Consider the following 144,179-nt stretch of genomic DNA (forward strand, 5'->3'; position numbering starts at 1 on the left):
TTAGAATGGACTGCTTGGATCTCCTTGCAGTCCAAAGGACTCTCGAGAGTCTTCTCCAACACCACAGTTCAAAAGCATCAATTCTTGGGCACTCAGCCTTCTTCACAGTCTTACTCTCACATCCAAACATGACCACTGGAAAACCTATAGCCTTGACTAGACGGACCTTTGTTGGCAAAGTAATATCTCTGCTTTTGAATATGCAATCTAGGTTGGTCATAACTTTCCTTCCAAGGAGTAAGCATCATTTAATTTTATTGCTGCAATCACCATCTGCAGTGATTTTGGAGCCCCCAAAAATAAAGTCTGACACTGTTTCCACTATGGTGGGGTTATGTCCTAATAAATCCATCATAAGTTAAAAATATCATTTAGTTGAAAACACATTTAATGCAATTTGCCAACTCAACATCAAAGACTAGCCTCACCCACCTTAAATGTGGCTGGGAACAGATAACCCAATCAAAAAAATTGGTGAAAGATATAAATAGACAAATTTTCCAAAGAAGATATACACAGATGGCCAACAGGCATGTGAAAAGAGGTTCAACATTACTAATTATTAGAGAAATGCCAATCAAAACTATAATCGGGTATCATCTCACACCACTCAGAATGGCCATCATGAAAAAATCTACAAGAAATAAATTCTAGAGAGGGTGTAGAGAAAATGGAGCCCTCCTACAATGTTGATGGAAATGTAAATTAATATAACCTGTATGGAGAACAATATGGAAGCTCCAAGTTTCATGATATCCAAGAATCATTATTTTAGAATGTATTAATATACCATGTCCTTTAAAAATATTTTTCAATATTAGCTTTTTTTTTCTTTTTTAAAGTATAGTTGATTTGCAATGTTTTAATTTCAGGTCTACAGCAAAATGATTCATTTATGCATACATACAGATCTATATTTTTTTCAGATTCTTTTCCCTTATAGGTTATTACAAAATATTGTAATATTGTGCTGTACAGTATGTCTTTGCTGGTTATCTATTTTACATTTAGTAGTGTGTATAGGTTAATTCCAAAATTCTAAATTACCAACCACTGTTTCCCCTTTGGTAACCGTAAATTAGTTTTCCATGTCTGTGGGTCTATTTTGTTTTGTAAATTTCTGTTCTTTTGTGTTAGATTTTAATTCCAAATATAAGCAATATTGTATGATATCCATGTTTTTCTATTTGGCTTACTTCACTTACTATGATAATCTCTAGGTCAATCCATGTTGCCACAAATGTTATTATTTTACTCCTTTTTATGGTAAGTAATATTCTGTGGTATAAATATACCACATCTTCTTTATCCATTCATCTGACAATGGACACTTAGGCTGCTTCCATATCTTGGCTATTGCAAGTAGCATTATTTCTTTTTGAATTATGGTTTTCTCTGAAAAAGGAACCCTTTGTCATTAACATTTGAACCTGATGCAGTTTGCCTATAAGCACTGGTGTTTATTAAGCAAAATGGTACAGTAAAAAGAACTCATTCTTGGAGTCAAAAGTACAGAAGGTAAAAAACTCAACCCCTGATATTTGTTAGTCATTCTCTGTTTTGTCATCTTTAAAATTAAGAAATAGTGGTACTTATCTAATGAGGCCTTTAGGAGGATTAAATGAGAAAGATGAATGCTAGATGACCAGCAACTGTCCAGGGAAAAAATAGGTATATTATAAATGTGATTTTCCAAACTGGGCAACATAATATATTTCTATACACACTTACCACAATTTGTTTTGATGACCTAAGAATCTTTTTTTTTTTTAAACTAATATTTTGAAGTAATCTTAAGCCTACAGAGTGGTTGGGGATTTAGTACAAATAATTGTATCTGTCTCCTGCACCTGTTAATGTTAATGTCTCACATAACCATAGAACAGTTATCAAAAGCAAGAAACTGACATTAGGACAGTAGTATAAAGAATTTTTTTAAGTTTCTAATAGTTATTCAAATAAGTTTTTTTTCTATTCTGGATTGTATCCTAGAGCCCACATTGCATTTAGTTGTTATTTCTCTTGTCCCTTGTAACCTGTAATGATTTTTAAAGTTTTTTTTTTTTTTCTTTCCCCATGACTTTTTACTTTTGCATAGTATTGATTTGAATATGTCCATACCTTTTTGGCAAGAATGCTATATCATCAGTTCATGATATCAAAGGGTTAATGATTTCCTATATATTATTACTAGTGAAGTTTGCAACAATCGGTTGTTTAAATTGGTGTATGTCAGGTTTGCCTATTATAAAATCATCTCTTCTTCCGTAGTTAATAGGATTTTCTTGGTGGCTCAGACAGTAAAGAATCTGCTTGCAATGAAGGAGACCTGGGTTTGGTCCTTGGGTTGGGGGAGATCCCCGAAGAAGGGAATGCCAACTCACTCCAGTATTCTGACCTGGAGAATCCCATGGAGAGAGAAGCCTGGTGGGCTACAGTCCATGGGATTGCACAGTCAGACACAATTGAGTGGCTAACACACTTTGTAGTTAATAAGTATCTTGAGGGAGTATATAAAGACTTTACAAATCCTGTGTTTTCACAAACTTCTCTCAAATTTGATAGCTATGGATCTGCTGTCTTTGCTTTTTTTTTACTTTGCTTTTTACCTAATGTTGATTCTCCATTTTCTATCTTCTTTCTACATTTATTAGTTGGATTCTACTGTAAGTGAAAGTTATCCTTTTTCTTTCATGTATTTATTTATTTTATGATTATTTTTATATCAGTATAAGCTCATAGGTATTTATTTTTATAACAAGTGAAATATAGTATATTGATTTAAAAGTCTTTATTGCTATTTTGATTAAAACTTTCCTCCCTAAACTGATGAAATAGAGCTTGTTGCTAGAAGTCAAATAATTCTTCTATCCCAGTTGTTTTTAAAATGGTGTCTAAATATTATTAACAAAATTAAAAGTAATACAACTACTTAAAGCAAAACTAGGCTAGAAACATCAGATTTATATAGTGCTGGATATGTTTCTAATTGTACAACTAGCAGTTACAATGAAAAATTGTTTACTATCTCTTATCCTCATTTCTCAGAGAAGGCGATGGCACCCCACTCCAGTACTCTTGCCTGGAAAATCCCATGGACAGAGGAGCCTGGTAGGCTGCAGTCCAAGGGGTCACAAAGAATCAGACACGACTGAGCGACTTCACTTTCACTTTTCACTTTCATGCATTGGAGAAGGAAATGGCAACCCACTCCAGTATTCTTGCCTGGATAATCCCAGGGACGGGGGAGCCTGATGGGCTGCCGTCTATGGGGTCACACAGAGTCAGACACGACTGAAGCAACTTAGCAGCAGCAGCATCCACATTTCTTCATTTTCTGAAGTATACAAGTGAAATATACTTAAAGTATAAATGCATCTTTTCAAAATTATTATTATAAAAAAGCATATGTTAGTATTTTATGTGGTATATAGTGGGTGAAAAATAAATTGAATCTAATATACTGTGTGAGATGATGGATCTTTATTTCCTGAATTTCTTTACAAAGAACAAAGCATTTCACTTTTCCCATGTCATTTTTTCTAGCACTAAAATTGAAAGTAATATTTGCCTTCCCTAACTTCCAGGGGAGAATTTCTAGAGGTTCAATGGTATACAGCATGCCATAAAATTCTCTCCAAAGAAATTTTTTTTTTTTTAAAAGATGAATCTTACCTTTAAAATGCCTGATGTTCATTTTGGACTTTAGAGGCAGTATGTATGATATTTATGTATTTCACAGTATATCTTTCAAAGGAAGACTCAAGAAGCTGATATTTTTGAATGTGGCTCAGAGCAAGGAAAGGTTATCCAACCTGATCAAGAATCAGATGGACATGATCTTTGATGACCATAACAAGCCTGATAGAAGACTTAAAGAAGAGTCCATATGGTTTTGAAGCAAAGCAAAGAATCCATCTGTCCAAGTAGGAGATGCAGGTTTGATTCTTGGATTGGAAAGATCCTTTGGAGAAGAAAATGACAACCCACTACAGTATTCTGCCTGGGAAATCCTATGGACAAAGAAACCTGGTGGGCTACAGTCCTTGGGGTTGCGAAGAGTTGTACATAACTTAGCAACTAAACAACAGCAACAAAATTCTTCCTAGGTACAACTGTTCTGTGATAAACAAAAAGACTGATATTTACAACTTTAGTGTCAGACTTTATTTTTGGGGGCTCCAAAATCACTGCAGATGGTGACTGCAGCCATGAAATTAAAAGACGCTTACTCCTTGGAAGGAAAGTTATGACCAGCCTAGATAGCATATTCAAAAGCAGAGACATTACTTTGCCAACAAAGGTCCATCTAGTCAAGGCTATGGTTTTTCCTGTGGTCATGTATGGATGTGAGAGTTGGACTGTGAAGAAGGCTGAGTGCAGAAGAACTGATGCTTTTGAACTGTGGTGTTGGAGAAGACTCTTGAGAGTGCCTTGGACTGCAAGGAGATCCAACCAGTCCATTCTGAGGGAGATCAGCCCTGGGATTTCTTTGGAAGGAATGATGCTACAGCTGAAACTCCAGTACTTTGGCCACCTCATGCGAAGAGTTGACTCACTGGAAAAGACTCTGATGCTGGGAGGGATTGTGGGCAGGAGGAGAAGGGGACGACAGAGGATGAAATGGCTGGATGGCATCACTGACTCGATGGACGTGAGTTTGAGTGAACTCCAGGAGTTTGTGATGGACAGGCAGGCCTGGCGTGCTGCGATTCATGGGGTCGCAAAAAGTCGGACACGACTGAGCGACTGAACTGAACTGAACTGATTCTGTCTTACAGTGGAGCTGGTGGTGTGCTATTTGGGACACAAGTTGACTTTCTCACAAGAAGCACCTATTGCAAATTAGGTGCTATCTGATTAGGATAACAATATATCTCAGTTTGGCTAGTATAGACATTGTTTCAACTCATTGCCTCAACGTAGATAAAAATCATTCCCCTTTTACTTTCAAAATTGTTTCCCACTAGATAATAAATCATTTATGAAACCATAAAGTTGAATATAATTCATGGTACTACTATGAAATTGAAGAAGTACATAAAGAATTTGGACTTTACACATCCTGTAGGTCCCAACAGCATTTTGAACAACTTTTTTTCTGCACATTTTATGTCTATCAGCACTACTTTTGTGTGGTATCTTATACAACATTATTTTTAAAATTAATTGTATTTAAGTATAGTTGATTTCAGTGTTGTGTTAATCTCCGCTATACAGCAAAATGCTTCAGTTACATATCTATCTCTCTATCTATCTCTCTATATATTGCAAATATTCTTTAGTCATTCATCTGTTAATAGACATTTAGCTTGCTTCCAAGTCTTGGCTATTCTAAATAGTGCTACTATGAATATGGGGTGCATGTACCTTTGTGAATTAATTTACTCTAGATATATGCCCAGGACTAGGATTGCTGGATCATATGGCAACTCTAATTTTGTTTTTTTGAGAAACCTCCGTAAGGTGCTCCATAGTGGCTGCACCAATTTATATTCCCACCAACATTGTAAGAGAGTTGCTTTTTCTCCACCCTCTCCAGCATACAAATTGTTTTGAACAAAGGATTTCACATCACATTTAAGGAGAGTAAAGAAGCAATGCCCTTGGAAGTTATTAGTATTATTAAAGAATAGAGGGAGATAAAAATGTAGTGGGTAAGAGTCTGATTTCTAAAGATAGATTTCTTGGGTTTATCTTCTCAGCCTTTAAAGCTCTTAACTTTTAACTCAATGTGCCACTGAATATGTTGCACTCAATATGCCAGCAAATTAGAAAACTTAGCAGTGGCCACAGGAAAGAAAAAGGTCAGGCTTCATTCCAATCCCAAAGAAAGGCAATGCCAGAGAATGTGCAAACTACCACTCAATTTCACTCATCTCACACCCTAGCAAAGAAATGCTCAAAATTCTCCAAGCTAGGCTTCAACAGTACATGAACCAAGAACTTCCAGATGTTCAAGCTGGATTTAGAAAAGTCAGAGGAACCAGAGAACAAATTGCCAAGATCCATTGGATCTTAGAAAAAGCAAGAGAATTTCAGAAAAGCTTCTACTTCTGCTTCATTGACTATGCTAAACCATTTGTGTGGATCACAACAAACTATGGGAAATTCTAAAAGTGATGGGAATAACAGACCACCTGACCTGCCTCCTGAGAAATCTGTATGCCGGTCAAGAAGCAACAGTTAGAATCGGACATGGAATAGCGAACTGCTTCCAAATTGGGAAAGGAGTACATAAAGGTTATATATTGTCACCTTACTTATTTAACTTATATGCAGAGTACATCATGTGAAATGCCTGGCTGGATGAAGGACAAGCTGGAATCAAGATTGCTGGGAGAAATATTAATAACCTCAGATATGCAGATAACACCACCCTTATAGCAGAACGCCAAGAGAAACTGAAGAGCCTCTTGATGAAAATGAAAGAGGAGAGAGAAAAAGCTGGTTTAAAACTCAACATTCAGAAAACTAAGATCATGACATCTGATCCCATCACTTCATGGCAAATAGATGGGGGAATAATGGAAACAGTGACAGATTTTATTTTCTTAGGCTCCAAAATCACTGCAGATGACTGTAGCCATGAAATTAAAAGATGCTTGCTCCTTGGAAGAAAAGCTATGACCAACCTAGACAGCATATTAAGAAGCAGAGACATTACTTTATTGACAAAAGTCCCTCTAGTCAAAGCTATGGTTTTTCCAGTAGTTATATATGGATGTGAGAGTTGGACTATAAAGAAGGCCGAGTGATTAAAAATTGATACCTTTGAACTGTGGTGTTGTAGAAGACTCTTTTTTTTTTTTTTTTTAACTTGTGTGAGATTTTATTTTATTTTTTTTTTTAATTTTATTTTATTTTTAAACTTGACATAACTGTATTAGTTTTGCCAAATATCAAAATGAATCCGCCACAGGTATACATGTGTTCCCCATCCTGAACCCTCCTCCCTCCTCCCTCCCCATGACCCTATATACAGTATCATTTGTTGTTGTTCAGTCACTAAGTCATGTCTGACTCTCTGCGATCCCATAGACTGCAGAACATCTTCCGTGTCCATCACAATCTCCCAGGGTTTGTTCAAATTCATGTCCATTGAGTCACTGTTGCCATCCAAACATTCCATCCTCTGTTGCCCCCTTCTCCTCTTATCCTCTATCCTGATTCTTTCCCAGCATCAGGGTCTTTTATGAAGAGTTAGTTCTTCACATCAGGTGACCACAGCATTGGAGCTTCAGATTCAGCATCAGTCCTTCCAGTGAATATTCTGAACTGATCTTATTCTGAACTGATCTTCTTTAGGATTTATGGCAATAAATATCCAGAATATTCACTGGAAGGACTGATGCTGAATCTGAAGCTCCAATGCTGTGGTCACCTGATGTGAAGAACTAACTCTTCATAAAAGACCCTGATGCTGGGAAAGAATCAGGATAGAGGATAAGAGGAGAAGGGGGCAACAGAGGATGGAATGTTTGGATGGCAACAGTGACTCAATGGACATGAATTTGAACAAACCCTGGGAGATTGTGATGGACACGGAAGATGTTCTGCAGTCTATGGGATCGCAAAGAGTCAGACATGACTTAGTGACTGAACAACAACAAATGATACTGTATATAGGGTCATCGCGAGGATTAACTAATCAATCTGTGACATTCTTAGAACTGTGCTTTGTGTACAGTTAGCACTTGATTTTTTTTATCATCATCTGTTAGTCTTCTGGAAAATTGAATTTTTTTTTTTTTTTGAAGACCTAGCTGTACGGCCGACTGAACAACATATGAACAGTTCCCAGTATTCTGGAAAATTCTGTCTTCTAAACTGCAATAGCTCTGGTTTAGCAAGCTATTTATAGTCAAAGAGATATGTCCATGAAGAAAGAAATGGAATTGAGGGCCAGAGGGAAAATATCTCTCTACTACATCTATTGACCTATTCTCAAAATGATTTTTCCAGTCCCTATGCATCTATCCTCTGTTTAGGTAGATGTTTTATTAACCCAGGGGAAAAATGCTTCCTCAACTAGATAGTAAATTATACCATTCAACCCAGAAGCTGAACCTGTCACAGGGCTACTTTGGGCTTCTTATGACATTTAGAAAAGCAAGTAAAAAAGGGGTCTATGGAGAACAAAGGTTTATAACACATTGAGGAAGTATAATTCCTTTGAAATCCTTTGTCCAGTGTTAAAAATAACAAGCACTACTGCAGTGTTCATAGACAGAACACTGACCTCTTAAAATTACATTTATTGAATCTGAACAGCCAAATATGGACCAGCTGAAGCAATATCTGAGGGCAAAAATACATAGCAGCACTGCATACCTAGAAACAAATTTATAAAGGTTTATCTGCTTTTCAAAACTAATTCAACTCTATACATAAGATATGTGAATTTCATAGTGTAAAGATGACATCTTTGTGTAATATATGTAAAGACAGCTTTATTTATTATATATACACAAAACATAATATGTATGCATATATGTATACATATTATACATGTATAGCAAAATTGAAAAAGCAAAATGTAGAACCAGAAAAGTCTACAATCAATCATCATTGTTGAACACTAGAACAGACCTCTCAATATAACATCAACTTTAACCAATATTAGCCAATGAAATCCATTCATGTTTAAAATGGATATAACTTCATGTAAAGTGGGGTTATTTCAGATGTACAAGGTAGTTTGCCACTCAAAAATTCAAAACACCAATACAGTATACTAACGCATATATATGGAATTTAGAAAGATGGTAAAAATAACCCTGTATACAAGACAGCAAAAGAGACACTGATGTATAGAACAGTCTTTTGGACTTTGTGGGAGAGGGAGAGGGTGGGATGATTTGGGAGAATGGCATTGAAATATGTATAATATCATATATGAAATGAGTCGCCAGTCCAGGTTCGATGCACGATACTGGATGCTTGGGGCTGGTGCACTGGGACGACCCAGAGGGATGGTATGGGGAAGGAGGAGGGAGGAGGGTTCAGGATAGGGAACATACGTATACCTGTGGCAGATTCATTTTGATATATGGTAAAACCAATACAATATTGTAAAGTTAAATAAAATAAAATTTAAAAAAAAAAAATAAAATTAAAAAAAAAGAAAAAGAAAATCTCCAACAAGGAAAAGAAATAAAATCAATTAAATTTAACATTTATTAATCATTTCAGTTAACATTAATGAGTATTCCTAGCCAGGGCCCAGTCATTACATAGAAAATTCAGATAATCTAAAGACAAAATGAAATAAACTAGCATTTTCTAAGGTGAAATTTGTATAATACACCATTTTAAAGTTACAGTCCAATGGCATTTAGTGAATTAACAATGTTGAAAATTCCAAAGGGGCTTGTCTAGTGGCTCAGAAGTAAAGATTCAATCCTTGGGTGAAGAAGATCCCCCAAAGAAGGACGTGGCAACCCACTCCAGTATTTTTGCCTGAAAAATCCCAAGGACAGAGGAGCCTGGTGGGCTAGAGTCCATGGGGTTGCAAAGAGTCTGAGATGACTGAAGTGACTAAGCACAGCACACAGCAAAATTCAAAAACATTTTCATCACTCCAAAGAGAAACCCCTTACCTCTTAAATAGTGACCACTCATTTCTCCTTCCCCCAGTCCTTTTTAATTACTAATCTGCTTTCTGTCTATGTAGATTTACTATTCTGGATATTTCAGGCAACTGAGATAGTAGTAATGATAGCTTATGGCTAAGGGTGTTGGATGGTGATCTCCGAAGAAAATTTAGCTTTGGGACCAGGGACCAGGCTTGATCACTCAAGAGCCTTTGTGTAGCAGAGTTTTATTTTTTTTTTTTTTAATTTTATTTTATTTTTAGACTTTACATAACTGTATTAGTTTTGCCAAAGGACATGTTTCTCCTTATTAAGAATCTTCTGACTAATCCTGTCATCTTAAAATATATATTATGGGAGTGGATCTGGTAAGATCTTTCTATTGTTAGTTCTAATCTTGTTAATTTAGGATGTATGTTGTGGGAGTAGGTCTGGTAAAAGTATATAAGACTTTAATAAGACTAGTGAGGGGGGCACACTCCTTACCCCTTCTGATGTCTATGTCAGAAGCTAGGGCCAAAGAAAGCTTCTGACATAGACATCAGAAGGGGTAAGGAGTGTGCCCCCCTCACTAGTCTTATTAAAGTCTTATATACTTTTACCAGACCTACTCCCACAACATACATCCTAAATTAACAAGATTAGAACTAACAATAGAAAGATCTTACCAGACCCACTCCCATAATATATATTTTAAGATGACAGGATTAGTCAGAAGATTCTTAATAAGGAGAAACATGTCCTTGAGCAACATACATTGTTATATAAACTAAGACAAAGCAATGTCTTTTTCTCCTCCTTAAGAAGCCCAGACCCCTTTCTCTTCCTCAGGGACCCCGGACTTCTTATCAACCTACCTAGGAATTGACTGTTTCAGTATTAAATATGTGATTTTTGGTGTTGGATTTTACTTAGCATAGTGTTTTTGTGGTTCATGTAAATTTTGATATTTATAAGTATCTCATTCCTTTTTATAGTTGGATGGCATCACCAACTCTATGGACATGAGTTTGAGTAAGTTCCAGAAGTTGGTGATGGACAAGGAAGCCTGGTGTGCTGCAGGCCATGCGGTCGCAAAGAGTTGGACATGAGTGAGCGACTGAACTGAACTGATTATTCTCTTGTATGGATATACTGCATTCAGTCTTTCCATTCATCAGTTACCAACTTTTGGCTATTAAAAATAGTGCTACTGTGAACTATGCCCAAGTATATATTTGAATACTTATTTTCAGTTCTTTTTGGTATATACAAATCTTCCTTCATTTATGACATGCTATGTCCTGATGTACCCACTTAAAATGAATATGTAAAAAGTAAAAAATGTGTTTAGTACACCTAGCCTATGGAATATCACAGCTTAGCCTAGCCTAGCTTAAATGTGCTCAGAACACTCATATTAGCTTACAATAGGGCAAACTCATCTAACACAAAGCCTATTTTAAAATATTGTGTTGAATATCTTATGTAATTTATTGAATACTCTACTGAAAGCCTAAAACAGAATGATTATATTGGTACAAGATGGTTTTATGTGTATCCAAAATGGTTATAAGTGTATCAGTTGTTTACCTTTGTGATCATGCAGCTTCCATTTTCTAGCATCATGACAGAATATCATACCATATATTGCTAACCCAGAAAAGATTTTAAAAAATCATAATTTGAAGTACATTTTCTACTGAATGTATATCACTTTCATACAAGTAACAAGCCAAAAAATTGTAAGTTGAACCACTTTTAAGTAGGAGATAATATCTGTATACCTACTAGTGAAATTGCTAGATTGTATGAAAAATTTGTTTTATTTTTTAGAAAACTGCCAAAACATTTTCTAAAGTGGTTCATGTTTCTCCTAGCAAAGAATGATGGTTCAAATTTCTCCAGAAATTTTTGTTTTCTACCTTTTATTTATTATAGACACTGTAGTACTGTAAAGTATTATCTTACTGTGATTTTAATTTGCATTTCCCTATTAGCTAATTATGTTCAGCATATATTCTTTGAGGAAATATCTGTTTAAGTACTTTGGCCATTTTAAAAATGGTTTGTTTGTCCTTTCAGCATTGAATTGGTTTCACAAAGTTAGGAAGTGTTTCATCATTTCGTATTTTTTGAAAGAGTTTGGGGATATTTGATGCTAATTCTTTACTAAGTGTTTGATAGAATTAACCAGAGAATACATCTAGTCCTAGATTTTCTTGGGACAGATTTATTCAATGAAATATTACTCAGCTACTAAAATGAATGAAATAATGCCATTTGCAGCAGTATGGATGGACCTAGAGATTGTCTTACTGGTGAAGTAAGTCAGACAGAAAAGGAGAAGTATTGTATGACATTTCTGATATGTGGAGTCAGAAAAGAAATGATACAAATGAACTTATAAAGCAGAAAGATACTCACACTTAGAGAATGAACTTATGGTTGTCGAGGAGGGGGAAAGCAATAGTTAGGGAGTTGGGATTAAAATGTACAAACTGCTATATTTAAATGTATAACCAACAAGGACCTACTGTACAGCAAATGGAACTCTACTCAATGTTTTATGGCAGCCTGGATGGGAGGGGAGTTTGGGGGAGAATGCTTACATGTATTTGTATGGCTGAGTCTCTTCGCTGTTTATCTGAAACTATCACAACATTGTTAATCAGCTATACCTCAATACAAAATGCAGTTTTAAAAAAAGAAATTTAATTCATTCTTTTTACACACAAATTACTATGTTTGACACTATAATAGTAGATGTATCATTACACAATTGTCAAACCCATAGAATTTATAACACCAAGAGTGAACTCCAATGTAAACTATGGGCTTTGTTTGATAAACATAATTAATGTATCAATCTTTGCAGAAATTTTATAGTGAAGGAGGCTGTGTGTGAGGCAGCTCAGGGGTTATATAGGACCTCTAATACTTCCTTTGGTAATATTTTTTCTTTTTGCTATGAACTTTAAACTGCTTTAAAAAATAAAGCCTATTTAAAAGCAACATAGTAACAAAAAAAGCTATTCAATCTTCTTTGTTATTTTGTTTATTCTTTTGCTAATTGTAATCAAATGATATTGACTTGACCTCTGTCTGAACAGATTTTATGTGAAAATTATATAAAATGTAATGCACTTTAAAATTTATAAATGTGAAAAACATGTAGTTTTATTATATTGATATTTATTTACTGTTCATTAATATAGTTTTTCTTGCATTTGTATGCAAAAATATTTTCATGTTTCTAAAATGTTATATACTAAAAATTTCAAAACATATATTTATGCATATTGTCTAATATACTGTCTTCCCTGAGCCACCAGGGAAGTCCAATATACTGTCTTAATAGAAACTAAATATAAACACACATTGTTTTCATTGTCATTGTTGTTGTTCAGTCAGTAAGCTGTGTCTGACTCTGTGACTCCATGAACTGCAGCATGCCAGGCTTCCCTGCCCTTCAGTATCTCCTAGAGTTCACTCAAATTCATGTTCACTGAGTTGGTGATGCCATCCAACCATCTTATCCTCTGTCATGCCCTTCTCCTCCTGCCTTCGATCTTTCCCAGCATCAGCGTCTTTTAAAGTGAGTTGACTCTGCATCAGGTGGCCAAAGTATTGGAGCTTCAGCTCCAGCATCAGTCCTTCCAGTGAATATTCAGGCTTGATTTCCTTTAGAATTGACTGGTTTGATCTTTTTGGCATTCAAGAGACTCTCAAGAGTCTTCTCCAGTACCATTATTCAAAAGCATCAATTCTTTGGAGTTCAGATTTTATGGTCCAACGGTCACATCTATACATGACTACTAGAAAAACCATAGCTTTCATCATATGGACTTTTGTTGGCAAAGCGATGTCTCTGCTGTCTAGGTTTGTCATAGCTTTTCTTCCAAGGAGCAAGTGTCTTTTAAATTCATGGATGTAGTCACCATCCTCAGAGATTTTGAAGCCCAAGAAAAGAAAATCTGCCACTGTTTCCACTTTTTCCCCATATATTTGCCATGAATTGATCGGACTGGATGCCATGATCTTAGTTTTTTAAATGCTGGGTTTTAAGCCAACTTTTCCACTCTCCTCTTTCACCTTCATCAAGAGGCTCTTTAGTTCCTCTCTCTCTCTCTTTTTTTTTTTTTTTTGGCCACTAGAGTGATATCATCTGAATATCTGAGGTTGTTGATATTTCTTCTGGCAATATTGATTCCAACTTGTGAGCTAACTAGCCTGGAATTTTACATGATGTACTCTGCACAGAAGTTAAATAAGTAGGATGAAAATGCACATCCTTGATGTACTCCTTGCCCAGTTTTGAACCAGTCTGTTGTTCCATATTTGATTCTAACTGTTGCTTTTTGTCCTGTGTACAGGTGTCTCAGGAGACAGGTAAGGTGGATGTTAGGTTCATGAATCAAGGAAAATTGTACATGGTTAGGCAGGAGATGGCAAGAGTGAACATCAACATTTTAAGAATAGGTGAACTAAAATGAACTGGAGTGGACAAATTTAATTCAGATGACCATTATATCTACTACTGTGGGCAAGAATCACTTAGAAGAAATGAAGTATCCCTTAGAGTCAACAAAAGAGTCTGAAATGCAGTACTTGAGTGTAATCTCAAAAATGACAGAGTGATTTCGGTTCGTTTTCAAGTCAAATCATTCAACATCACAAATTTAGGCCCCAACCACTAATGCTGAAAAAGCTAAAATTGAATGGTTCTAAGAAGACCTACAAGACCTTCTAGAACAAACATCAAAAAAGATGTCCTTTACATCATTGGGGGCTGGAATACAAAAGTAGCTTTTATTGAATTATAATTAACACAAAGTTTTTTCTTTAGAATAAAATCTATGTAAATTTTCTAATTATACATTTAGAATAGACAATACATTTGTATTAGTTTATAATATAAAGTAAGTCAGAGTGAAAGTGTTAGTCACTCAGTCACGTTGGACTCTTTTCAACCCCATGGGATTTAGCCCACCAGGCTTCTCTGTCCAAGGAATTCTTCAGGCAAGAATATTGAAGTGGATATCCAAAAAAAAATGTTTCAAGCAGAGATGGCATTTAAACTGACTCTTGAATTCATAGGAATCTCACTGAGGAAGGAGTTTACTAAAGACTTTTCAGGCAGACCAATTATTATTGCAAAATATAGGGCTGGCTAAAGGGTTGTTTGTGTTTTTCCATAATATTTACAGAAAAACCTGAACAAACATTTGGCCAACCCAATAACACATGGATATACAGGAGCATGCTTTGGGGAAAGTGAATAATTAAGTGTACCTGGAATTCTGCACTGCTAAGAGCAGTGTAAACTGAATGAGGAAAGACATGCAGAGAAACAACCATCCTGTTTGTGGATGACTCATATTAATGTTTGTGGACAACGTCAATATGGAATCAATGTTTTCACTTTTAGGATTACCATGACATGATTCTATATGACTTTTAGGTTCAGCACTTTGGTAATAATAATGATGTCATAGTCTTTTAGGAAGTAGAAGACAAGGGACTGAATTAAGGCATTTGACATGAAAACAGATCGAAGATATTGGATTTAGAAATTTCTAAGGCAATAAATTTGTTCAAAATTTTGGCCAACTCTTGTTTGGTAAGGGAAGAAGTCAAAACTGATTTCTAGATCTTAGCTGGGTAGATGTTGATGATATCACTTGAATAATGAAAATTAGAAGGGACAATTTAATCATAAGAATTTATGATTACATAGATGTGTCTGTGAAACACATCTCAGGAATCACCAGTAGATAGGACTGGCTACATTACTGATGAAGGCCAGGAGAAAACAAAAACCTGGGGCCCTTATTTAAAAATCACCAAAATTTCCCAGACAGTGACAACAGAGAATTAAACAAATATAGGGCCCTTCTGTACAACAGCAGCAGCAGTACATGGGGATCCTGTGTGACTATACAGATTACATTCCCATGAGCTGGCTTTCTCATCATGCAGTAGATAATATAGCAGTGAACCTTAAGAAAGGATACTGACTCGAAAGCTTGAAAGTGAAAGTGAAAGTGAAGTCGTTCAGTTGTGTCCAGCTCTTTGTGACCCCATGAAGTGTAGCCTACCAGGATCCTCCCTCCATGGGATTTTCCAGGCAAGAGTACTGGAGTGGGTTGCCATTTCCTTCTCCAGGGGATCTTCCCAACCCAGGGATCAAACCTGGGTCTCCCACATTGTAGGCAGATGCTTTACTGTCTGAGCCACCAGGGAAGTCTATATCTGACTTGAAGATATAGATTAAAAAATCAAAAGTGTTATGTGTGATCACTGAAGTAATGAGAAAGCATGGAGCACATACAGGAGAGGAAACCTAGGATGGGTCCTAGAAAGTTTGCACATTCAGGAAAATTAAAAAGAGTAAAGGAGATTAAAAGCAATGGTCAGGACTTCTCTGGTGGTCCATTCAAGACTACATTTTCAGTTCCGGCAGTGTGGATTTGATCCCTTGTCTGTGAACTAAGATCCACATGCCTAGTGATGGTCAGAACATGAAAGACGAATTGGAAAACACACACACACACGATTGGAATGTCAAAATCAGAAAAAAAGAAAGCAGCCTGCATTTTGAAATATGAGGGAAATGGACTAAAATGGAAATTCAGAAGTAAACTTAAGTAAATAGAAGCTATCAGTGGTCTTAGATCAAAATTAACCAACAGTAGAAATACCACATGGGTCACAGAGCAATATAATTTGAGAAAGATGAGTAAAGTTTTTGTAATTATGATTCTGCAAAATCTCAATGTATTTCTTGTTGTTGTTAATGGAGAAACAAAGGCGGCTCAGTTTACTCGTTCTGAACTTTTCAAAACATCATTTTATTTGATTCAGGAAATATACTTATTTGGAAATTTTCTAAATACCGAACTTTTGTTGGGAGTGACTACCAAGGCATAAAAAGTTTACCTTCCTGAGTGGAATCAAGTGCTGTCTAGTGGTAGGATGAGCAAGGCTCCTCTTTTCCCCAGTAAAATCCAGTTGCCAGAATAAGCCAAGAAGGAAAGCATTACTTCTCTGTGCTCCCCTGCACTGTGAAAGAAACACTTTTATGTAACCCAAAGCCAACTTCATTTCCATTGGGGTGGCTCAGGAAAAGGCCTTCTAATACCTCCAGTATTCCATTTGACTTCATATTGCAATATTTTATTTTTCTTTTTGGTACATACATTATACATTTTTATTATTTTTTTCAATATTGAAAGATTTATGAAAAGCATAAGACTGAAAATGAAATTATTGCTATTATTTATTTATTACTAGACATTTGATATTGAGAGCAATACAAGGTTGCCACTAGCCACATCTTAAATGAAAATAAAAATATAAAATTCTGGATGCCAATAAGGTTGGCATGCTTCTCTTTAAAACATAGCAGATATATTTGTTTAGTTGGAAAGAGAATAGTTGCTTCATGAAAGAAGTAATGATGGGATACTAAGTCATTGAAAATATTTTACCCACAATCTACTTTTCAGTGGGAGGAGAAAGTGTGAAGAACTAAATTACTGCATAGGATTGAAAAACTAAAGTTGAAACTTTATTTTTCATGTTATTTGCAGTTGTATATTTTGCTTAAAACAAACAAATAAAACACACATTGTCACATAAAATCTTAGAAGAGATTTACTGTCTGTCACCAGGAAGACTGAGCATGTTTTATAACCCTAATTTTATATAAGAGGAGGTTAAAACACAGAGTCAGAATGCTAAAGGGCATATGTATAAAGGCCAAGCATTGAAGTCACTACCTCTTGGTTAAATGTTCCATCATCTATAAAATGTGCCCTTAGGCACTCATTCTCTCTAACCATCTTTTCTTTTTCAGAATAATCTTTGGTTTCCAGCCAATTTACAGCTTGGAGAAAATTACATAGTTGTAAGGCAAAAAATAAAGACAAATGGGACTTGATAATATTCTAATTTAATAGCTGAAGTTCTAAGTTTCAAGAAGTAAATAAATTAAGGATTATCATTCTTCATTTTAATTCTAATACTTAATTCTAATAGTCACACACATTCTATTTTACTTTCATTACTGGGACTGTGTGAAAGCAAAACATTAATGTAATTTTTGCCTCTTTATTTGATATATAACAGAAACAACATGTCTTTCCCAGCATCAGGGTCTTTTCCAATGAGTCACTTCTTTGCATCAGGTGGCCAATGTAGAATTTCAGCTTCAACATCAGTCCTTCCAATGAATATTCAGATTGATCTCCTTTAGGATGGACTGGTTTGATCTCCTTGCAATCCATGGGACTCTTAAGAGTCTTCTCCAGCATCACAGTTCAAAAGCATTAGTTCTTCAGTGCTCAGCTTTCTTTATAGCCCAACTCTCACATCCATACATGACTTGGAAAAACCTTAGCCTTGACTAGATGGACTTTGTTGGCAAAGTAATGTCTCTGCCTTTTAATATGCCGTCTAGGCTGGTCATAATTTTCCTCCCAAGGAGTAAGTGCCTTTTAATTTCATGGATACTTTCACCATCTGCAGTGATTTTGGAGCCCCCCAAAATAAAGTCTGTCACTGTTTCTACTCTTTCCTCATCTATTTGCCATGAGGTGATGGGACCAGATGCCATGATCTTAGTTTTTTGAATGTTGAGCTTTAAGCCAACTTTTCCACACTCCTTTTTCACTTTCATCAAGAGACTCTTTAGTTCTTCGCTTTCTGCCATAAAGGTGGTGTCATCTGCATATCTAAGGTTATTGATATTTCTTCCGGCAATCTTGATTCTTGTGCTTGATGCTTGTGCTTCTTCCAGCCCAGCATTTCTCATGATGTACTCTGCATATAAGTTAAATTAGCAGGGTGACAATATACAGCCTTGACGTACTCCTTTCCCTATTTGGAACCAGTCTGTTGTTCCATGTCCAGTTCTAACTGTTGCTTCCTGACCTGCATACAGGTTTCTCAAGAGTCAGGTCAGGTGGTCAGGTATTTCCATCTTTTGAAGAATTTTCACAGTTTGTGGTGATGCACAGAGTCAAAGGCTTTGGCATAGTCAATAAAGCAGAAATAGATGTTTTTCTGGAACTCTCTTGCTTTTTTGATGATACAGCAGATGCTGGCAATATGATCTCTGATTTCTCTGCCTTTTCTAAAACCAGCTTAAACATCTGGAAGTTCACGCTTCACGTATTGTTGAAGCCTGGCTTGGAAAATTTTGAGCGTTTCTTTTCTTGTGTGTATAATTAATTTATAATAAAGGAGTCATGAATGTACAGTGGGAAAGGGTAGTCCCTAACAAATATGTTAGGAAAACTGGACAGAGACATGCAAAAGAGTGAAATTCGACTACTATCTTATACACAAAAATCAGCTCAAAGTGGATTAAAAACTTGAACATAGTACCTGAAACTGTAAAACTCTTAGAAGAAAACAGAGGATAAGCACCTTTACATTGGTCACAGCAATCTTTTATTTTTTAATTTGATATAAAAAACAAAGGCAAAAAAAGTAAAAATAAACAAGTGCTTTTCATTAAATTGCAAAGTTCTTGTATAGGATAGGAAACCACCAAAAAAATGAAAAAGCATCCTATAGAATGAGAGAGAAAGTTTTCACATCATTTATTTGACAAGGGGTTAATCTCTAAAATATATGAAGAACTTTAACAAAGCAATAGAAAAAATCTGAGATATTATGCCACACCAATTAGAATGATTATTATCATAAGACAATATATAGCAAACCCTATTCTGAGTATTTATTCTAAAGAAACAAATTTTTCTCTTGAAAATATCTGCACTTCTATTTTTGTTGTTTATTCACTAAGTAATGCCTGACTCTTTGTGACCCCATGGGCTGTAGCATTCCAGGTATCCCTGTCCCTCACTATCTCCCAAGTTCGTGTTCATTGAGTCAGTGATGTTATCCAACCATCTCATCCTATGCCACCCTCTTCTCTTTTTGCCTTCAGTCTTTCCCAGCATCAGGGTAAGGGTCTTTTCTAATGAGTTGTCTGTTCCAACTTCCATTTATACTGCAACATTATTTACAATGGCCAAGACATGGAAACAATCTAAATGCCCATCTTAGGAAAAATGGATAAAGGAGGTAAGGTATAGATATATGACAGAATGTTGTTTAGCCATAAGAAAAAAAAAAAGGAAATCTTGCCATTTGCAATATCATAACTAGACCTTGAGGGCATTATGCTAAGTGAAATAAGTCATACAGAGAAGGACAAATGCTGTATTTCTCTGTAAATCTCACTGATATGTGGAATAAACAAACAAGCTCATAGATATCAAGAGCAGATTGGTGATTGTCAGAAACAGGATTGAGAAGGTGGTGGAAGTGGATGAAAGTGATCAAAAAGCAAAAACTGGCAGTTATAAGATAAATGAGTCCTGGAGATGTAATTACAGCATGGTGACTATAGTTAGCAATACTGAAAGTTTCTAAGAGGGTGTTAAGTTGCTAAGTTCGTGTATGCTAAGTTGCCTCAGTTGTGTCCAACTTTTTGCAACTCTATGGACTGTAGTCTGTCAGGCTCCTCTTTCCATGGGATTCTCCAGGCAAGAATACTGAAGCGGGTTGCCATTTCCTATACCAGGGGATCTTCCTGACCCAGGGATCGAACCTATTTCTCTTTCATATCCTGCTTTGGAAGGCAGATTCTTACCACTAACCCTACCTGGACAGCCTTGTTTAGAGGGTAAGTGTTAGAAATCCCTATCATGAGAAAAAAAAATGTAAATATACGTGGTGATGGAAGTTAACTATAAATATAAAATGGTAATAATTGTATAATACATACATATATGAAATTAAAACTAATACAATGTATATGTCAATTTTATCTCAAATATGAAAAAATAAATTTAAAACAGAATCAGTTTCTAAAGACAAAAAAAAGTCTAGTCTCTATTAGGCTTCCCTGGAGACCCAGATGGTAAAGAATCCTTCTGCAGTGCAGGAAATTTGGGTTCGATCCCTGGGTTGGGAAGATCCCCTGGAGTAGGACAAGGCAACCCACTCCAGTATTCTTGCCTGGAGAATCCCTATGGACAGAGGAACCTAGAGGACTATAGTTCACGGGGTCACAAAGAGTTGGACAAGACTGAGAGACTAAGCACAGCACAGCACATAGTCTCTATTGAGTGTTCACCAGACACTGTGCTAAATCCCATTCATGTCTTATTTTTAAAATCCTTGGTTTATTTTAAATAAAATAAATTTTCATCTGAACTTGAGAATTTCTTCTACTTCACATCCACAACACTAGAGATTCTTTGCTCTATTTCTTCCAAGAATAGGTTTATCTGGAACCCATCAAGACTTAGCTGAGCTATCTGATTGGTTTCATCAGTCAGTTCTCACCTCAGAGCACCTCATTCTGAAAGATAGTGACTACTAAGATTTTATTTTCAGCCTCTTTTCTCTCGTTTAAAGTAGATATACTACAGCTCTCTTATCTTCTTGACCATCCTTTCTCTTCTGATAACCTAATTTATCTTTCCTCTTTCCTTTACTTCTAACAGGATTTATATCCCACTTTACATTAACAGAGAATTTTATTTTCAGTATTAAATATACACCCTTCGTATGAAATCTCCTATGAGAAGTTTGCCCTTTAAGTCATTTATATCTTCATCAAATCCTACATGAATCTACAATTTCACATTATTTTCCATATTTTTCATTTAAAATTTGCCAAATTCTTCTTGAAAACTTCAATCCTCATTTGTAAAATTTTTTTTACACTACAATTGTTAGGAAACAACTCCTCAAATGTATGCAAACAATAACATTTCTAAGTTCTGGCCATACAAAATGCACTTAATTTATTCTCCCATATGCATCCTGTGTTGCACTGCTATAGAATTCTAGCTTCATAGGATTTTCCTGAAGAAATTCATAGAAAATGCTGTATTATTCTTGATACAAATTATCTCAATATGTTTTGACATTCACTTATGTATGTATCTTCTAAACATCTAATTTTATTTAGTATGTTTTGTACTTGGTGGGCATTTTCAGTTTAAACAATTTTATTTTCTTTAAATACTGAACAATATTATTCTAATGGTTCTTAGCTTTTTTTTTTTTTTTTCCTTCTACTTTGTGGTGAACTCTATCTGCCCAGATTCGTTTTTCAGCCTTCCTTCCATGAAGTGTGGCTATGCTGTAAGTTCTTCCCAGTGAAACATGACCAGCAAAGATGTGAATCCATTCTGTAAATGAAAAGATGCCAGTCATATGTAGCACCTTCATATCATATGTATCACCTTGCAATATCATAACTAGACCTTGAGGGCATTATGCTAAGTTAAGGAAGTCAGACAGAGAAGGACAAATGCTGTATAATCTCACTGATATGTGGAATCTGAATAAACAAACAAGCTCATAGATACTAAGAGCAGATTGGTGATTGTCAGAAACAGGATTGAGAAGGTGGCAGAAATGGATGAAAGTGATCAAAAAGCAAAAACTGGCAGTTATAAGATAAATGAGTTCTGGAGATGTGACTTATAGCATGCTCTGTCCTTCTCTGGGCTGCTGCTGGTGACTAGAGAACTTGCATATGGCTGAGTCACTGCCAGTCTGTACTTTGAAATGAACGTAAGACAAACTCTCATTGCCAACCAAAGTACTATATGCCTTAGAATATTTGAGGAAGAATAAGCTCTTTCTTTATTGAACCACTGAAATACTGGGACATGTATGTTCTATCTTCCTGAGGCCACTCAGTCATGTCTGACTCTTTGTGAAGTCACGGATTGTAGCACCCCATGGACTGCATGCAGTTCCTCTGTCCATAGAAGGCAAGGGTACTGGAGTGAGTTGCCATTTCCTCCTCCAGTCTCCTATCCTAGACCTCCCTAAAAATATTATTTTCTTATGTCCTATGAGATGAATAAATGATAGATTCTCCTTTGTATCTCTTTGAATAGGTTTCATATTTTTCTTCTGTTATTTTTGTATAACTCTTGAGAAAAGTCCTTTAGTCTGTCTCTATTATTATGACTTTTCAGCTGTGCCCATTCTTCTCTTTTTCATTAGTAACAATAATTTTCATTTTCAAGAGTTTTGATTGATTTTTCAAAACAATCCACTTTGATTTCTGGGGTGTAATATCTTGTATCTCTGGAGATACTATTTATACACTGTGAAGTTTTCTGTTTCTTAGTAACAAGCAATTTCTCATTCATTTGTTCTTTGCTTTGGTGACCTGGTTCATCTTTTTCCTGGCTTTTTTCTTCACTGCTCTTTTGTTAATTTTTGATGATTTTTGTTAGTATGTTCATCTTTTTATTAGAGATTCTCTGTTACTCTGTTCATGCATTTCTTGGGTATCAATGTTTACCTCTGTGGATTCTGTGGGAGAAAAATTCATGTACTGCAATAGGTCTGTAGGTCTGCATCATTACTGGATCTTCTAGGTTTGGGCATTTTTATTCTGCTAATTGTTTTCTCTCATTTTTGGTAACACTGACCTATCACTCTGTCCCAAATTCCTACACTCACTATTCTAGCCTAATATTAGGTTGGCATCTCTAATGTTCATTAAAAGAAAAATAGAGGACAAAATATCATGTAGAAAACATCCTAGCATGTAAAAAGTAGTGTCTATTAACACCAAATGCCAAAGCGATTGCCCCAGAGCTCCTTCTACCAGGGCATCTTTAATCTCTGAGCCTAAAGCACTTGTTGACCAAATCACACCCTTTTTAACTGTTTTCTCCATATTTTTAGTTAATTTCTGATATTACTATCTTTTTCATCTGTAGATAGGATGCACTTTATTTTCCATAAATTTTATGACATTCTGTTTTCACATCATATTTTTCTACTATTTCTGGAAATTTTGACTCCTGCTCAGGTTTTCCTTTTTATCCAGTTCCCATCAGGAAAATTTTCAATATTAAAATCAGGTAGTAACCATTCTAAATTATCTCTGCTTTTATGTGTTCAGATAGTAACAGAATTGACTATTTCTTAGAAATTGAAAGACCAAACATAAATTCACCAATGGTTGTGTGGAAGGGACTAGTATTTTTCTTTTCTTTCTTTCTTTCTTTTTGGCTGTGCTGGGTCTTCATTGCTGCATTGGCTCTTCTCCAGTTACTGAGAGCAGAGATACTCTTCGTTGTGGGGTTTGGGCTTCTCATCGTGGTGGCTTCTTTTCTCATGTGGTGCAGAGCATGGGCTCTAGGGCACGTGGACTTCAGTAGATGGGGCACATGGGCTCAGTAGTTGGGGTCCCAGGCTCTAGAGCACAGGCCTAATAGTTGTAGCACATGGGCTTAGTTGCTCCACAGCATGTGGGATCTACCTAGATCAGGGATTGAACCTGTGTCTTCTGCGCTGGCAGGTGGATTCTTTACTACTGAACCAGCAGGGAAGCCCTGGGACTAAACTTTAGTGGCACTGTGTATTTCATAGATTAGGGCATTAAAAATCATTCAAAAGTAGTTGCCAGGTTTAAGAAGATAGTGTGTGCATCATTCAATTGGCTGTAACCAGAGCACTGATTCCTCTGTATACTTTTATTCCAGCGGATAGCTGATAGGAACCCTTCACCATGACAAATAAAGAATGTCTACATATTTCAAGAGAGTTTCCAATTAATACACTGAGCATTGTGAGCATAATATTTCAACTACAATGATTTCCTTTCATTACAATAATAATAGCTAATATTTTCTAGCCCTTAAGTGTTTGCTCCTTTATTAAGTGTTTTTTTTCTTTTGTATACTGTTTCATTTAACTATCACTACATCTCTGTTAGGTATGTATAGCTGTTTCACCATGGATACTGAAGCACCAAGAGAAAAAGTAACTCATCCAAGGTCATATAAGTAACTCACCCAGTGATAGCATTTGAACTGAAGTCCACCTGACTACTAAGCGCATAATTTGATCACTATGCTACATTGCTACACTATTTTGTGCTATATAGATTCTCTCTTCAGCCCTCCTACTATCCTAATAAATCTAACGAATTTTCTTTCATTTCAATAATAAATTATATTATTGATTCCATTCCAACATGAAATGGCAGAATCATCTAGCACAGTCTAAGAGAAAGACCAAGATATATGCTTAAAACACTTAGCATAGAAACTGACAAATAGTACACACTTGGTAGATGAATTTGTCATTAAAACACTCTCATAAGCTTCTTTTCAAAAGGCAGAGTTGTCAACTATTAACACATTACAAATTCATGCTCAGAATTTACATTCATTGAGGTGAACTTAGTGAACTATCAGTCACTGAATCCCCCAAAGCCCAAGCTTTGGTGGTGACATTTCTTGCTAGTTCTTACTCTGTCCTCTCTAGAAATTCAAATTTCTGGAATAAACACTTGTTTATTCTCTTAAAATTGTGGTCTAATCATAATACTGGGCTTCTCGGTATTATGGTAGCACAGTGGTAAAGAATGCACCTTCCAATGCAGGAGATTCAAGAGACCTGGGTTTGATCCCTGGGTCAGGAGGATCTCCTGGAGTAGGAAACGGCAACCTGCTCCAATATTCTTGCCTAGAGAATACCCAGGGACAGAGGAGCCTGATGGGCTACAGTGCATGGCATCACAAAGAGTCAGATATGACTGAGTGACTGAGCACATAATCATAATACCAAGATGTGCATTCAGTATGACACACAAGTTTAACTATGTCCTTTTTTGTGGATAAACTTTGTGTGTGTGTATGTGAGTGTGTGTGTCTGCTGATTTTTTTTAAGGCTAAATATAATTTACATTGCTTTAATTGTTTTAAGTACCTTCAGGTACTTTTAATTGTATTCACTGCAAACATGGGAAACTTAGACAGAGTCAGTGGTCAAATGAATGTTTAATACTGTTAAATTGGGTCTTCTTGGAATATCTACCACCTCCCTATTTTGACAACTCAGCCGTTCTTCCTCTGTTCCCCTTCCCTTTGCCTAAATTACATGAGAGAACTCAAAGGGACAGATTGTAGGTTCAGATCTGAACTGATTATCACCTGTAGCAGCCTATCAGTTCCCTAAATGCAAGAAATAGATATTTCTTTAGTCATGTAATTATGGTTTTATGGGGTATCCTTCACATTTCTATTTGTGTGGAATGCAATTCCTAACTGTCTGCCATTTGCTCCTAAAATTGAAATGTAAATCTAATTGGAGGCTAATGCAGGATTATCTCTTTTCCATGTGAGCTATTTATATGTATGTATTGCATGTATAAATAGCTATTTCAATTCAAGCATTTCTGGCAAGAGGTAGTCTTAAGGATAGAATGGAAAATATGTTAAATACAGTTTGTTTCAGGGTCTAAAATTTTGCTTGTGACATAGAAGGATATATATATATATATATATATATATATATATATATGAAGTGAAGTGAAAGTTGCTCAGTGGTGTCTGACTCTCTGTGACCCATGGTCTATAAAATTCATGGAATTCTCCAGGACAGAATACTAGAGTGGGTAGCCTTTTACTTCTCCAGGGGATCTTCCCAACTTAGGGATTGAACCCAGGTATCCTGCACTGCAGGCGGATTCTTTACCAGCTGAGCGACAAGGGAAGCCCAAGAATTCTGGAGTGGGTAGCCTATCCCCTCTCCAGCAGATCTTCCTGACCCAGGAATCGAACTGATCAAACTGGGGTCTCCTGCCTGCAGCTGGATTCTTTACCAACTGAGCTGTCAAGGAAGCCCATATACATATATATATATATATATATATATATATATATATATATAATCTTTTAAAAACTTTTTTTGATGTGGACAAATTTTAAAGTCTTTGTTGAATTTGTTACAGTATTGCTTTTGTTTAGTCTTCCCTGGTGGCTCAGATGGTAAAAGCATCTGCCTACAATGCGGGAGACCTGAGTTCCATCCCTGGGTCGGGAAGATCACCTGGAGAAAGAAATGGCAACCCACTCCAGTACTCTTGCCTGGAAAATCCCATGGACGGAGGAGCCTGTTAGGCTACAGTCCATGGGCTCACAAAGAGTAGGACCCAACTAAACGACTTCACTTTGCTTCAATTTTACGTTTTGATTTTTGACCTTGAGGTATGTGGAACCTCTGCTCCCCAACCAGGGATCAAACCCAAACCCCCTGCATTGGAAGGATAAATCTTAGTCAATTAACCAGGGAAGTCTCAAGGAGGATATCATATATGTCAGTAAAATATTTGATGTCACAAGTTAAAAAAAAACTTTAGTGAAATACAAACTGTAAAACATTTCCCCAATAAGCTCATTGGTTGAGACATTCCAAATGTTTCCTTAATAATACATTGCAGTTCTATTATCAACAAATATGATTTCATATTTCTGAAGATTTTTCTTTCACTTTTGCTCTCTAAGTTCAGTTCAGTCACTCAGTCCAACTCTTTGCAACCCTATGAACCACAGCTCGCCAGGCCTCCCTGTCCATCACCAACTCCTGGAGTCCACCCAAACCCATGTCCATTTAGTCGGTGATGCCATCCAACCGTCTCATCCTCTGTCATCCCCTTCTCCTCCTGCTCTCAATCTTTCCCAGCATCAGGGTCTTTTCAAATTAATCAGCTCTTCACGTCAGGTGGCCAAAGTATTGGAGTTGCAGCTTCAAAATCAGTCCTTCCAATGAACACCCAGGACTGATCTCCTTTAGGATGGACTGGTTGGATCTCCTTGCAGTCCAAGGGACTCTCAAGAGTCTTCTCCAACACCACAGTTCAAAAGCATTAACTCTTTGGCGCTCAGCTTTCTTTATAGTCCAACCCTCACATCCATACATGACCACTGGAAAAACCATAGCCTCGACGAGATAAACCTTTGTGGACAAAGTAATGTCTCTGCTTTTTAATATGCTGTCTAGGTTGGTCATAACTTTCCTTCCAAGGAGTAAGCATCTTTTAATTTCATGGCTGCAGTCACCATCTCCAGTGATTTTGGAGCCCAAAAAAATAAAGTCTGACACTGTTTCCACTGTTTCCCCATCTATTTGCCATGAAGTGATGGGACCAGATGCCATGACCTTAGTATTCTGGACGTTGAGCTTTAAGCCAACTTTTTCACTCTACTCTTTCACTTTCATCAAGAGGCTTTTTAGTTCCTCTTCACTATGACTTCACCATAAGGGTGGTTTCATCTGCATATCTGAGGTTATTGATATTTCTCCCAGCCTCTCTAAAAGGTCATAATTCTTTGGAACTCAGTCAAAAGGAAAAAATATATATGTATAAATATATATATATATATATATGCATATATCTATGATTTTATTTGATTAAACATAGTTAAGTCCCTTCTTTTGTTGACCCCAGTTAGCTAACTGGTTTGCTTGGTTTTGTTTATTGACAGCTAGAGTATGCCCCCTTCTTTGAGTCCTGGATCTGCTTTGAGTTTTACTTTGGAAAAAAGAAGAAAATTATGACCTTTTCAAAACAAAAATACAAAACAAAGAGTAGGAGAGAGAGAATAGCCCCTGGACTTGGTCTCCTGTCAGAGGAAGAAATCTATTCCAAAGGTTCATTCCAACACTTTTTTCCTGTAGCATCATTACTGATAGTCATATCAGGTTTTCACTTGATGGTGATTCCTTTTATTTTTAGTATTGTCAAACACATTTTATATTTGCTATTTCTCTTTATCCAATGGGCTTCTCTGGTGACTCAGATGGTAGAGAATCCAGCTCAAATGCAGGAGACATGGGGTCAATCCCTGGATTGGGAAGATCCCCTGGAGAAAGGAATGGCTACCCACTCCAGTATTCTTGCCTGGAGAATCCCACAGAGAGAGCCTGGTGGGCTATAATCCATGGGATAAGTCAGAGATGACTGAACACACATGCAGACAACAGCTCTATGTAAGCACCAAAGTGTGAAGACAGAGATTGCTACTGCTGCTGCTGCTGCTGCTAAGTTGCTTCAGTCGTGTCTGACTCTGTGCTACCCCATAGACGGCAGCCCACCAGGATCCGCCATCCCTGGGATTCTCCAGGCGTGGGTTGCCATTTCCTTCTCCAATGCATGAAAGTGAAAAGTGAAAGTGAAGTTGTTCAGTCGTGTCTGACTCTTCGCGACCCCATGGACTGCGGTCTACCTAGCTCCTCTGTCCATGGGATTTTCCAGGCAAGAGGACTGGAGTGGGGTGCCATTGCCTTCTCCGGAAGACAGAGATTAGGTCCACCTTCTTGGCTATTATGTGCCCAGCAGGGAACAGAGTGCCCGAGACAAAGCTTTTGTTTCTCAAATGAATGTAACTGAATGGGTGGAGGGAGTTTGAGCTTGAGAACACATTTCCGCACTTCTCTACCTCAATCCACAGTTTTACATCTGTGCCACACAGTTAGGAAGAGTCATTTCCTCATTTCCTCTGAGTCCTTCATTTTTAACTTGTATTATCCCATAATCTTTTTACAGACCTGACCACAGTTTCTGACAGTGGAGGATCTAAAGGAATTTCCTGGAAGTTAATAGTTTTTAATCAAAATCTTAACTTTCTAGCTTCAAAAGCTGACTCCAATTACAATCAGTGTCATTATAACTTATATTTCTTAACATTTATTCTCCCTTTAATAATGTAAAAGCACCTCAGAGTTATTTAATGAATAGCCCCAAATTCCCATGGACAATGTTTTCTGCAGATTCTCTAGATGAAGGTCCTGTTTTGTTGTGTGTGTGTTTTTTTTTTTAATTTTGGAAAAATATTATTTTTTACAAAAATTTTATTGGAGTATAATTGATGTGCAATGTTGCGTTAATTTTAGGTGTATAAGTGAATAAATTTGTGTATAGCAACTGGCACCATTGCAAAGTAAAGAAATTTGTCCAAATTTGTGGCTGGAGAAGAGCTGTTATAAAGGATAGTACACTTCTTGCTGTATGTCAAGGGCTGCATTTAGAAGCTTTCCCTTTTTTGCACTGTGATCAAAGTTCAATGCTCATTCCCTGTGTCACCTTTCGTATTTAACCATGCCTAACTTACATGCAGAGTACATCATGAGAAACGCTGGACTGGAAGAAACACAAACTGGAATCAAGATTGCCGGGAGAAATATCAATAACCTCAGATATGCAGATGACACCACCCTTATGGCAGAAAGTGAAGAGGAATTAAAAAGCCTCTTGATGAAAGTGAAAGTGGAGAGTGAAAAAGCTGGCTTAAAGCTCAACATTCAGAAAACGAAGATCATGACATCCGGTCCCACCACTTCATGGGAAATAGATGGGGAAACTGTGGAAACAGTGTCAGACTTTATTTTTCTGGGCTCCAAAATCACTGCAGATGGTTATTGCAGCCATGAAATTAAAAGACGCTTATTCCTTGGAAGGAAAGTTATGACCAACCTAGATAGCATGTTCAAAAGCAGAGACATTACTTTGCCAACAAAGGTTCATCTAGTCAAGGCTATGGTTTTTCCTGTGGTCATGTATGGATGTGAGAGTTGGACTGTGAAGAAGGCTGAGCGCCGAAGAATTGATGCTTTTGAACTGTGGTGTTGGAGAAGACTCTTAAGAGTCCCTGGGACTGCAAGAAGACCCAACCAGTCCATTCTGAAGGAGATCAGCCCTGGGATTTCTTTGGAAGGAATGATGCTACAGCTGAAACTCCAGTACTTTGGCCACCTCATGCGAAGAGTTGACTCATTGGAAAAGACTCTGATGCTGGGAGGGATTGTGGGCAGGAGGAGAAGGGGACGACAGAGGATGAGATGGCTGGATGGCATCACTGACTCGATGGACATGAGTCTGAGTGAACTCCGGGAGTTGGTGATGGACAGGGAGGCCTGGCGTGCTGCGATTCATGGGATCCAAAGAGTCAGACACGACTGAGTGACTGACCTGATCTGATCACTTAAACCTTTTCTTTCATTTCCCTACTTAACCCAGGAAAATCTCTACTTCTCCTGAAGTTGTATGAAATTAGGGTCATGCAGCACTGGAAGAGAAAGGTGAGTTATTGCAGGGCTGTCCCATGCCAATTACTGTCCCAGGGACTTTTCCAGCATCTTATAATTTACAGCATGCTCAGTGAGTTAGGAAAGTATTTGTCTTACTAGATATTGAAGGATTGAAGAAGTTTGCCAAGGTGTGGTTGGCTCCAGAGCACAGGCTCTTCCCGTTGCACTGAGCAGGAGCTGGGATCATATAATCTGGGTTCTAGAGTCAGCTCTCCTATTAATGAAAATTCTGTGTAACCTTGGATGTTTCACTTCAAGGTCAGGAGAATATCACTTGAAAAGGGTTTTCACTTTCTCTGTGATAATATATTGGCTCTATAATTGTTTATTAAAATTTTACTGTGTGCTGGGTTCTATGATAATGGGACTATTACAACGAGCAAGGTAGACCCAATCCTGCCCTTGATCCTAACTTCACAGTTGATCTTATTTTAAGAAATTATAACTGAAAATAGAAAACTTATACAAAATAAAAAATGAATAGTTTTCCTTACTTATGTGAATGTCAAAAAGCACCTCTTTAGAATTTCAAAAACATCAATGTGTTTTCTTGTCAAAAATTCTTGCTAATTGGGTCTGAGAGATCCCATGTTATTTTTTATTGAACAGATGATAAAATAGCTTAAAGATCAATTTGAAAAGAGGGAGAAAAGTCCCTCTTTGTTACATTCTAAGAAAGCAGGCATTTTTTTTGCACATAATCTAGTGTATAATTCCCACTCATATATGTTGTTAAACAGACACAGTATATATAGCATTTAGAACCATTTTGTTTTTCATTGACTATTTTGTTTTAGATGCTTTCCACTCTTTTGTAATTAAGACACATATTCATTTCTTATTTTAACTTAACATCTAAAACGTACTTGACAAGGCATTGAGATTATATATAATGTAAGAGGCAAGATTGAGGGCAATGGATTCAAATAGTCTGAGTTCAATTTCCAGGTCTACTGTCTAATAAATGTGTGACATTGGGTTGTTATTCAATGTCCAACACCTCAGTTTTCTTTTCTGTAAAGTGGAAATAATATACTCATCTCATAGTGTTATGAGCATTAGATAAGACAATATATTAGAACATTTGGATCACTACCTTGTGCAAAGCCAGCACTCAGAAAAGTGTGTTATTAATTAAAAAAATAGATTACAACAATGGAAATACATAACACTAGACTATTAAGATGAAATCAGAAGTCTTTTGTGCCAAAAGCTGAACTCCAGGCTGTTCAATGTAGTTAATAAAATAACAGCTCAGTGTGGTAATCTTCAATGTTTAAGTGTTTTATATATTAGCATATCATATTGTTTATTAAGTCAATGTGTTTTTTAAAATGTAGCTTTTTGTTTTCAGTTATAATATATTCTTTTGTAATAAATCCTTCCAAGGAGTTTCTTTTATAGATGTACTCCTTCAAGATAAGAAAGTCAAAAGTTATCAATACAAATATATAAAACAGAAACTGGAAATGTATTTTCAGAATAAGGGGAAATTGATGTTAATTTCATTTTATCAAATACTGGATTTAACTTATTTCAGCATTTAAATTCATCACATAAAATATGTAACACAAAAACATAAAGGAAAAAAAATAACATGGCTCTGATAATACTAAAATTCTTGGTGTTTACCATATGATCCAGCAATTTCACTCCTTGATATTTACCCCCAAAATTGACAATGTACATTCACACAAAAATCTGCACAGAAATGTTTATTGAATCTCTATCCATAATTGCCAAAACTTGGAAGCAAGCAAGATGTCCTTCAGTAAGTGAATGGATAAAATGTGGTACATAGAAATAATATTACTCAGTACTCAAAGAAATGAGCTATCAAGACATTAAAACACATGGAGGGAACTTAAATGCATATTATCAAAGAAAGAAGCTAATTTGAAAAGTCTACATATGTATGACTCCAATTATATGATTCTGGATAGAACAAAACTGTCTCGACCATCAAAGGACAATTTATTGCCAGGATTGGTGGTGTTTTCAATTTATTGCTAGAGTTGGTGGTGTGAATAGACAAAGCTCAGAGGAATTTTAGGGCTGTGAGATTGTTCTGTATATTCTGTATGATAATGGTGAAGAGATGTCATTATACATTTTCCAAAACCCATGGAAACTCAAATAATGAGGTTGAGTGGTGATGTGAACTATGGATATTGGATGAGTTGTTGTCTCTTCATCAGTTGTAACAAATGTAGCATCTGGTGCAGAATGTTGATAGCGGGAGAGGCTGTGTTTATGTGGGAGCAGAAAGTATATGGAAAATCTCTATATCTTCCTCTCAATTTTCTGTGAACCTAAAACTACTCTAAAATAAAGAAGTCTATTGTTTAAAAATACATGATACCAGAGTTTCAAAGTTTTTCACCATAGTGGTCTATCTCAACAGCCATAATTCTTCCAACCAGATGATTTCAAATAATTTACATATCTTCTTTCAAATTCACTACATGTCACCTTAAAGAAATTCATATATATATATATATATGATTTTTTTAAGTCTATGGATATGAAGAAATAATTAATAGTAACAATGTGATTAGAGATATACTGATCCTATGATATGCATAGACGTATATGATAAAATGCTTCGCTAGGCATTGGAACTAGTGAGAGAAAAAAGAAAGGATTGCTTTCAGGGGGCTCAAGATCTTCTTAGAGAAACTATGTGATGTGGAAGATTTGTAGTCAGCAGTGGGCTGCAGCAGTAATAGGAAAAGGTAAAGTCCCTCCACATTCTGCAGATCTAGCATTTCAGAAAACAAGGTAAAGATGATTTCACATGGTTAAAAATGATTCATTTTAGAAATGTGTTTCCTCTATCTAGAAACTCACCTCTCCTACAGGGCTGATACAGTCTCATTTTGATCATTTTCCATTCAACTTGTCGGTCCATTATCATATTACTAGGAGTGTATCACTAGCTTTGTTCGTACTACGTGTGCCTCATTTGTAAATGACATTGTCAAGGCTATTATTGTAGCTGTTTGCAGAATGTCGAAAAGCTGTCAAACCCAGCAGAGTCAAACTGTGTGCAGCAAACAGCAAATGAAACATGCTCATAAATGATTAAAGGCACTTCATAAATGATCCTTACCAAAGAAATGGAAATGTTGTCAAACTGAGTCATCATCTGTTTTATGCACCTGGAATCAAGCCAAAGACAGTTGCTGCTAATAGCCAGCTAGGGGAATAGCTGCTTTTTGAAAGGAAAGGGGTGCTCTGGAGAAGAGCCTTTCAATTTATTTTTGCTTTTATTTATTTATTTTTAATTTAGTAGTTGATTTACAATATTATGTTAGTTTCAAGTATACATTAAGCTCATTCAGTTATATGTGTGTGTGTGTGTGTATAGACATATTCTTTCTCCATTACAGATACTGAGTATAGTTCCCTGTGATGTGTAGTAGGTCCTTGTCGTTTACCTGTTTTACATGTGGTAGTGTGTATCATATTAATTCCAAACTCTTAATTTATCTTTTCTGTCCTTCATCTTTAGTAACCATGTTTGTTTTGTCAGAGGGTCTATTTTTGTTTTGTATGTAAGTTTATTTGTATTTCTTGCAACCCAATGTACTGTAGCCCCAAGGCTCCTCTGTCCATGGGATTCTCCAGGGAAGGATACTGGAGTTGGTTGCCATGCTCTCATCCAGGGGATCTTCCCCACGCTGGGATCAAACTGGCATCTCCTGTGTCTCCTGCATTACAGGCAGATTCTTTACCCACTGAGCCACCTGGGAAGCCCAAAACTGATAGCCCTTGGTGATAAACTGATGACTCTCCTAAAACAAGATATTGATATAAACTTAACAATGTGCAGACAAAAATGAGGGGGAAAAAAACAAACAAACTATGGCTCAAGAAGATAGATCCAAATCACAAGTATTTTTTTTTTAAATCAGCTATGTTCAAGTCTAATTTATACTCAATGAAATTATAATGGAAGAGTTAAGAGAGTTTTAACAAATGTGTATCACCACAAACATGATGCAGAGCACTTCCATAAGCCTCCAAATACTCCACTTCTGTTTGCATAAAGCACATTCTCCCTAGTCTGGATCCTGACAGCCAACCACTTACCTGCTTCTCTCACTGTAGACGTGCCTTTTCTAGAATCTCATGTAAATGAATTTGCTTTGCCTGTGCTTATTTCACTTAGTATAATGCTTTTATGGCTCCTATTGTGAATATATGGTTGCATGTATAGAAACTTCTTAATGTATTCTACACATTAAAGTTCTTTCTCCTTTATTGTATTAGGCTGCCAAAAACTGTAGAAATATGATGATGCAAAGGGGCTCATGACAAAATATTGAATAGTATTTGAAAGGGAAGATCAAAGGCCTTGTGCTGGGCCTGTTCTACATATTGTTACATTAGATCCTCCTCAAGTGACCCTTCAAGTTAGGGTTTGTTAATGAAAGGAAAAATGAAGCTCATCGGATGTTAAAGAAAATTGCAAAGCTCACTTTCTCTAATGATAATAGACAGGTGACCAACTTTTTGTCTTCCAATTCCTGTTAATGTTAATAGGTCTCCTAGAAGTATTCAGAATAAACAGTAAGAGGACATATGTTACACTTTGCTGTTTTGCTGCATGATGTACTGGGACAATTGATAAAACGAGGAATGAGATAGTTAACGCTAGTATGTTGCTCAGTTGCTGACTCCTGTTTGACTCTTTGTGACCCCCATGAAATGAAGCACACCAGGCTTCCCTGTCCTTCACTATCTCCCAGAGTCTGCTCAGATTTATGTCCTTTGAATCAGTGATGCCACCCAACCATCTCGTCCTCTGTCATCCCCTTCTCCTCCTGCCTTCAATCTTTCCCAGCATCAGGATCTTTTCTAATGAGTCAGCTCTTTGTATCAGGTGACCAAAGTATTGGAGCTTCAGCTTCAGCATTAGTCCTTCCAGTGAATATTCAGGGTTGATTCCCTTTAGGATGGACTGGTTTGATCTCCTTGCAGTCCAAGGGACACTCAAGAGTCTTCTCCAACAGCAAGTTTGAAAGCATCAATTCTTCAGAGCTCAGACTTCTTTATGGTCCAACTCTCACATTTGTACATGACTACTGGAAAAATCATGATTTTTAATACATACACATTTGTCAGCAAAATGATGCCTCTGCTTTTTAATATATTGTCTAGGTTTGTCATAGCTTTCCTTCCAAGGAGCAAGCATCTTTTAATTTCATGGCTGCAGTCACTGTCCACAGTGGTTTTGGAGCCTAAGAAAATAAAATCTGTCACTGCTTCCACTTGTTCCCCTTCTTTTTGCCATGAAGTGATGGGACTGGATCCCCCTCTTGTTTGTTGTGAATGGAACATGGAATTGCATAGAAAAAGAAGAGGTATCACTTTGGTTTGATGTGACGGGGAATGTTGTGGAGGTTGGGTTGAGCAAAATGGCTTGGATGCCCCAGAAGCTCAGGTAAGACTACTACCAGTACTAGTAAGATGAGAACTAGGAACAAGGCACCCAGGATAGCTTTAATTATTTAGCAAAGATTGAATAGGATTTTGTCCATGTAGGATGAGATTCCTGTCAAACTTTTAAAGCCTGTTTCATGAAGGAATAATAGATGAAGAGTGGAGAGAAAGTTTTGTCCTCCAGTGGAAAACTATGCAGTGTCTAGAGCACAATTTCCAGGTTATCTAATTGTAAAGAGTTTTTTTTTTTTTTTTTTAACAATGCTGTAAGTTGTTGATAATAGGGACAACCATTCAAATAATTTTTATCCATAGACATGCAAATTATGTCCAGTGGAAGATCTTTCTTTCCCTCTGTGGACATTTTAAATCTTCAGCTTCATTTTAGTATTCTTTATCTATGAATAAGTGTTTTGTTTGTTTGTTTTTGGATTCTCCATTGAATCACCTTAGCATCTTACCAATTTTCTATTAGTAAGTAAAAAATAATACTTAACACACTTTCATTTTCATGCCTGTATGAGAATCATTATTTTACTTTTTTTTCCTTTCTTAAAAATTACCTTCCATATTTTCATGATAGTGTACTGCTGTTTTTATCAATTCTCTTAACATATCAAAATTTAATTTACATTTTGAACTGTCTTTTATCAAGGACAGAACAATCCCCCAGGATAGATTTATACTTTCTACAACAGTCCAGTGTTGTGAATGGAATACTTGGATTTTAAGGGAACTAGATAGTTTTGTTTCATAAAGGTCAGCTTCATTAGGTTGTAGCATTAGTAGGAAGCCTGAATGTGAACAAGATGAAGTCACGTCAGATTATCTCCAAGACATGAGACCAATGTCTATCTAAGCCCTGACTTTTTAGATGTCAATATTGTTCAGTTCAGTTCAGTTCAGTTTCTCAGTCATGTCTGACTCTTTGCTATCCCATGGACTGCAGCACACCAGGCCTCCCTGCCTATTACCAACACCTGGAGATCACTCTAACTCATGTCCATCGAGTTGGAGATGCCATCTGACCATCTCATCCTCTGTCATCCCCTTCTCCTCCTGTCTTCAATCTTTCCCAGCATCAGGGTCTTTTCCAATGAGTCAGTTCTTCGCATCAGGTGGCCAAAGTATGGGAGTTTCAACATCAGTCTGTCCAGTGAATATTCAGGACTGATTTCTTTTAGAATTGACTGTTTGGATATCCTTGCAGTCCAAGGGACTCTCAAGAGTTTTCTCCAACACTACAGTACAAAGCATCAATTCTTCGGCGCTCAGCTTTCTTTATAGTCCAACTCTCACATCCATACATGACTATTGGAAAAACCATAGCTTTAACTAGACAGACCTTTGTAGGCAAGTAATGTCTCTGCTTTTCAATATGCTGTCTATGTTGGTAATATCTTTTCTTCCAAAGAGTAAGCGACTTTTAATTTCATGGCTACATTGACTCCCAACAATACTGTAGAGAATATATTAATGGTAATATTTGGTTTTGAAGGAACCCAGGGAAAAATGAATATGACACTTTTTTTCTTCTCAGATTATCTAGTAAGACAAAATTTATGTCTTATTCTAATAGAAAATATCTGATTAGAACAGACCAAATGTCTCAGTTTTGTTCAGGTCATTTGGCAATGAATTCTTAAATAAAAAGGGAGTTTATAACCTGTGAAAGTTACTCCATACCAAGATGAAGATGAACTTCACATCTTGTACTTTTAGTGTAGATTTGAATTTTCAGGCTGGTTAAATGGGTCAGGGAGGGGACAACAGATGTGACTGACTAGGATTTCTCAGCAGCAAGGTGATTGTATTAGTATGCAATCTTGGTATGGAGGAAAGCTGAAAGCTGTTTCTAGAGTCAAATGCTTTTGATTCTTAAATATTTTGAGTATTATGGCTTTCATGACTTGAATTTCTAAATAGAAATATTTTGAGAACATCACATGGTCTTTATAGCACTGGATTTGTTTCAATCCCAATGGCATCATTAGCATCATTAAGGAAAAAAAAAAAAAGAAAGAAAAACAACTCAGCAGTGATGGCAACTATTCAATCTTAATATGTAAGGTCCAACCCTAAGTTTTTGATGAACATAGTGTAATTTGTTGCCTGTGATGCTAAAGAAGTTTTCCTTCTATGTTCTCAGGTTTTTTGCCCCAAGGTGGGATATCTTTTCACAATGAAATAAATTTTATCCTTCTCCACTGAGATAGGTTAAGAAAGAGGCTCAAAAATTTTACATCCATCCAACAGCAGCAGCTATGGTTTGGAGACACAGCTGGTGATGGGAATCCAGTGAGTCTCTAAAGAAGAATTCTGCCAAAGCTGAGATCCCAGACATTTTGAGTGTTTGAAAAGTACTCAACATGCTCTACTGAGGTGTGGAACAAATTTTGACAACTCATGGAATCCTTGATGGTTATTTAGCATTTAGTCATTTAACTGACCATATTGTGATATCTGGGCTTCCCAGGTGGTGCTAGTGGTAAAGAACCCACCTGCCAAGGCAGGACATATAAGAGGCAAGGGTTAAATCCATGGGTTGGGAAGATTCCCTGGAGAAGGGCATGACAATCCACTCCAGTATTCTTGCCTGGAGAATCCCCATGGACAGAGGAGGCTGGCAGTCTAGGGTCCAAAGGATCACAAAGAGTTGGACATGACTGAAGTGACTTAGCACAGCTGTACAGCATTGTGATATCTATCCCTATTTAGGGGTCAGAAATGAAAGTCCTGTTTGAGCTCTGATATTGCTTATGAAGAATATGCATTGGGTATTCAAAGCTATCCCAATAATAGTGATGATGTGTTTGAGGAGTATATGTAGACACTGAATTTCTAAATAATAAAAATAAGATCTAAATGGAAAACTTACTAATGTTTAAGTCTACCATATTAAATGCAATTTTGTTACATTACTTCTGTTTCCATAGTGACTAATTGTCAAGCTTTATTTCTCCTTCTAGAAATTTATTCACATAAAGGGCTAGTTTATCTGATATGCCTGTCAGACTGCCACTACAGGATATATATTATTTCTTATTGCAGTATGCTACACATATTTCAGTAATTTCTCTTTAATCACAAAATATCTCAGCATCTCACTTTCTGTATTCATGTCTATAAGGAACAGCAACATCATTTGTTAGGACTATGTCATTCATGCAGCTCCAACTGGTACTCTTACCTCAGCTTTTCAACCTCAAGACTTCCTTTTCTCCTCTGAAATTCTGATTTCCATTATCTTGCTCTCCAAATGTCATACCCTGTATTTAAATATTGTTTATGATTTTTGTTATATAATAATGCAATTATATATATGCATATTGCATATATATGTATATTATATATATATAAAACATCTCCTTCTAAATGTACTAAATTTAAGTTTAGCATAAAAACTTTCAACTGTACATTCAGAACTGCTTTGGTTATATAAAAATGCAATTACATATACAAGCATATTGCATATAAATGCATATTATATATATATATAAAACATTTTCTTCTAAATGCACTAGATTTAAGTTTAGCATAATAACTTTCAACTGTACATTCAGAGCTGTTTGGTGATGTCTCAATATTTTTCTAGTTTTTTCTTTTTGCAGTGGCCTGAGATGAATATTTTATACACTCCTACTTTTTCTCAGAACGTAAATATACCTTCCCTCCATACATAGTCTCAGCTGATGCTTGATTATTAGTTTGCTGGAAAAAAGTAATCAGCAGATTCATATGTGTCATTGCCCTAATATCAATTGCATCAATCTATGGCCACCTCATGCAAAGAGCTGACTCATTGGAAAAGACTCTGATGCTGGGAGGGATTGGGGGCAGGAGGAGAAGGGGATGACAGAGGATGAGATGGCTGGATGGCATCACTGACTCGATGGACGTGAGTCTGGGTGAACTCCGGGAGTTGGTGGTGGACAGGGAGGCCTGGCATGCTGCAATTCATGGAGTCGCAAAGAGTCAGACACGACTAAGCGACTGAACTGAACTGATCTATATACATGTATTCTTCTTATTACCATGGCCATATTATCTCTGTACCTATCTAAGGTCAACAATTTCATTTGTGCACTGGACTCCACTAACTCTTCTTTACACAAAAATATTCTTTTTGAAATTCCTTGGTGGTCCAATAGTTAAGACTGTGCTTCCACTGCAGAGGACCCAGTTTCCATCCCTGGTCAAGGAACTAGGATCTCACGTGCTGCATGGTGTGACCACCCCCCTCCAAAAAATCCTCTGTAAGTAGTCTCACACTTGTCTGCATCACCAACACTTTCCTTTTTCCCTCCAATCTATATGGAAATTGTGCTAAGGAACTTTCATTTCTGAGGCTGTCGAATTTGCCTTTAAAAAATGCTTGATTTTAAAAGTCCCCAATAAAAATTGTGGGTGTGATATAACAGAGATTACTTTATAAGTATTATTGGGTTTTACAAAATATGAAGAGAAATCCCAGGCACTAAACATGAAGAGAGGTGAGAAAACCATGCTGTCGTGTTGACAACACACTATGCTGTGTTCATATTTGCTAATCTCAGTAATTTAGACATATTGCTTGAGTGAACCCATAAAGGGGGGGTGGGCAAAGACCTCTGACTTTAAAATTTTATTAAATATTTTAAATACACAATGTGTCAAAATAGTATGTGTATATTATTTTAAAATTAAAATAAGTTAAAGGTTAAAAAAGTGAGAGAGGAAGATAAAGAACATACGAAAAAAGAGAATGAAGCCAGAGTTGTCAAAAGTCTATACCCTCAGTGAGGAAAACAGGACTGGAAAAAAAGTTGGTTTGCTGGCTATGCTCTGGGTGGGACAATGTGCACTCATGATTCATCCTTATAAGCTTGACTTCATATGTGTCTGAAGCTGGAATTGAGGCTGAAAAGCGAAAGTGTGAAAGTATTAGTTTCTCAGTAGTGTCTGACTCTTTGTGACCCCATGAACTGTAGTTGCCTTTCAGCCTCCTCTTTCCATGGAATTCTCCAGGCCAGAATACTGGAGTATTTCCTTCTCCAGGGGATTTCCCAACCCAGGGATCGAACCCGGGTCTCACACGTTGCAGTCAGGTTCTTTACCATCTGAGCTACCTAATCTTAACAAATTAATTTAACACGCTCAAAGATTGGGACTGTTTTAAAACACCTGGCAGAATAACCTCTGCTGGTGTGTATTCTTATACACGAGAGTGCTGTAAAGCTCTACTATAAGTATATAATCAAAAATTATAAAACTCAAAAAGAAAAATATTACTATGAATGAGAGTCATTGGGGGAAAAAATCTCAAAGGAATACAGATATTTGATAATGCATATATCCGAAATGTTTATTTTTAAATTTTATTGGAATATAGTTGATTTCTAATGTTCTTTTAGTTTCAGGTGTATCACAGCAGGATTCAGTTATACATATACATATACATATATTCATCCCTTTTCATATTCTTTTCCCATATAGGTTACTATAAGGTTTTGAGTGTATTTGTCTGTGCTATATATAGTAGGTCCTTGTTGAGCACCTATTTTATATATAGCAGTGTGTGTCCAAAATATTTAGAAAAGAAAAACTGACAGTTATAAGTCGGAATCTGGAATGACATAGCTTAATAAAAAAAATCAAATATTAAAATTTTAAAATTATAAGACTGCAATTTTTAAGTTTAATTGGATGAATGAAGTAGCGAAATATAAAATAAGATTTTAGAAGAAAGATCATACATATAAAGGAATTATCTAGAATGACATAGAGAAAAAAAGAAGGAAAAAAAATATTACACTAAAACCTGTTGTAGCTAAAAGTAGGAAGTTTGGTATAAGACTAATTCAGAGGAAAAACTATTAGAAAAAGAGTGTGAGGAAAATTAAAAGAAAATTGTGCCTCAAAATATTCTAGATTTAAAGAGGGAAAAAATAATATTCAAATTTAGAAATTGTGAACTATTTATGCAGAAAAAATATTTAAAAAAACCCACATCTAAGTGCATGTCAGAGAAAAGAAAAAAAAATAAGAGACAATACAGTTTTATTTTATATTATTATTTTAATTGAATTATAGTTAATTTATAATGTGTTAATTTCAGATGTACAGGAAAGGGATTCAGTTATATATATGCATGAAAGTGAAAGTGATGTCACTTAGTCGTGTCTGACTCTTTGTGACCCTGTGGACTGTAGCCCACCAGGCTCCTCCATCCATGGGATTCTCCAGGCAAGAATACTGGAGTGGGTTGCCCTTTCCTTCTCCAGGGGATCTTCCCGACCCAGGGATAGAACCCAGGTCTCCTGCACTGCAGGCAGATGTTTTAGCCTCTGAGCCATCAAGGAAGCCCTATATATATGCATAAACCTACAGAGGTGCACACTTATGTACATATTCATATTATTTTTCCTTATAGGTTTTTACAAAATATTGAGTATAGTTTCCTGTGTTATACAGTAGGTCCTTGTTGGTGATCTGTTTTATATATAGTAGTAACATATTTGTTCATAGTGATGCTTTCTAAGGCCCACTTGACTTCACATTCCAAGATGTCTGGCTCTAGGTCAGTGATCACACCATTGTGATTATCTGGGTCGTGAAGATCTTTTTTGTACAGTTCTTCTATGTATTCTTGCCACCTTTTCTTGATATCTTCTGCTTCTATTAGGTCCATACAATTTCTGTCCTTTATTGAGCCCATCTTTGAATGAAATGTCCCCTTGGTATCTCTAATTTTCTTGAAGAGATCTCTGGTCTTTCCCATTCTGTTGTTTTCCTCTATTTCTTTGCAATGATCGCTGAGGAAGGCTTTCTTAGCTCTTCTTGCTATTCTTTGGAACTCTGCATTCAGATGCTTATATCTTTCCTTTTCTCCTTTGCTTTTCGTGTCTCTTCTTTTCATAGCTGTTTGTAAGGCCTCCCCAGACAACCATTTTGCTTTTTTGCATTTCTTTTCCATGGGGATGGTCTTGATCCCTGTCTCCTGTACAATGTCACTAACCTCATTCCATAGTTCATCAGGCACTCTGTCTATCAGATCTAGGCCCTTAAATCTATTTCTCACTTCCACTGTATAATCATAAGAGATTTGATTTAGGTCATACCTGAATGGCCTAGTGGTTTTCCCTACTTTCTTCAATTTAAGTCTGAATTTGGTAATAAGGAGTTCATGATCTGAGCCACAGTAGTGGAGGTGATGGAATTCCAGTTGAGCTATTTCAAATCCTGAAAAATGACGCTGTGAAAGTACTGCACTCAATATGCCAGCAAATTTGGAAAACTCAGCAGTGGCCACAAGACTGGAAAAGTCAGTTTTCATTCCAATCCCAAAGAAAGGCAATGCCAAAGAATGCTCAAACTACCGCACAATTGCACTCATCTCACATGCTAATAAAGTAATGCTCAAAATTCTCCAAGGCAGACTTCAGCAATATGTGGGCCGTGAACTTCCTGATGTTCAAGCTGGTTTTAGAAAAGGCAGAGGAACCAGAGATCAAATTGCCAACATCCACTGGATCATGGAAAAAGTAAGAGAGTTCCAGAAAAACATCTATTTCTGCTTTATTGACTATGCCAAAGCCTTTGACTGTGTGGATCCCAATAAACTGTGGAAAATTCTGAAAGAGATGGGAATACAAGACCACCTGACCTCCTTCTTGAGAAATCTGTATGCAGGTCAGGAAGCAACAGTTAGAACTGGACATGGAACAACAGACTGGTTCCAAATAGAAAAGGGAGTACGTCAAGGCTATATATTGTCACCCTGCTTATTTAACTTCTATGCAGAGTACATCATGAGAAACGCTGGACTGGAAGAAACACAAGCTGGAATCAAGATTGCTGGGAGAAATATCAATAACCTCAGATATGCAGATGGCACCACCCTTATGGCAGAAAGTGAAGAAGAACTAAAAAGCCTCTTGATGAAAGTGAAAGTGGAGAGTGAAAAAGTTGGCTTAAAGCTCAACATTCAGAAAACGAAGATCATGGCATTCGGTCTCACCACTTCATGGGAAATAGATGGGGAAACAGTGTCAGACTTTATTTTTCTGGGCTCCAGAATCACTGCAGATGGTGATTGCAGCCATGAAATTAAAAGACGCTTACTCCTTGGAAGGAAAGTTATGACCAATCTAGATAGTATATTCAAAAGCAGAGACATTACTTTGCCAACAATGGTCCATCTAGTTAAGGCTATGGTTTTTCCTGTGGTCATGTATGGATGTGAGTGTTGGACTGTGAAGAAGGCTGAGCACCAGAGAATTGATGCTTTTGAACTGTGGTGTTGGAGAAGACTCTTGAGAGTCCCTTGGACTGCAAGGAGATCCAACCAGTCCATTCTGAAGGAGATCAGCCCTGGGATTTCTTTGGAAGGAATGATGCTAAAGCTGAAACTCCAGTACTCTGGCCACCTCATGAGAAGAGTTGACTCATTGTAAAAGAGTCTGATGCTGGGAGGGATTGGGGGCAGGAGGAGAAGGGGACGACAGAGGATGAGATGGCTGGATGGCATCATGGACTCAATGGACGTGAGTCTGAGTGAACTCCAGGAGTTGGTGATGGACAGGGATGCCTGGTGTGCTGCGATTCTTGGGTTCGCAAAGAGTTGGACACGACTGAGCGACTGAACTGAACTGAACATATTTGTTAATTATAACCTTCTAATTTATCCCTCCTCCCTATTCACTTTCCCCTTTGGTAGCCAGAAGTTTGCTTTCTGTGTCCATGAGTCTATTTCTGTTTCATACATAAGTTCCTTTGTATCATTTTTTTTTTAGATTCCATATATAAGTGATATTGCATGATATTTGTCTTTCTCTGACTTATTTCACTTAGCATGATAGTCTCTAGATCATTCTATGTTGCAGAAAATGACATTATTTCATTCTTTTTTGTGTATGAGCAATAGTCCATTGAATATATATATATATACATGTAGGAGAAGGCAACGGCACCCCACTCCAGTACTCTTGCCTGGAAAATCCCGTGGACAGAGGAGCCTGGTAGGCTGCAGTCCATGGGGTCGCTAGGAGTCGGACACGACTGAGTGACTTCACTTTCACTTTTCACTTTCATGCATTGGAGAAGGAAATGGCATTGAAGAAGGAACACTCCAGTGTTCTTGCCTGGAGAATCCCAGGGATGGGGGAGCCTGGTGGGCTGCCGTCTATGGGGTCACACAGAGTTGGACGTGACTGAAATGACTTAGCAGCAGCAGCAGCAGTATATATGTGTGTGTATATATATATATATAGTATATATTCTTTATCCATTCATCTCTTGATGGACATTTAGGGTTCTTCCATGAGGAGACAATATAATTTTAAACAGCCAAAGAGCAAACACAGTTTATCAGCTAAGCTTTGGCACTTTGATTAGCAGCATGCTTCCCATGAGCAAAAATGGAAGCCACAAGACACAAAAATAATAAATTCCTTCAGTGTACCAAGAGTTTTCAAATCAAACTGATTAACCACCTAAATAAACATTTAAGAATTAAGTAAATTAAACAAACTTTCCTACACACACATACACACAGAAGCGCATTAACAAATATCAGCAAAAGATTCTTTCTAAAGGAACTTCATATATGACATGTTTCAGAAAAAAGAAATATCAAGAAATAAAGGTTTCTATGTATCTAATAATGTCATGCATTGACCTCAATTACTGCCGTAGCTTCACTGTATTCATACAACTAGTGTAGAATATCTTCTTGCCTCATAATTGCATGTGACTGTAGAGCAATTGTTTCAGGTAAAAGCCTGGAGAAATTACATGGAAGTTTTGTAATCCCAGGAGTGGAACTTCATTCACATGCCATGCCAAAGCTAAGTCACAGAGCTGAATCTACGGAATTGATGGCTACCTGATGGAGTGGTTAGATTACCACAGCCCAGGTACAAACCAGTTATAGTGGAAGTGCCAGGCAGATTTCTGTGGGTAATTTAGCATGCTCCACCATTAGTTCAATATGGTCATTTCCTTTGTTTTCCTTTCCTGGACAATTGTTTTGGTCGTATTTTCTTGTTAACTAAAGCAGCAGCAGCAGCAAAGGACTCAATAGTTTCATAATATGTGATCATAGTCAAATTATTTTATATCCATTGAATGACTACCTATCTTTTTTCCATTAATCTATCTCACAATCTATCTTTTTCTGAACCCCAAAGTGTCAGGCATTAAGAGAGTGGTGACCAGGTAGCAGTAGCACCTGCTCTAAATAGCTTAAGGCTAGAAGGCAAGATCAGTTCAGTTCAGTTCAGTTCAGTCACTCAGTCATGTCTGACTCTTTGCGACTCCATGAATCGCAGCACGCCAGGCCAGAAGGCAAGATCTGGAATAGATAAATAAGCATGCATAATAAATACAACTATTAAATCATTACCTCTAAATCCTATTTGGAAAGATATTATTATTTTTAATAGCATTTTATTTTTAGCAGTATTGCAAGTTCCTAGTTTGAAATACACTATTAATAAAAAACTTAAAATGAAATTCACTGTCCTCGGTTCATCCTATGCCCGCCTTCCAATTCCATTCCTTTTTCTCTCATATAAATGTTCTTACTTCCCCAGCTCCATTTTCCAAAACATTTTCACCACAATTTTTGAATAAATTGAATCATCGTTTTCACTGTTCATTGACATAAATATTTTTAATGATAAGTAATACACTAATGTTACATTTGTTTTTCTTTTCCCTAGAATTAATGATTTCTCATTTTTTATTTTCTCTTTCTGTGGAATCTGAGTAAGTAAATATAACTGATTTATCCAAGTTCATATAAATGAACAGGAATTAACAAGAAATTCAGACCTTGATTTCTTTTATTGCAAAGGCCATGCTCATCCTTCTCTACAGCATGCTGAAGTTTCTGGAATTACCTGTGTTGTAGATAAGTAAAACAAATGAAAATTTTAGCTTAATTCTGCTGTAACTTGAAGCCATATGATGGTAGTATATGGGAAAATAGTGAACGTAAATTTCCTAGAGTGGGCTTTTCCCTAGGAGCTTCAAGGATGAAGTTTTGTTTGTTTATTTTTAATATGTATTTTTTAAATTTACTTATTTTATTATTTTTTGATAGCACTTGGTCTTTGTTGCTGTTCATGGGCAGGCTTTCTCTAATTGCAGCAAGCAGCTCAACTCTTTTGTTGTGGTGCACAGGGTTCTCACTGCAGTGTCTTCTCTTGTTGCAGAACACAGACCCTAGGTGCTCAGGTTCCAACAATTGTAGCATGCAGGCTCAGTAGCTGTGGTGCATGAGCTTAGTTGCTCATTGGCATGTGGAATCTTCCCAGATCAGGGATAGAAACCATATTCTCTGCATTGACAGGTGGATTCTTATCCACTGCACCATTAGGGAAGTCCTGAGTTTGTTTATTTAAATTCTAACAGTAATTTATTTATTTATTTATTTTAAATTTTATTTTATTTTTAAACTTTACAATATTGTATTACTTTTGCCAAATATAGAAATGAATCCACCACAGGTATACATGTGTTCCCCATCCTGAACCCTCCTCCCTCCTCCCTCCCCATACCTTCCCTCTGGGTCGTCCCAGTGCACCAGCCCCAAGCATCCAGTATCGTGCATCAAACCTGGACTGGCAACTCGTTTCATACATGATATTATACATGTTTCAATGCCATTCTCCCAAATCTTCCCACCCTCTCCCTCTCCCACAGAGTCCATAAGGCTGTTCTATACATCAGTGTCTCTTTTGCTGTCTCGTACACAGGGTTATTGTTACCATCTTTCTAAATTCCAAAACAATGAATTCTAATAGTAATAAGTGTATTCAATTACTTATTTCTTAACAATTAATGAGTACATAGGAAAATTATAACTAGTGGATCAAGTGATACTGCTTTTCATACAAATGATATAAAAGTATATAAAAAAGGATAAAATTTGACACAAAATTCTTAGGTAAATTAGAATGTAACTGATAATATGAAATAATTGTGTGGTGGTATTTGGATATGTGTAAAGGCAGGGCAAAGTTGTCTGCTAAAGTAAGCATCCTTTTATTTCTCATCTATTGTGTGTCAGGGATTGCAATATATATATATATATATACACACACACACACATATCTATCTAATATTTTCATCAATTCATCCAAAAAACTACAGTTAGCCCCATACACAGATAAAGGAAATTAGATAAGTTAAATGAATATCCCAATGTGAAACAGCTGATGAAGGAAGGAGCGCACCTACCTAATACCAGACCTGCTCAATTCTAATGCCATTGTGTTCATTATCTGCCTCAGCTAATTGTAAGTGGCATGAGAAAAGTCCTCATAAGTTTGCAGGAAACATAAGGCAAAATTTTTGTTTGCTTGTTTAGTATGTATAAGATATTCACCCAACAATTGCTATGCAAGGCAGAAAGAAACATGAAGTTCTAGTTATTTACAAGTGGCCAGGAAAAAAAAACAAAGTAACAAAGCAAGTTTCAAAATATGATAACTTGAAACATGTATAATATCATATATGAAATGAGTCGCCAGTCCAGGTTCAATGCATAATACTGGATGCTTGGGGCTGGTGCACTGGGATGACCCAGAGGGATGGTACAGGGAGGGAGGAGGGAGTGGGGTTCAGGATGGGGAACACTTATATACCTGTGGTGGATTCATGTTGATACAGGGCAAAACCAATACAATATTGTAAAGTAATTAACCTCCAATTAAAATAAATATATATTTAAAAAAACAAAATATGATAACGCTATGATGTAAAGAGAATCATCAGAGTGCTTGTGATTTATTATCACAATTATTATCACAATCATAATTTTAACTAATTATTATTAGTTGTTGGTTACATTTTAACTACATTTTTAATAGAATGCAAACAAAACATATAAAGATGGCACGCCCCTATTAGTTTATAAAGAATCTTTTCTCATTCTAAACACAAAACTATATCATACCAAATACTGTCTACATTCATAGCACACAATAATATTATAACATCATTCCTTGCTTCATTTTTTTAAAATTTCATATTGTTGTTTTAAAAATTATGGCACATCAGCATCATTGGGTTTCTTGAAGTTATCTAAATATTTTTTTCTGTTTCCTACTGACAAGTATGTATACAAACATTCCATTCTAAAATATTTTATTGGCTTCCATAGTTGTGGTATTTAGCAGAAAGTCTCTAAAGCCACACTCCACAGAAATTTTCAGTTCTTTTACCATTCAGTGTTTTCCCTTGCTTTTGTTCTAAACTCAGTCCAAATTCCTCTCATTGACTCTGTGTTTCCCAGGCATGCAAGATACAGACTTCTGCAAAATAACTGTGCTCGTTTACAGAAATATTTCTCCCCTATCCTTATGTCCTAAACAATCCATCCTTTACTGGCCTGTTTTGTCTCCTTACTAAGATACATCAAAATCTTCATAACTGGTGTCTGTTTCTAGCTCTGAGGAAGGGATTGCAGGCAAGTGGGAACCATGCCTGATAGTTCCAAGATGATTACTCATTTTTGTACCTTGAGGTATGTTTCTACAACCAGCAGGTTTGCTCTGGGATTTACACAGAAGTAATTGTCTTGAGGCTTAGCATCACTTGCTCTCCTGATACAGCAGCTTGTTGTGAGCAGCCTGCCAAGGAGAATGGCACAGCTGTGTGCAATCTGGGATCACTGTGTGAGCTCTGGGGAGCCCATGACACCCTAGAGCCATCTGGAGAACCAAGGGAGTGCCAGGGAATTAGCAAATTTGGACACAAGTCAAAGCAAGCAACTTAAAAGAAGACCAAACTTTCTCAATGTTCTATTTAGAAGGTGATGGGAAAAGTGCTGATTTGGAGTCAAAGTTAAGCTGAAATTACCACTTTACGTCTTAAAATATTTATTATCTTAGACAAATAACTTGTCTATTCTTACTCTCCTGACCCATACAATATAAGAGAATAATGTGCATGTAAATCTCCCAAATTTATATGAATGTTTAATGCTTCACTTCTCCTGACTTTATCACCAAGACACAACAGTATCTCCAGATCAAATTCAAGCAGGGAAAATTTAGTGCTTATGTTTTCTTTTTATAAATAATTAGCATAAAGTCTCACTCCCCAAAATGAGCCATAATCCTTGTCTGTTATGTAAGGGTTGTGTTAGTGATTTCCTTCCAAAGAGAATAGTAGGAAAGATAGAAGGGGAACAAATACTACCTCAAGCCAGTGAAGTCATCCTGATGGAGTGTGCACTTGACATGGGGTGTTGAAAATGACAATTTACCTCTGTGATCTTGCTCAGCAAAACCCATAACCCCAATTTAACCTTCAGATAAATAGAAAACTGATTGAAATTGAGGGAACATTGTGCAAAATACTCCTCAAAACTGTAAAAGTCATCAAAAACAAGGAAAACCTACAGATGCCCAACAGGCACATGAAAAGATGCTCAATATGTCTAATTATTTGAGAAATTTGAATCAAACCTGCCATGAAATATCAGCTCATACCAATCAGAATGGCCATCATTAAAAAGTCTACAAACAATAGATGGTGTAGAGACTGTGGAGAAAAGAGAGCCCTTCTACACTGTCGGTGGGAATGTAAGTTGGTGCTGCCACTAAGAAGAACAGGTAGAGATTCATCAAGCATGTGTGCTGAGTCATGTCTGACTCTTTATGACCCTATGGACTGCGGCCTGCCAGGCTCCTCTGTTCAGGGGATTCTCCAAGGAAGAATACTGGCATGGGTTGTGATATCCTTCTCTAGGGGATCTTCCCAACATAGGGATGGAACCTGTGTTTCCTGCATTGGCAGATGGATTCTTCACTACTGAATCACCTGGGAAGCCCTGGAGATTCTTTAAAATCCTAAAAATAGAGTTATTATATGATCCTGCAATCCCACGTTGGGGCATATATCCAGAGAAAATCATGATTCCAAAAAATTAATGCACCCCCAGCCTTTACAGCAGCATTATCTACAATCACAAAGACATGAAAGCAACCTGAAAGTTCAACAGATGACTAGATAAAGAAATGTGATACATATATACAATGATACATTACTCAGCCATTAAAAAGAATGAAATAATGTCTTTTACAGCAACATGGATAAACCTAAAGATTATCATATTCAGTGAAGTAAGTTGGACAAAGACAAATATATGAAATCATTTATATGAATAATCTGGAATATCTCCTATAGAAAGAAATGGCAGCCCACTTTAGTTTTTTTTGCCTGGAAAATCCCATGGAGAGAGGAGCCTGTCAGGCTAGAATCCATGGGATTGCAAGAGTCAGACAACACTTAGTGACTAAACCACCACCACCAAAAGATCGTACAAATTAACTTGTTTGCAAAACAGAATGAAACCTATAGACATAAAAAACAAATTTATTTTTACAAAAGGGAAAGGGGAGAGGAAGGAAAAATTAGAAGTTTGGGATTAACATAAAAATACTGCCATATATAAAATAGCTAAATGACAGGTACCTACTGTATAGAACAGGGAACTATATTCAATATCTTGTAATAACTTAGAAAAGAATCTGAAGAAATATGTATAATTGAATCACTTTGCTGTACACTTGAAGCTAACACACCATTGTAAAATAACTATGCTTCAATTTAAATATATATATATATATATATAAAAGCTTTGTAAATGGGGGGAAAAAAAAACAAACCAGGAATGTCTGAGAAACTTCCACTATTTAGAGGAGGCTAACCCTGGTACCTGGATGGAATCTTAGGACAGAAAAATGACATTATGTGAAAATTGCTGCTGCTGCTGCTAAGTTGCTTCAGTCGTGTCCAACTCTGTGTGACCCCATAGATGGCAGCCCACCAGGCTCCCCCGTCCCTGGGACTCTCCAGGCAAGAACACTGGAGTGGGTCACCATTTCCTTCTCCAATGCATGAAAGTGAAAAGGGAAAGTGAAGTCTCTCAGTCAAGTCCGACTCTTCACAACCCCATGGACTGCAGCCTACCAGGCTCCTCCATCCATGGGATTTTCCAGGCAAGAGTACTGGAGTGGGATGCCATTGCCTTCTCCTATGTGAAAATTAGGGAACTCCAAATAAGGTGGCTCAGATGGTAAAGAATTTGCCTTTAATGCAGGAGACCCAGGTTTGATCCCTGGGTCTGGAAGAAAGGAATGGCAGTCCACTCCAGTATTTTTACCTGGGCTTTTTCGTGGACAGAAGAGCCCGGCGGACTATAATTAATGGGGTCTCCAGGAATTAGACATGACTGAGAGACTAACACTTTCACTTTCAAATAAGGTCTGACCTTTAGTCCATCACAATGTGTCAGTATCAGTCATTAGTTGTGGCTCACACGCCAGTAACATAAGATGCTGATAGTAAAGGCAACTGTATGTGATGTATACAGAACCCCTCTGTACTACTCTTTGAAGCTATTCTATAAATCTAATAATATTATAAAATAAAGAAAGTTTCCTTAGAAAGTCAAATATAGAAATTCACAGTAAGAGAAAATAGTACATGGTGTGACCCCATTTCCTCTCTTACCATGACTAGCCCGGTGAACATTAGATCAAAAATAACTTCTTAGAGATTTATTATATTTGGACAATCAATTTTGTGTAATGACACCTTATTAAAAAGAGTTTTTAAATTGAAACACTTTTCCTAAATGTTAGTTACCAAAACTTTTTTAAAAACAGATTTTGTGTAGGCATAGTCTAGAATTCTTTTGAGGAAAATAAAATCTAGGAACGCTTTGTGCACATTCTCAGTTGAATTTGGGTTCTGCTTCATGCAAAATTCTGTGAGCGTCTTAGATGAAGTGATAATGAGAGTCATAATATCACAGTGACAGGTGATTTATACTTGATGAATTTATCCTCTTGAAATTTGGTACAAAAAAAAATTAAACCTGGGAAAAATTTGCCAAAGCAAATATGCATAGTGTCTGAATAATATAGGGGTCTTTGAGCCAAATGAATTCTGGTCAAAGGAATTTGGGGAAGATGTGAGGAATATCATTATTCTAATTTGTCCAATGTGCTAATATTTGCTCTATGGATTTGTGAGAGAAAATGGACTGTAATGTAAAATAAAATTTACTTTCCTCTTTACTAAGTCTACAGTTGGACCATAGAGGAGAGCTATTTAATTACCCCAGAGTCATAATATTTATGTATTGATACCATAGATCCAATTTATGTCCATTCAAGGGACTGAGCAGGGGTCAGAAACAGCTGAATTTAAAGTCAAACTCTAATACCTGAATGATATTGTCAATTTGCCCAACTTTGGGAAACCACACTTTGTTTTCTCAACATGAAGATTATAGCAAATACTTAATGCACCAGGCACATGGGAGTTACAAAACAAAGATTAGTTTCCTTTACTTCTATTTCCATTTTCCAGAATCCTCCTCCCCATCTCCACAAAACCACCACAGCAGCAACAAAAAGAAAATCCACTTATTGTCAGGGAAAGTCCAGTTTACCCACAAAATATTTACCCATTTTTGTTTATTCTGCACATTTTTCTACCAACAAGAAAAATAATTGGGACAACCCAAACATTATTTGAATTGTAATGGGTATGGTAACTTTGTCTCTCTTTAGTAAAAAATATTGTTCTGTATTCTGATTTCCAGCACAAGTTGTCACATATAGCAGAACTGGAAAAATTGGAGTGATTGTACTTATTAAGATTCTGAGACTAAAATGGCAACCCACTCCAGTGTTCTTGTCTGGAGAATCCCAGGGATGGCTGAGCCTGGTGGGCTGCCTTCTGCAGGGTCACACAGAGTCGGACACGACTGAAGCGACTTAGTAGTAGTAGTAGTATAATACACATTTTCCATTGCAAATGAGGCATACTTAACTTGAGTGTTCCATTTAATTCAGTTTTATTTTTTAACTGCAAAAAGAAAAAAGAAAAAAATCATCCTCAAAAAGCAACCAGTATGACCATGTTAAATAGTTTCTCTTTATGGAATAATCTGCTGAGCTCCACAATAACTAATTTACTTAGAAAAAAGTCTCTACATTTATTTCAAGATGATATCAGAAATATTTTATATCTGTTTTTGTAAGTTCCACTCCTCTGAATTTGCTTCCACAGACTACTTCCATTCATCTTTTCCTTAAGATTCTTTATTAGCTCTTAGAGGTGTATACCAAATTAATTCAAGCACACTTTAGCAGAACCTACAAGGTTTTCCATCATTTGCTTTCCTCCTAAATGTCACCTCCTTCCAGTTGTCCATTTGCAATTCATGTTCTAATAGTAGTGAACTATATAAATATTCCCAAAGTTCTATGCTGAGTCTATTCATAAGCTTACCTTTCTCTATCTGTCGTTAATGAACACTCTCTCCTGTTTAAAGAGCCCTTATAACTTTTGTTCAGTTTGGGTGTCATCTTTTTCAGAAAATCTTAAACATCAAAATTTGGATGAATATGCTTTTTGCTTTATCTACATCCATAGAATAATTTTTTTTTTAATTTCTGCTAACATGCTCAAATTATTAGCTAAAATAAAATTTAACTGCCAATTATTAATTGAGGATTAGTTGAGGATAGGAATTGTGTTCTTTCATTTTTTAATTTGCAATGGCTATTGATGTAACTTTCCACATATGGTATATGATCACATTTTTTTCAGTTGGATCATTTGCCACCCATCTCAATCTTGAGGTTGGTCACCCATAACAGCTATGACTTCATTTGATTAATTATTCTAATGACTCCAAAATTATTATTATTGTCATTTTACAAATAGAGGATACTAAGGCTTGAGTGATGTTAATTATGTTATACAAGAAAATATTGTTCAAACCATTATTCAACTTCAAAACCCATGCTTTCAATACATCTATTCTTGCAGGTCCATTGTTCAAGTAAAATCATTTTTTCTTTTTATTTAAGTATAGTTCATTTACAATATTGTTTTAGTTTCAGGTGTACAGCACAGTGATTCAGATATATATCTCTCTCTTTTCATATATATATGGAACATATATTTTTTTCATATATATATTCCTCTGAAAAGAAATATGCATATATACTCTTTCCACATCCTTTTCCCTAGTAGGTTATTATGAAATGTTGAGTATAGTTCCCTGTGTTATACAGAAGGTCCTTGTAAGTTATTTTTCTTACATAGGTAGTTGCTCAGTTACTAAGTCATGTCCAACTCCTTGCAATCCCATGGACTGTAGCCTGCCAGGCTTCTCTGTCCATGGGGTTTTCCAGTCAAGAACACAGCAGTGGATTGCCATTTCCTTCTCCAGAGGGTCTTCCTGACTCAGAGATTGAACCTGCATTTCCTGCATTAGCAGGCGGATTCTTTATCACTGAGCCATTAGGGAAGTCTATGTATAGTAGTGTGTATATGTTAATCCCAATCCACTAATTCATTCCTCCCCCCATTTCTCTTTTGGTGACTGTAAACTGGTTTTCTATGTCTGTGAGTCTCTTTCTATTTTGTAACTAAGTTCATTCGTATCATTTTATTAGATTCCATACAGAAGCAATATCATAAGAAACATTGCAACAATTTATGCCAGATAATGTTTTGCCTATGTTCTTTTCTAGAAATTTTATGGTGTCACATCTTACATTTAAGCCTTTAAGCCATTTTAAGTTTGTTTTTGTTTATGGTGTGAAGGAGTATTCTAACTTCATTGATTTACATGCAACTGTCCAGCTTTCCCAACACGACTTGCTACAGAGACTGTCTTTTCTCCATTGTATATTCTTGCCTCTTTTGCGGAAGACTGACTTTGGGTCTGTGGGTTTATTTCTGGGCTCTCTATTCTGTTCCATTGATCCATATGTCTGCTACAGTATAGTTGGTATTTATCTTTAGGTTCCTCTTGGCTGTGGCAGTTTCTCAGACTTTACTTAATTTTAATGACCTTGACAGTTTTACAGAGTTCTACTGGGAAATTTTGTAGGATGCCCTGCTATTAGATTTTGTCTGACTTATCAAAAATGTCCACCCTCCTAAACTGTCCTATTAAGCTATTTGACTCCTAGTTCAGTCATGTCCATGAGACCTCAAGGACTGTAACCCACCGCCAGGCTCCTCTGACCATGGATTTCTCTAGGCAAAAATACTGGAGTGAGTTGCCATTTCCTTTTCCAGGGGATCTTCACAACCCAAAGATCAAACTCATGTCTCTTGCATTACAGGTAGATTCTTTACCATCTGAGTCACCAGGAAAGCCCTAAAAAAAGAAAAAAAAAGAAAAACCCTAAAGAGGCTTCTCTGTCCATGGAATTCTCCAGCAAAGGATACTGAAGTGGGTAGCTGCTATTCCCTTTTCCAGGGGATCTTCCCAATTCAACGATTGATACCTGGTCTCCCACATTGCAGGCAGATCCTTTACCATTTGAGCTACCAGGGAACTCAGTTAAGCTATTACAGTTTATCAAAACTTGTTTATAAGAAATATGCTCTAAATTATATGGTTTAATAATAATGTTATAATTATAAGCCTGCTGCTGCTGCTAAGTCGCTTCAGTGGTGTCCGACTCTGTGCGACCCCATAGACGGAAGCCCTCCAGGCTCCCCTGTCCCTGGGATTCTCCAGGCAACAACACTGGAGTGGGTTGCCATTTACTTCTCCAATGCATGAAAGTGAAAAGTGAAAGGGAAGTCATTCAGTCATGTCCGACTCTTAGCGACCCCATGGACTATAGACTATAGCCTACCAGGCTCCTCCATCCATGGGATTTTCCAGGCAAGAATACTGGAGTGGGGTGCCATTGCCTTCTCCAATTGTAAGCCTGGGGCCAGGCAAATCAAGAAGAACTAGCAAAAGAATAAGTAATAGAATGTTCAAAACCTGAGACCCTAAACATTATAAGACCAAACTAAGTGTATTGCTTACCTCTGTAATGGAAAAATGACCTTGTAAAACTTCAGCAGTATGGCAGGAAAGGGATGGGTAGAGAGAGAGGTACTGATTGGGATTTAGTATGCATCAGGATACAATAACTCAGAACTAGTGGAAACTCAAGGGAAGGATTTTGAGATGATGGATAGAAATAATCTTAGAGTACAAACTCTCTGTAGATATTTTCCATTGAAGAGTTGGTGGGTATTTTGGAAATTTTCTGTAATAATTAAGCCATTTACCTGAAGTGGGAGGTGGGGAGATAGAATAATAGAATAAAGGCACTGCTTCCTTTTCCTTTGTGTAACCATCTAATCTAAAAGGATAATGAAGAACAGAAATATAAGCTTATGTTTAATGCATCTAAGAGAAATCCATGAAAACCACTTAACATTCACTATATACTTTCATATACTAATAATAGTTGCTAACAAATCAATACAAATTATGTTAGGTAAATATTCATGAAATAAGAAATCATAGTGAAACAATGAACATTTTAACAAAGATGATCCCAAAGCATGTATATAAGAGGTTGAGGAAGACATAAAGGAGCAAATAAAGTAGCATTAAGTGTATACATTGAAAACATAATCAAAAACATGAAGAAAATAAATGAATTATAAAAGACTACTTTATTCTATTCTAATCACATGAATTAAAATTTAAAACACTGAATTAAATGAAATAATATGATTTTATAGAAAAATTAACAAAACTAATTAAAAGATATATTAGTGCAAAACATACCATGGATGAAAATGATTTTATTTTAAAATACACCCCCTAAAACCATACTGCCCAGAAGAGTCATATAAGTATTCTTTCAAATGTTTGGAAATAGATATCTTCAAAGACTGTTAACTTTACAATAATGTGAAAAAATAAGGAATTCTCTTCCATACATTTTTGATTCTAGCAAATAAATTTCAAAACACAATAATATATGTACAAAAGAGAAAATTCCTCATATTTTTACTGAATGAAAATATACTAAAGAAAATACTAGTAAACATAGATTAGTGGCATGTTTGGAAATAATACTTCTTTCAAGAATGGATTGTGGGAGAATGGCATTGAAACATGTAAAATATCATGTATGAAACGAGTTGCCAGTCCAGGTTCGATGCACGATACTGGATGCTTGGGGCTGGTGCACTGGGACGACCCAGAGGGATGGAATGGGGAGGGAGGAGGGAGGGGGGTTCGGGATGGGGAACACATGTATACCTGTGGCGGATTCATTTTGATATTTGGCAAAACTAATACAGTTATGTAAAGTTTAAAAATAAAATAAAATTAAAAAAAAATGGATTGTCTTCATTTTTGGCAGTTTTTCTTAATATTTGAAGTCAAAACTTGGACAAAAGAGAAAAAATAATCATATATTCATCTCTTTAATTACTAACAAGTTTTGAGATGCCATAACAAAATTTCTTGAGAAACAAAGTCTCAATAATACAGGGATATTGAGGAAGGCTGAGTGCCGAAGAATTGATGCTTTTGAACTGTGATGTTGGAGAAGACTCTTGAGAGTCCCTTGGACTGCAAGGAGATCCAACCAGTCCATTCTGAAGGAGATCAGCCCTGGGATTTCTTTGGAAGGAATGATGCTAAAGCTGAAACTCCAGTACTTTGGCCACCTCATGCAAAGAGTTGACTCATTGTAAAAGACTCTGATGCTGGGAGGGATTGTGGGCAGGAGGAGAAGGGAATGACAGAGGATGAGATGGCTAGATGGTATCACCGACTAGATGGACATGAATTTGAGTGAACTCCAGGAGTTGGTGATGGACAGAGAGGGCTGGCGTGCTGTGATTCATGGGGTGGCAAAGAGTCAGACATGGCTGAGCGACTGATCTGATCTGATCTGATTATAAAATAGAAATAAATATCAAATGTGATTTAATACAGATCTGCAACTGAGTTACTACTCACTACTAACAAACACTCCTCTCTCTCATTCTCACTTTGAAAAATTACATAAAACTTTTTTGAAGGCCCTGCTTATGAAACACAGAAATCAACCAATAAATATCTCCTTTCAAAGTACTTTGAAAAATCTTTGTGAACAAGGGATTCACAGAATTCAGGGTAACTCACCTTCTTAAGCTTGAAGGAAATTCTTTAATTCAGAAAACAAAGGGAAAATACTGAGACTTTGGAACCACGTCCACAGCTTCCTACTCAAACAGTCATGTTGTAGTACTAGATTATATCACTACTTTGCCAAGTAATTCACAATGGGGAGAGGTCATTCTGAATGTATGAAAAGTCTGAATTTTTGAGTAAAAAGAAAACACTCTTTCATGATTTTTAAACACTAGGATAATTCCAATTCTGATCTTTTTTTTTTGCAGTTATGCAGTCTACTTGACCCAGTTTAAGGAAGAAAACTATAGAAGTCAGCATGAATAGTGGAAAAGCTGAGTAAACAAACAGCCACTCTGATAGAAATTTATTGTTTCCAGACCATTCAGGTATGACATAAACTAAATCCGTTACAATTATACAGTGGCAGTGAAATATAGATTCAAGGGATTAGATCTGATAGACAGAGTGCCTGAAGAACTATGGACAGAGGTTATTGACATTGTGCAGGAGGCAGTGATCAAAAACATCCCAAAGAAAAGGAAATCCAAAAAGGGCAAAATGGTTGTCTGAGGAGGCCTTAAAATAGCTGAGAAAAGAAGAAAAGTGAAAAGCAAAGGAGAAAAGGAAAGATAAAAGCATCTGAATACAGAGTTCCAAAGAATAGCAAGGAGAGATAAGAAAGCCTTCTTCAGTGATCAATGCAAAGAAATAGAGGAAAACAACAGAATGGGAAAGGCTAGAGATCTCTTCAAGAAAATTAGCAACATCAGGGGAAATTTTCATGCAAAGATGGGCTTGATAAAGGACAGAAATGGTATGGACCTAACAGAAGCAGAAGATATTAAGAAGAGGTGGCAAGAATACACAGAAGAACTGTACAAAAAAGATCTTCACAAGCCAGATAATCATGATGCTGTGATTATTCAGCCAGACATCCTGGAATGTGAAGTCAAGTTGACCTTAGGAAGCATCACTACGAACAAATCTAGTGGAGGTGATGGAATTCCAGTTGAGCTATTTCAAATCTTAAAAGATGATGCTCTGAAAGTTCTGCCAGCAAATTTGGAAAACTCAGCAGTGGCCACAGGACTGGAAAAGGTTAGTTTTCATTCCAATCCCAAAGAAAGGCAATGCCAAAGAATGCTCAAACTACCGCACAATTGCACTCATCTCACACGCTAGAAAAGTAATGCTAAAAATTCTCCAAGCCAGGCTTCAGCAATATGTGAACCGTGAACTTCCTGATGTTCAAGCTGGTTTTTGAAAAGGCAGAGGAGCCAGAGACCCAACTGCCAACATTCGTTGCATCATCAAAAAAGCAGGAGAATACCAGAAAAATATCTATTTCTGCTTTATTAATGGTGCCAAAGCCTTTGACTGTGTGGATCACAACACACTGTGGAAAATTCTTCAAGAGGTGAGAATACCAGACCACATTACCTGCCTCCTGAGACATCTGTATGCAGGTCAGGAAGCAATAGTTAGAGCTGGACATGGAACAACAGACTGGTTCAAAACTGGGAAAGGAGTACATCAGGCTTATATATTGTCACCCTGATTATTTAACTTATATGCATAGTATATCATGCGAAATGCTGGGCTGGATGAAGCACAAGCTGGAATCAAGATTGCTGGGAGAAATATCAATAACGACAGTATGTAGATGACACCACACTTAGGGGCAGAAAACAAAGAAGAACTAAAGAACTTCTTGATGAAAGTGAAAGAGGAGAGTGAAAAAGTTGGTTTAAACTCAGCATTCAAAAACTGAAAATCATGGCATCTGTCCCATCACTTCATGGCAAATAGATGGGGAAACAATGGAAACAGTGAGAGACTTTATACTGGGGATGGGGGCGCTCCAAAATCACTGCAGATAGCAACTGTAACCATGAAATTAAAGACGCTTGCCCCCTGAAAGAAAAGTTATGACCAATTTAGACAGCATATTAAAAAGCAGAGACATTACTTTGCCAACAAAGGTCCGTTTAGTCAAAGCTATGGTTTTTCCAGTAGTTGTGTATGGATGTGAGATTTGGATTATAAAGAAAGCTGAGTACCAAAGAATTGATGCTTTTGAACTGTGGTGTTGGAGAAAGTCTTGAGTCCTTTGGACTTTAAGGAGATAAAACAAGTCTATCCTAAAAGGAAATTGGTCCTGAATATTCCTTGGAAGGACTGATGCTGAACCTGAAACTCCAGTAGTTTGGCCACTTGATGGGAAGAACTGACTCCTTGGAAAAGACCCTGATCATGGGAAATATTGAAGGCAGGAGGGAAAGGGGACTACAGAGGATGAGATGGCTAGATGGCATCACCGACTTGATAGACATGAGTTTGAGCAAGCTCTGGGAGTTGGTGATGGACAGGGAAGCCTGGCATGCTTCAATACATAGGGTCACAAAGAGTGGGACATGACTGAGCAAATGAACTGGACTTAAGAAAGTTGTCAGTTTTCAAGTGTTTTTCTTTCAAGCATCAGTTTCCTTCCAGACGTCTATATGTGGAATACGGATGCAGTGGGAATATAGGGAGGGAGGATTCACAAAGGAGACACAAAGTGACCATTTTAATGGACACAGAAGCTCAAGGGTAGTTGGTTGCAGACTCCAGAATTTGGGATCATGATGAGGGTGATAGCACACTGAATTGTGTAAGGATTTGGACTTTCTCTGGAACATGCACCCTGAAATCACACAGTCGGTTCTTGACTCTCAGCTTGTCATTTATCAGCTGTAAGAGTCCATACAAATTATTCAACCTTTTGGAGCATGATTCCTCTTTTACTATGTAAGGATAATGAACCTAATGATTTCAGAAAGATGTCAAGAATATAAAATGAGCAAGCAAGTAAAACATCCTGCACAAAGCACTAGGGATGTTGGTAATAAACTTGTCCCGGGATCCTTTTAAGGATTGTGGTTCATAGAATGTGGGTGGTCAGATGGAAGGCATTGTAGTTGGAATTGAGAATCTCAAAGAAATGCATCTAACATTATGTATTATACTTCTTAGGTATTCCTTTATAAAGATTCAAATAGCATGGCACATGTAAAAGCACAATAATCATTGTAAGTTGTACTATGAATAAAAGATTTCATTATAAACAGCTACATTCATTGACAAATAATGCTTAAAGCATTTGAATATATATATTTTTCTTTTTTTAATTGAGCATCCTACAATAGCCTTTACTATGCTGCTACTGCTGCTAAGTCACTTCAGTCGTGTCAGACTCTGGGCGACCCTGTAGACAGCCCACCAGGCTCCCCCGTCCCTAGGATTCTCCAGGCAAGAACACTGGAGTGGATTGCCATTTCTTTATCCAATGCAGGAAAGTGAAAAGTGAAAGTGAAGTCGCTCAGTCATGTCCGACTCTTAGCGACCCCATGGACTGCAACCTACCAGGCTCCTCTATCCATGGGATTTTCCAGGCAAAGAGTACTGGAGTGGGATGCCATTGCCTTCTCCGAGCCTTTACTATAAATTTGTTTTATTCAACTATATAATTTATTTAAAAGAATGAAGAAAGACATTTACTTCAACCTAAGTTGAATTGTAAAAAATTTAATTCATGAGATTCAAATAAACAAATTTATACTCTATTTGACCCTCCTTTGGATTCAATTCTGAACCTCAAAAAGCTGAAGTTTTCTACTTCCTCATCTACAGTGGCCTTTGTAAGGCCAACTTGTGCCCCAGAGCCTTTGATTGCTGCTCCAGCCTGAACACATCTGCCCTTTAATGACCACAGGTATATGGACCATGCTAAGTCTCTGAAACCTTTCTTTGTCCCCAAGGGAAACACTCTGAATTAAATGTTGATGTGGGTCACTATGACCACCCAGTGATAAGAATGGTAGTAGTGAGATGCCTGATTTTTTTGTTCTGCATATTCCAGACTTGGAGCTAAAGAATCTCATAACCTAGTAATATCAGTGGGCCAGTTAAGCTCATTTTCTGGCCCACTGCCATGGCCAAAACCCTCTTCTGCCAGCCAAAGGAAATCAAAGCCCTGGAGTTCACTGAGGACCCTTTCTGTTGGCAAAAAGCACTTCTGAGCAAGAAACCATGGAGCTAAATCAACAGTGGCATTACCAAAAATGAATTGTAAAGCTGTAGGAAAATTTAATAAACAATATAAACTTAAAAAAATATCAAATTAACCACAATAGAGGAAACTGAAGTAGCTTTATATTATTTCCATAGAAAACACTACAAACTTGTATAGTCATTTAAAGAAGCAGCCAAGAATTTCATCTCCCAAGAAAATGCATAGAAATAATTCCCCCATCCTTCCTGCTAAGAACAACTAAATATCCACAATTATATTAAAGCAAATAAGCAACAACAAAAGAAAACACGAGAAGACTGAAAGATGGAGAAGAGGTGGCAGACCACTTGGAATACCAAAAGAATGACCTAGTGGTGAGATCCCAGGGTTTCCTCTTTGAGCCTCTGTATTTCAGACTTGGAGCTGAAGAATTTGACAACCCAGTAATGTTAATGGTGGCAGACAATAAATGCTTTCTCCAATTTCTGCAGTCTGTAGACGAAAGTCCAGGAGAGTTGTAGCCTAGCAAGACAAGGAAATGTTCAGAAAATAATCACTCTACCAAATAGCACAGAAATGAAAAGTTCTACCCCTACTTATGTCAGCAATGCTGGGGGAATACCTAGACTTCTACTCTTGCAAGGCCAATGAGGTGCCCGAGTTCCCCAGATGAAGTGGCTGGAGAGGAAGCCAGGATTTTAACTTCCACCATACTGTAACAAGTAGCCTCCCCCTACTCCTTGGTGTCCATGGGTGCCATGTGGGGAGCAATAATGAGGCGATTCTGTTCCACCCATCCAGACAGGTATCAGTGAGTGTCTGGTGTGGAGTTATAACTAAGTCCCGTTCATGCCTAACAGTAACAAGGGGCTCCTTAGTCAAGTGCCATTGAGGCTGAATGAGGAATCTGAACATCTACCCCCACTGGCCAGTAATAGTAATAAGATCAACTGCAGCACATCAAATCTTTTTTCCTTAAGGGTAGGGAGATGTCAAGGGTTTCCCCTCCACCAGTCTTACTCAACCTAGTATTGCAGACTCTAGATAATGCTATGAGTCATGGAATGAAAATAAAAGGCGCCTAGATGAAACGAATAAATAAAAGTGTCTTTCTGGTAGATGAGAAGAATGTCTGTGTGGAAAATCACATGGTAGATAAAACAACCTAAATTCTTAGAATTTATAAGTCACTTCAGTAAGGTCACAGAGACAAGATAAACACAAGCATCAATTGTATTTTTATAGACTAAAATTCAACAGGTGGACACTAAAATTAAAAACATAAAGCTTTCCATCAGAGGATACCTTTCAAAATAAAAAAAAAATATTCCAGTTACAGAGAATATTTCTGAAAGTCCATTAATAATTATTTTATAATAGCTACTTAATAATTTATAATGCTTTATTATTTTATTTTATAAAATATCAGCCCAATCATAAATAAGCAGAGGGCTAAACATACATTTCTCCAAAGAAGACATATAGATGGTCAATAAACACATGAAAAGATGTTCAACATCACTCATTATTAGAGAAATGAAATCAAAACTACAGTGAGGTATCACCTCACACCAACCAGAATGGCCATCATCAAAAATACCTACAAACAATAAATCCTAGAGCGGATATGGTGAAAAGGGAGCCCTATGGCACTGTTGGTGAGAATGTAATTTGATATTGCCACTATGGAGAACAGTATGGAGATTTCTTAACAAACCAGAAATAAAATTACCATCAGTTCAGTTCAGTTCAGTCGCTCAGTCGTGTCTGACTCTTTGTGACCCCATGAATTGCAGCACACCAGGCCTCCCTGTCCATCACCAACTCCCGGAATTCACTCAGACTCACATCCATCGAGTCCGTGATGCCGTCCAGCCATCTCATCCTCTGTTGTCCCCTTCTCCTCCTGCCCCCAATCCCTCCCAGCATCAGAGTCTTTTACAATGAGTCAACTCTTCTCATGAGGTGGCCAAAGTACTGGAGTTTCAGCTTCAGCATCATTCCTTCCAAAGAAATCCCAGGGCTGATCTCCTTCAGAATGGACTGGTTGGATCTCCTTTCAGTCCAAGGGACTCTCAAGAGTCTTCTCCAACACCACAGTTCAAATTATCATATGACCCAGCAATTCCACCACTGGGTATAAAACCTGAGAAAATCACAATTCAAAAAGGCTTGCACCCCAGTGTTCATTGCAGCCCTATTTAAATAGCCAGGAAATGGAGGCAATCTAGAAGTCAACTGAAAGAAGAATGGATAAAGAAATTGTGGCATATATATATATATATATATATATATATATATATATAATGGAATATACTCAGCTTTAAAAAGAATGAATTTGAGTCAACTGTAGTGAGGTGGATGAACCTAGGTTCTATTATACAAAGGAAATTCAGAAAGAAAAAAACAATTTTTATATATTAACACATACATATGGAATCTACAAAAATAGTACTGATGGGCCTATTTACAAAGAAGAAATGGAGGCACAGACATAGAGAACAGACTTGTGAAAACAGTGCGGAAGGAAAGAGTAAGGCAAATTGAGAAAGTAGCAGTGACATTATATATATATAATATATATATATATATATATATATATATATAACATATATATATTATGTTTAAAACAGATAACTGGCAGGAAGATGTTGTATGTCAAGGGAGCCCAGCCTGGTGATATGATGACCTAGAGAGGTTGGATTGGTGGAGAGGCTCAAGAAAGAGAATCGTTCAACTGAACGAAACTGAACTTCAAGAAAGAGTTCAGTTCAATTCAGTTGCTCAGTCCTGTCCAACTCTTTGCGACCCCATGGAATGCAGCACACCAGACTTCCCTGTCCATCACCAACTCTCAGAGCCTGCTCAAACTCATATCCATCAAGTTGGTGATACCATCCAACATCTCATCCTCTGTCATCCCCTTTTCTTCCTGCCTTCAATATTTCCCAGCATCAGGGTCTTTTCCAAGGAGTCAGTTCTTCCCATCAGGAGGCCAAAGTACTGGAGTTTCAGGTTTATCATCAGTCCTTCCAAGGAATATTCAGGACTGATTTCCTTTAGGATGGACTGGTTTGATCTCCTTGCAGCCGAAGGGACTCTCAAGAGTCTTCTTCAATACCACAGTTCAAAAGTATTAATTCTTTGGCACTCAGCTTTCTTTATAATCCAAATCTCACATCCATACATGACTACTGGAAAAACCATACCTTTGACCAGATTGACCTTTGTTCGCAAAGTAATGTCTATGCTTTTTAATATGTTGTCTAGGTTAGTTATAGCTTTTCTTTCAAGGAGCATAACATTGCTGTCCTTTACTGAGCCCATCTTTGCATGAAATGTTCCTTTAGTATCACTAATTTTCCTGAAGAGATCTCTGGTCTTTCCCATTCTATTGTTTTCCTCTATTTCTTTGCACTTCTCATGAGGAAGGCTTTCTTATCTCTCCTTGCTATTCTTTGGAACTCTGCATTCAAATGGGTATATCTTTCCTTTCTTTCTTTGCCTTTTACTTCTCTTTTTCTCAGCTATTTGTAAGGTCTCCTTGGACCTTACAAATCATTTTGTCTTTTTGCATTTCTTTTTTCTTGGGGATGGTCTTGATCACTGCCTATGGTACGATGTCAGGAACCTCAGTCCCTAGTTCTTCAGGCACTGTGTCTATCAGATCTAATCCCTTGAATCTATTTGTCACTTCCACTGTATAATCACAAGGGATTTTATTTAGGTCATACCTGAATGGTCTAGTGGTTTTCCCTACTTTCTTCAATTTACATCTGAATTGGACAATAAGGATTTCATGGTCTGTGCTACAGTCAGCTCCTGGTCTAGTTTTTGCTGACTGTATAGAACTTCTCCATCTTTGTCTGCAAAAAATATAATCAATCTAATTTTGTTATTGACCATCTGGTGATGTCCATGTGTAGAGTCTTCTCTTGTGTTGTTGGAAGAAGGTGTTTGCTATGAGCAGTGTGTTCTCTTGGCAAAAATCTGTTAGCCTTTACCCTGCTTCATTTTGTACTCCAAGGCCAAAATTTCCTGTTACTCCAGGTATTTGTTGATTTCATACTTTTTCATTCCAGTCCCCTATAATGAGAAAGCATCTTTTTTGTGTTTTAGTTCTAGAAGATCTTGTAGGTCTTTGTAGAACTGTTCAACTTCAGCTTCTTCAGCATTACTGGTTGGGGCATAGACTTGGATTACTTTGATATCGAGTGATTTGCCTTGGAAACAAACAGAGATCTTCTGTCATTTATGAGATTACACCCAAGTACTGCATTTCAGACTCTTTTGTTGACTATGATGGCTACTCCATTTCCTCTAAGGGGTTCTTGCCCAGAGTAGTAGATATAATAGTCATCTGAGATAAATTCACCCATTCCAGTCCATTTTAATTCACTGATTCCTAAAATGTCAATGTTCAGTCTTTCTATCTCCTGATTGACCACTTTAATTTACCTTGATTCATGGACCTGACATTTCAGGTCCTATGCAATATTGCTCTTTATAGCATTGGACTTTACTTCCATCACCAGTCACATCTACAACAGCGTGTTGTTTTTGCTTTGATTCCATCTCTTTATTCTTTCTGATGTTATTTCTTCACTTGTCTCCAGTATCATATGCTCCAGTATCAGCATCTACCGACCTGGGGAGTTCATCCTTCACTGTCCTATATTTTTGCCTTTTCATACTGTTCATGGGGTTCTTAAGGCAAGAATACTGAAGTGATTTGCCATTCCCTTCTCCACTGGGCCACGTTTTGTCAGAACTCTCCACTCTGACCCATTCATCTTGGATGGCCCTTACACAACATGGCTCATAGTTTCATTGAGTTAGACAAGGCTGTGGTCCATGTGATCGATTTGATTAATTTTCTGTGATTGCGGTTTTCATTCTGTCTGCCCTCTGACCAATAAGAAGAAGAACCTTATGAAATCTTCCTGATGGGAGAGACTGACTGTGGGGGAAACTGAGTCTTGTTCTGATGGGCAGGGCTGTGCTCAATAAATCTCTAACCCAATTTTCTTTTGATGGGTTGGGCTGTGTTCCCTCCCTGTTGTTTGACCTGAGATCAAACTATGGTGGAGGTAATGAAGACAATGGCAACCTCATTCAAAAGGTCCTGTGCACGCACTGCCGAAGCCAGTGCCCCCGACCCTGCATCAGGCCACAGCCAACCCAAGCCTTCACTGGAAATGCCTGGATACCCAGAGGCAGGTCTGGGTCAGTCTCTTGTGGTGTCACTGCACCTTTCTCCTGGGTCCTGGTGCACACAAGGTTTTGTTTGTGCCCTCCAAAAGTTTGTTTCCCCAGTTCTGTGTAAGTTCTATAATCAAATCCTACTGGCCTCCAAAGTCAAATTCCCTGGGGGTTCTCTATCCCTTTGCCAGATCCACAGGTTGGGAAATCTGTTATGGGTCCTAGAACTTTATTACCAGTGAGAGAATTTGTTTGGTATAATTGTTCTGTAGTTTGTGGGTCATCTGCTTGGCAGCTCTAGGGTGGGGTTGATGGCAACCTCCTACAAGTGGGCTTATGCCACACAGAAGACTGCTGCACCCAGAGTTTCTGCCCCTGCAGCAGGCCATTGCTGACCCATGTCTCTGCAGGAGACACTCAAACACTCAAAGGCAGGTATGTCTCAGTCTCTGTGGGAAATCTTGGTGCACACAAGGTTTTGTTTGAGCCCTCTGAGCATCTCTGGCAGGTATGGGGCTTGATTCCAAAAGTGATTAAGCCCCTCCTACCATCTTGCTATGGCTTCTCCTTTGCCCTTGGATTTGGGGTATCTTTTTTTAGTGGTATCCAACATTCTCCTGTCAATGGTTGTTCCGCAGCAACATGTAATTTTGGAGTTCTCACAGGAAAAGATGAGCACTCATTTTCTCCTGTGAGACCCTCTGGAGAGCTGTGCAAGTGGGGATACATATGTATATGTATAAAGAAAGAGGGGATGTATATATATATGTATATAATTATGAGCGAATTGCATTGTTGTGCAGCAGAGACCAGCATACCATTGTAAAGCAATTATTTTCTTCAATTAAAAGAAAAATCCCGGTTAAAAAGAATATTTCTAAAAGTTTATTAATAATTACTTTATAATAGTTAATTATTTATGATTCTTATTATTTTTTATAATATATACTATATATAATTATCATACTGTATTATATTGGTGATATTTTATTATTTTATAATTTTTAGACATCCATGAGTTTGTAAGAAAATTATTTGGTGAAGTTTTGGTGAAAGTTTGAATGGATGTGAGGGTATTCACTTCCTAGCATCAATTCTGTTATTTCCAAACCACATGACCACAGGTGAATTCTTTCATCTTTTTGATCTTCCCTTAAAAATGACAAGAGGGATGGTAAGATTTAAACCTTATCTCTCATGACTTTAGAAAGTTATATAACCTACCTGGGCTTCACTTGCCATATCTGCAAAAAAGGGTCTAATCATACTACCCACCTCACAGAGGAGCTGTCAAGATTAAAGTATTCATCATATGTAAAGTACTTAAAATCACACCTTATATAGTAGGAGCTCTATAACCTTTTTCTTTTATTATTATAACAATCATGGTGAATTCTATGATCTGCAAATTGTATGTTATACCCATAGCCCAATGTCACAGCATGAGTGGATCCTAGGCCAGGACATTAGGAAAGTTTTATTATTTCCCCTTAAAAATATCTTCAGAATACCAACATTCTCTTTTCTCCATTAACTTTTATAGGCCTTGGAACTAAAATAAACATATAATATGGAAGGTGATTAGTGACTCTTGTATGGGAAATTGTTGAGATAAGAAATATCAATGGAGATGGAGATGGAAAAATATCAATAACCTCAGATACATAGATGACATCATACCTAGGGGCAGAAAGCAAAGAAGAACTAAAGAGCCTCTTCATGAAAGTGAAAGAGGAGAGTGAAAAAGTAGGCTTAAAGCTCAACATTCAAAAAACTAAGAGCATGGCATCCGGTCCCATCACTAAAAGTCAAATAGATGGGGAAACAATGGAAACAATGTCCGACTTTATTTTGGGGGGCTCCAAAATCGCTGCAGATGGTGACTGCAGCCATGAAATTAAAAGATGCTTACTCCTTGGAGAAAAGTTATGAACAACCTAGACAGCATATTAAAAAGCAGAGACATTACTTTGCCAACAAAGGTTAGTCTAGTCAAAGCTATGGTTTTTCCAGTAGTCATGTATGGATGTGAGAGTTGGACTATAAAGAAAGCTGAGCACCAAAGAATTGATGCTTTTGAACTGCGGTATTGGAGAAGACTCTTGAGAGTCCTTTGGACTGCAAGGAGATCCAACCAGTCCATCCTAAAGGAAATCAATCCTGAATATTTATAGGAAGGACTGATACTGAGGCTGAAACTCTAATACTTTGGCCACCTGATGCAAAGAACTGACTCATTTGAAAAGACCCTGATGCTGGGAAAGATTGAAGGTGGGAAGAGAGGGGTACGACAGAGGATGAGGTGGTTGGATGACATCATTGACTCAATGGACATGAGTTTGAGTAAGCTCCAAGAGTTAGTGATGGACAGGGAAGCCTGGTGTACTGCAGTCCATGAGGTTGCAAAGAGTCAGACATGACTGAACAACTGAACTGAACTGAACTGATTCCTATCTCTCTCTCTATATATATATCTATCTGTAAACCTGTATCTATATTTATACTAGCTAAGTTGTTCCAGTTATGTCCAACTCTTTGTGACCCTTTGGACTGTAGCCTGCCAGGCTCCTCTGTCCATGGGATTCTCCAGGCAAGTATACTGCAGTGAGTTACCATGGCCTCCTCCAGGGGATCTTTGGACCCAAGGATTGAACCCAAGTATTTTATGTCTTCTGAATTGGCAGGCAGATTCTTTATCACTGTGACACTTAGGGCAAGGTGATCTAAATGGGAAGGAAATCTAAAAAATAGGGCACATATGTGTATGTATAGCTGATTCACTCTGCTGTACAGCAGAAGCTAACACAACATTGTAAAGCAACTCTACTCCAATGAAAATTAATTAAAAAAATATTATGTCCCCAACTGCATAGATTTTCTCAATGGCATTTGATTAAATTATCTGACTATTCAATAATGAATTGAAGTTAATGAATCAAAAAGGAGTATGTCTTAAGCTAATGAAAATAGCATGGCAGGAGGGAAAGCTTAGAAAGTATTAAGCAGCTGGTTAAGCACGAGTAGTTCTATAAAGTAGATGTGGTCATCATGGTCAGAAAATGTTAGCCAAGTGAAGGGCTTATGGTGAACAGGTCTATACACTGCAGGGAATGAATTCTGTTTCAAACAGAAGGTTGCTTATTTAAAAATCCATGAATAAGATTTTGACAATAGCATCATGTAGCTTTGCAACAGATTTGATTGCAATCTACTCATAAAATACACTCTGACCTTATTTATTTGACTAACAGTAGTGTATTTTTGTGGGAAATCCTATCCACATATAAACAGTTTTGGTCTTCTCAATATAAAAGTTGTAAACATGTGTCTACAAAAGCCAAAGATACTATTAAGTGTTGAGAGTCAAAAATTGGGTGGCTAATAATCCTATTAGAACTTCAAACTGATATGGAAGGGTATCATGAAAGCAATTTCCCATCACATATACTATATCTTATTAACATTTCATGCCAAATCTAATTCATTTACCACCATATGGATTGAATAGTGACACATTCATAAAAGTCATAAATAAATGTCAGACATGAAAATGCCAAGTAAGTTTCACATTGAGAGAGTCAGTTCCTAGGCAGGTTGATAGGGAGTCTAAGGGTCCCCAAGGAGAGAGGGGTCTGGAATTCTCAAGGAGGAAGAAAGGACAAACTTTTTTTCTTTCTCCACATTCCTTAGGATTATATAACAATAATGTATCCTGCCTAAGGACAATCTTTGGATTCAACCTTCTGTTATCTTAAAATGTAAATTATGGGTGTAGACCTGGTCTTTACAAGGATGTATCTTACCTGAGGACAGTGTTATCTTAAAATGTAAATTATTGGGGTAGGTCTGATGAGGTCTTTACAATCTCATCAGACATTCTTTGGATTATATAACTTCGTTGTTAACACTAGCAAGCGGGTACTCTTTCTGCCCCCTTCTGATGCCTATGTCAGAAGCTTCCTCTATCTCCTTTATACTTTAATAAAACTTTATTACACAAAAGCTCTGAGTGATCAAGCCTCGTCTCTGGCCCCGGATTGAATTCTTCTCCTCTGGGCGCCAAGAATCCCGGTATCTTCCCATGATTCAACAACAACCTTTCAACATCATCAGTGATGAACCGTGCAATAAAGTTGTTTTTAAAAAAGATTAGCTATGATCATGTTATGTCCTTTTGTATCATGATTACAATTTATAATTTTCCAAGTTATCTAGGAAGCATTTATTCATAGCTTCCTAACAAGGTGGAAGATATTTGAAGCCTTCAGATTTATCATTAGCATTATAACAGTAATGCTAAATCTTTTTATTATATGCAATCTAAATAATCAAGATGATGAGACAGTATATGTGGAAATGTTTAAACGTTTCCAACATTTTTAAAAAATATTTAGTTTATGATTGACTAACTTGTAAGTCTCTTATAATTTTATCACTTGAAACCTTTCAGAACAAAATAAGTTAAAACAAGGTGTCTCATAATTTTGACAAATTCTAGATATAAAAAAAGTAACAGATTTCTTAGTAAATTTACTAGACTATACTTTGCATTGAAAATTACCATGGGGGGTGTTAGAAAACCACAGAACTATTTTATCCATAGACATTTGCCAAGACTCTATAAAATGATGGAATAAAATTCAATGCTCCTGCTCCTGCAGCAGCTGCTGCTAAGCCGCTTCAGTCGTGTCCAACTTTGTGCAACCCCATAGACAGCAGCTCACCAGGCTCCCCCGTCCCTGGGGTTCTCCAGGCAAGAACACTGGAGTGGGTTGCCATTTCCGTCTCCAATGCATGAAAGTGAAAAGTGAAAGTGAAGTCGCTCTGTCATGCCTGACTCTTAGCGACTCCATGGACTGCAGCCTACCAGGCTCCTCCATCCATGGGATTTTCCAGGCAAGAGTACTGGAGTGGGATGCCAGTGAATATAAAAGAAAATTGTATATAAAAGAAAAGCATTAGACTCAAAATGCTCTTTGTTAAAGACAGCCTTTAGTGAGAAGTCATATTAGTATCTTAGGAATAAGAAAGATAATGGAAAACAAGGTGTGTCGGTCCAAATCTCTGTAACCACTTCATGAGCCCGAAAATGCTTACAAATATTACAGTATAAGATCTTAAAAAATGAATTTGAAAAAGAAACTCAGCTACTGAAAGAATTTAGACCTCTATTGTATTCATTGCTGTCCATAGTGATGATCCTGACTTGACAAGTTTCAAATCAAATGAAATCATTTACAATGTGCAACCAGAAAAAAAGTACCAAGAATGTATAAGTGACCCAACATATCAATAAAAAAGCACTAACAACATAAGGAGAAATAATACAGAGTGTGTTCTTTAATTACAATGGAATTAAACAAAAATTAATAACAGAAAGAAATTTGGGACACTTAAAAACATTTAGAAAAACAATAACACACTAGGGAATTTCATGGCGGCCACGTGGTTAGAACTCGGCACTTTCACTGCCATGGCCTGAGTCAGATCAACCCCTGACAGAGTACTAAGATCCTGCAAGTGGTGTGTGAGGGGGTGGGGGTGGGGGTGGGGGTGGGGGTGGGGATGTGTTGGGGGAAACATGACAAACAATACTAAAAATTAGAGTACAGCAAAGCAGTGCTCAGAACAAAAATTATAGCTATAAATGCAAATAGTAATAAAGATGACAGATCTAAAATCAGTAGCAAAACCATCCACCTTAAGGAACTAGTAAAAGAAGAACAAGCTAAGCCCAAACTAGCAGAAGAAAGAAAATAAAAAAGATTAGAGCAGAAAATAACAAGATAGATACCAAAGTTGGTACTTTGGAAAGATCTATAAATATGACAAATCTCTATCTCGACTGACTTCGCTAGAAGGAGAGAACTCAAGTTATCAGAAATGAAAGAGGGAACATTACTACGAAACTTCAGTTCAGTTCAAGTTGCTCAATCATGTCCGACTCTTTGCAAACCCATGCACTGCAGCATGCCAGGCTTCCCTGTCCATCACCAACTCCCAGAGCTTACTCAAATTCATGTCCATCAAGTCAGTGACGCCATCCAAACCATCTTGTCCTCTGTCGTCCCCTTCTCCTCCTGCCTTCAATCTTTCCCAGCATCAGGGTATTTTCCAAGGACTCAGCTCTTGACATTAGGTGGCCAAAGTATTGGAGTATCAGCTTCAGGATCAGTCCTTCCAATGAATATTCAGGATTGATTTCCTTTAGGATTGACTGGTTTGATCCCCTTGCAGTCCAAGGGACTCCCAAGAGTCTTCTCCAATACCACAGTTCAAAAGCATCAATTCTTCAGCACTCAGCTTTCTTTATAGTCCAACTCTCACATTCATAAATGAATACTGAAAAAAAGATAGCCTTGACTAGATGGACCTTTGTTGGCAAAGTAGTATCTCTGCTTTTTAATATGCTGTCTCGGTTGGTCATAGTTTTTCTTCCAAGGGCAAGTGTCTTTTAATTTCATGGCTGCAGTCATCATCTGCAGTGATAAAATAAATAAATCTGTCACTGTTTCCTCTGTTTCCCCATCTGTTTGCCATGAAGTGATGGGACTGGATGCCATGATCTTAGTTTTCTGAACATTGAGCTTTAAGCCAACTTTTTCACTCTCCTCTTTCACTTTCATCAAGAAGCTCTTTAGTTCTTCTTCACTTTCTGTCATGAGTGGTTTCATCTGCATATCTGTGGTTATTGATATTTCTCCTGGCAATCTTGATTCCAGCTTGTGCTTCATCCAGCCCAACATTTCTCATGATGTACTCTGCATATAAATTAAATAAACAGTGTGACAATATACAGCCTTGACATACTCCTTTCCCAATTTTGAACCAGTCTATTGTTCCATGTCCAGTTCTAACTGTTGCTTCCTGACCTGCATACAGATGTCTCAGGAGACGGTGGTCTGATGTTCCCATATCTTGAAGAATTTTCCACAGTTTGTTATGATTCCAACAGTCCAAGGCTTTGATGTAGTCAATAAATCAGAAATATATTTTTTTCAGGAATTCTCATGCTTTTTCAATGATCCAACGAATGTTGACAATTGGATCTCTGGTTCCTCTCCCTTTTCTAAATTCAGCTTGAACATCTGGAATTCATGGTTCACATACTTTTGAAGCCTGGCTTGCAGGATTTTGAGCATTACTTTACTAGCATGTGAGATGTGTGCAATTGTGTGGTAGTTTGAGCATTCTTTGGCATTGCCTTTCTTTGGGATTGGAATGAAAACTGACCTTTTGCAGTCCTGTGGCCACTGCTGAGTTTTCCAAATTTTCTGGCATATTGGGTGCAGCATGTTCACAGCATCATCTTTTAGGATTTGAGATAGCCTCTGAAGCTTACTGAAGTTAAAAAGATAACTAGGAAACAGCATGAGTAGGACATCCAAATACATGATTAGTATATTCATGCTCCTTAATAATCAGGGAAGTGAATGTCAAAACCATAGTAATTTATAACCATATGGTTCCCATAATGTCAAATAAATAAATGAACAAAAAAATTGACAAAGCAAATGATAGAAAGATTAAGGAATGTTCATTTTCCTAACTGGGATTATAAAGCAGAACTAAAGAAGATTTAGCGCAGGGGACTGTGACAGTGCACATAGTGCGGCCTACAGGAGCTACCCCACATCGAGGTCAGGGGCAGCAGCTGAGAGTGCCAGGCTTCAACAGTGCAGGAAGGGCCAAGAGGAGCTACCCCACATCCGAGGTCAGGGGCGGCGGCCGGGAGGAGCTACCCCACTTCCAATGAGCAGTGGCTGTGTGGGCCCAAGAGGGCCTAGAGGAGCTATTCCACTTTCAAGGTCAGGAGGGGTGGCGGTGAGGAGATACCCCTCATCCAAGGTAAGGAGCAGCAGCTGCGCTTTGCTGGAGCAGCCATGAAGAGATAGCCCACGTCCAAGGTAAGGGAAACCCAAGTAAGGTGGTAGGTATTGCAAGAGGGCATCAGAGGGCAGACACACTGAAACCATAATCACAGAAAACTAGTCAATCTAATCATACTAGGACCACAGCCTTGTCTAACTCAATGAAACTAAGCCATGCCCGTGGGGCAACCCAAGATGGGCGGGTCATGGTGGAGAGATCTGACAGAATGTGGTCCACTGGAGAAAGGCATGGCAAAGCACTTCAGTATTCTTGCCTTGAGAACCCCATGAACAGTATGAAAAGGCAAAATGATAGGATACTGAAAGAGGAATTCCCCAGATTGGTAGCTGTCCAGTATGCTACTGGAGATCAGTGGAGAAATAACTCCAGAAAGAATCAAGGGATGGAGCCAAAGCAAAAACAATACCCAGTTGTGGATGGGACTGGTGATAGAAGCAAGATCTGATGCTATAAAGAGCAATATTGCATAGGAACCTGGAATGTCATTTCCATGAATCAAGGCAAATTGGAAGTGGTCAAACAGGAGATGGCAAGAGTAAACGTCAACATTCTAGGAATCAGCAAACTAAACTGGACTGGAATGGGTGAATTTAACCCAGATGACCATTATATCTACTACTATGGACAGGAATCCCTTAGAAGAAATGGAGTAGCCATCATGGTCAACCAAAGAGTCCAAAATGCAGTATTTGGATGCAATCTCAAAAATGACAGAATGATCTCTGTTCATTTCCAAAGCAAACCGTTTAATATCACAGTAATCCAAATCTATGCCCCAACCAGTAACGCTGAAGAAGCTGAAGTTGAAAAGTTCTATGAAGCCCTACAAGACTTTTAGAACTAACACCCAAAAATGATGTCCTTTTCATTATAGGGGACTGGAATGCAAAAGTAGGAGGTGAAGAAATGCCTGGAGTAAGAGGCAAATTTGGCCTTGGAATACAGGCAAGGCAAAGACTAATATAGTTTTGCCAAGAAAATGCACTGGTCATAGCAAACACCCTCTTCCAACAACACAAGAGAAGACTCTATACATGGACATCACCAGATGGTCAACACTGAAATCGGATTGACTATATTCTATGAAGCCAAAGATGGAGAAGCTCTATACTGTCAACAAAAACATGACCAGGAGCTGACTGTGGCTCAGATCATGAACTCCTTATTGCCAAATTCAGACTTAAATTGAAGAAAGTAGGAAAACCACTAGACTCAGGTATGACCTAAATCAAATCCCTTATGATTATACAGTGGAAGTGAGAAATAGATTTAAGGGCCTAGATCTGATAGATAGAGTGCCTGATGAACTATGGACGGAGGTTCATGACATTGTACAGGAGACAGGGATCAAGACCATCATCATGGAAAAGAAATGCAAAAAAGCAAAATGGCTGTCTGGGGAGGTCTTACAAATAGTTGTGAAAAGAAAAGAAGGGAAAAGCAAAGGAGAAAAGGAAAGATATAAGCATCTGAATGCAGAGTTCCAAAGAATAGCAAGAAGAGATAAGAAAGCCTTCCTCAGCGATCAATGCAAAGAGAAAGGAAAACAACAGAATGAGAAAGACTAGAAATCTCTTCAAGAAAATTAGAAATACCAAGGGAATATTTCATGCAAAGATGGGCTCGATAAACAACAGAAATGGTATGGAACTAACAGAAGCAGAAGATATTAAGAAGAGGTGGCAAGAATACACAGAAGAACTGTACAAAAAAGATCTTCATGACCAAGATAATCATGATGGTGTGATCACTCACCTAGAGTCAGACATCCTGGAATGTGAAGTCAAGTGGGTCTTAGAAAGCATCACCACGAACAAAGCTAGTGGAAGTGATGGAATTCCAGTTGAGCTCTTTCAAATCCTGAAAGATGATACTATGAAAGTGATGCACTCAGTATGCCAGCAAATTTGGAAAACTCAGGAGTGACCACAGGACAGGAAAATTCCAGTTTTCATTCCAATCCCAAAGAAAGGCAATGCCAAAGAATGCTCAAACTACCGCACTATTGCACTCATCTCACATGCTAGTAAAGTAATGCTCAAAATTCTCCAAGCCAGGTTTCAGCAATAAGTGAACCACTAACTTCCAGATGTTCAAGCTGGTTTTAGAAAAGGCAGAGGAACCAGAGATCAAATTGCCAACATCTGCTGGATCATGGAAAAAGCAAGAGAGTTCCAGAAAAACATCTATTTCTGCTTTATTGACTATGCCAAAGCCTTTGTCTGTGTGGATCACAATAAACTGTGGAAAATTCTGAAAAAATGAGAATACCAGACCACCTGACCTTCCTCTTGAGAAACCTGTATGCATGTCAGGAGGCAACAGTTAGAACTGGACATGGAACAACAGACTGGTTCCAAATAGGAAAAGGAGTACATCAAGGCTGTATATTGTCACCCTGCTTATTTAACGTCTATGCAGAGTACATCATGAGAAACGCTGGGCTGGAAGAAGCACAAGCTAGAATCAAGATTGCCGGGAGAAATATCAATAACCTCAGATATTGCAGATGACACCACCCTTATGGCAGAAAGTGAAGAGGAACTAAAAAGCCTCTTGATGAAGGTGAAATTGGAGAATGTAATAGTTGGCTTAAAGCTCAACATTCAGAAAACGAAGATCATGACATCCGGTCCCATCACTTCATGGGAAATAGATGGGGAAACAGTGGAAACAGTGTCAGACTTTATTTTCGGGGGCTCTAAAATCACTGCAGATGGTGACTGCAGCCATGAAATTAAAAGACACTTACTCCTTGGAAGAAAAGTTATGTCCAACCTAGATAGCATATTCAAAAGCAGAGACATTACTTTGCCAACAAAGGTCCGTCTAGTCAAGGCTATGGTTTTTCCAGTGGTCATGTATGGATGTCAAAGTTGGACTGTGAAGAAGACTGAGTGCAGAAGAATTGATGCTTTTGAACTGTGGTGTTGGAGAAGACTCTCGGGAGTCCCTTGGACTGCAAGGAGATCCAACCAGTCCATTTTGAAGAATAGCCCTGGGATTCTTTGGAAAGAATGATGCTAAAGTTGAAAATCCAGTACTTTGACCACCTCATGCAAAGAGTTGACTCATTGGAAAAGACTCTGATGCTAGGAGGGATTGGGGGCAGGAGGAAAAGGGGAAGACAGAGGATGAGATGGCTGGATGACATCAGCGACTCGATGGAGGTGATTTTTAGAGAATTCCGGGAGATGGTGATGGACAGGGAGGCCTGGTGTGTTGTGATTCATGGGGTTGCAGAGTCAGACACGACTGAGCAACTGAACTGAACTGAACTGAATTGAATAATGAGCTATATTGAGTATCTTTTTATGTACCTATTGGCCATTTGTGCCTTTGGAGAAATGTCTGTTTAGGTCTTCTGCTCATTTTTTGATTGGGCTGTTTGTTTTTCTGATATTGATCTGTGTGTGCTGTTTATATATTTTGGAGATCAATCCTTTGTCAGTTGCTTCATTTGCAATTATTTTCTCCCAATCCAAAGGTTGTATTTTATATTTTTTATTGTTTCCTTTGCTGTGCAAAATTTTTAAGTTTAATTAGATCCCATTTGTTTATTTATGTTTTTATTTACATTACTCTAGGAGGTGGATCAAAGATAATCTTGCCATGATTTACATAGAAGAGTGTACTGCCTAAGTTTTCTTCTAAGAGCTTTATACTTTCTGGTCTTACATTTAGGTCTTTAATCCATTTTGAGTTTATTTTTATGTATGATTTTATAAAGTATTCTTAGTTCATTCTTTTACATGCAGCTATCCAGTTTTTTCTTGCACCAGTTATTGAAAGGCTGTCTTTTCTCAATTGTATATTTTAGCCACCTTTGTCAAAGATAAGTTGCCCATAGGTGTGTAGATTTATCTCCAGGCTTTCTATCTTGTCCCATTGATCTATATGTCTGTTTTTGTGCCTGTGTCATGCTGTCTTGATGACAGTGTGTTTGCATTATAGTCAGATTTCAGAAAGGTTGGTTCCTCCAGCTCCATTTTTCTTTCTCGAGATTGTTTTGGCTATTCAGGGTCTGTTGTATTCCACACAAATTGTGAAATCATTTGTTCTAGTTCTGTGAAAATTGCCACTGGGAATTTGACAGGGATTGAATTGAATCTGTAGATTGCTTTAAGTAGTGTAGGCATTTTGACAATATTGATTCTTTCAATCCAAGAACATGGTATATCTCTCCATCTGTTTGGTTATCACTGATTTATTTCATCAGTGTTTTATAGTTTTCTGCATACACATCTTTTGTCTCCTTAGGAACAGTTATTCTTAGGTATTTTGTTCTTTTTGTTGTAATGGTAAATGGAATGTTTTCTTAATTTCTTTTTCTGACTTATCATTGTCAGTGTATAGAAATGTAAGGGATTTCTGTGTATTCATTTTATATCCTGTGACTTTACTAAATTCATTGGTCAGATGTAATAATTTCCTGGTGACTTCTGTAGGGTTTTCTATGTAAATAATCATGACATCTGCAAACAGTGAGACCTTACTTCTTTTCTAATCTGAATTCCTTTCTTTTTCTTTTCTGGTTGCCATGGGTAGGACTTCCAAAACAATATTGACTAATACTGGTAAGAGTGGGACACTTGTCTTGTTCTTGATCTTGAGGAAATGCCTTTAGCTCTTCACCATTGAGAATGTTTGCTTTGGATTTGTCTTGTATTGCCTTTATTATTGAGATAGGTTCTTCTATGCCAATTTTCTGGAGAGTTTTATCATAAATGGGTATTGAGTTTTGTCTAAAGGTTTTCTCTACATCTGTTGAGATGACCATATAGTTTTATCTTCCAATTTGTTAATATGGTGTTTCCTATTGATTGATTTGTGTATATTGAAGAATCCTTGCAACTCTGGGATAAGCCCCATTTAATCATGGAGTATGATCCTTTAAAGGTGTTGCTGGATTCTTTTTGCTAGAATTTTGTTCAAGATTTTTGCATCTATACTTACCAGTGACATTGGCCTGTAATTTTCCTTTTCTGTGCTATCTTTGTCTGATTTTGGTGTCAGGGTGATGAAGGCCTTGTAGGATGAGCTTTCCTTCCTCTGTAGTTTTTTGGAAGAGTTTGAGAAGGATAGGTGTTAGCTCATCTCTAAATATTTGGTAGAATTCTCCTGTGAAGCCATCTTGGCCTGTGCTTTTGTTTGTTATAAGATTTTTTTTTTTTTTTTTTTTTTGTCACAGCTTTTATTTCAGTGCTTGTGATTAGTCTGTTCATATTTTGTATTTCTTCCTGGTTCAGTCTTGGAAGGTTGTACTTTTCTAAGAATTAGTCCATTTCTTCCAGATTGTCCATTTTATTGGCTTATAGTTGCTCATAGTAGTCTCTTATAATCCTTTGTATTTCTGCATTTTTTGTTGTAAATTATTTTTCATTTTTATTTTACTGATTTGATTCTTCTCCCTTTTTTCTTTGATGAGTTGGCTAATGGTTTGTCTATTTTTTTTTTTTAATCTTCTTAAAGAACCAGCCTTTAGTTTTATTGATTTTTCTATTGTTTCCATCATTTCTTTTACATTTATTTCTGCTCTAATGTTTATGATTTCTCTTCTTCTACTGACTTTGAATGTTTTTGTTCTTTCTTATCTTCTTTCTCTAGTTTTATTAGGTACAAGGTTAGGTTATTTATTTGATATTTTTCTTGTTTCTTGAAGTAGGCTTGTATTGCTAAAATTAAATTATTTGAAAGTTTGGAAGAGGTATTTCATGGTTGTTTTAATTTCTACTTATTTAAATTACTGGAGGTCATAGATCATTTCATATGTTATGGAATATTGATATTTCCTAATTAAAATTGAAAATTTTTTTATGGCGTGGGAAAAGGAATAAAATATGCTGCTGCTGAGTCGCTTCAGTCGTGTCCGACTCTGTGCGATCTCATAGACGGCAGCCCACCAGGCTCCCCCATCCCTGGGATTCTCCAAGCAAGAATAATGGGGTGGGTTGCCATTTCCTTCTCCAATGCATGAAAGTGAAAAGGGAAAGTGAAGTCACTCTGTCATGCCTGACTCTTAGCGACCCCATGGAATGCAGCCTACCAGGTTCCTCCGTCCATGGGATTTTCCAGGCAAGAGTACTGGAGTGGGGTGCCATTGCCTTCTCTGATAAAATATGCTAAGTGATGATAAATACAGGTTTAATGATACAGTCCTCTTCACAGGTGGCTATGGAGACCGTAAGCAATTATCCAAGAATACACAGCCATAAAACACAGACCACTTAGTAGTAGTAGTGTTAGTCACTCAGTCATGTCTGACTCTTTGTGGCTGAATGGACTGTAGCCCACCAGTCTCCTCTGTCCATTAAATTCTCCAAGCAAGAATACTGGACTGGGTTGCCATTCCTTTCTCCAGGGGATCCCTACAAAGGGATGAAATTCAGGTTGCCCACATTGCAGGCAGATTCTTTACCATTGTGCCACCTGGGAAGCCCAAGAATATACAACCATACAACACATACCACTTAGCCAGATCTAAAATAAACTAGCTTCTTAACAACTGCCATGTGAACATTGTAGCCCTTCTTCCCTCTAAAAATGACCTAATCTCACATGAAAACAATTGTTATAGGCAAATCAGAAATCCAGCTTTATGACCAAAAGCAAAAGCCAAAAGAAAAACAGCAATTCAGTGGTTAGTCAGTGAAATCTGATGTCGTTCAGTGCTTTGCTTTGCTCTTCTTACTCTTGTTTATTTTGTCCCTCTTCTTCAATCCATTCATGTCAACTCTCAAGAGATTTGATGTCATCTGACACTTATTCATCTTAGGAACTCTCCACAGTGCTGATTTTTCCATCAGTAGTTTTTAACAGACACTTGTTATCTGAGCACTCTAAGCCCTCCACAAAACCTTTCCTTGGAATGGGTTTAATTCAACATCAGACTTCTTCAGGGTGATGAACATGATACCTGACAACCAGCACTTCTGAAATAGCCTAGTCAGCCCCATTAGGAACTGGAACATGACCAGCTTATCCTTGTTAGGTAACCCCAAGTCCCCTTGCCACTGCATCAAGTCCCAGTCCCTACTGCAAAAGGAGACAGAGGTGCCAATGGTGGTTTAGTCACTAATTGATTTCTGACTCTTGCAACCCCATGGGCTGTAGCTTGCCAGGATCCTCTCCATAGGATTTTCCAGGCAAGAATACTGGAGTGGGTTGCTATTTCCTTCTACAGGGGATCTTCCTGACCCAGCAATAGAACTTGAGTCTCCTACACTGAAGGTAGATTCTTTACCAGCTAAGCCCAAAACAGCATCAGTCTTTCATCCCTCCAGCTCTGATATAACTTTTTATATGGTAAAATATTTTTCTATATTTATTCATTCATCATCTAGATGTTTGAACCATTAGTTTCCTTTCTGATTTAAACATCTTCTTTGAAGAATTTCTGTTTTCTAAGATTTGATAATGATCCATTTCATTTCCATATATATTTTGTTCTATAAACTCATAGTGTGGTGTCAAGAGACAAATGATTCATTTCTTGTTATTAAAAAGAATATTTGTACTTCAATTTTTCTACTTTTTTATCATGGACACACACACATACACAAATGTTTTATAATAATATTATACTTGGCTACTGAGCTTGTATTTTTAAACGTTGACATAGTCGTTGGAAAAATATGAAAATTATTCAACTTTTTCACATTTATTTTGTGATTTACTTTTGCTTTTATCTTGAATATCTATAATGAATATTTTAAAATTTTCAATCATTCAGTCCTCTTAATCCAAACTTGTTCTGATATAACTAGAATATATGTTTTCCTTTTTTCTTCTCCTTGCAGAAACAAATGCTTTATCTTCATCACATGAGTGAGATGTGATGTGATTTCCTTATCTCCCAGGAAAAGGAGAACTCTGCTAATTTTATTTGTTTGACCTTAATATATAAATCTTTTCTGATGAATAAACTGTTGTAAAATCTTCTGAGGGAAGATTTCTTCCATGTTTATTGATAAAAAATTTCATTCAGTCAACTATTAAGCTAAAAGCTCTTTAAGTACTCTTTATCCTACTACCTATTAGGTACCTTTTACTGAATGATGTAAGTAAATAACGTCAGTAATGAAGCTGAAACTCCAATAATTTGACCACCTGATGCAAAGAACTGAATCATTAGAAAAGATCCTGATGCTAGGAAAGATTGAAGGCAGGAGGAGAAGGGGACAGCAGAGGATGAGATTGTTGGATTGCATCATCGACTCGGTGGACATGAGTTTGAGCAAGCTCTGGGAGTCGGTGATGGCCTGGGAAGCCTGGTGTGTTGCAGTCCATGGGGTCACCACAAAAAGTCAGACACGACTGAGTGACTGAACTGAACTAAACTGACTGAGTAATGTGCTACTAATTCTAGCCAGCTTTCAGGTGTCAGTTTTCTTTTTCCCAGTTTCTAGATGGAAAAAAAAAAAAAGTTCCTAGAAAGTTAGTAATTAGCCTGAATTGCTAAGTGGAAGTGTAAAGATTCAAATACAGTTCTCCTATAACAAAGTCTACTATACCAGTGAAAGTGAAAGAGTTAATCACCCAGTCATGTTTGATTCTTTGTGACCCCATGGACTGTAGCTTGCCAGGGGCCCCTGTCCATGGAATTCTCCAATCAGAAATAGTGGAGTGAGTAACATTTCCTTTCTCCAGGGTAATTCCTGACCCAGGGATCAAACTTGGGTCTACTACATTGCAGGCAGATTCTTGACCATCTGAGCCACCAGGGAAGCCCACAGCTTCCATACGAGGATGTGTCTTAAATCTAGAGGTATCGCCTCATCTACTTCAAAGTACATATAAATGAGAATCCAAAATAACCGAGAATACATGTCGAATACCCAAGAATGCATCTCTATCATTCTATCCCAGGCCATTGTAATATAGCAGAATAGAATCTGATAAACACACCATGAACTATTGGTCTCTCTAAACCTCAGTGCTGTGTTCTACACATGACTCTAGAGATGCAGACATGTTAAACACAATATTTTCCATCTCAGAGCCTGTGTGTGTGTGTGTGTGTGTGTGTGTGTGTGCTAGTCACTCAGTGGTGTCTGACTCTTTGTGACTCTATGGACTATAGCCCACCAGGCTCCTCTGTCCATGTATTTTCCAGGTAGAATACCATGGCCTAGTAAAAAAGGAATATATTAGATTGCTGCAAAAGTAATTGTGGTTTTCATTGTTGAACTTTGCCATTTGATATTTGAATACATTCTTAAATAAATGTGATTATGTTATACACTATTTTAATGTGCATTTCTCACTTTTTTTCTTGATAGTGACTTATTACTTGCTATTTGCTTGATATTTATTTTAGACTATGGAAATGATATTAAGACGGAAAGCAAATTCTAGTGATTTTTTTTTTTAAATTCAAGTTCAACATGGACTGTAAAGCAGCAGAGACAGCTTGCAACATCAACAATGCATTTGGCCCAGGAACTGCTAATTAAGGTATAGTGCAGTAGTGGTTTAAGAAGTTTTGCAGAGGAGATGAGAGATTTGAATTTGAGGAGCATAGTAATTGGCCAATAAAAGTTGACAACAACCAGTAGAGAGCAATCATCAAAGCTGATCCTCTTACAACTACACAAGAAGTTGCCAAAGAACTCTACTTCAACCATCTTATGGTCATTCAGCATTTAAAGCAAATTGGAAAGGTGAAAAAGCTCAATAAGTCAGTGCCTCATGAGCTGACCATTGTAAAAAATCATTATTTTGAAGTGTCATCTTCTTTTATTATATACAACAATGAACCATTTCTCTATCAGACTGTGACATGCCATGAAAAGTGGATTTTATAGGACAACTGGAGATGACCAGCTCAGTGGTTGGAGCAAGAAGCTTCAAAACACTTCCCAAAGCCAAACTTGCACCAAAGAAAGGTCATAGTCACTGTTTGATGGTCTGCTGCTGATTTGACCCACTATAGCTTTCTGAATCCTGGTGAAACCATTACATCTGAGAAGTATGTTCAGCAAATCAATGAGATGCATCAAAAACTGCAACATCTGCAGCCAGCATGGGTCAACCGAATGGGTCCAACTCTTCTCCAGGACAATGCCTAATAGTGAGTCACAAAACTAAATCTTCAAAAGTTGAACAAATTGGCCTATGAGGTTTTGCCTCATCTGCCATACTTAGCTGACCTCTTGCCAAACCAACTATTACTTGTTCAAGCATATCAGCAACTTTTTTTCAGGGAAAATTCTTCCACAAATAGTAGGAGGCAGAAAATGCTTTCCAAGAGTTCATCAAATCCTACAGCATAGATTTTTATGCTACAGGAATAAACAAACTTATTTCTCATAAGTTTGGTAAAACTGTGTTGGTTGTAATGCTTCCTATTTTGACTAATAAAGATGCATTTGAGCCTAGTTATAATGATTTAAAATTCACAGTCTGCAACTGTAATTACTTTTTCATCAACATAATACTAAAGGGACAATGAAGGCATACCCTGAGGATGGTTGTCAGACTTCTTTCATGGACATGCATGCCACAAGGAGCCAAGAACTGAAACCTCCTTCACACAAGAGCAGTCTTGGTGGGAACTCTGCGTTTGCTGGTATCTCTATGCTTTGCACTGCTCCTTCCTGCACAGCACATATATTTCACTTGTGTTTCCTGTCTTCCTTTCTCCTAACAAAGCTTAATATTGCTGATGCAACTACACCTCAGCCACCCTAGAAAAGCCTCTCATCTTTCTTTATCCAGTTCTAATTCAGCTGCTGTATTGCTGCTATTAATAACAATGGCCAGCATACACTGATTTTTTTTTTGTACTAAGTGGTTTTCTATTATTTATTCGATTCAATTCTCTCAATTACCCTATTAAAGAGGCAGTATAATTTCCATTTAGCAGGTGGGAAACAGAAAAGGAGGAAGGAACACACACAGAGAAAGGAGTAGACATGGAACTCTCATTGCACTCTATCAATATCAAAGCCCACTCTTTTTTAAAAAAAATATATTTCATTGAAACATAGTTGACATAATGTTGTATTAAATTCTTCTGCACAGAAAAGTGAATCATACACACACATATGAACTATGAATGGAGTATTGTGACATTGTACAGGAGACAGGGATCAAGACTATCCCCATGGAGAAGAAATGCAAAAAAGCAAAATAGCTGTCTGAGGAGGCCTTACAAATAGCTGTGAAGAGCAAAGGAGAAAAGGAAAGATATTCCCATTTGAATGCAGAGTTCCAAAGAATACCAAGGAGACATAAGAAAGCCTTCCTCAGTGATCAGTGCAAAGAAATAGAGGAAAAAACAGAATGGTAAAGACTAGAGATCTCTTCAAGAAAATTAGAGATACCAAGGGAACATTAAATGTGAAGATGGGCTCGATAAAGGACAGAAATGGTATGGACCTAACAGAAGCAGAAGATATTAAGAAGAGGTGGCAAGAATACACAGAAGAACTGTACAAAAAAAGATCATGTCCCAGATGAACACAATGGTGTGATCACTCACCTAGAGACAGACATTCTGGAATGTGAAGTCAAGTGGGCCTTAGGATGCATCACTACGAACAAAGCTAGTGGAGGTTATTGAATTCCACTTGAACTATTTCAAATCCTGAAAGATGATGCTGTGAAAGTGCTGCACTAAATATGCCATCAAATTTGGAAAACTCAGCAGTGGCCACAGGACTGGAAAAGGTCAGTTTTCATTTCAATCCTAAAGAAAGGCAATGCCAAAGAATGCTCAAACTACCACACAATTGCACTCATCTCACACTCTAGAAAAGTAATGCTCAAAATTCTCCAAGCCAGGCTTCAGCAATACATGAACCGTGAACTTCCAGATGTTCAAGCTGGTTTTAGAAAAGGCAGAGGAACCAGAAATCACATTGCCAACATCCATTGGATCATCAAAAAAGCAAGATATTCCAGAAAAAAAAATCTATTTCTGCTTTATTGACTATGCCAAAGCCTTTGACTGTGTGGATCACAATAAACTGTGGAAAATTCTGAAAGAGATGGGAATACCAGACTGCCTGACCAGCCTCTTGAGAAACCTATATGCAGGTCAGGAAGCAACAGTTATAACTGGACATGGAACAACAGACTGGTTCCAAATAGGAAAAGGAGTACATCAGGTTATACATTGTCACCCTGCATATTTAACTTATTTGCACAGTACATCATGAGAAACGTTCATTGGGCTGAAAGAAGCACGAGCTGGAATCAAGATTGCTGGGAGAAATATAAATAACCTCACATATGCAGATGACACCACCCTTATGGCAGAAAGTGAAGAAGAACTAAAGAGCCTCTTTATGAAGGTGAAAGAGGAAAGTGAAAAAGTTGGCTTAAAGCTCAACATTCAGAAAACGAAGATCATGACATCTGGACCCATCACTTCATAGGAAATAGATGGGGAAACAGTGGAAACAGTGTCAGACTTTATTTTTTTGGGCTCCAAAATCACTGCAGATGATGATTGAAGCCATGAAATTAAAAGACGCTTACTCCTTGGAAGGAAAGGTATGACCCATCTAGACAGCATATTGAAAAGCAGAGACATTACTTTGCCAACAAAGGTCCATCTAGTCAAGGCTATGGTTTTTCCAGTGGTCATGTATGGATGTGAGAGTTGGACTGTGAAGAAGGCTGAGTGCCGAAGAATTGATGCTTTTGAACTGTGGTGTTGGAGAAGACTCTTGAGAGTCCCTTGGACTGCAAGGAGATCCAACCAGCCCATTCTAAAGGAGATCAGTCCTGGGTGTTCATTGGAAGGACTGACGCTAAAGCTGAAACTCCAATACTTTGGCCACCTCATGTGAAGTGTTGACTCACTGGAAAAGACTCTGATGCTGGGAGGTATCGGGGGCAGGAGGAGAAGGGGACGACAGAGGATGAGATGGCTGGATGGCATCACTGACTCGATGCACATGAGTTTGGGTAAACTCTGGGAGTTGGTGATGGACAGGGAGGCCTGCCGTGCTACGATTCATGGGATCGCAGAGTCGGACACGACTGAGCGACTGAACTGAACCGAACTGATATATAATTTGCTTATTCATTTTCACATCCTTTTGCATTATGATTTATCATAGGATATTGAATATAATTTCCTGTGTTATGCAGTACAACCTTATTATTTATCCATTCGGTGTATAATAGTTTGCATCTGCTAATCCCAAATTTTTTTTTAATTTTATTTTATTTTTAAAGTTTACATAATTGCACTAGTTTTGCCAAACATCAAAATGAATCCGCCACAGGCACACACGTGTTCCCCATCCTGAACCCTCCTCCCCCCTCCCTCCCCATTCCATCCCTCTGGGTCATCCCAGTGCACCAGCCCCAAGCATCCAGTATCGTGCATCGAACCTGGACTGGCAACTCGTTTAATACATGATATTTTTAATCCATCTCTTTCCAACCTCCCTACCCCTTGTCAATCACAAGTCTGTTCTCTATGTGGTAAGTGTGTTTCTATTTCATAGATAAGTTCATTTGTATTATATTTCAGATTCTGAATACATGAGTCATATCATGTGATATTTAGTTTTCTTTTTCTGACATTTCACTTAGCATGACAATCTCTTGCTTCATCAGTGGGGCTGCAAATGACATTATTTCATCCTTTTTATGGCTGAATAATATTCCATTGTCCATATGTACCACATCTTCTTTATCTATTCCTTTATCGATGTACATTTAGGTTGATCCAAGTCCTGCCTATTGTAAGTAGTCCTCCAGTGAATTTTGGGATACAAGTATCTTTTAAAATTAAAGTTTTCTTCAAATATATGTTCAAGAGTAAGATTGCTAGATCATATGCAAAGTCCACTCGATTTACTGGCCTATATGATGAAATATTACCATTCCTAGATAAAATGCCTTACCCTGGTTAAAGTGTACTTGATTCTTTAAGAATGTATCTTTTAAAATATCTTTTTTTCCCCAAGCATACCCTAATTACTGAAAAAAATAAGTGCAGATTTTTTGAGCTTCATTCAAATGAATATCGTTGCAACCACCAGCACTATGATCAGCATTCATATCAAGAAAAAGAAGAAGAATAATTTTGGAAGCCCCCCCGCCATGATGCTTCCTTTTAGCTCCTCCCACCAGTATTCCATGAGTAACCACTGCCCTGAGAAGGAGGACTATTTCAGTGAAATTAATTCACATGACTGAGGCAAGCTAGTGTTAGAAGGGGCTTTGAACAGAAAGATTTTCCATGGATTGTGTAATGCAGTCAAAATCTGTTGCTAAACATTATAGCACATGGTCCTTGGCTAAGCAGGTGACATGGGAGCCACTGCATAACTTTGTAGAGATATTTTGTGACATTACAAACTGCAAAAATTCTCAGTCTAATAGAGCCTAGTTGTGGGTCCACAAGTTAAATTGCATATTGTGATGTGTTCATTCCCTGACTGCATTAGTACTATAGTAAATCACAAACTGCCACCCAAGGCTAGCCTCCTGTGAAAATGTAGACAATGTTATATCACAAAACAGCATGTTCAATTTCTACTCTGGGAAATATTTAACTTGAACAAAATCAAAATCAGTGTTGAAAATAGAGAAGTATTTCTAAATAAAGAGCAAAATTCTGACTAGTAAAGAATCTGGAAAAAATGAGGAGAAATTTTTAGGAAATTACAGAATATTTCCATAAGAGAATCTTAAAGAAAAAAATATCAGTTTGAAGCATGTCTCTTTTCTCTTTCATTTTTCCCCCCTTATTATTTGTCAAGCTGCACTCCATTTATAACTGCTTGTGGTTTGATTCAATTAGATTTGACAAGATTGATGTCTTAGGGATGTGGAGAGAGTTGGTTGTGACTATATAGTGTTATTGGGGCATAAAGTGTAAAGATTGCAAATAAAAAAATATGGGATGTAGAGAAAAATGTCATTCCATGTCAGAGCTTCCAGGTTCAGTTGGAAAACAACAATGATTTTGTTTACATAACTCCGTGCTTGTGTTCACAGTGATAGCATGAGAAAGAAGTGCATGTGTGTGTGTGTGTGAGAGAGAGAGAGAGAGAAAGGGAGAGGGAGAGGAAGGAATGCAATACACACAAGCAAAGAAATACTTTGGGGCTCAGTAGAATACATTTTTAAACTATCCCTTCTCTACTCCAGGCCATATGTCATATCCTGGATTAAAAAGTTCCTTTAAAATTGTTGGGGAAAAAACAAACAAACAAAAAGAAGGAATACATTTTTATACAACTTGTTATTTATCATGGGAGATCTGGAGAGGCTGTGTACTTAAAATAGTGAGCCTGCCTGAAGTTTTCCTGGAGGAGGCAATACCTGAATTTCAGTCAGCTGAAGAAGGGGTAAAATCCCATTCTAGAGGGATGAAGCAGCCCAAGCAAAGGCTCAGAGCTAAAATAAATAAATAAATAAAATGAATTCAAGAAACTCTGCATAAAGTAGTGAGTGAGCCAGAAGGCTAGGGGATTTGGCCACACAAAGGTCCTGAGGACTCTTCAGGTCAGACTGAGAAACATGTATTTTATTCCAGGACCCGTGTGGAGCCTCTTTGGTCTACAATGCTGAGACTCAAGACTTGTAATTTAATAAATCATTCATCTCTGGAAGATGTGTTGAGATATAGACTGAGGGAATTAAGATTTGAAACAGATATATGAAGACCTCGTTAATGTGAAAGCGTAATAGTATTAGATCCATTCATTTGAAAGCAGCTTGTTTTTCATTGAGTAGGTCAAAGAAGCAACCAAGAGAGGCCTAGACTGTGAGTGAGATGGGGACCCTGGAGAGACTGACCAAAAACTTCTCTCTGTCTCTGTGATGATGTAAACAGGGAGGAAATTCAAAAGCAAGAGTGGGGTGGGGTATAGGTAGACATATATCTGATTCAGTTTGTTGTACAGTAGAAACTAACACAACACTGTAAAAGAACTAGCTGCTGCTGTTGTTTAGTCACTAAGTTGGGTCTAACTCTTGCAAGCCCATGGAGTGCAGCCTGCCAGGTTCCCCTGTCCATGGGATTTTCCAGGCAAGAATGCAGGAGCGGCTTGACATTTTCTTCACCAGGGGATGTATTCCCAACCCAGGGATTGAACACCTGGCAGGCAGATTCTTTATCTCTGAACCACCAGGGAAGGCCAAAGCAAATATATTACAAAAAAAACTGTTAAATATATATATATATATATATATATATATATATATATGCAAGCAATAAAGCCATCTTCACTCACTTAAAAAAAAAAATCAACCTAGCTGATAAGATAGATATTCTTTATTTAAATGGTGTCATTTGTCAGAAGCATTCAATCTAATCCATAACCAGAAGCAATATTCCCCACACTATATTGTGATCTGAAATGCTTGGATTATCCCCAACATGTTATCTATAGGCAACTCTTTTCTATGTCACTTTTCCTGCTTTTCACTCAAAGAGGAAAATAATAGATAAAGTATTCAACATTTGCCTTTCTTGTACTCTTCTTTATTCTCAAGAAATTCCTAATGCTTGAAGAAATTTTGATTGAAGTATAACGTTTATTTGATGGCCTCCTCCCCCGCAGTTACGATGAGCTAATACTTGTTTTAAATTGTGTTTTCTTACAAGTAATTGTTTCTGTGGTATGATTTGGCTCTTAAGTTCAGATAAATAAAAGCTGATTCATAGACATTTTTTTTTTCAGATAATGATCAGTACGTAGGTAGATTTTTAAAAATTTCTCTAATAGCAAAAATAAAAGAGAATAAATTGTACAATAAAATGTCATTATAATAATGAGTATAGAGCCTGCTATTAATTTTAAAGGTCTTTTGCACAAATGAGAAAAAGGTTATATGACACATCTATAAAGTCCGCAGATGTTTGATGTTTTGAGATAGCAAGGAGAAGGGGCAAATGTGACTTAAATGTGCAACATTCTTTGAGTAAGTTCTTGGGTGTCTGGTGAAAGGTCTGGTCTTTTATCTGATGGTTTAGGATTTCAGAAGATCTTATTGTTTGTTAGAACAGTTATTATGGAGAACTATGACAAGAGTTAAAGGAATTCAAATTCGCTTTGAATTTGAAGAGTTTAAGGAATTCAAATTCACTTTGAATCCTAGAAAACAGACAAGATAAAGAGATTTATTTGTAAAGGACCAATGCAAACTCTCTCAGCTGGACACTTTTATTGTAAAAAGTAACATCCGTAAAGGAAACAGAATATTTCTTTGTTGATTTGAGTTAATTCTATACCTAATTTACTGTACTCCAGGGCCAAATTTGCCTGTCACTCCAGGTGTTTCTTGACTTCCTACTTTTGCATTCCAGTCCCCTATAATGAAAAGGACATCTTTTTGGGGTGTTAGTTCTAAAAGGTCTTGTAGGTCTTCATAGAACTGTTCAACTTCAGCTTCTTCAGCGTTACTGGTTGGGGCATAGGCTTGGATTAGCATGATATTGAGTGGTTTGCCTTGAAAATGAACAGAGATCATTCTGTCATTTTTGAGATTGCATCCAAGTACTGCATTTCGGACTCTTTGGTTGACCATGATGGCTACTCCATTTCTTCTAAGGGATTCCTGCCCATAGTAGTAGATAAAATGGTCATCTGAGTTAAATTCACCCATTCCAGTCCATTTTAGTTTGCTGATTCCTAGAATGTCGATGTTCACTCTTGGCATCTCCTGTTTGACCACTGCCAATTTGCCTTGATTAACGGACCTGTCATTCCAGGTTCCTAGGCAATATTGCTCTTTTTTTTTCTTTTTGGCAATATTGCACATTACAGCATGGACCTTGCTTCTATCACCAGTCACTTCCACAACTGGGTATTGTTTTTGCTTTGGCTCCATCCCTTCATTCTTTCTGGAGTTATTTCTCCACTGATCTCCTGTAGCATATTGGGCACCTACTGACCTGGAGAGTTCCTCTTTCAGTATCCTATCATTTTGCCTTTTCATACTGTTCATGGGATTCTCAAGGCAAGAATACTGAAGTGGTTTGCCATTCCCTTCTCCAGTGGACCACATTCTGTCAGACCTCTCCACCATGACTCTTCTGTCTTGGGTGGTCCCACACGGCATGGCTTAGTTTCATTGAGTTAGACAAGGCTGTGGTCCCAGTATGATCAGATTGGCTAGTTTTCTGTGATTACGGTTTCAGTGTGCCTGCCCTCTGATGCCCTCTCGCAACACCCACCATCTTCCTTGGGTTTCTCTTACTTTGGACGTGGGGTATCTCTTCATGGCTGCTCCAGCAAAGCGCAGCGGGTGCTCCTTACGTTGGACGAGTTGCCCCTCCTGACCTTAAACGTGGAGTAGCTCCTGTTGGCCCCTCTGCGCCCATGCAGCCTTTGCTCCTTGGACATGGGGTTGCTCCTCTCGGCTGCTGCCCCTGACCTCAGCTGTGGGGTAGCTTGAATGCTCAAACCACCGCACAATTGCGCTCATCTCACACTCTAGTAAAGTAATTCTCAAAATTTTCCAAGCCAGGCTTCAGCAATACGTGAACCATGAACTTCCAGAGGTTCAAGCTGGTTTTAGAAAATGCAGAGGAACCAGAGATCAAATTGCCAACATCTGCTGGATTATCGAAAAAGCAAGAGAGTTCCAGAAAAACATTTATTTCTGCTTTTATTGACTATGCCAAAGCCTTTGTCTGTGTGGATCACAATAAACTGTGGAAAATTCTTCAAGAAATGAGAATACCAGACCACCTGACCTGCCTCCTAAGAAATCTATATGCAGGTCAGGAAGCAACTGTTAGAACTGGATATGGAACAACAGACTAGTTCCAAATAGGAAAAGGAGTACGTCAAGGCTGTATATTGTCACCCTGCTTATTTAGCTTCTATGCAGAGTACATCATGAGAAATACTGGGCTGGATGAAGCACAAGCTGGAATCAAGACTGCCAGGGGAAATATCAATAACCTCAGATATGCTGATGATACTACCCTTATGGCAGAAAGTGAAGAGGAACTAAAAAGCCTCTTGATGAAAGTGAAACAGGAGAGTGAAAAAGTTGGCTTAAAGCTCAACATTCAGAAAACGAAGATCATGGCATCTGGTCTCATCACTTCATGGGAAATAGATGGGGAAACAGTGTCAGACTTTATTTTTGGGGGTTCCAAAATCACTGCAGATGGTGATTTCAGCCATAAAATTAAAAGACGCTTACTCCTTGGAAGGAAAGTTATCACCAACCTAGATAGCATATCCAAAAGCAGAGATATTACTTTGCCAACAAAGGTCCATCTCTCAAGGCTATGGTTTTTCCAGTGGTCATGTATGGATGTGAGAGTTGGACTGTGAAGAAGGCTGAGCGCAGAAGAATTGATGCTTTTGAACTGTGGTTTTGGAGAAGACTCTTGAGAGTCCCTTGGACTGCAAGGAGATCCAACCAGTCCATCCTAAAGGAGATCAGTCCTGGGTGTTCATTGGAAGGACTGATGCTGAAGCTGAAACTCCAATACTTTGGTCACCTCATGCAAAGAGTTGACTCACTGGAAAAGACTCTCATGCTGGGAGAGATTGGGGGCAGGAAAAGAAGGGGATGACAGAGGATGAGATGGCTGGATGGCATCACCGACTCGATGGACGTGAGTTTGGGTAAACTCTGGGAGTTGGTGATGGACCGGGAGGCCTGGCATGCTGTGATTCATGGGGTCACCAAGAGTCGGACATGACTGAGCGACTGAACTGAACTGAACTGAGCTTACTGTAAGCAGATTAAAGATATATGTCCAAAATATTTACCAGTGACATGTTGTTGTTGTTTAGTCACTAAGTTGTGTTTGACTCTTTGAGACCCCATGGACTGTAGCCCTCCAACCTTCTCTGTGTGTGGGATTCCCCAGGCAAGAATACTGGAGTTGATTGTCATTTCCTTCTCCAGCATATCTTGCCAACCCAGTGATCAAACCTGCGTATCCTGCATTGGCAGGCAGATTCTTTACCACTGACCAGACTTGGCTTAAATACGTAAGAATTAATGACATAAAGAAGAAAAATTAATGTTTATTGAGAGTTTACCATGGGTCATATTCTATAATAGATGATTTTAAATGTTTGGTTTATTTACAGGGCTCTTGATTAACAAATGCTGTTTATCTGTTTTTCAGATTACATACCTAGATTTTATTTTTTAAAATAAAAATGTCTAATTGATGGACATTGCATTGATTCTTTACAAATAAATCTCTTGATCATATCTGTTAACCAAAGAGATTTTCAAATAACCCAGTGCCACAAACCTAGTAGGTAGTAGTTCCAGAATTTGACTGTCTCCTCCTGCCAATGCAGGAGACACAGGAAACCTGGATGTTATCCCTGGGTCAAGAAGATCCCCTGGAATAGGAACTGGCAACTCACTCCAATTATCTTGCTTGGAAAATCCCATGGGCAGAGGAGCCTGGTGGGCTATAGTCCATGGGGTCACAAAGAGTCAGACATGACTGAGCTACTGAGCATGAACACATCTGCTGCCAAAGCTTCATCTGCATGCTGTCAGGCTGGCTGTCACTGAAAGAATTCTATATCTTTGCAGTTGTTAAGAAAAAGTACTTAAAAGTTTTGAAATAATTATAACTTTAAATGATTAATAAATACTACTCTCCACTTAGCCAAAATTCTTACCAGAATATGTACAATTGCTGTCTCAAACTGTATTAAAACATATGATTTCTGTGATATTTTGCATCAGTAATTTGTTTAGCAATATCTTTTTAGTGAACATCTTATAATAAATTCAGTAAATTTTTAAGTTAAAAAGTCCAGAAATAGTACAACATGAAATAGATTTTTTTTCCAACCCCCTTCAGGTTTTATGTCCAAATATTAAGTGTGAGTCACTATTCCTTCTGGTGCCCAACACAGTAACTCTGTTGGTCTCCCAACAATTTCTGAATTACAAGCAAAAAGCATACAGTCTATTGGCATGTATGCCAAGGTATAGGAGTTTCATAGCTCTCCTCTTGATAAATACTCAGGAATTGTCAGCATGATCAAAATGATCTGTTAATTTTAAAGATAAATGGTAATTATACATGGTTTGGGGATTCCCTGGTAGCTCAGCTGGTAAAAAAATCCACCTGCAATGCAGGAGATCCCAGTTAGATTCCTGGGTTGGGAAGTTCCCCAGGAGAAGAGATAGGCTACCCACTCCAGTGTTCTTGAGCTTCTCTGGTGGCTCAGACAGTAAAGAATCTGCCCACAATGTGGGAGACCTGGGTTCAATCCCTGGGTTGGGAAGATTCCCTGGAGGAGGGCATGGCAACCCTCTCAAGCATTCTTGCCTGGAAACTCCCCATGGACAGGGGAGCCTGGCACAATACAGTCCACGGGGTCCCAAAGAGCTGAATGTCACTAAGCACAGCACAGCACATGAATCATCGAGTTGGTGATGCCATCCAGCCATCTCATCCTCTTTCGTCCCCTTCTCCTCCTGCCCCCAATTCCTCCCAGCATCAGAGTCTTTTCCAATGAGTCAACTCTTCGCATGAGGTGGCCAAAGTATGGGAGTTTCAACTTTAGCATTGGTCCTTCCAATGAACACCCAGGACTGATCTCTGTTAGAATGGACTGGATGGATCTCCTTGTAGTCCAAAGGACTCTCAAGAATCTTCTCCAATACCACAGTTCAAAAGCATCAATTCTTCAATGCTTAGCTTTCTTCACAATCCAACACTCACATCTATACATGACCACTGGAAAAACCATAGCCCTGACTAGATGGGCCTTTGTTGGCAAAGTAATGTCTCTGCTTTTTAATAAGCTATCTAGGTTGGTCACAACTTTCCTTCCAAGGAGTAAGCGTCTTTTAATTTCATGGCTGCAATCACCATTTGCAGTGATTTTGGAGCCCCCAAAAGCAAAGTCTGACACTGTTTCCACTGTTTGCCCATCTATTTCCCATGAAGTGATGGGACCAGATGCCATGATCTTAGTTTTCTGAATGCTGAGCTTTAAGCTAACTTTCTCACTCTCCTCTTTCACTTTCATCAAGAGGCTTTTGAGTTCCTCTTCACTTTCTGCCATAAGAGTGGCATCATCTGTATATCTGAGGTTATTGACATTTCTCCTAGCAATCTTTTTTTTTTTTCTCCTAGCAATCTTGATTCTAGCTTGTGCCTCCTCCAGCCCAGAGTTTCTCATGATGTACTCTGCATATAAGTTAAATAAGCAGGGTGACAATATACAGCCTTGATGTACTATTCTTATTTGGAAGCAGTCTATTGTTCCATGTCCAGTTCTAACTGTTGCTTCCTGACCTGCATACAGATTTCTCAAGAGGCAGGTCAGGGGGTCTGGTATTCCCATCTCTATCAGAATTTTCCGCAGTTTCTTGTGATCCACACAGTCAAAGGCTTTGGCATAGTCAATAAAGCAGAAATAGATGTTTTTCTGGAACTCTCTTGCTTTTTCGATGAGCCAGCGGATGTTGGGAATTTGATCTCTGGTTCCTCTGCCTTTTCTAAAACCAGCTTGAACATCTGGAAGTTCGCGGTTCACATATTGCTGAAGCCTAGCTTGCAGAATTTTGAGCATTACTTTACTAGCGTGTGAGATGAGTGCGATTGTGTGGTAGTTTGAGCATTCTTTGGTATTGCCTTTCTTTGGGATTGGAATGAAAACTGACCTTTTCCAGTCTGGTGGCCACTCCTGAGTTTTCCAAATTTGCTGGCATATTAAGTGCAGCACTTTCACGGTATCATCTTTCAGGATTTGAAATAGCACAAGTGGAATTCCATCACCTCCACTAGCTTTATTTTTAGTGATGCTTTCTAAGGCCCACTTGACTTCACATCCCAGGATGCCGGGCTCTAGGTGAGTGATCACACCATCGTGATTATCTGGGTTGTGACTGTACTGTAAAATGAAAATAATAATTTGAGGGAGTGGCGCTGAAGATGCATATGGTGTCTTATGAAAAGCTCCTGATACATTTCAGTATTCAGCTTTTACCATTTCTTTTGTAAATATTTTCTAGTATTTCCACTTTCTCCTTGCCTCAAGTTCTAGTATGGCTAAAGAGCAGGCCAATTCTGTTTACATATATGTTGAATGAAACTTAAACAATTTTAAAAAAATGAAACACCACAAACAAAAGTATTTATTTACATAATTCAATCTTGCATAACTATCTGGTCAGTTTGATTATAGGATATAACCACTGTCTCCCTTCCTTCATAGAACCTAAAAGTAAACATGTTTATACATCTTCCAGAATGGCTAATGCAGAACCATAGAACCCTGCAAGAGGATACCTCCCTAAGTCAGGATGAAAACTAAAAACAGTATCTTTACAACCTTTCTCAAATGACAAAATATGAGCTGATAGTAACTGGAAATCTGGCTTTGGCTTTTTAGTGTTCACATTTTTGTGTCCATGATAAAGTGGGTGCTGACACAAATTGAATCCATTCACTACTTGGATGAAGGTCACCAGAGAAAAAATCAACTCAGAGCTGTGGTGCCTGATAGGGGTTTTGTAGGTCTTGCTTCCAATTCTGAAAATAAATGTTTGGTGATCACACTAGGTTCAGTGAAGATGAGTTTTGAAACTCTTCCTATTCACATGCAGAACCATGTGAAAGAGAAAATCCCCAGATGACAATCAGTGTATTTACCACCATCCTTAGTTGATTCGTTGACTCGGGTTTACTAAATATCTCATTTATGAATGTAATATGTCTTCAATGTTTTTTTATTTTTGTATGATTGCTATTGTTAGTTTCTGACACATAGTGTTTGTCATTCGTTTGAAGACACAAACAAAATGCTGAAGTGAGAGAAAATTAGACACAATGTCCCCGCCAACATTTTGGTTGCAATTGCTTTTATTCCTGACTCATGCTCTCTTCAAATTTGCATCCATTTGTCTGAGCTCCTGTGCTCATATGGGATACTACAATAATTCCAACAATCAAGGAGTTTGGTTCTAAGATATGCAGAATGCCTTAGCATGTCAGACTGACTGGATTAGTCTACCCTCCTCCCAAAACCTTATTTATAAGTTTTTATGAAAATATCCATTTTTCAAAGATGCATTTATAAGTCAACTCATAGGAGATTTCCCCTCATTAAACAGATATAAAAATACATATATCTGAAATGATGTATGGTAGAAAGTAAAAAAAGAAAAAAAAATTAGTTTCACCCAGGAAGACAGTTTTACAACACAATTACATTATTTTACTGCAGTAGAAACATTGAGTATCACAAGGTAACAATCAATGTAAAATCAAATATATAAGTATTTTTTAAAATCATAACAAGTTGTATAGCACACTTGGAATTTACATGGAAATTAGAATGAAATTACTTGGCTGGCTCCTTTATAATAAAGTGGAGCATGGAACACTCAAGTTGTAAATTTCCTTATAAACAAACATCTATAAAATAATTTTGCAAGTTATATTAGAATGAGGAATAAATGTGTAGAAACATACAGAAAGAAAGTGTTTCTTCATTTTCTATGTCAATTCCCCTAATTGGTGCCACCGTAATGCTTTTTCTCATCAGGTCTAAGTCATCAACATAGCCTTCAATGGCAAATGAATAAATAATGTTTACACTCCAATTTTAATTGTGTGCCAGCCTTCAGTCTTGCTGATAAGCCAGATGGTGACGTGCAACTCAAAGAAAGAGTGCATAATCCAAAGAACATGTACCTTGGCAAAAGGTGACCTTAATTCCAATCCCAATTTCAGCTGTGATTAACTGTGTAACCCTGGACTAATTCCTTTAGCCCTCTGAACTCAGGGCCTTCATCTCTAAAAGGACTACAAACCTTATAGGGTGATTATAAAATTGTAAAGGGAGAAAACTTATGTCAAAACAAGCCATTGCAGAGCCAAACCAAAATGTGGACCCAGACTGAACTTTCCTATAAAAACACAAAGAGATGGTCACGACAAGAAGGAAATGTAAGCACACTGGAGTTGAATGCTACAAATTTGGCCATCTGCTGATAATTCCCGGTCAAAAATTATATTTCCCTAAATAGTAAAAGGACAGGTAGAAGATGGGAGGAGAAGCCAACTAGCAATTAACTGAATAAAAGCTTACATTTATTTGGCTTCTACTGGCGTTCTACTCAGTGTTCATGGGTTCAAGGGAGAACTAATCAGAGTGGCCTCACTATCTAGATCAGGGTGAGACACTCAGAAGAATTGTCACCACTCAGCATGTAAGAAAGAGGCCATGTCCATAGGACTTGTTTTAAGGAATGACAAATGGCCATAAGCAGATTGAGCTATACAAACCCAGGTTTTTTTTTATTTTACTTTTTCCTCACAAAGACTTTGGAGATAAAGTTCCATTTCAGCAGATTTATTATGATGGTAGTTTTTCAAACTTCCAAAATGCACTGATATTTTTCCAGGTCAAACATATCTCTAGGGGAAAATTCTGAACATCCTGCTAAAATTAAATATTATTAGGATAGCTCTAAGCAGGCAGATCTCAGGAAATCCTATATAAAGAGGGTAGGTCTCCTTCATCCAAAACATCACCTTAACTTTCTGCTTAATTGACAGTGGACTGCCAATGTGATTAACCATGAAGTTTTCTTGAGAGACCTGCTTTTTGGCCTTTGAATACCACACATTCTATAAAACTTCATTCCTCAACTGAGAAAGGGAGTGCCAGTGGGAATAGATAGAAAAAGAAAGGATTTATTTTTGCTATTTCGGGTGTCATATTCACATTCAAAACACTTTCTAATGCATTTAGCTTCAGAAATCTTCACATTTTCCAGAGGGGCACGTAAGTGTTTTTATCCCAATTTTACAGATGAAAAACTTGAAACCCAAGGTTAAGTGACTGGCTTGCAGCAGCACTGGGAGCCAATGTCAAGATCAGACTTCCACCATCAGTGTTTGATGGCTCAGACCACTGGACTAAGACTCTTTCTGAGTACAACACAAATGCTTGGAAAATGGTTTTAACCTCTTTCAGGAATAAAAACATTCAACACTATGCCTCTGGGTTAAAATAGATTTTCCAAATGCCTGATGAACATGGAGATAGTGAAGGCAGAATCATGACTGCTATGTTTAATAGAGATAGCTACTATTGTAAGTCATTTTGTAGGTTAAGTCATTCATCATTCTATTTTCATGCATTAACTCAACAAACACTTGTCAACCAATGGCACAATTATCAAATTCCAAATGAATATACACATATTAAACATGTATAATATACTTTTATAACTATTATTTATAGAAACTATTCAGTGACACTTCTCTGGTGAATCATTCACTATATTAGTGCATATAGTCAGGGATATATTATCTCTTTTAAGCATTAAACAACTTTGCCCAATATTGTCCCAATAATATAGATAAGAAAGTTTGCAAATTATACAGTAAGTTAACTTAGACAATATCCAAACCTAGATTGGTGTTGGAAAGAACACAGGCTTTTCTATCAAACAGACTTGTGCTCCAATTATAGTTCCACAACTTAGTAAACAAATTGCAATGGTATTACTTAAACTCAATGAGTTTAAGTTTCCTGATTTGAAAACGGAACTATTAATAACTAACACCATTGTCCCACAATACTTGATTTTTCTGAGAATTAAGAAAAAAATTATTTTTAGGTGTAATACATTTTTTTCCTAGAAAAATATGATTCCCCTTCTAAAAATAGCTTCAAAGTACATGGAAAAGTTAATTTTTAAAAATCTTAAAATACAAGTCATTTGATGATTAAGTAAGGAGTGTTCAGGGCAAGAAACAAAGGAAGACAGAAATCCAGAACAATAAGCTGAATTCAACAGTTGGCCTTCAATTCAAAGCATATAGTTACCAGGTAGACTTGAGTTTTGTCCTTCATAGACTCATAGAGACAAAGGGAACAGATGAAAAAGACTAGATCCTACATCAGGTGGAACGTCTAATGAAATCCTCTTACATAAAATGGGGATATTCAAGGGTTATGTTTCATCAAAACACTGAGCCCAATGTATTCCCCAATAAAAAGAACAACAATGGAAAATAATATTTTGACAAGGAACTAGGGGTAAAATGTGCCTAAGAATTCAAAATATCAATCAGCAGTTTATGTTTACAACTTAGATTGTTCAAAAACTGCCAAGCTAAGAATTCTGTTTGGAGAAACCTGAATTAGCAGTGCTTTTGTGGCTCCCATTCAGAAGGCACATTCCTTATAGCAACAAAAAAAAAGTGTTCTTAACCTGTAGTCACTTTATGACTCAGTGTACAGGGTACAGACAGAAATGCACATCCCCCGGTTTTCCCTGAAAGAGGTATATTTGCATACATTAAATGTTATTGCCTGGTAGTCTGGCTTCCATTTAACCTGAATCTAAGTGCTGACTGAGATCTGCCCCCTTGGGACACTGACAGGTGTGGGTGCACAATCAACTATAGGAGGTTGCTTCAAATAAAATAGACTAATAAGACAATCACAAAGGTTTGAAAGACAATCAAGAGCTAGAAGCTAGTTAAATGACGAGGTTCATCTACGTGAGTTCACACTGTAAGACTGGGAGAGGTGGCTACTTTATCTAATGCATACAAACCAACACAGAGAGTCAAGGAAAGTAAAGAAAAAAAGGACTATTTTCAAACAAAAAATAAAATAAAACCTCAGAAAAAAGTTAATGAAATGAAAATAAGTAATTTACCTGATAAAGACTTCAAATAATGCTCCCTGAGTTCAGAAAAACAATGAAAGAACAGAGTGAAAATTTTAACAAAGAGAAAGGAATATAAGGATGGACAAAATAGAAATCACAGGTCTGAGAACACAATACTCAAACTGAAAAATACAATAGAGGGGTTCAAACTAGATGAAGAGAGAGCAAGATTCAGTGAATTCAAGGACAGAGCAGTGGAACTCATCCAATTAGAGCAGCAAAAAAAAAAAAAAAAAAAAATTGTGAAGATAGCTTAGGGGACTTATAGGACAATATCAAGCAGACTAAAACTCAAATTATAGGGTTTTCAGAAAGTGAAGGGAGAAAAAAAGGGGTAGAAAATTTAACCAAAGAAATAATGGCTAAAAATGTTCTATCCTTAAGAATAAAGCATGCATTCATATTCAGGATTCCCAGAGGGTTTTAAATAAGACATACTCAAAGACTCCCACACTAAGACATATTATAATTAAAATGTCTAAAGTTAAAGACAAGGAATGAATCTTAAAAGGAGCATGAGAAAAGCAATTTTAACAAATTAACAAGTAACAACAAACAAGAAAACCTCCATAAGGCTATCAGTTTTTCAGCAGAAACTTTGCAGACTAGAAAGGGGTAGCATGATATACTCAAAGTGCTGAAAACAAAACAAAACAAAAAACAAAAAAAAACACTGCCACCCAAAAACATTCAACCCAGAAAAATTGCCCTTCGGACTTGAAGAAAAAATAAAAAAAAGCTTACAAGACATGAAAAAGCTAAAGGAGTTCATCATCACTATTAAATGAGATTTCTTAAGGTGAAATGAGAGGATGCTAGTTAGTAAAAGGAAAACATATGAAAGTAAAAATCCTTCTGGGATAGGTAATTGTATAGTGCATGCATGCATGCATGTGTACTTAGTCGCTCAGTTGTGTCCGACTCTTTGCAGTGCCATGGACTGTAGTCTGACAGGATCCTCTGTTCATGGAATTTTCCAGGCAAGAGTACTAGAGTGGGTTGCCGTTTCCTACTGCAGGAGATCTTCAACTCAGCTATATTATAGCTGTAAAGGTGGTGGGTTAATCACTTTTAAAGCTAGTATAAAGGTTAAAAGGCAAAAGTAATAAAAATAACTGTAACTAAAATATTTTGATAGATACATAAGATAAAATTATGTAAATTGTTAAATCAAAATTATAAAATGTGGTGGGGAAATAAAAGTATAGAGCTATAGAATGCATTTGAAATTAAGTTATCAACTTAAAATAAACTGCTATCAACATATGTTGTTTTACTCAAGCCTTACAGTAACTGCAAATCAAAAACCTGTGATAGTTACACAAAAGACAAAAAAAGACAAAATCTAAGTATACTACTACAGAAAATCATTCAATCACAAAGAAGGAGCACAAGAGAAAAGAAAGGAACAAAGAAATTATAAAATAACTGGAAAAAATGGATGCAATGGCAATAAGTGTATATCTATCAATAATTAATTTAAATGTAAATGAACTACATTATTCATAGACATAGAGTGACTGATTGGATAAAAATACATGGCCCCTCTACATGTTACTTGTAAGAGCCTCACCTCAGATGTAAAGACACAGACTCAAAGTGAAGTGATGAAAATAAATATTACATACAAATAGAAACCAAAGGAAAATCGGGGTGCTATACTTATATCAGATGAAATGTGTGCTAATTTGCTTCAGTCGTGGCTGAGTCTTTGCAACCCCATGGACTGTAGCCTGCCACGCTCCTCTGTCCCTGCGATTTTCCAGGCAAAAATACTGGAGTGGGTTGCCATTTCCTTCTCCAGTGATGAGATGAAATAAACTTCAAAAAAAAAAAAAAAGCTGAAATAACAGACAAAGTTATTATGTAATGCTATTAGGATCAATTCAATAATAGGACATAACATGTGTAAATTTTTATACATCCAACGTAGAAGTTCTTAAATATATAAAACACATATTAACAGACCTAAGAGAGAAAAAGATAGCAATAAAACAATAGTAGAGAACTTTAGCACTCCACTTTTATCAATGGATAAATCCTCCAGACAGAAAATCAAAAAGGAAACATTGACCTTAAACAACACGCTAGCCAGATGGGCTTAACAGACATGTATAGAATATTCTGTCCAAAAGCAGTAGGATATACACTCTTTTCAAGTGCACCTGGAAGATTTTCCAGGATCGATGTTATATTAGTATACAAACCAAGTCAATCAATTTAAGGAGCTTTAAATCATATAAATCTTTCCTGAAACATGACAAAATCAATTAAAAAAAGAAAAATTGGAAAATCCCCCAATATGTCAAAATTAAACACATGCCACTAAGAATTAATAATATAAAAAAAATCAAAATAGAAATAAAAAAAATATCTTGAGATAAATGAAAGTGGAAATATTGTTGCTGTTCAGTCGTCATGTCCAACTCTTTGCAACCCCGTGGACTATAGCATGACAAGCTTCCATGTCCCTCACCATCTCCTGGAATTTGCTTAAGCTCACTTCCATTGAATTGGTGATGACTACAACATACCAAAACTTATAGGATGCAGCAAAATCAGCTTCAAGAGTAAATTTATAGTAGTAAATGCCTACATTAAAGAAACAAGAAAGATCTCAAACAACTTAAATTTACCCCTCAAGGAATTCAAGAGAAGATTAAATTAAGCCCAAAGTTAGTAAAATAAAAGAAATAACAACAAAAAAAGGCTAAAATAAGAGACTAAAATGACAGAAGAAATGGTTAATAAAGATAAGCTGTCTCTTTGAAAATATTTTTTTAAATAGGCAAATTTAATATTCATTGACAGTGAAAAATCTTATAAAACAAGATGATTAAGGGAGTTTACAAAATCTCACAGCTAACAACATACTCAATGGTGAATAATCAAAACTATATTGAAAAAAAACTTGATACTATGATTAATTGATTTTTGACAAGGATGTCAAACATATTTGATGGAGAAAGAATAGTCTCTTATACTAATGGTGCTAAGACAACCAGATATACGTATGAAAAATGATGAAGTCAGACACCATTTCACATCATATAGAAACGTAAAATCAATCAAGAACCTAAATAAAAAAGCTAAAATTATAAAACTTTTTCAATTATCCATTAAGGTAAAGTTTCAAAATAATTCAAATCCTGGAAAACCACTTGGTTGTTCCTGAAAGTTAAATATGGAGTGGGAAGAGAGATAAACAGGCAGAGCCCAGAGGATTTTTAGGTCAGTGAAACTATTCTGCATGATAGTATGATTATGGACAAAGACACATGACATACGCATTTGTCAAAACTATAGATGTGCAATACGAAGAGTGAACTCTAATGTAAGATACAAACTTGGGTAATAATGATGTGACAGTGTAGGTTTATCAATTGTACAAATATACCACTCTGGTGTAGGATGTTGATAACAAAGGAAGTTGTGTGTGGGGTGGGGTGGGTGGGGGATGGGTATACAGGAATTCTTTGTGCTGTTTGCTCAATTTTGCCATAAACCTAAAACTGCTATAGGAAGTAAAGGCTATTTTTTTTTTTAAAAGATCATAAACCATATGATCCACCAATTCCACTCCTAGGCATATATTTTGAGAAAACCAGAATTCTAAAAGATGCCAGCTCTCTGATGTTCATTGCAGTACTATTTACTATAGCCAGGATGTGGAAGCAACCTCAGTGTGACAGACAAATGGCTAAAGAAGATATAGTACATGTATACAATGGAAAACTACTTAGCCATGAAAAGAAATGAAATAGTGCCATTTACAGAGACATGGATGGACCTAGAGATTGTCACACAGGGTGAAGAAAGACAGAAACAGAAAAATAAATGTCATATAATAGTCTTTAAATGTGAAATCTAGAAAATGGTATAGATGGACTTATTTGCAAAGCAGAAATAGAATCACAGATGTAGGGAACAAACATATGCTTGCCAAGAGGAGAGTTAGGATGAATTGAGAGATTGGGAAAAGGAGTACATCAAGGCTGCATATTGTCACCCTGCTTATTTAAATTATATGCAGAGTACATCGTGAGAAACACTGGGCTGCAAGAAGCACAAGCTGGAATCAAGATTGCTGGGAGAAATATCAGTAACCTCAGATGTGCAGATAACACCACCCTTATGGCAGAAAGTGAAGAGGAGCTAAAAAGCCTCTTGATGAAAATGAAAGAGGAGAGTGAAAAAGTTGGCTTAAAGCTCAAAATTCAGAAAACTAAGATCATGGTATCTGGTCCCATCACTTCATGGGAAATAGATGGGGAAACAGTGTTGGACTTAATTTTGGGGGGCTCCAAAATCACTGCATATGGTGACTGCAGCCATGAAATTAAAAGACGCTTACTCCTTGGAAGAAAATTTATGACCAACATAGATAGCATATTCAAAAGCAGAGATATTACTTTGCCAACAAAGGTCCATCTAGTCAAGGCTATGCTTTTTCCAGCGGTCATGTATGGATGTGAGAGTTGGACTGTGAAGAAAGCTGAGCGCTGAAGAATTGATGCTTTTGAAATGTGGTGTTGGAGAAGACACTTGAAAGTCCCTTGGACTGCAAGGAGATCCAAGCAGCCCATTATAAAGGAGATCAGTCCTGGGTGTCATTGGAAGGACTAATTCTCAAGCTGAAACTCCCATACTTTGGCCACCTCATGTGAAGATTTGATTCACTGGAAAAGACCCTGATACTGGGAATGATTGAGGGCAGGAGGAGAAGGGGATGACAGAGGATGAGATTGCTGGATGGCATCACTGACTCTATGGACATGAGTTTGGGTAAACTCTGGGAGTTGGTGATGGACAGGGAGGCCTGGCGTGCTGCAATTCATGGTATCACAAAGAGTTGAACATGGCTGAGTGACTGAACTGAACTGAGAGATTGGGATTGACATATATACACTGCTATGTATAAAATAGATGACTAATGAGATCCTACTGTAAAGCACAAAAAACTCTACTCAGTGTTCTGTGGTGAACTAAATGGGAAGGGAATCCAAAAAACAGTTCATATTTACTTTCAGTATTATAAAGCAATTATACTCAAATAGAAATCGATTAAAAAGTAAATAAGAATTAAAAAGATTATACATAGAATTGTACCTGACCCAGTAATTCTGCTCCCACACATATATGCAAAAGAAATAAAAATAAGTACTCAAACTAATACCTATACACAATTATTCATAGTAGCAATATTGTCTTTTCTTTTCTCTTTTTATTTAGTCCCTATGTTGTGTCCAGCTCCTTTGAGACCACATGGACTGCAGCCCACCAGGCTCCTCTGTCTATGGGATTCATTTGGCAAGAAAACTGGCATGGGTTGCCATTTCCTTCTTTGGGGCATCTTCCCAACCCATGGATCAAACTGGTATCTCCTTCATTGGCAGGCAGTCTTACCACTAAGCCACCTAGGAAGTTCACTAGCATTATTATCAAGAGCCAAAATCTGGGAATTTCCTAAGTTTAGATTGAAAGAGAATAGGATAAACAAATTGTGGTATGTACATACAATAAAATATTATTCAGTTGTAAAAATGAAGTACTAATATAAGTTACAGCATGGATAAATTCAAAAACATCATGCTAAGTAAAATATACCAGATGCAGAATGTCATATAATGTATGATTCCAGTTACATGGAAATACCTAGAATAGATAAATTCATAGATACATTTAGATAACTACTGGTTGCCCAGGGCTGGGGAGAGGGTGCAATTAAGAGCAACAGCTTAGTGTTTATGGAGTCTTCTTGTGACGACAATGTTTTAGAACTAGAAGCAGGTGGCAATTGTACCACATAGTGAATGTACTTGATGGCACTGAACTGCATACCATAAAATACTTACTTATGTAGATTTTACCTTAAAAATATGTAGATGAGTTAGGCAATAAACTGGAAAGTGAAACTTATCTCTTGCTGATCAAAATACATAGCTCGTCAAATCAGGGAACCTTAAAGGTGGTGTTGTGAATGTTATGCACTTGGTGACATCATCTTGCACATTATATTTTCTAACATAGATGATTTAAAGATTGAAATCATGGCCCTACTCTGTTTATATTCATAAATAAAGTCATGGAACATCATCAAAATGGAGTTTATATTACCAGTCATTTATAAATGATTGCTGTGAAACTTTAAGATAACCTGTCTTCTGATTTATGTTAAGAATTTCTCCTGTAAGTTTATGTAAAATATATATAAGTAAAGGTTTTAAACATGGTTTATATTAAGATAAATTTTAGCTCAGCTCCATACAAATTATTTATCATCTTATCAATTTTCATATCATTTAATAAATGGAATATAGGCACAGAGATATTAATAATCATGTACAACTCAGAAAAAAAAATATTTTGATTCTCTCCTTGCCTCTCAAAGCCCAATTAATGGTGTAAGGATGTAATTGAGGAAATTATGAGATTGATACAGAATTTCATTTAGTAGTAAATTTTTTCTTGTTTCTATGTGTAACAAATCCCATACAATGGTATCATACATTTGTGAAGTTCCTATATCAATGTAAGTATCTTCAAGTTCAGTTCAGTTCAGTCACTCACTCGTGTCCTACTCTTTGCGACCACAAGAACCACAGCACGCCAGACTTCCCTGTCCATCACCAAATCCCAGAGTTCACCCAAACCCATGTCCACTGAGTCAGTGATGCCATCCAACCATCTCATCCTCTGTCGTCCCCTTTGCCTCCTGCCCTCAATTTTTCCCAGAAGCAGGGTATTTTCCAAGGAGTCAGCTCTTCGCATTAAGTGGTGAAAGTATTGGAGTTTCAGCTTCAGCACAGTCCTTCCAATGAATATTCAGGACTGATTTCCTTTAGGATGGACTGGTTGGATCTCCTCACAGTCCAAGGGACTCTCAAGAGTCTTCTCCAACACCACAGTTCAAAAGCATCAATTCTTCTGCTCTCAGCTTTCTTTATAGTCGAACTCTCACGTCCATACATGACCACTGGAAAAACCATAGCCTTGACTAGACAGACCTTTGTTGACAAAGTAATGTCTCTGCTTTTCAATATGCTGTCTAGGTTGGTCATAAATTTCCTTCAAAGGAGTAAGTGTCTTTTAATTTCATGGCTGTAATCACCATCTGTAGTGATTTTGGAGCCCCCAAAAATAAAGTCTGCCACGAAGTGATGGGACCAGATGCCATGATCTTAGTTTTCTGAATGTTGAGCTTTAAGCCAACTTTTTCACACCCCTCTTTCACCTTCATCAAGAGGCTCTTTAGTTCTTCTTCACTTTCTGTCATAAGGGTGGTGTCATCTGCATATCTGAGGTTATTCATATTTCTCCCGGCAATATTGATTCCAGCCTGTGCTTCCTCCAGCTCAGCATTTCTCATGATGTACTCTGCATGTAAGTTAAAAAAGCAGGGTGACAATATACAGCCTTGACATACTCCTTTTCCTATTTGGAACCAGTCTGTTATTCCATGTCCAGTTCTAACTGTTGCTTCCTGACCTGCATACAGGTTTCTTAAGAGGTGGTTTCTCATGTCAGGTGGTCTGGTATTCCCATCTCTTTCAGAATTTTCCACAGTTTTTTGTGATCACACAGTCAAAGGCTTTGGCATAGTCAATAAAGCAGAAATAGATGTTTTTCTGGTACTCTCTTGCTTTTTTGATGAGCCAGCGGATGTTGGCAATTTGATCTCTGGTTCCTCTGCCTTTTCTAAATCTAGCTTGTTTATCTGGAAGTTCACGGTTCACGTATTGCTGAAGCATGGCTTGGAGAATTTTGGGCATTACTTTAACTAGCGTGTGAGATAAGTGCAATTGTGTAGTAGTTTGAACATTCTTTGGCATTGCCTTTCTTTGGGATTGGAATGAAAATTGATGTTTTCCGGTCCTATGGCCACTGCTGAGTTTTCCAAATTTGCTGGCATATTGAGTGCAGCACTTTCACAGTATCGTCTTTTAGGATTTGAAATAGCTCAAGTGGAATTCCATCACCTCCACTGGATTTGTTCATAGTGATGCTTTTTAAGGCCCACTTGACTTCACATTCCAGGAGTCTGGCTCTAAGTGAGTGATCACACCATCGTGATTATCTGGGTCATGAAGATCTTTTTTGTACAGTTCTTCTGTGTATTCTTGCCACCTCTTCTTAATATCTTCTGCTCCTGTTAGGTCCATACCATTTCTGTCCTTTATTGAGCTTATCTTTGCATGAAATATTCCCTTGGTATCTCTAATTTTCTTGAAGAGATCTCTAGTGTTTCCCATTCTATTGTTTTCCTCTGTTTCTTTGCATTGATCTCTGAGAAATGCTTCGTTATCTCTCCTTGCTAATCTTTGTAATTCTGCATTCAAATGGGTATATCTTCCCTTTTCTCCTTTGCATTTCGCTTCCCTTCTTTTCACAGCTATTTATAACGCCTCCTCAGACAGCCATTTTGGTTTTTTGCCTTTCTTTTTCTTGGGGAAAATTATATCTTCAAGTATATTTAGATAATTCAAATCAGGTAATTTTTCTCCTATCCTATAGTTCTGATAGAAAGTTAGATGCAAACATTTTTTTTGTCTTGGTAGTTCTCTGAAATTTCCAAAGGAATGCCAATACCTAATTTAATTTCCATGGTAGAACATTTGAGTCTAAGTTTTATAAACTTGAGAATTATCTAACATTACTCAACTATTTCTTCTCATTTGTACCACAGCTCCTTTTTGCTTTATATTTTCTATCTGCTCACTTTTCTTAATGTTATACATTGTTTATTTTTATATCATATCAGGGAATTTGTGTTATTATTCCTCTTTTTTTACTGAAAAGAAAACTGAATTCTAGAGAGTTAATTAAATGTGTCTATGGTCATAAAGGAGGCTTTGCAGGAATAAAATTTCATGCCCTGTATTATATAATCTATCATTGACATATATTTTTGAATATAAAAAAATTATCCTGCCATTGAGAAACTATGCAGTTGAGGATATAACATTTCTGATATCCATGTAATAGGTTATAGGTGATCCTCATCATCTACTAGCCTTGAATTACTTAACTAGTGAGTTAGATACACATATCTTGCCTGTTTCATGCAAAGGTTTATAAAAGTGTTTGAAAATTTACTATAGGCTGAATAATTAATTATATTTATTATTAATTTGATAAGGACCAGAAGGTCATGCAATTTAACTTAGATAAGCAATAAATTTATATATTAAACACCCAGTGCAAGACAATACACTAGCATCAATCTTCAAAGCAATCTTAGGAGGTCAGTATTGCAATATTAACTGAGAGAGTCAGTTCCTAGGCAGGTTGATAAGGAGTCTAGGGGTCCCCAAGGAGAAAGGGGTCTGGAATTCTCAAGGAGGAAGAAAGGACAAACTTTTTTTCTTTCTCCACATTCCTTAGGATTATATAACAATAATGTATCCTGCCTAAGGACAGTCTCTGGATTAAACCTTCTGTTATCTTAAAATGTAAATTATGGGAGTAGACCTGGTCTTTACAAGAATGTATCCTGCCTAAGCACAGTGTTATCTTTGTGTGTGTGTGTGTGTGTGTGTGTGTGTGTGTGTGTAATAAAGTTTTATTAAAGTATAAAGGAGATAGAGAAAGCTTCTGACATAGGCATCAGAAGGGGGCAGAAAGAGTACTCGCTTGCTAGTGTTAACAATGAAGTTATATAATCCAAAGAATGTCTGGAGGTTGTAAAGACCTCATCAGACCTACTCCCATAATTTACATTTTAAGATAACAGAATTAGCCAGAAGGTTTAATCCAAAGACTGTCCTCAGGCAGGATACATTATTGTTATATAATCCTAAGGAATGCGGAGAAAGAAAAAAAGTTTGTCCTTTCTTCCTCCTTGAGAATTCCAGACCCCTCTCTCCTTGGGGATGTAAATTATGGGGGTAGGTCTGATGAGATCTTTACAACCTCCAGACATTCTTTGGATTATATAACTTCATTGTTAACACTAGCAAGCGGGTACTCTTTCTGCCCCCTTCTGATGCCTATGTCAGAAGCTTTCTCTACCTCCTTTGTACTTTAATAAAACTTTATTACCCAAAAGCTCTGAGCGATCAAGCCTCGTCTCTGGCCCCGGATTGAATTCTTCTCCTCTGGGGGCCAAGAATCCCGGTGTCTTCGCATGATTCAACAACCTTTCATTAACTTTTTAGAAACAAGAACTATGACGGGTTGTTAGATACCTTGTTCAAAGTGGAAAAGTAAATAGAGACACTGATAGTAAGTCATGTTTTCTGTTCAAATTTTCCAAGCTCCTTCCACAGGCTCCTCTGAAGTCCAATCAAGCATTCTTGGATTCATGTCAGTCATTCTGGGGCTGTGTGTGCTCAGTGAGTTACTAAACTTCTTAAAGGTTCAGTTTCCACAGCTCTTGGTCTAACCAGAATAAGGCTATTTTGCCATAAATTATTAATCAAACAAGTAGTTTTACAGGAGAATGGGTGTAGGATGCCCAGCATATAAATGCTGTGGGACCCCATAGCCCCTAGGTTTACTAAAAAGTAATTATTAAGGAGAGATGTATTCCCCATGATTAAAACCTCAAATAGCCTTATGGCACTTAATTATGTTTTATGAATTATCATCTGTTCATCTAAATCATTTTGAAATTTTTGATTAATTCAGTTTCAAGGAGTTGAGGTATAAAATTAGTTCAGTGAGTTAACTGAGTGTGACATCTGAATTAAACTAGGGGATGTTTGTTACACAAACTGTCAGAATCAAATTCAAAGGCAATCACCTCTCAAATCCTTAATGCTTCCATCTGGGCTTCCTTAATAGCTCTGTTGGTAAAGAATCTGCCTGCAATGCAGGAGACCCAGGTTCGATTCCTGGGTCAGGAAGATCCTCTGGGGAAGGGATAGGCTACCCACTCCAGTATCCTTGGGCTTCCTTTGTGGCTCAGCTGGTAAAGAGTCTGCCTGCAATGCGGGAGACATGGGTTCAATCCCTGGGTTGGGAAGATTCCCCTGGAGAAGGGAAAGGCTACCCACTCCAGTATGCTGGCCTGGAGGATTCCATTTAAAGTCCATGGGGTCACAAAGAGTTGGACACGACTGATCCACTTTCACTTTCACTTAACTTTCATAGAATATAAATGATAAAAATAACTACCCTTAACATTTGTTATGTAGATTAAATGAGATAACATTAGTCAATGCCTAGCATAATGCCTAGAATATGATAAACTTTTGATTTATTTATTTTTCTGTCCATCCCTTTTCCCAGTAGCCTGGTTAAGTCATTTTCCTTCTGAACTAGCATTTTTCTTAGAGGTGCACAGATGAAGAACTACAACAGTTTTCTGTAGCTGAAAAACACAAAGAGAGTAGCAATGAATGATCTGAATAGGAGGCCCAGCTGTGACACTGAGTTTATTGTCCTGTTTAAGTCAATATACAGCCCTTTATGGGGTTCAAAAATACCTTCTTTTCACAGGCATTATTTGATATGTGAAATATTATTGTGACATAAAACTTTGCAAGCTTTACCAAATAGAAAAGGGGAAACCTATACTTTTTATGATTCCTAAAGCCCTCTGTCTACATTGCCTTCATGAAAATACTTTTGGTTGTATTTTAATTTTGTAATTTTACTTGAATTTTGTAATTGTAATTTTGGTGATATTATAGTAAAAATGTCCTTAAAAATCAGCATGTTTGATTTCTTTCATTTTTCAAACAAGGGAAATAGTAAAAATCCATTTGCTTAAAGTAATATAATACGTTTGCTTCAGAGGTTCTGACCATTCCAGACCTCACATCTCCTGATTTGCAATGTAGCATTCCTTTCTCTGCACCATGCCAGAGCCCTCCTTTCAGAGTGAAGGACATGTTCCAAATATTTGCAATCCAGAAATTAAGTCTATATTGTTGAAAGATTTAAGGCATAAGCATGTTTGTTTTACTTTTCTTTCTTTAAAACTATTGTTAAATATTTCATAGGTACAAAGAAGTGTATACAGCCTGAAAGTAAAATTAAAAATACAACAAAACAAATCCAAGTCAACACTATCCAGGTTAAGAAATAGTATGTCACCAACCTGTTTAAGACTCAGACCTCCTCAAGTCTTTATTCTAACACCCACTGCATGTGTAACCAATATCCTGAATTTTATACAATTTCTTGTTTTTAAGAATGAAGTTTTTATTACATATTCATAAATGATATGTTATTTAGCTTTTTTTAATGTGTGTAAATGAAATAACACTATATGTCTTATTTTAGACTATATTTTCTACTCAAAGTTATATTTTAAAAAATTATTCACATTGGTACTATTCAGTAAAGCCATTCTTTTCCACTGCAATATTGTGTTCAATTGTATGAAAATACCATATTTATTTAGCTTTTATTCTGTAGGTATATATTTGAGTAGTTTCTAAAGTGTGATGTATTAAACATTGTTGCTATAAATAGGCCTTTCTGTATCTCCTGATTCACATGTGCAATAGTTTTTCTAGCATATGTATTTGAGAATAAAGTAGCTGTGACATAGATTTTTCACTTATTCAAAATGGTACTATCAGTTTACACTGCCACCATGTCCATTGCTCCTTTTCCTTGAAAGCCTATGATAATTCTGTTTTAAATTTGTGTCCATCTTTGAAGTGTAGATGATGTCACAATCGTAGCTTTGCTATGCATTATTGAAAAGAAATGAGTGTGTTCTCACTTGTTGATAGGTCATTTACATTTCCTCTTGTTCAATGTCATCTTTGTCTATTTTTCTTGCTGTGCTATTTGTCTTTTTTTAATTGATTTAACATATATTTGTGTGTGTGTGTGTGTAAGAGAGAGAGACCAAGCTCTTATTCCAGAGTAATAAGTGATGTTCCAAATAGTTATATACTATAGATCAAGTTCATATTGTTGGAAAGTTTAAGGTACAATTTATAGCATTGTAAATGGAGATCAGTGATACCATTTTCATATATGTTATATAATATTTGACATCCATACTGTGTAACATAGACACACCAAAATTCCCCACTTCCTTTGAAATTAAGTATGGCCATGTGACTTGCTTTGAGCAAAGACTAACATGAAGAAACAACTTGTATTATATCATAGAGGAAGTTCACAAAGAGCCAGTGCGTTTACCATCCTCCCTTCCTCTGCTGATAGGATAATGGTTGAATATGTCAAGGTGAAATTCCTTTAGTTTAAATCTCTGACTAACTGCACTGTGTAAATTCCCCAGCCAATCCAAACTAATTATTTCATGTGAGTAAGATAAAATAAACTTTTCCTGTGTTAAGTCTATAATATTTTGGAGTTGATTAACACATTGACACTTTTACCTTTTTTGACTTGATAAATTGTACTTCATCAAAATTAGAAGTGTTGCTCTTTGAAAGGCCATTAAGGAAAAAAAGCACACAATCAACATATTGGGAGACAATATTGACAACATATATATCAGGAAAACAACTTATATCCAGTAGATTTAAATAATTCTTAGAAAAAGTAAAATATGAACAACCTAATATTTTCTCAAATGACAAAATATTTGAATAGATGATTCATGACAAATATTCAATTGACTAATAATAACATGAAAAAGTTCACAATAATATTAATAAGTAGAAAATTAAAATTATTAGGAAATATCATTACACACATATTAGAATGGCTAAAGTTAAAGAATAAAATGACCGCACCTCATGTTGGCAAAGGTGTGAAGCACTGGAATTCTCATTACTGCTGGTCGGAATGTAAAATTTTATAACCTTTATAAAAGTAGGAAATACTGACATGTGCTACAACATAACTGAAACCTGAGGACATTATGCTGAGTAAAATAAGCCAAATGCAAAAAGACAAATACTGCATGATTCTGCTTATATGAGGCATCTGGAATAATCAAATTCATAGAGACATAAAGTAGAATGTTAGTACCCAGAGCCAAAGGAAAGGGGAGAAGGGGTAACTGTTGTTCACTTGGCATGAAGTTAAATTTCTGCAAAAGGGAAAGTGTTCTAGCAATAGTTTGCAGAGCAATGTGAATGTTCTTGGTGGTACTAATCTGGTAAGATAGCAAATATTATGTTTTACCATAATTAAAACTTTTTAAAAATACTTTGGTTAAATTTGATATTTCCTTCTTGACTCTTTTGTAGAGTATATAAAAATATATTCTAAGGGACATGAAAATATCTATTCTTCTTGTATTTTTTATGAAAATAGTTTTCAGAAAACTATTTTAAACATTTCAATATATTATTGAACCATTTTGATCTTTGATATTTTTCTATAAATGTGTTCATTTCTCCTAAGTTTTTACTTTTAAGTTTTTTGCACAAAGTTTTTATATTATCTCCATTTTCCCTGTCCCTTTAGCATTGCTCTTTTAAAATTTGTAATAGTGTTCATCCATTTTTGTACTTTTTTTTGATGCGTTTTTTCATCATTTATTTAAAGTCAATTTTTCCTGCATTGATTTTCAATCTTTGTTTTATCCCAGTAAAAGTTCTGACATGACAAAATCCTTTAAAATTAAAAAGTATATTTTCAATATTATTCATTTCTAAGAATTTTTAGAAGAGAGGATGAAATGGTTGAATGGCATCACTGACTGGATGGACATGAGTTTGAGCAAGCTCCTGGAGTTGGTGATGAATAGGGAAGCCTGGCGTGCTGCAGTCCATGCATGGGGTTTCAAACAGTCGGACATGACAGAGTGACTGAACTGAACTGAACTGAAGAATTTTCAGATGTCCCTAGGTTATATTTTATATTTAAGTATATTTTGAATTTTCTAAACATGTAGAAAACAGAATTTGCATTTTACCTTTTTACTGATTGCTTCAGTAAATGCATTAGTGTCTGAGAATATAATCTATTTGATCAAAATGTTTTAAATTTGTACAGAATTGTCATATAACTATGTCAATTTTCATCAGTTTTATATATCTTCTTAAAAAGAATGTATATCCTTTATTGTGGTGAATATTATGTTAGATCATACATGCTAATTATTGTTTAAATAATTTGTTATTTACTAACAAAGGTTTGGAGAAGGCAATGGCACCCCACTACAGTACTTTTGCCTGGAAAATCCCAAGGATGGAGGAGCCTGGTAGGCTGCAGTCCATGGGCTCGCGAAGAGTCGGACACGACTGAGCAACTTCACTTTCACTTTTCACTTTCATGCATTGGAGAAGGAAATGGCAACCCACTCCAGTGTTCTTGCCTGGAGAATCCCAGGGATGGCGGAGCCTGGTGAGCTGCCGTCTCTGGGGTCGCACAGAGTCGGGCACGACTGAAGCGACTTAGCAGCAGCAGCAGCCGCAACAAAGGTTTATGAAAATCTTCATCTGATTATAGATATACTTACTTCTGTTTTTAGTTTTGTATTTGAAGTTATAATACTAAGGGCAGAAAAGTTTAGAATTGTAGTAATTTCCTCATCATTAAAAAGCTAAGACCCTCTTTATCTCTTTGGTTGTCTATTTTTGTTTTTATTAATGAAGTAATAAACACAGCTATAACTATATTGTCGTTAAGTGATTAATAATTTTATAGTATACAATTTCCTGTATTTTTACTCATAATTTTGGGGGTTCTTTTACATTTTTTGCTGTAATTAGCATTTGACTTGATTTGCCTTTTTAACTGTCATACAAATTTATATTTTACTTACATTTAATATGCTTAAGAATATGTTGCAAGACAAATTAACAATATCTTGTTCTACTTGTTACTGTTATTCAGTTGCTCAGTCTTGTCCAACTCTCTGCGATCCCATGAACTGCGCCACACCAGGCTTCCCTGTCCTTCACTATCATCCTGAGTTTTCTAAAACTCATATCCATTGAGCTGATCATGCCATCTAACCATCTTCCTCCGTCTCCCCCTTCTCCTTTTGCCTCAATCTTTCCCAGCATCAGAGTCTTTTCTAATGAGTCTCTTTGAATCAGGTGGCCAAAGTATCGGAGTTTCAACTTCAGCATCAGTCTTTCCAATGAATATTCAGGACTGATTTCCTTTAGGATGGACTGGTTTGATCTCCTTGCTGTCCAAGGGACTCTCAAAAGTCTTCTCCAATAACACCGTTCAAAAGCATGTTTTTTGCCACTCAGCCTTCTTTACGGTCCAGCTCTTATGTCTGTACATGACTACTGGAGAAACCATAGCTTTGACTATATGAACCTTTGTTCTAGTATTACAATTTATTTTTCTTTATTCCTTTTCATTGCACAGTCTCATAATTCTATTTTTTATTCTGTTAATTTGTAAATTATAAACTTAAGTTCATTTTAGCAATTAATTATGGCTCATAAAATACTAATCACCATCTTTATTTTTTCCCCAAAGAGTAGGTTTTTAAAATATGTTAAACCCGATTATTCCCTTGTCTCATATGAGATTGTTATGAATATTGATTCTATAATTTTTCTAATATGTCATTTAATAATTTATTTTTTGTTTATTATTATTTGATATTCCATTGAGAACTTATTCCTTTCACATGAGATCAATCTTTTAAACTATGTTTATTGTAGCTAAGATACTGTCAAACTTGGATTTTGATTTTTCTAAAAATGTATTCTTTTCACATTTAATCTTGAAATATAGTCTCCTTGCCTATGGAGTTTTAAATTAATATATTTTTCTGTGTTGAATTAAGATATTATGCTATTATCTTCTGAATTCCATAGTGGCACCTGGTATTTTATATCATGTTAATATTAAGTTTCAGTTTCTCTTTGTTTTTCTGGTTTCTCTAAAGATGTTTTTGGTCTTTAATATCCTCTGCAGAAATTAGCATTTATTGGACTTCTAACCCTAGAAGTGGGTCTTTTCAGTTTTAGATATTCCTTAAGATAGTTTTCTCCATTCTAGAAGTTCTTTTTATTCCAGTCAGAATAGAATAATTTTCATTTCTTATTATTTTGTCATAATTATAATATTAATATTATATATTTAATCATTTCATTCAATGCTATATACTATAAAATTTCAATCTATAATTTTTTTGTGAATCTGAATTTTTAGTTGTTATTTTTGATGCACAATTGCAATTTTAAATTTGCAAGTTTTGAACTATTTGAAATATTTTTTCTCTTGTTTCTTTAAATCGTGTCTGTGATTACACCGAGGGAACCAGAATTGAAAGAGGCATGTGTACCCCAATGTTCATCGCAGCACTGTTTGTAATAGCCAGGACACAGAAGCAACCTAGATGTCCATCAGCAGAAGAATGGATAAGAAAACTGTGGTACATATACACAATGGAATATTATTCAGCCATTAAAAAGAATACATTTGAATCAGTTCTAATGAGGTGGATGAAACTGGAGCCTATTGTAGAGTGAAGTAGGTCAGAAAGAAAAACACCAATACAGTATACTTACACGTATATATGGAATTTAGAAAGATGGTAACGATGACCCTATATGTGAGACAGCAAAAGAGACACAGATGTATAGAACAGTCTTTTGGACTCTGTGGGAGAAGGCAAGGGTGTGATGGTTTGAAAGAATGGTATTGAAACATGTATATTATCATATGCAAAACAGATCGCCAGTCCAGGTCCAATGCATGAGACAGGGTGCTCAGGGCTGGGGCACTGGGATGACCCAGAGGGTTGGGATGGGGAAAGAGGTGGGAGGAGGGACCAGGATAGGGAACACACGTACACCCATGGCTGATTCATGTCAATGCATGGCAAAAACCACTGCAATATTGTAAAGTAATTAGCCTCCAATTAAAATAAATAAATAAAATAAATATATAAATCATATCTGTGTTTAAACAGAATTCATTCAGACAAGGTTTATATTTATTTCTCTCATGTGCAAGGGCTAAATCAAATCAGGTCCAATATTTGGGGTAACATATCTATGAATGCCAGCTCATAATAAAAACATTCTCAATGTAGGTTTTATTTTTTAAATCTCCAAAAAGAACCAAAGCTGAGACAGACAAAATGGTGCTTCATCCTATATTTTGCCTGCATTATTTCCATTGCTTTACCCCATCTCCATCACACTTCAGCAATGTTTTAATCACATATTATCAAATAAATTTAAATATTTTCAACAAGAAGTCTCTCACTATTTATCTGTACCATCAGAAATGTGTAACTGCAATTGTATGTAACTGCTTTTATCTTCTAGAGCTTAAATAATAAAATACAAAATTGGGTAATTTAGATAACATAAATTTCTTTTCTCACAGTTTTGGAAACTACAAGTCCAAGATCAAGATCAGCAGGTCTAGTTTCTTACGAGGCTTCTGTCTTTGGCCACATTCTCACCATGTCCTCACATGGCCTTTCATCTGTGTGAATGCACCCCGTGGTTACTCTTCCTCTTATTTTAGGACACTATTCCTCTTGAAATAGGGTCCCACCTTTATGGCTTCGTTTAACTTTAATTACCTCTTTGTATGTCCTATCCCCAAATACAGTCTAATTGGAGATTACCATTTTAACAAATGAATTCTGGCTAGGGAGAAACAATACAGCCCACAATAGTGATTAAAATGTTTATTTTTATTTTATTTGTTTACAGTTCCTTCATGTAGGTTATTTTTATTATTACCATTTATCCATTTCCCTGTAAGTCTCTTGATAGTTGTCTTCTTTCCCTTAAGATATTTTACTTTTATATTAAAAGCTATTCACAGATAAGGGAATATGAAAGATGGGCACAATAAAGGACAGAAATGGTATGGACCTAACAGAAGCAGAAGATATTAAGAAGAGGTGGCAAGAATACACAGAAGAACTCTACAAAAAAGATCTTCAGACCCAGATAACCACGATGGTGTGATCATTCACCTAGAGCCAGACATCCTGCAATGTGAAGTCAAGTGGGCCTTAGGAAGCATCACTGAGAATAAAGTTAGTGGAGGTGATGGGATTCCACTTGAGCTATTTCATATCCTAAAAGATGATGCTGTGAAAGTGTTGCACTCAATATGCCAGCAAATTTGGAAAACTCAGGAGTGGCCACAGGACTGGAAAAGGTCAGTTTTCATTTCAATCCCAAAGAAATGCAATACCAAAGAATGTTCACACTATCACCCAATTGCATTCATCTCACACGCTAGTAAATTGATGCTTAAAATCCTCAAAGCCAGGCTTCAACAGTACTTGAACTGTGAACTTCCAGATATTCAAGCTGGATTTAGAAAAGGCAGAGGAACCAGAGGTCAAACTGCCAACATCTGCTGGATCATAGAAAAAGCAAGAGAGTTCCAGAAAACCATCTACTTCTGCTTTATTGACTATGCCAAAGCCTTTGACTGTGTGGATCACCACAAACTGTGAAAATTCTTCAAGAGATGGGAATACCAGACCACCTGACCTGCCTCTTGAGAAATCTGTATGCAGGTCAGGAAGCAACAGTTAGAATTGTACATGGAACAACAGACTGGTTCCAAATAGGGAAAGGAGTACGTCAAGGATGTATATTGTCACTGTGCTTATTTAACTTATATGCAGAGTACATCGTGAAGAATTCTGGGCTGGATGAAGCAAAAGCTGGAATCAAAACTGCAGGGAGAAATATCAATAACCTCAGATATGCAGATGACACCACCCTTATGACAGAAAGTGAAGAAGAACTAAAAAGCCTCTTGATGAAAGTGAAAGAGGAGAGTGAGAAATTTGGTTTAAAACTCAATATTCAGAAAACTCAGATCATGGCATCCAGTTCCATCACTTCATGGCAAATAGATGGGGAAACAGTGACAGACTATTTTTTGGGTTTCCAAATCACTGCAGATGGTGACTGCAGCTCTTAAATTAAAAGACACTTGGTCCTTGGAAGAAAAGCTATGACCAAACTAGACAGCATATTAAAAAGCAGAGACATTACTTTGCCAACAAACATCTGTCTAGTCAAAGCTATGGTTTTTCCAGTAGTCATGTATGGATGTGGGAGTTGAACCATAAATAAAGCTGAGCACCAAAGAATTGATGCTTTTGTACTGTGGTGTAGGAGAAGACACCTGGGAGTCCCTTGGACTGCAAGGAGAACCAACCAGTCCCTCCTAAAGGAAATCAGTCCTGAATATTCATTGGAAGGACTGTTGCAGAAGCTGCAACTCCAATACTTTGTCCACCTGATACAAAGAACTGACTCATTTGAAAAGACCCTGATGCTAAGAAAGATAGAAAGCGGTAGGAGAGGGGAAAGACAAAGGATGAGATGGTTAGATGGTGTCACCGAGTCAATGGACATGAGTTTGAGTAAACTCTGGGAGTTGGCAATGGACAGGGAAGCCTGGTGTGCTGCAGTCCATGGGGTCTCAAGGAGTTGGACATGACTGAGTGACTGAACTGAATATTATTAAATATTTTCTATGTGATACAAGCAAAACAATATTTTCAAAAATCTAAGATTTGATTTCTTTATTAATATTCCTCAAGGAGTTTGTAGCTTTCTGCATCACTGACTGTCTTACAACCTGGGTATAGTAACAGTGTGCCCTTTAATCCCAGATGCAATTTGCTATTTATATTACAATAGGAGATTCAGAATGATAATTTTCCAAATGAGCTCACTGTTGTGCTTATGACCAGTAAGTTTAAAGTTACAGTTAAATGTATACTGTATCAATTAATACAACTTTACCCAGACTTGAGTTACTATATATATATATATATATATATAATCCTAAACATATGAAATACTTGAAGGGAGAATTTAGAGCTATGAGATGAGAAAAATCTCTGAAGATAAAGGAAGCCTTTTGTAGTCTAATTGGAATCTGTCTTTTGATCAGATTCTCTTGCCTTGCCTCTTTCTTAAGCAGCTGATTGTATTTATATTTTTAATGGGTTGTTTAAATGTTAGACATATATTAAAATCAACTTTATTCTACCTCATCATTACTCTTGATCTTTCACTAATCCATTTCAGGTTTGATGGGAAAGAATCTACTAATGAAAAAAAAAAAAAAAAATCACAGCATGTGCTCTCCTAGAGTTGAATCAATGATCTTTTATGTTTCAAATAATTCCACATTCCCTCATATTAGCTCAAACATTTGTTTCCTACCTTTAACTCTCTTTTTGGAAATTTTGTCCTATGTATTCACTCTCATTACCCCTCTGAATTTCAAGAATCTTCAGAATTAAGTAACATATATATGTCCCATACTTAATTTTGTTTAGGATTATGTTTCAGGTCTGTATTTGGTTAATAAAACAAATTGCAACAAACCTATCCGGGTGCTGCTGCTGCTGCTTAGTCACTTCAGTCATGTCCATCTCTGTGTGACCCTATGGACTGTACCCCACCAGGCTCCTCTGTCCATGGAATTTTCCAGGCAAGAGTACTAAAGAGGGTTGCCATGTCCTCCTCCAAGGGATCCTCCCAATCCAGGGATCAAACCCGAGTCTCTTCACTGCAGGCAGATTCTTTATCACTGAGCCACCAGGCAAGCCCCCACCCCTTTCCAAGGTGCTACTTACTGTCATACCTTTAATATCACTTACCAGTCTGTGGCCAAGGATAGATGACTTATGATGCCTAGCTTTCTTTGTACTTATTTAGTAAAATGTCTATTGCCAATATTATTGCAAGAATTAATGGTCAATATACTTAGTATCCTGTGGGCTCCCCTGCTGACTTTGACCATAAAGAATCTGCCTGCAATACAGGAGACCTGGATTCAATTCCTTGGAGGGGAAGATTCCCTGGAGAAGGGAATGGTTACCCACTCTAGTATTCTTGCCTGGAGAATTCTGTGGACAGAGGAGCCTAACAGGCTACAGTCCATGGGATTGCAAGAGGCAAACATGACTGAGCACCTAATACTTTCACTTTTTCATATATAGTATTTTAGAGTAGGATACTTGCTTACTTTAGTTACTCATTATATCCTATTTATTTTATCCATGAGTTTTGTTCACTCTTGCATCCCCAGGGCTTCCAGGAGTAACAGTAAGAATATATTTTTTAGTAAAGTAAAGATTTTAAACAGATGCGAATACCACACCATCTTACCTGTCTGCTGAGAAACCTGTATGCAGGTCAAGAAGCAATAGTTAGAACCCTGTATGAAACAACTGGTTTATTCAAGATTGAGAAAGGAATACCATAGGGCTGTCTGCTGTCACCCTGTTTGTTTAACCTATACACTGAGTGCATCATGAGAAATGCAGAACTGGATGAGTGGAATCAAGATAGTTGGGAGAAACACCAACAGCCTCAGATATGTGGATGGTACCATTCTAATGGCAGAAAGCAATGAGGAACTAAAGAGCCTCTAGATGAGGGTGAAAGAGGAGAGTCAAAGAGTGGCTTAAAACTGAATATTAAAAAATCTAAGATCATGGCATTCAGCCCGAATATTCATGGCAAAAAAAAAGGGGGAAAGGTGGAAGTAGTGACAGATTTCCTCTTCTTGGGCTTTAAAACACTGCTGATGATGACTGCAGCCATGAAATCAGAAGACATTTGCTTCTTTGTAGGAAAACTGTGACAAATCTATACAGTGTGTTGAATAGCAGAGACATCACTCTGCCAACAAAGGTCTATATACTCAAGACTATGGTCTTCCCAGTGGTCACGTACAGTTGCGAGAACTGGACCATATAAAAGGCAGAGTGCTGAAGATTTGATGCCTTTGAACTGTGGTGCTGGAGAAGATTCCTGAGAGTCCCTTGGACATCAAGGAGATCAAACCAGTCAATTATAAGGGATATCAACCCTGAATATTCATTGGAAGGACTGATGGTTAAGTTGAAACTCCAGTATTTTGGTCATCTAATGCAAACAGCTGACTCATTGGAAAAGCCCCTGATGCTGGGAAAGATTGAGGATAGTAGAAGGGGACATCAGAGGATGAGATGGGTGCATGGCATCACCGATGCAATGGACATGAACTCTGCCAAACTTTAGAAGATGGTGAGGGGTGGAGAGGCCTGGGGTGCTGATATCCATAGGGTCACAAAGTCAGACACAACTGGTCAACTGAATGACAACAATACATTAGAATTATTTTTAAGCCAATAATACTTTCTGTTTCTTTTTAAAGCAAAAAATCAAGGCTTATTTCCTTCATAAAGACTCTCATCAAGCTCATGTCACATACAAATTAGTATATCATTGTAGACTCTGTATGATTGTTGTCTGGTTCATTTTTGTTTATAAATCATTTCTACTCCCTCAAAATAATTAACTTCTTTAAGTGCAAGGAATATCTATTAAGTCAGAGATCTACTGTATTCAACACTTAACCAATAGTTGAGTGTGTGATAGATTCCCAAGAAGACATTGCCAAGCCTTGGCATAGGAATGAGATATAGGTGTCATTATGTTAGGCATCCACCCAATGCAAGCACACCACATGAATGTAAGTCTTTACTCCCAGTCCTTAGTCTAGCTGCTTAAATAAAGCAAGAATGATGTTTGTTCGCTTAATCAACAGTGAAATCTGCATTTTCCCTTCTTCAGTGATGGTCAGACAAGTTTAAGCCCCAATGATATTGATAGATAAGTTGAAATGATGTTTGGCTAGATCTCTATTAATCTGATTTCAGACAGAATGTATCTCCTCCCATGTGTAGACTCAGTGAATGGAATTGTAACAGGAAAGATAGCTACAGGATCATCTGAAAGACAAAAGACAGTAGATAATATGTTTATTTCAAAGTTATCTGAAACCCTCATGTGAACCAGTATTATTTTCTTCCTCTTCATCAAAGAGAAAATCAGAAGATTCATAGAGAAATAACATAGTCATCCTATTATTGTGGTTTTCCTCTTCTGTGGGACATCCTTCCACATTTCTGGCATTAGAAATTAAATATTTAGTGCCAGCTCTAATGTGTACTTTTAATTAAATTAGTGGTTGTACATGTCAGATTCTCTTCCTCTTTCCCAACATAATTGGCACCAAATAAATACAATTGATCATTATTCACATATTCCATAGGCGTGAATTCACCTACTCACTAAAATTTATTTATAACCCCAAAATCAATACTCATGGTGCTTTTGTGGGCATTCCCAGACGTGTGCAGAGCAGCAAAAATTCTAATTGAGCTGTAGACATAGTCCCAGCTGAGGTCGGTCAAGATAAAAGCTCTGATATCTTATTCATCTCTCACACAGTAAATAAGGTCCTTTTCTAAGTATATTTAGTACCACATTTTTATGCTTCTTTTTGGTAATTTCACCATTTAAAACGACCTGTAAACCTAGTGCTGAACTGTTGTCTAGTATCCCTAAGCACAGGCAGGCTATGGTGTGCCTTTTGGAGAAAATATATGTGTTAGACAAGCTTAATTTAGGCATGTATTATAGTACAACTAGTGTGAAATCAATGTGAATCAATCACAATATATATTAAATAAGATGCCTTTAAAAAGAAATAAACATAAATTAAGTTGTGTTGATCAGTTAATGAGAATGTTGTGGGCAGAGGTTAGGGGAACACAGCCCTGTTTTTCCTCTAGGAGTGTTTCACAGGCGGTGCTAATGGTAAAAAACCTGCCTGTCAATGCAGGAAGTATGAGAGACGTGGGTTCAATCCCTGGGTTTGGAAGATCCCTTGGAGGAGGACATGGCCACCCACTCCAGTATTCCTGCCTGGAGAATCCCATGGACAGTGGAGCCTGGAAGGCCCATTCCATGGTGTTGCAAAGAGTCAGACATGACTGAAGCAATTTAGCATGCATACGCACACACACACACACACACACACACACACACACACAAGTACACATTTGTGCTGAGTTCAGGAACCTATTTCCTCAATGGTCAAGGCTTCTATGGGAATCATGTAATATAATCTGGTCAATGTGATATTGCTGGAAATTTGGTATCAGGGGTGACATCTGAAGTGTATTGTTGTATTCCTTGACCCTCTCCACTTCCCATTTCCAGTTAGCATGACACAGAATGACTGATGAGGTGACAGCAGCATTGCAAACAAGCAGCATGACAAAGGGCTTCCCAGGTGGCCGTAGTGGTGAAGAATCCATCTGCCAAAGCAAGATATGTGGGTTCAATTTCGGAGTCAGAAAGATCCCCTGGAGGAGGGCATGGCAACCGCTCCAGTATTCTTGCCTGGAGAATCCCATGGACAGAGGAGCCTGGTGGGCTACAGTCCATAGCATCACAAAAAGTCAGACACAACTGAATGATTTAGTAAACAAGCAGCATGACAAAGGCTTACAGCAAATGTTACAGCAGAACATCCAGATCTCTGAAGCTTGGTCACTTCAGATGTCTCTTTATATGATAGATAGTTTATAGGCTTCTCTGGTAGCTCGGAGGGTAAAGCATCTGCCTGCAATGCAGGTAGACATAGGTTCGATCCCTGGATGGGGAAGATCCCCTGGAGAAGGAAATGGCAACCCACTCCAGTTATTCTTGCCTGGAAAATCCCATGGACAGAGAAGCCTGGTAGGCTATAGTCCATGGGGTCGCAAAGAGTCGGACACGACTGAGCGACTTCACTTTGTCACTTTGTCCTTTATACTGGACTAGTATTAGTGCACATAATCACCTTTCACTCTAATTCCTGAACACGCTTGATTTTTCTGACATTTTTGGTCCTCAAACATGCAAAGATACGATATGAAGGTTGACACTACTGCCTCCCTAGTTTGCATCTAGCATTTGCTCTTTGGACAAATGCTTTTTCATTGCCTGGGGAAAACGTCTGACATTTCAGGCTATTTTAGAATCCCATTCTGCTATAGCACCTTTAAAGCTTACATTATACATATATTTATCTCACTGTCTGGGAACTTGAGCCAAAGTTCAGTATCTCTTCTTACAAGTACCAGGTATTTTAGAATATATTATGCATTTTTTTTTTTTGTAAGTGAGGGAATCAAAAACAACTTGCATCTGTTGAGTACTTACTGATATGTATCAGATTCTATAAACAGACTGGGACATTTACTCTGAACCAGAAACAAAACAAAATAAAATGAGTCATGTGAAGTAGGTGTTTACCTTGTTCATTTTGTAAATAGGGCATTGAGCTAAAAGAAAATGAATGAAAGAGAGAGAGAAAGGTAGGGAAAAAAGGAAGGAAGGACTGAAGGAAAGAAGAAAGAAAACTACTTGCCAAAGATCCCAGAGCTTGTATTAATTTATTATATAACAAATCACCTAGAACAAGTAGTGGCTTTACACAACTGTAGTTAATGAACTATCCCTCACAGTGTCTTTAGTTCAGAAACTAGGAGTGACTTGGTTCCACAGTTCTGGAATAGGGGCTTTCTAGTGAGCTGCAGACAGATGGCTCCTATGGCTTCAGTCATTTGAGCTTTGATGGGGGCTGATGGATCCATTTTTCAGGAGGCTCACTCACATGCTGGCAAGTGTTGTTGATTGTCGGTAGCAAGTCAGTTGCTTACCACATGGACTTCTCCATGTGGTTGTTTGAGAGTGTTCCTGGCATGTAGTCAGCATCTCAGAGAGAGAAACCCAAGAATGCACAGTGGAAACAATGGTGCTTGCTATGACCCAGCTTTGAAAATCACAGACCATCACATCCACCCATTCAGCACGTGCATGGATACAGGAGCCAAGGATCACCAGAAACTGGTTAACATGAAAAACCAGATTGAGACAGTAGCATGGAAACATACACATTGCCTATGTAAAATAGATGTCCAGTGGGAATTTGTTGTGTGACACAGGGAGCTCAATCCAGTGCTCTGTGACAACCTAAAGGGGTGGGATGGGATGGGAGATGGGAGGGAGACTCTCAAGGGAAGGGACATACGTATACCTATGGCTGATTCATGCTGATGTATGGCAGAAAACAGCACAATATTGTAAAGCATATATGTCACAATAAAAATTTTAAAAGTAAATAAATAATGAAAACAAAAACCTGATTCACATGTCAGTGCACATTCCTTCATACCACGTTGTCTCAAAAAAGAGACAATGTCTCAAAATGTTTAGGCATTCAAGCACATCTGCATACTTAATAATATCCTGGATCCCAGGAAAGCTGGTGTGGATGGAGCTAAATTTCAAGGGGCTAATTAGTCATATTAGTTCAATATGTATCATCCCTGATGACAACATATTGTAAAGCAAAAACAAAATTAATTTGAATTTCTTTAGCGCCTCCAAGATCTGATCCAGAATTGGAAGACAAGTTCAGTTGCTCAGTCTGGTAGGTTAAAGTCCCTACTTCTTCAGACATTTGGCACATATCAGGCATATAGGAAAACCCAGAATTCAGGCATTAATGTCCTTTTAGGAAACTTGCTGTCATTTGCCTCTCTATTACAACATCATTAGACCTCTTACTCTTGATGCATTTTCTGTAATTTCCTTAAGATAATAGGGCAATAAGCTACGATTGAAACCATGGAAATTAGGAGCAAATAAATTAGATCTCTTTATTTTTTACTGGTTCATATAAAAGAATATTCATGTTTATTCGGAATTGCATTATGTAAAAGGCGATGGATACTAACACCACAAACACCATTTAATGAGAGTTTAAAAAGTGTACCTCTTTTTGCTAAGTACATCATATATTACAATCATTTACCCTCAAATTGGCAACCCACTCCAGTACTCTTGCTGGAAAATCCCATGGACGGAGGAGCCTGGTAGGCTGCAGTCCATGGGGTCGCACAGAGTCGGACACGACTGAAGTGACTTAGCAGCAGTAGCACCCTCAAATTAAATATATCTTATGAATTAAGTATTGTGACTTTCATTACATAGAGAAAGCTTTGAAATCTTTAGAAATTTAGCCAGTACTTGAAGTGCTAAGCCTAAGATTCTAAAAGTCAGAACAAGTCTATAATATTCAAATGCTTCTCTCAATTATTGTTCATGCCCATATGATCAGAGTAATTTTTAAAGCAATTAACTTATTTTTCTTCATCAGGCAAGCAAAATAGTACCTTGTTCACATGGCCTTACCAAAGACTAGGATAATTGGCATGAAGGAATTTTCCAGATGGCTGAAACTTGAAGAGAATAAAGTTTATCTTAAATATTTTTAAATAGAAGTCTTTCTCAGGTATACTTCACACCTTTCTGCTTCTTGAATGAGTATTTGAAATCCCACATAACCTTTTTTGATAAGGCATAGATCACTGTAATTTTTATCTTGATGTGTATCATCTTGCAGGAATATCCTTAGGGGTAAGTAAGCTATTTAAGAGGCTTTCCAGGTGATGCAAATGGTAAAGAACCCACATGCCAGTGCAGGAGACAAAAGAGACGTGGGTTTGATCCCTGGGTCAGGAAGATCCCCTGGAGAAGGGCATGGCAGCCCAATCCAATATTCCTGCCTGGAGAATCCCATGGACAGAGGAGCCTGATGGGCTATAGTCCACAATGTTGCAAAGTGTCGGATGCAAGAGAAGCTACTTAACATGCACACATGCAAGCTATTTAAGGCTTATCCCAGTATTTAAAGGATCCAGATGACAGTTTATGTGTTTGACAGCTGGATAAAAATATAGAACAAAATGTTTGTCTTCCTCTTTTGTCAGCCTTCCTTATCTCAGCTATAGCCTCCCCTATACATTATTATAGGAGAGGCTATAGCTGAGATAGGTATAGCATGATGGGTGCCAGTCATTATACATAGTGAACTAGAGACACAAAATACAAAGGTAACATTGCTGCTAGTGTGTGCCTGCTCAGTTGCTAAGACCTGTCTTTTTGTGACCCCATGGACTTGCCCATGAACTGTAGTTTTATGCATTCATAAATAACACCAGTTGCTCACCATGTGTCCCTGTGGTATTTTCCTCAGGCTCAAGAGTTAGCCACTCAGTCAAGTCTGACTGTTTGAGACCCCATGGACTGTAGTCTACTAGGCTCCTCTGTCTCTGGGACTTCACAGATAAGACTACTGGAGAGGGTTGCCTTTTCCTTCTCCAGTGTTTCTAGTAGTGCACCTTAAATAGGAGTATTAGTACTTCTACTTAATGCTAGTCTAGGAATTGATTAGATCTTAGTTAATTTCTCAGAGGCCATTCACATTCTTTCCATTGTTTTCCTGTAGTATTTTCAGATGTATTTGAGGCTTAAGCAATCTTCAAATAATTTGGTTTATATGGTAGTTCATAATATCACTATTGAGACATCCATAATATTGAACATAAAACAAATATTAAACATGTGTTGGGCCTTGTAGTGATTGGTTCATTGATCCTCTGAGGAAAGGGAAGGAGAATCATCATGCCTGCACACAACATCTTTCAATGCTCCAAACAATGTTCTGAATTAGTAAACTAGGATTCACAGGTTAACATGGATTTAAGGAAAGTGTCCAAGGACATAGCACCTAGATCTACCACAGCAGTCTCTGCTTTCAAAACCTGTGTCTTCATTAATTCACTATTACTTCTCTATCAATATGATGAAGTAGGACATATCCCTGGGAGAGAGCAAAGTCTTCCTACTCCAGTATTCTGGCCTGGAGAATTCCATGGACTGTATAGTCTATGAGGTTGCAAAGAGTCGGACATGACTTGAGTGACTTTCACTTTCACTTTCAGGGCATAAGCAGGAACAAAAGAAGTACTGAATAGTCTTGATTCCAAATTATTATCAGTTATAAAGCTCATCAGTAATCTAGCAACATTTTCGTGGAAGATAAATAATTCAGTAAATGTACCCATTGCTAGTAAGACAGACTGAAGATTTAAAAACATAAATGCATATATGTATAACAGAATAATTTTGCTGTATATTTGAAAATACTACAACATTGTAAATTAACTATACTTCAATTAAAATAAATTAAAAAAATTAAAAATTCCATTGCTGGTAGCTCCAGGATAAAAGTGCAAATCAAACAACTTATATAAAAACAAATATATGTACATATAGACATATATGTATAAATGCAAATGTGAAAATACATCTTAGAATGGGAAATCTCATATTAGAAAACATCAAAAATCATTGCCATGAGCATATGTAAAAATAAACACAATAGAGTAAAATACATGTTTTCTATGACTCTAGGGAAGAGGAATAAAGGAGTGTGTAGAGATGAGAATTCCATGGATATAGGAGCAGGTTATAGCCCATGAGGTCTTAAAGAGTCAGATATGGCTGAGAGAATTTCATGAATGAATGAATGAGTTGTGGTTGTTACCTTAGGACCAGAACTTGAATAAAGTATGTAAAAAATGATTGTCAAGATGAAATAGCTAACATTATTGTTATCATTAGTCAGAAAAACAAATTTTCACACATATAGTTTGCCTCTTAATCCTTGCGTCAAAGAAAAAGTCAGGGTCAAAGAAACTGCTGTAGAAAATATGTTTTGGCTGCCACGCCTGTTTTCAAACTACTGTGAATTCACAAGTAATTTATGGAATACCTCCCTGATCCTCACCAAATGATAGTTCAAGGTGAGGACTGGAAGCATTGGAACCCTTTCCAGGAGTCAATAGACCATGAGTGCACATATGTGGACCCTCATCACACCACTGACACACATCATTTTAGGACACTACCACCAAAATTTTCAATTTGTTGTGCAAACAATAGAAACTCTAGAATCAGTTAAGGTAAAAATATTAGATGTTACACAGGTGAGATGATTGTGACAAGTCACACTAAAGCCTGCAATGATCTTTAGATACTCTCCAAATACACCCCAATTTGTGAGTATAGGGAGAAGTTGTTTACAAAAATGATAAAATGGGTCAAACACACTGAAATTTACAGGAACAGAACCAGCTCAGCAAATGGTAACTTTAAATTATCTGTTTATTTTCAAGTGTTCAAAACTAGAATTTTCAGTTGACTTCAGTCGCTCAGTCATGTCTGACTCTGTGAACCCATGAATTGCAGCACGCCAGGCCTCCCTGTCCATCACCAACTCCTGGAGTTCACCCAAACTCATGTCCATCAAGTTGGTGATGTCATCCAACTATCTAATCCTCTGTCATCCCCTTTTCCTCCTGCCCTCAATCTTACCCAGCATCAGGGTCTTTTCAAATGAGTCAGCTCTTCGCATCAGGTGGCCAAAGTATTGGAATTTCAGCTTCAACATCAGTTCTTCCAATGAACACCCAGGTCTGATCTTTAGGATGGACAGATTGGATCTCCTTGCAATCCAAAGGACTCTCAAGAGTCTTCTTCAATACCACAGTTCAAAAGCATCAATTCTTCGGCGCTCAGCCTTCTTCACAGTCCAACTCTCACATACATACATGGCCACCACTGGAAAAACCATAGCCTTGACTAAACAGACCTTTGTTGGCAAAGTAATGTCTCTGTTTTTCAATATGCTATCTAGGTTGGTCTAAACTTTCCTTCCAAGGAGTAAGAATCTTTTAGTTTCATGGCTGCAATCACCATCTGCAGTGATTTTGGAGCCCAAAAAAATAAAGTCTGACACTGTTTCCACTGTTTCCCCATCTATTTGCCATGAAGTGATAGGACCAGATGCCATGTTCTTACTTTTTTGAATGTTGAGCTTTAAGCCAACTTTTTCACTCCCCTCTTTCACTTTCATCAAGAGGCTCTTTAGTTCATCTTCACTTTCTGCCATAACAGTGGTGTTATTGGTATTTCTTCAGCAATCTTGATTCCAGCTTGTGCTTCCTCCAGCCCAGCTTTTCTCATGATGTACTCTGCATATAAGTTACATAAGCAGGGTGACAATATACAGCCTGATGTACTCCTTTTCCTATTTGGAACCAGTCTGTTGTTCCACAGAATTTTACCATTCTCTTTGATGTCTTTCTGGAAATTAATTATTTTGGGGAGGATTTTTCTCTCTTTTTGGGCTTCCCAGGTGGTTCAGTGGTAAATAATCTGCCTGCCTCCAATGCTGGAGGCACAGGAGATCCTGGATTGGGAAGATCCCTGGAGGTGGAAATGGTAACCCACTCCAGTATTCTTGTCAGGGTAATCCCATGGACAGAGAAATCTGGCAGGACTATAACCATGATAGGACTGTTGGACATGACTGAATTTGCACACAGAGGATCAGCCAAGGTTTTGGACATGCTTACTTGAACATGTGTAAAGTCCATCCTCTAGGATCTAAAAACAGATTTTCTTATCCTGGAGAGGGGAGATTTAACTATTCACCCAGCAACAGACCAGATGTTGTTGTTTGTTACAACTGGCCAGTGAGGAACAACTTATTAGAAAAAAACAAAAATCTAAGAAGGAAAGAAAGAAAAAATCAAAAGTGTGAGTTTTTCTATAGTTAAGTCATGCTATGAAAACTGTTGCCAAAAAAAAGCACAGGCATTATGGTGAAAAGTAAACACTTTATTCTGAGGTAGGAAAAGTCTGCCAAAGTCAGGGCATCCACTTAGAAAGGCCAAAATAATATGAGTCATTTTATGGAAGTTTTAAGTCTTTTATTGTGTGTAAGGGGGAAAAGTTAATATTTTAATTTAGAATCACTTTTACAGCTACTGCTAGCATAGATAAAAATTTATAGTTTCACAGCTGTAGAGTTTTTAGATTTAATTAGAGGAACTGTTCCCTTTATGCAACAAGTTTCTCATGGAGGTAGGCTGTGCTGATTTGAATTAATGTGCTTTAAATAATTTTTACTGAGTTTCCTGCCGTGAATAGCTAAATAGAAGTTTTGTGGTGCGTGATTTTAAAAGGAGATTTTTCCCCCCCCTTTTAACTGAGGTTGGGCTTTTCTTCTACTCTTAGCAACAACAATCCATATACAAACATTCTTACAAGGAGAGGAGAGGTCAATATGATCATGTTTATTAGCCAGTCCTAGGTTTATGGAGAAATCTGTGCTCACTAATTTGGAGACTAAAAGAGAAATGTCTTGAAAGTGAAGATATGAAAGTGTTAGTTGCTCAGTCATGTCCAACTCTTTGCAACCCCATGTATTGCAGCCTGCCAGGCTCCTCTGGCCATGGAATTCTCCAGGCAAGAATACTATAGGGCTATTCCCTTCTCCAGGGAATCTTCTCAATCCAGAGATGGAACCCAGATCTCCTGCACAGCAGGCAGATTCTTTACCATCTGAGCCACCAGGGAAGCCTTTATAAATGTCATAAATTATTAAAAAATTGATGACACATATTTACAGTCTAAATTTTGTGAAAGAGTCTGGAATTGTATAAATTAGAGGCAGAAGGTCATCAAGACAGGAGGTCATCAAGAAGTCAGAATCTCATTTGGAAATATTGCCAGTCACAGAGAAGTCCACACCAACCATGACAGATGTGAAGGATGACCCCAGACTGTCTGGACTTGAGAACCAGTTAGGCAACTTGGACTTCACAGAACCGTTCATTTCAAGTTCACATCTTTAAATGTGAAAAGCAGTTGGACAACCACTTGTGTGCAGTTTCTTTCAGTCAAACATTTTACATGAAAAATTGAATGTCAGGCAAACAATATGAACAAGAGGAAACAGAGACAAGTTTGGTAACTTGACATTATTGGAAAAAAGAAAGTTACATGCAAATTACTTTATTTCAGTTAAGTGACACACTTAGATATGATACCAATGCAAGTTTGTGTGCCTGACACACAGTGATGCCAAGCAAATCAAAACATCAAGAGTTTGAAGCAGAGAAAGGCTTATTGCAGGACCATGCAAGAAGATTGGCAGGTTCTGCCCAAAAAAACCAGAACTCCTTGACGGGTTTCAGCTAAGCACTTTTAAAGGCAAGGTGAGGGAGGGGCATGGTTAGTTTTGCAAACTGTTTGGTGTTGAAATCCTCAGATCAGTATGTTCCTGTAAGCCTCCAACACCACAAATGTTATTCTCGGTTTTGCAACTTTTTGTCTCTGTATTGTTGAGGTCCTTTAATGGACCCGAACCTGGTGGTCCGGAGTCAACTGATAAGAAAGTAAAGGAGAGAGAAAGAGGCTGATAGTCCTTGGTTTATGCAGAAAGCCAATAAAGTCCCTGATACGGGGCTTGCTCTGTTCACGGAGGCCTCAGGCGCCCTCTTGATGAGGTGAAGGTGCAGAGCGCCTTCTCAAGAGGGTCTTAGGAGCCCGGGCAGGAAAGTGAACTCAGAGAGCCTCTGTGCTCCAAAGAAATAACCTGAGAGAGAAAGAGGGGGAGAGAAAGAGAGAGAGAGAGAGAGAGAGAGAGAAAGACACGGGGACCAAAACTCTGATGGAGCAAAGGTGTTTTATTCAACATTGTATAGGTATTTATACTGTCTTACAAGATAGCTGTTTTCAGCAGAGATAAAATAAAAATTTACAAGGAAACATGAGGTCATCCACATGAAAGAGAGAGGATTGTAAATAATCACTTTTACCCTATGGTTCATAAAAAAGGAAGAGGGTGCTTATCACCGTATAGAAAGACTAACAAAGGAAATGCCTGGATTCCTCAGCCCTGGGGAGAGGCTTGCCTCTCCTCTTAATTCCTGAATATTCAGGAGTTAATAAGGAATAGAGAATTCCTGACAGATCCAAAACAGCATACAGGAAGCCTCCTGTTAAATGCTTCCTGACACTGTATGAACGAAAAATTGTTATATCCTTAAAGGTCAGAGCCTTGAGAAAGGGCTACCCTGTATATTTCAACATTCTTCTAAGAAAGGTGCAGAGCCAGTGTGACTCAGCACAGGGAAAGGAACAGATCCAATATGGAGTCAGATTTGCTTCGCAGGTGACTCAGTGGTAAAGAATCCACCTGCCAATGCAGGAGACGCAGTTTGATCCCTGGGGTTAGAAAGATCCCTTGTAGTCAGAAATGGCAACCCACTTCAGTATACATGCCTGGAAAAATCCATGGACAGTGGAGCCAGGCAGACTACAGTCCATGAGGTCACAAAGAGTCAGACATGACCGAGTGACTGAGCACATGTAGCACAAGCACAGATATACTATAAAAAGAGGATTGTAAAAGACAAAAGTGAGCATGCACACATTTTATTGTTACACATGCTCATCCCTCTCTGTTTTCCAGATGGTTATTTCAAACTCTGCTTTGGTTTAAATTCATCACCATCTTTCTTTTCAATCCTTTCTTTCAGCTGAAGAAGCTTTCTGAAAAAAACAGAAGCCTCACATGAGAAAATCCACAAGCTTCCAGCATCCAATCCATCCACCTACCTGCACTGGCCCAACATTCCCTATCTTCTCTCCAATTATTATTACATTTATCTTTGTGTCTCTAAAGATAACATGCTGATTTGCTGTTGTTGGTTTGTTAAGTTTTATCAGTTTCCCTCCCATTAGGAAAAGCTATTATTTTTTCTTCTGCCTTGTTATGCAGAACATTTGCATTCATCTCCATACCCCAAGTTTTATACTGTATTTTGATTGAAAAGTAAATACTCCAAGTTTAATATTTTGTGTCTTTTATACACTATTTATCACTGAGTGTGATAGTAAACTATAATTACACTTACTTTACTTCACATGCATGGTTTTTTGAATGTTGACTCGTCCTTTAGCTTTCTGCATTCAAAAATTCAACATGATTTCTTTGCCAAAAAGAATCTCCTCAAAATACTTTCAGTGCTTCAGTCTATTCACATTATCTTTCTAAAGAAGTGCATCTCATAACTTCTGGCATTTCCAGCTACCCAGGGTTCCCTTCGCTTCTTGTCCACAGCAGTCTTGCTGAAATGTGCCTTCACTGCCCTCCTGCAATTTCTTCTCCTTGCTTCCTGTGACCAATATCCTGCTTCTAGCCTCATGTCCCCCATTTTGTTGATTTACCCTTAAAATTTTCGGGGGATGGTAATTCTCTAATAGCTTTCTCAAAAAGAATGCACTGGAGGTAATTTTGTTGTTACTTTAGTTCTTGCATGTTAAAATTATGTACACTGGAATCTCATACTTGATTACCTCTGTATTTGTTAAATACAAACAATTTCCCATTTCTTCCTCCCCCAAAACTTGGAAATAATTGTTCTTCTCTCTGACTCTATGAATTTCTCTACTCTGAATATGTTTGCTCTATTCCAACTGGTTTATTTCACTTAGCAGACTGTCTTCAGGACCTTCAGATTATGAGACTGATGTGCTGTCTACTGTTCTAAGAGGGCAGATAGCAGGTTATCTTCAAAGTTCATCTGTTCTGTAGCATGTGTCCCATATTTGTCTATCCATTCATCTACCAATGAGTGTTTGCAATAACCATGATTCTCAGCTCTTATTTGAATCTGCATACTCCACTAGTTTGAAATCAATTAATGACTAACACTGAATAGAATTTACTCTTTGGTATTATTCTGAACTTTCCTTATACTCATGTTGTGTATGTGTGCCTATGGGTGCTTAGCATGTCTGACTTTTTGTGACCCCATGGACTGTATCCTCTGTCCATGGAATTCTCCAAGCAAGAATACTGGAGTGGGTTGCCATATCACTCTCCAGGGGATCTTCCAGACCCAGGGACTGAACCTGTGGCCTCCTGCATTGCAGGGGGATTTTACTGCTGAGACACCCCAGAAGTTTAGTGTTTATAAATAATGGTGCTATCAATAAGGCTATATAAATATCAGTTGCATCTGTTTTTAGTTTATTTTCTTTTTTTTAATTTGGGGAGGTATATATCCAGAAGTGAAAAGGCAGAGGAACCAGAGATCCAATTGCCAACATCCGCTGGATCATCGAAAAAGCAAGAAATTTCCAGAAAAACATCTATTCCTGCTTATTGACTATGCCAAAGCCTTTGACTGTGTGGATCACAATAAATTGTGGAAATTTCTGAAAGAGATGGGAATACCAGACCACCTTGAGAAACCTATATGCAGGTCAGGAAGCAACAGTTAGAACTGGACATGGAACAACAGACTGGTTCCAAATAGGAAAAGGAGTACGTCAAGGCCGTGTATTGTCACCCTGCTTATTTAACTTATATGCAGAATACATCATGAGAAACGCTGGCCTGGAAGAAGCACAAGCTGGAATCAAGATTGCTGGGAGAAATATCAATAACCTCAGATATGTAGATGACACCACCCTTATGGCAGAAAGTGAAGAGGAACTAAAAAACCTCTTGATGAAAGTGAAAGTGGAGAGTGAAAAAGTTGGCTTAAATCTCAACATTCAGAAAATGAAGATCATGGCATCCGGTCCCATCACTTCATGGGAAATAGATGGGGAAACCATGGAAACAGTGTCTGCCTTTATTTTTGGGGGCTCCAAAATCACTGCAGATGGTGACTGCAGCCAGGAAATTAAAAGACGCTTACTCCTTGGAAGGAAAGTTATGACCAACCTAGATAGCATATTCAAAAGCAGAGACAGTACTTTGGCAACAAAGTTCATCTAGTCAAGGCTATGGTTTTTCCTGTGGTCATGTATGGATGTGAGAGTTGGACTGTGAAGAAGGCTGATCGCCCAAGAATTGATGCTTTTGAACTCTGGTGTTGGAGAAAACTCTTGAGAGTCCCTTGGATTGCAAAGAGATCCAACCAGTCCATTCTGAAGATCAGCCCTGGGATTTCTTTAGAAGGAATGATGCTAAAGCTGAAACTCCAGTACTTTGGCCACCTCATGCGAAGAGTTGTCTCATTGGAAAAGATTCTGATGCTGGGAGGGATTGGGGGCAGGAGGAGAAGGGGATGACAGAGGATGAGATGGCTGGATGGCATCACTGACTCAATGTATGTGAGTCTGGGTGAACTCCGGGAGTTGGTGATGGACAGGGAGGCCCGGCGTGCTGCGATTCATGTGGTCACAAGGAGTCTGACACAACTGAGCGACTGAACTGAATATTTATTTAGCACATTAAAATATTAGAAGGAATGAGAATCAAAGTGTTTCATTTATTTTCAAAAAGTACTTCCCTTCTTTTATTTATGTAGTTTAGAATATAGAATAAGAATTTTTTCTATGCTTTTGTAAATAGCTATATGTTTTCTATGCTTATTTAAGTTGCCAGCATTTCATTGTTTGTTCTTAATTTTGTGAAATAATTCTGTGAGTGCTTTCAATGTGGAGGTTTTGGGCACCATTACTTCCTATGAGACATCTTCATTTTTTTCTTCACAACCACTTTTCTCATTTGTGTTGAGAAATACACTCTTTCTGAAGTCCTTTAGCTGAATCTGTTCAGTCTCACAAATCACAACTGTGTCAACATTTCTGTGGTCAGCTATTTCTTCTATAATAAATTTTTATTTGAATTTCACTTCTAGTACTATCACATTTTTTCTTTTTGGCTGTGTTTTTCATCTTTCTGGTCAACTTTCTCTTTTCATTATCTATTTTTGTAAAATGACACACAAGGTTATAACTGAGTGACAAAGAGGTTACACAGTGGCATCCTTGCAGTTCATGCATGAACTGAATAGTAGATGTGCAGTGACCAGTCCACACAGAATGTAAAAGATGCTATATGGGAACTTCCCTGGTGGGCCAAGCGTTAAGACTCTGGGCTTCCACTGCACGAAGCATAGGTTCAATCCTTGGTAGGGGAACTAAGATCCCCCATGCTGCTCAGTATGGCCAAAAAATAAAATAAGCAATAAAAATAATATAAAAAAATTTAAAAGATGGAATGTGATGGGTCATTGATTGCCATGTGCATCTGTAATCTGTGAATGGAAGAGTTAGCTGCAAAGTTCGCACTTTATTTAATGACTCACTGTCAAAGAAAGAAAGGGAAGTCACTCAGTCGTGTCCTACTCTTTGAGACCCCATGGACTTTAGCCCACCAGGCTTCTCCATCCATGGAATTTTCCAGGCATGAGTACTAGAGTGGGCTGCCATTTCTTCCTCCAGGGGATCTTCCCAACCCAGGGAATAAACCCAGGTCTCCGCATTGCAGGCAGACACTTTACCATCTGAGCTACCAGGGAATCAGGTAACTAGAACTTGGATGGTGTAGTTGGGTACCAATGTTTAACTAAACTGTGGCAACTGGAATTCACGCAGTCAATGCTGTATAAAGCATGGACAGTCTGTAAAAGCAAAAGAACTAGAAAAGAGTGAAGCACAGAATCCAGGAGGTTTGGGAGGGTGCAGTTAAGGAAGCACCAGCACTCTGTTCAGACTTCAGGTCATCTTTATAACCATTTTCAGTTATTCTCAGTAGTTCGTATTCACAAACACACACACACACATGACCTAGGGATATCAACTTTATACAGTCCTTTGATGCATACAATTTATATTATATTATGACTTTTTGTCTGCTTATTAAATGCAGGTCTGAATAATTAGGTCTTCTATTAATGATAATTGTCAATGGTTTTAACCAATAAAATGCTGTAACATAATAGCTAGAGTGCTAAAATACTGCTGACTACCAAATTGCATTATATTTTATGGTAGGTTACATTACTTTAAATATCTCCTATATTTTTATCTATCAAAGGAGGCAAAGATGTGAAACTACCATTCTGTTCCTCCCATTCTACTGGTTATTAGGGTTTCCTTCTGATTCCTTTCTTTTCAGGAGCTCCTGCCTGTGTAATTAGTCAGTGGACCATCTGGGAAAATAAGCTTTTTTATCTGGGTTTCTCCCTCCAACAGAAAGTGACACATTTTTGTTGTCACCGTTGTTGCTGATTTAGACCTTTTGAATTGATGTTTTTGAAACACTTCAGGAACATTTATATTCTTTTCTAAGAAGTTCTGCAGGCTTCTTGAATTCCAACCAAGGCAAAGCACTGAAAGATATATAAGATTAAGAGCTTTACCCATCCATTTCAAAAGATCCAGCCCAATGCTGCACACTAGCAAGTAGAAGGAGGCTGCCAGTGACTGTGTTCTGTGTCTTCCTGTCAATCATCAGATGGCATGGTCCAACCCAGCAAGTGAGACCTGGGTTGTATAAAAAACTGGAGCTGGTATTTTTCATGATTTGAAACTTAGAGTTTAAAATTATTTACTCATATGATACCAATTATTCATGTGTTATCGACTTGGGGAGAGGATAAACTCAAAGTATTAATTCAAAGTAAAGGCAGAGCTTGTATTGATATACCATGCATTTTTGTATTTGTTTACTTAACATTTTTTAGAAATAGCATCTAGAGAGAAAGGAAAAATAAAACTGAAAATAAATACCACCAAAATGTAATGGCGAATTGAATGAGGTTGGATTCACTTTCACAAACAAGTGTACATTTATGGTTTTTCATTAGTTACACTATTTTTCAAATCATTTTTTACTGTGTCCAGATATTTAATATGTGTGTGTTCTTGATCTGAATCTTCAGACAGGTATTAAAAAGGAAAGGAGTAAAGTGCCTAACCAATGGCCTGGAAACCTTTGCCTTGGCCAGACTGTTAAAATTATGAAACACACGGTGTGTTTTATATTCCCATTCAAACATGTAGTGTCCTGTCATATTTTCTCTTCTTAGGTTCTTTAATTATTTCTGGCCTCACTATACATCTTCTTACCTAATGAGCATTCACATTTTTTACATCTCTTGAAAGAAGATGGCAAATCAGCATCCCTCTCTAAATAAATTGTAACTGAGAATGTAAAGCAGTATCATTTTTTTCCTCTCTCATTTCCTCATTGTGATAGCACCTAACAGATATCATCCTGTGAAAACTTTTTGGAGTTGTTTTTAAGAGACATTTTTCTATTTTTAATAACATTTTTCTATGGCTATCAAAGACTTTGT

The sequence above is a fragment of the Bubalus bubalis genome, chromosome 2 (genome assembly GCF_019923935.1).
Source record: "Bubalus bubalis isolate 160015118507 breed Murrah chromosome 2, NDDB_SH_1, whole genome shotgun sequence".
Lineage (NCBI taxonomy): Eukaryota > Metazoa > Chordata > Mammalia > Artiodactyla > Bovidae > Bubalus > Bubalus bubalis.